The sequence below is a fragment of the Rhinatrema bivittatum genome, chromosome 1 (genome assembly GCF_901001135.1).
Source record: "Rhinatrema bivittatum chromosome 1, aRhiBiv1.1, whole genome shotgun sequence".
Taxonomy (NCBI): domain Eukaryota; kingdom Metazoa; phylum Chordata; class Amphibia; order Gymnophiona; family Rhinatrematidae; genus Rhinatrema; species Rhinatrema bivittatum.
In genome coordinates this window covers 138,548,225-138,692,403 of record NC_042615.1, presented here as the reverse complement: position 1 = coordinate 138,692,403, position 144,179 = coordinate 138,548,225, and the positions used below count along the sequence as shown (strand labels likewise).

The window sequence follows — 144,179 nt, the reverse complement described above, 5'->3', positions numbered from 1 at the left end:
GCCTTCCTAGGTGCACATACACACCACTGGGCCCTCTTTTGAAGATGCAATGGTGGAAACCTCAGGGGTGTCCCTGACTGATGACATCACTGGCTCAGGGTTATTAAGCACTGCCTTCGCCCCCTGCTAGCTGACTTGGTAATGAGTTCCATTGCTACTCTACTTGCTCCTGTCTCCTCGGACCTGTGGTGATTATCTCGGACCCTCCTTGGACTCTGGACCCTGGATCAGGTACCCACTCCTCAGGGGCCTGCGGCGCTCTATCCGGAGACCTGGGTTCCTGGCTTTCCCCGCTCCTCTGGCTAGCCCTGCGCCTTCCAGGAGTCCCTCCTACCGCTCCTCGGGGTTGTCTCTGGAAACACTCTCACCACTTGGGAGACCTATCTCCGTGCTTCCCTGCTCCTCGGGGTGTGCCTACGTTCTACACCAGAGATTGTCTGAGCTTCCCCGCTCCTCGGGGCAGTGCCTACGTTGTACACCAGAGACTGTCTGTGCTACCCCGCTTCTCGGGGCAGTGCCTGCATTCCAAACCAGAGACTGTCTGCGCTTCCCGCTCCTCGAGGCAGAGCCTACGTTCAACACCAGTGATTGCCAGTACTTCCCCACTCCTCGGGGCTGTGCCTTCATCTTCATCTTCATCTTTTTAGCGTGTGAAGTTTGAAGGCACCTTCTGTGCCTTCAAACTTCACACGCTAAAAAGAATTAAACCTTTGCTTCATCCACAAGATTTCCGGACGGTATTGCAAGCTACCATACTACCAAAAATTGACTACTGCAACGCATTACTCTTAGGTCTCCCTAAAAACTCAGTTCAACCTTTACAGATGTTACAGAATGCAGCAGCTCGACTAATCACCAATACCCGCCACCATGATCACATTACACCAGCTCTCATGTTCTTGCATTGGCTTCCAGTAGCATCTAGAATTATCTTTAAAGTTATCTCCCTGATTCATAAGTCGATCTATAACCAAGAGATGCAATGGTTCTCGGAGCAGTTTGTTTTCCGTACCTCTAAGAGACCAATAAGAAATATCCATCAAGCTAAATTTGCAGCCGCGCCTATTAAACATATCAAACACGTGACCACAAGAGACCGCGCTTTCTCCATAGCGGGAATCAACCTATGGAACAAGATGCCCACTGAATTGCGTCTGGAACCCTGCCATAAGAAATTCAAACAAGGCCTCAAAACGTGGTTATTTGAACTAGCTTTCACACAATGATATCCAATTAAACTGAAATGCCATTCAATTTGCAACCCCCTTTTATCCCCTGCTCCTTGTCCCTCCTACCCACTATCCCTCCCTAAACTCTTCCTCTCCCATTCGCCCGCACTATCCCCGATTATGTTATTTTAATTGATTTTATATAATAGAATTATCCTCTGTTCAATTTAGAACTTGTATTCCCTCTCAGCACCGTTATTGTATTATATGCTCTATGGTTTTAGTGTTGGTTCGTAAATATTTTTAGTTACTTCAATTTCATTTTTGTATGTTAAACACTAATGGATGGTCCTCGGTCCGTACAGCCTGTTTTTCCATCAATCCTGTTATTTGTAATTAATTCTAATTAATACTTATTAATAATGTCAATTGTAAAGCCTGTTGCTAAGTTATTGTTAAATGTAAACTGCGGTGATGTATATCCTTACGTACTGCGGTATATAAAAATCTCTAAATAAATAAAATAAATAAATCTACTTCAGTGACGGTATCCATACCTGCCCCGCTTCTTGGGATTGCTTCCGTCATCACCTAGATACCCTAAACGGGCTTCCCCGCTCCGCGGGTTAACCTACGTCATCATATCAGTACCTTCCTTGCTACACAGCCCCTCGGTGTTATCTCAGCAGTATACCTCCTGTACTTCCCTCACGCTCCTGCTCCTTGGGCCTGCCTAGCGCCACCTGCTCAGAGGTCTCTGCCAGGTACTCCTCTCCAGTCCAACCTGTGTACTGTGGGGCCCTTCAGTGCTGTGTCTCTCAACACCCTTTGGGACTTCCCCACAGACTCCCAGATCTCCTGCTGCACCTGACCTTATCGCATGTGATACCAGGTTGGGGGCGGAATCGGGGCAGAGTCAGCCCCAGAAAAGGAGGAGTCGGGGCATCACCGCGTCCGACTCCGCGACAACAGCGCGCACAGCGAAAAGGTAAGTACCTTTTCGCTGCCTATTTCGCTCCCAATAGCTACACCTCCTATGGTGGCACTATTGGGTGCGAAACTGGCAGCGATCGCACCGCGACGGTGCGATCGCTGCCAGCTAGCGCAGGCCCGCCCCCCGTTTTGGCCCCCCGCCCCTCATCCTCTAAAGAAAATGAGGCCCTAAGTCTCCCATCTTACTTCTTAGACTTCTGCCATTGGTATACAGACATTTCAAAGTGTGTTTTTTGTTTGTATTAACAACCTGCTTTTCAGTTCTTAGAGGTAATTTAGAAATCTTTAGCTCAGATGATTTTTTACATATAGGCACATAGACTACATTTGCTTTTATTGGAATCTCTCTGTTGGGATGCCCTAACTCTCCTGTTTTATTAGTATCCTTCAAGGATACATTTCTCTGAACCATGCACTGCTGAATGATTGTCGGCTTTCCCCCTTGATCTAGTTTAAAAGCTGCTCTCTCTCCTTTTTAAAAATTAGTGCCAGCAGCACTCTCTCCCTCCTCTCATATACACAGGCTCTCACACACACCAATTTACATATGCACACAGGCTCTTTTTTCACACCATACACACTCTCATATGTACGCAGGCTCTCAGGCATACCACCACGTACACATACATACAGGCTCTCTCTCTCACACACCCGCATACAGATAGGCTCTCTCACACACATGCACACAGGTCGCCTTGTGCACACATACCCATGCACACACAGGCTCTCACCCTCTCTTACACACATAAACACGTACAGAGGGTATCATTCTCCAGTACACACATGCACCCATGCTCACTCTCTTACATACATACACAAGCTCACACTATCTTGCACACATTCACACTCTCAGGGCATCTCTGTCTCTTCAGGCCATATTATGATGGGGGTCTGCTGAGGCCCCCACCAGGCCTCTCTTTGGGTCACAACAGAATAGGTGATGTTCGTGGTGCCCAGGGTGACCACCCAGCATGTTCTACTCAAAGGCTATCTGTTGTGCTCCGCGGCCGTGGCGCCCCACAACCACGGCCCCCTACCTGATTCGCGGCGTTCCCTCGCCGCAGGAGCCCCGGAGGAGGGCTCCGACTCGGGCAATCGCGCCCGCGTGGCCTCCGGCACTACCCGTTGCAGGGGAAGCCGTCCTGCTTCCCCCCAGCGGCGTCTCCCCTCTGCGGGGGAAATCTAAAATGGCCGCCACCAAGCTTAAGCACGAGGCCACGCCCCCTCCACAGAATTAAAGGGACCCATCCCTTTAAATGGCCTCACCTGTTCTCTATCAGCCAGGGCAGGGGATGTATAAAAGGCAGCTTCCTCTGCTCATCCAGTGACTTGGCAACGTCCTCCAGCGCTGTTCAGTCTGCTTGCTTCGGTGAGTCCTTGAGCTTTGGATCCTGTTCCGTCTTGGTGTTCCTGGTTCCTGACTTCGGATTGGCTTACGGTGATTCTCTGGTTCCTGACTTCGGATTGGCAAGCGGTGATTCTCTGGTACACGACTTCGGACTGGTGAGCGACGACCCTCTGGCACTCGACCTAGGACTCCTTCAAGACTCCGTCTTCAAGGGCCCACCTAAGTCCCAGCGGCCCAGGTCCCTACGGGCTCCTCCTGGGGGGACCACGGGCTTCCAGGGCGAAGCTCCAGTTGGCCTTTGCACCGTTACCCTGACCTCCCTAGGTCCACCTAAGTCCCAGCGGTCGGGTCCCTACGGGCTCCTCCCGGGGGGACCGCAGACCACCAGTGGTGAAGACACAGCGCCTTATCTCGTCTCTTCATCATCTCCGTGTTCGCCTCAGTCTCCAGTGCCAAGGGTCAGCTGGTCCTGCCTCCTGTTCTGCCTCACCACCCAACGAGAGAGCCTACGGACCCTCCGAAAGGTATACCATCTTCTCGTCGGCCAAGGGTCCACAAGCCTGAGCATAACAGATTGCCAAGTCCATGGACCCGGCGGAGGCATCTGCCTGCCAGGCCATTCCGGGAATGGCCCAGCGCCTAAAAGATCAGCAACAGATCCTCGATGCCTTGGTCTCAGCAGTGCAGGGCCTGACCCAACACCTCGAGGCATTAGGGCCCATAAACCCTACCCTGCCATCTCCACCTGGGGCTCAAGGAGGCCACCCTACTCAGCTGCATGCCATCCAGGCCTATGGGGGTGACCTGGGGCAAGGAATTCCCACTCAACTCCCGGCTCCCTCTCGATATGCTGGAAATGCGAAGTTGTGTCGAGGATTCCTCAGCCAGTGCCAGGTCCGTTTTTCCTTGCTGCCCGCACAGTTTCCCAGCGACCTGGCCAAAACCAGTTACATCATGTCGCTGCTCGACGGGAAGCCTCTGATCTGGGCCTCTCATCTGTGGGAGAGAAGAGACGCTGTCTTCGAAAACTTGAGCCAGTTCCTATCCGCTTTCCGACAGGTTTTTGATGAGCTGATTCATAAACCCATGGCCATTTCGGAATTGCTCCGGTTGTGACAGGGAACTCGGACAGTGGCCGACTACGCAACAGAATTCCGCACTCTAGCTGCAGAGTTAAATTGGAGAGAAGATTGCCTCCATGGGATCTTCTTGGAAGGGCTATCCTCACGCCTACAAAACGAATTAGCCGCGAAGGAATTGCTGGACGACCTCAATGGCCTGATAGAATTAGCCAACCACGTGGACCGTCGCATGCGGTTTCGCCTTCCAGAGGTAAAGACAGCGAGAAGGTCCTCGCCTTCCCCTAGGAGCGCTTCAACCGACCTCCGAGCCCCTGCCGAGGAACCCAAGGAGTTGGGTCGTGGGAGAGTCTCTCCACAAGAGCATCAACGGCGAATGAGGGAGGGGCTCTGTTTTTACTGCGGTGCAGCGGGCCATCGGATTGCTGCCTGCCCGACGCGTGCGGGAAACTCTCGGGTCTAGGACCTGAAGGAGGCCTCTTCCTGGGCCGTACCACTCCTGCACATCCACTAACCCTGCCAGTGGCATTAACCGCAGCGGATAGAGAGTTCCACATGCTGGCCTTGGTGGACTCCGGCGCCGGTGGGAATTTTATCATGAAAGGCCTGGTTGAACATTTAAAGATTTCTCAAGTTCCGTTGTCTCGTCCCTTGGTCATCTCCTCCATCCAAGGGAAGCCTCTTCCGGAACGGGTGATGCACGCCACTATTCCTGTCCAGCTGAGGGCTGGGGTCCTGCATCAGGAACAGATATCATTTTATGTCCTGGAGTACTCTATCCATCCCATTGTCCTAAGACTCCCGTGGCTCCAGGTGCACGAGCCCCGGTTTGATTGGAAGACCTTGCAACTGGCTTGTTGGGGGCCGAATTGCCATGGCAATTGCCTCCAAGCTGTGGCTCCAGGGCCCTGCCCGATCGCCGCCATCAGCCTCCCAGGCCTGCCAGCTCCATATGCCTCGTACGCAGATGTGTTGTCTAAGCAGAAGGCTGAAGTACTTCCACCTCATCGACCGTTCGATTGCGCCATCAATCTCCTCCCTGGCACTGAGCCTCCTCGAGGACGCACCTACGTCCTCTCTCCTGCAGAGACGCAGGCTATGAATGAATATATTAGAGAGAACCAGGAGAAGGGCTTCATTCAGAAGTCAAAGTCCCCCGCAGGGGCTGGATTCTTCTTCGTCGAAAAGAAGGATGGGACGCTCCGCCCCTGCATTGTCTACAGGAACCTGAATGCCATAACGATCAAGGACCGTTATCCCCTGCCTCTCATCTCTGAGCTATTCGACCGGCTACAAGTTGTGAGGATCTTCTCCAAACTGGATCTCCGAGGGGCCTACAACCTCATTCATATTAAGGAAGGCGACAAATGGAAGACGGCCTTCAATACCCATGACGGCCACTATGAGTACTTGGTGATGTCGTTCGGGCTCTGTAATGCCCCTGCAGTATTTCAGAATACTATGAACGAGATACTCCGCGACCTCCTGTACCAATGCGTGGTAGTCTATTTGGATGATATCCTGATTTTTTCCGATACCTTGGCCGCTCACCGGCGGCACGTCATTCAAGTGTTAAAACGCCTCAGAGAACATAAGCTGTATGCAAAGCTCAAAAAGTACCAGTTTGAGCAGGAGTCTTTTCCCTTCCTGGGATATATAGTCTCCAGTCAGGGATTCCGCATGTATCCACAAAAGTTAAGTGCCATTCGGGAATGGCCACAGCCGTCCGGGCTCAAGGCACTCCAAAGATTTCTAGGCTTTGCCAACTATTACCACTCTTTCATCCCTCACTACGCGTCAATTGTTGCCCTGATGACAGCTCTGACCCAGAAAGGCGCGGATCCCAAAAAATGGCCTCCTGCAGCAGAGGCCGCCTTTCGTCGTTTCAAGGAGGCATTCACACAGCAACCATGCCTTCGGCACCTGGATCCACAACGACCCTTCTTTATAGAGGTGGATGCATCCTCAGAGAGAGTAGGGGCCATCCTGAGCCAGGCCTCCGAGGGCCATAAGCTACATCCGTGTGCCTTCCTCTCCCACCAGTTCTCGCCTGCCGAGTGGAATTATGCCATCAGCGACAAGGAGCTCTTGGCCATCAAGGTGGCCTTGGAAGAATGGTGCCCATGGCTAGAAGGGGCACAACACCAGTTTAAGGTCTTCACGGACCATAAGAACTTAGAATACTTGCACCGGGCGCAACGGCTCAACCCACGACAAGCCCGGTGGGCCCTGTTCTTCACCCGTTTTAATTTCGTTCACCGGTACAGACCGGCTGGGAAGAACATCAAGGCTGATGCTCTATCTCGAGTATTTGATTCAACAGAAGGTTCTAAGGAACCTCAGTACATTATTGAGCCATCCCGCATCCTCCTGTCGGCTACCACCATCATTCCACCTGGGAAAACTCTGGTTCCGCCACGCTTATGGAAACAGGTGCTGGCATGGGCTCACGATTCCCGCTGTTCCAGCCACTGTGGGCAATCCCGCACATTGCAGACTCTGCGCCGATATTACTGGTGGCCAAAGGTAAATAAGGATGTCTGGGTCTATGTGGAGTCCTGCCAGACCTGTGCCTGCCACAAGAGAATCTTCGGGTCCACCCCAGGCTTACTTCAACCATTACCCGCTCCTTCTGAACCGTGGAGCTACGTGGCGATGGACTTCGTGGTGGACCTTCCACTATCCAATGGCAACACGGTAATTTGGGTGGTAGTCGATCATTTTAGCAAGATGGCGCACTTCTTACCTTTGCCAGGATTGCCATCGGCACCCCAGCTGGCCCAGCTGTTCATCCAGCACATCTTCAGGCTTCATGGCCTACCTAAAGGCATCCTGTCTGATCGAGGGCCTCAATTTACGGCCAAATTCTGGAGGGCTCTCTACCAGAAGTTCGACGTCACTCTAGATTATACATCCGACTACCATCCACAAACCAATGGTCTCGCAGAGAGAACCAACCAGACCTTGAAGCAATTCCTTCATCTATATGTTAACGAAAAACAAGATGACTGGGCTAGCCTGTTACCCTGGGCCGAATTCGTGCTGAATTCTCATATCTCTGCCACTGCGGGGGTCTCCCCCTTTCAGATAGTGTATGGGAAACAGCCACGCCCACCACTGCCTGTCCCCATCACAGTTGCATCTCCGACAACTCAACTCTCTGCCGATGAGTTGCATCGGCTGTGGATATCCACGCCACGCGCCCTGGTCAGGGCAGCCCAGGCAGCTCAGAGTTATGCTGACTGGCACAGAAGACCGTACCCACCTCTCAAGCCGGGCCAGAAGGTTTGGTTGAGCACGCAGTTCATCCGCTTGAAGCTGCCATCATCGCGACTGGCCCCGCGATTCATTGGACGTTTCCCATCATCAGGCAGGTGGGAGCAGTCTCATATCAACTTCGTCTCCCCCCGTCTCTCAAGATTCACAACACGTTCCACGTCTCCCTACTGAAGCCTCTGGTATTATCATGGCCTTCCAGCACGCCTCCGACTCCGCAACCTGTTGCCTCTGAAGATGACCTCACTTATCAAGTCCGAGAGGTCCTAGATGTGAGGAAACACAGGAAGAAATGGGAATACCTGATAGCATGGGAAGGCTTCGGCCCCGAAGAGAATTCCTGGGAACCGCTGGCTAACATCCTGGACCGGAATTTGCTGGAGCAGTTCCACAAGGACCATCCAGCTAAACCCAAACCTCTGGGGAGACGCCCTAAAGAGGGGGGTACTGTTGTGCTCTGTGGCTGTGGCGCCCCACGACTGCGGCCCCCTACCTGATTCGCGGCGTTCCCTCGTCGTGGGAGCCCCGGGGGAGGGCTCCGACTCGGGCCATCGGGCCCGCGCGGCCTCCGGTGCTGCCTGTTGCAGGGGAAGCCATCCTGCTTCCCCCCAGCGGCGTCTCCCCTCTGCGGGGGAAATCCAAAATGGCCGCCGCCATGCTTAAGCACGAGGCCACGCCCCCTCCACAGAATTAAAGGGACCCATCCCTTTAAATGGCCTCACCTGTTCTCTATCAGCCAGGGCAGGGGAAGTATAAAAGGCAGCTTCCTCTGCTCATCCAGTGACTTGGCAACGTCCTCCAGCGCTGTCCAGTCTGCTTGCTTCGGTGAGTCCTTGAGCTTTGGATCCTGTTCCATCTTGGTGTTCCTGGTTCCTGACTTCGGATTAGCTTACGGTGATTCTCTGGTTCCTGACTTCGGATTGACAAGCGGTGATTCTCTGGTACACGACTTCGGACTGGTGAGCGATGACCCTCTGGCACTTGACCTAGGACTCCTTCAAGACTCCTTCTCCAAGGGCCCACCTAAGTCCCAGCAGTCGGGTCCCTACGACCGCAGACCACCAGTGGTGAAGACACAGCGCCTTATCTCGTCTCTTCATCGTCTCCGTGTTCACCTCAGTCTCCAGTGCCAAGGGTCAGCTGGTCCTGCCTCCTGTTCTGCCTCGCCACTCGACGAGAGAGCCTCCGAAAGGTATACCATCCTCTCGTCGGCCAAGGGTCCACAAGCCTGAGCATAACACTATCACTGCTCACTCTCCATTTTCTCTCACCAGTCATTGTCACCTCTCTCCCCAAACCAGTCTTTGTCTCGCAACTGTCACTCCTTCCCAGATCAGTCTCTATCATCAATGTCACACCTCCCCCAGACCAGTCTCTCTTATCACTATCAGCCCTCCCCCAGAGCAGTATCTCTCTTGATACTGTCATCCACCCCAAGTCCAGTCTCTCATGAGTCACTATCACCCTCAGAGCAGTCTCTGACTTTCTCCAGTCAGTCACCCCTTTACCCTAAAGCAGTCTCTCTTTCAGCAGTCACTATGAACTCCCCCCACGATCGGTCTCTTTGATTTACTGTCTTACCCCACCCACCCAAAGACCAGTCTTTCTCTCTCCAGGAGGGGGAGGAGCCACTGCAAATTCAGTATAATCGAGCAGGAGTAACATGCAGGCAGTGCTGCTACTGGAATGGAGCCTGTCTACTCAATGCCTTCTAGTCTTCTGCTCTGCTCCTCACCCCAGCAGCCACCCTGCCCTGTCCCAGTCAAACTCCATAGTGTGTGTGAGCTGCTGGCCTGCTGCTGCCTTGAAATCATTTCTGCTGCAGGCTGCAGTTGCCCTGTTTACCTCGCAGCCCCCTCATTGACATACTGGACCCTCGGCAGAGCTTTTTTTTCCCCATAGCATGAGTCCCCGCCTGGCCTCTTCCCCTCCCACGGGCCGCTGAGATGAGTGGCCAAGAAGGCAGCAGCAAAGGGGACACAATTACAGGAATTGAGGGTTCAGTATTGCTTGCTGGCATTGCCGCCATTTTTCTTTTTTTACATACATTATTTTGGAGGCAGGCGTCAAGACAAGTGGGAACAAAATACCACAAAACAAAGTGCTGAGCTGTGCATAAGCATCGCCAAGCAGTAGGACCTTGCTCAAGCAGGCACCAAAACACGAAGGAGGCAGCAGAAAATGCTGAGTCTGCACCACGTGACATGAGATGCTGCACCTTTCTTCTTTTTTTTTTTTTTTAATTTTTAATGTATTCATTTTGACAATTACAGACAGCAATAGCATGCCCCAGAAAATATGAGGTACATCATGGAAAGAAATTATTTTCCATCAACAAAATATTACCAAGCAAACTATATTTCCATAACCTGAAATTACAATAAAGTGAGGGGGGGGGGGGGGAGATATCCTTCAACAGAGCAAATTTACAGCAAACAAGTAATAGAGGAAAGAGGAGAGGATGCAGGTCTATAATCAATCTCCGACATCTGAGACTTGAGCAGTTGCTTGAATCAGTTGGTGAGAATCCAGAAACGACCCTGACTGGGAGGATAGTAAAAAATATATCTAACGCCATTTATCTTCATAACACATTTACATGGAAATTGAATAACTATCTGGGCACCCATCTGTCGTGCACGTAAACAAAGTGCTAGAAATTTATTCTGTCGTTGCTGTGTTTAGATACATCTGGGTACATCCAGACTATTTGGCCCAAATAGGGGGTATTCCTATTACGAAGAAATACTTTCAAAATGTTGTCCCAATCAGAAGACAATACAAAGTTTACCAGTAATGTACCCCTTTTCTATATTTGAGCCTCTGAAGAAGTTTCCAAGAACTCTGATAGATTCAAAGATGCCGGCATAGAAGCATTTACTGTAGGAACTTGTTGATTTTCTCCTTCCATCTCAGTTTCTGGAAGAAAATACACTTTAGAAATCGGTGGCAAAGCTTCTATTGAAATTTGTAATATTTCTTATAAATAGCTTCTAAATTGTTCCCTCGGCGAGATCATTTTGCACTTTGGAAAATTTAAAACTCTTAAGTTTAGATATCTCACAGCGTTCTCTACATTTTCCACTCTTCTAGTTAAATCTGTTGTACCTTGTATCAATCTACTCTGTACTGATTTTATTTGAATAAGTTTAGAGTCTATTTCTTCAATTTTTTCTGTGTGCAAAGATACAACAGGATTTAAATTATTAAATTAAACTTGAGTATGTTTAATAACCGTAGTAAGCGTTATTATTGAATTTTCTAGTAAAAAAAAATAGCTTGCCACAATGAGTCCAATGTTACTACATTTCGTTTCACCAGTACAGACTGAGTAGCAAAGGTTACTGGTTTGGTGGTTTGAGGATGCCGGTCTTGAATCCAAGCCATTCCCACAGTCTCTCTCTCTCCCGTCTACAGTGGCTTGCATGCCACTTCGATCACGTTCCAAATCAGGGGTTAATCCTTCCATCCGCGGGGTGGAGAATAACGTTCCACCCTCAATACCAGACACCACTTTGACCCCTGTGGGTCCCGCCTCGGGGGTCCTTGCCCCAAAGGATGCCATCCTTCCCAGGAACAAGCCCGAGCCCACAGTCGCGGTGCACAACGGCGAGGAAGGTGTCATCAGAGATCCGGGACTCAACGATGTCACTCCCGTGAATGGGAGAGGGGGAAGGTTTGTTCACCTCCTAGTGCTCTTGCGGGATCCTCTGGAGCTTTGTCATCTGCAGGGGAGTAGAATCCAGCGATGCTCGTCTGAACTATGGTAGGTTTTAGGGAGGCCAAGGCTCCTTCCCTAACCTGTCCTTTTCTTTTAGTATGTGGCATAATAGGTAAATGTTCAATAATAACGAGCAATTCGGGAGCTCCTCCTTCCATGTCCTCTCCTCACGACGCCACCTTGGAACTCCCTCTTCTTCTTTCTTTTTAGATCATTAGATGTGTGCCAGTTTGTGAATACAGAGGGCAGCTGAGTGTGAGGCAGACGGCAGCCACAGCAGGGGCAGGAGGCAATGTTTCCTCTAAGGATTGGGTTGCTGGATGCAAAAATGTCATTACCCTGTGAGCACTACTTTCTTTGATGCAAAAAGCCTATCAATTTTATGCTCACAGCAACCCAATCCTTAGAGGGAATAATGACGCAGCAAGCACTCAAAGAGAAACAGGCAGACAAAAGTAAAATGGAAAGCCTGAGAATCCAGACTCTGTACAGTGGAATACTGAAGAAAGAACAAAATACAAATATGTAATGCATATTCCCAAAGATAACATATGCCAATTACTAAAAATTAAAAATAATTTTTTTTTACCTTTGTTGTCTGATCTTATTTCTCTTGGTTGGTTCCAGGCTTTTTTTTTTTTTCACATTCCCTTTCTGGTCTTTTCCCAATTCCTTTTACAGGATCTCTTTTTTTCTCTCTCTCTCTACCTGTCTTCTTCCCTTCTTCCTTCAATCACACACTCAGGCGCTTATTCTCACATGCTGTGTCTCTCTCTCAAATGCTCTCTCATACATACAGGCTCCCACTCTCACATGCTGAAGCTTACACATGGCTCTCACTTTCACATGCTATCTCTCTCTCATACATACATACCGGTTCTCTCACATGCTGTCTCACGCTCTCATACACAGGCTCTCACTCTCACATGCTGGTCACACACACAGGGGCGGATTTTAAAAGATTTACGCACATAACCACTCCTGCGCGCGCCGAGCCTATTTTACATAGGCCCGGCAACACTCGCAAAGCCCCGGGACACGCCTATGTCCCGGGGCTTTGTGAAAGGGGTGGGGCAGGGGCGGGACCAAGGCCTCTGGCACAGTGGCCGTGCCAGGGGATTGCACGCCGGCAGCCAGCCAGCGCACGCAAGTTACGCCTGCCAGAAGTAGGCATAATTTACAAAATAAAGGTAGGGGGGGAATTAGGTAGGGCTGGGGGTGGGTTAGATAGGGGAAGGGAGGGGAAGGTGGGGGGAGAGGCTGAAGGAAAGTTCCCTCCGTGTGTGAGGGATCCAGTGAGAATGAGTGCATGTATGTGTGTGAGAGAGACAGCATGTGTATTTGTGTGCAAGAGCATGTGAGAGTGAGAGCCTGTGGGCCGGATTTTTAAACATATGTGCATGCTACCCAGCACGCACAAATGTAGGCCCGATTTTATAACATAAAATCCAGGATCGGCATGCACAAGGGGGTGCACATTAGTGCACCTTGCGCGCGCCGAGCCCTAGGGGAACCCCGATGGCTTTCCCCGTTCCCTTCGAGGCCACCTCATCTTGACTCATTCTATCACTACCTACCTAGGGTTTAGAGAAGGCTCACAGGTCTCTGGTCCCCGATGAGAGCCCTTTTGCCCCTAAAGGCTATCAGGCTCAACAATCTGTCTCTCTGTAACTGAAAGTAAGAAGGATCTTCTGGCAGGCTGTGTACAATGAGGTATCCTCTCTGAAAGAAAACCGCTTAGAGCAAGGCTGGGATGCCATACCAGAGTGTGGAAAAAATACATCCTTTCCCTCTGACTGCTTCCTCAAACTGAACCCCCGAGTGTTAAAATGGCTGGGCTAAATAGCAGTGAGTCATCCAATCAGAGCTTCTAGGTGGGAGGGGCTGAAGGGTATGGATGTCTCCTTTTCTAATTGTATTATAAGGACAGGGATAGTGGCCATCTAATGGCCACACAGCTACGGCATTGGTGCACGTCCCTTACAAAATTCCCCCACTTACGCAGTAGAAGCTGTATTTGCATGCATCCATTTAAAATTGTGCACAAATGTACACAAGTTCAGGCTATTTTATAACATATGCACACATACGCACATTTCTTATAAAATGGACACTTCCCTGGACGTGAGCTGGCAAATGTGGTATTAAAGTTACCGTCCCTGCCTTCGCGCACATTTTCCAGTTTGTTTGCATTTTTTTAACTCCCGATGCATTAGCATACTATTAGCTTACTGCATCAGAAGTTTAAAAAAAATTAGCTTGTGTGTTAAGAAACTATATGATGAATTTCAGCACATAGTTTTAATTGTCAGTTAATTACATCGGCCCCATAATTACATTCTTATAAATCTACAGAGACATTTTCTTCCTTTTCCAAGTATCTTAAATCTTTAGCCATTTCAATAGTCCTACTAAATAACAGTTGAGTACTTGTGCATATACCGGCGTTATGCTAACAGTGCCAATAACAAGTCATTAAGAGACCATGGGGAATATGTTAAGTGTAGCATCTGTTTTCTCCAGAGGAATTTCTTTCCTGTCATCTTTATTGAAATGGCATTTTCATGGTCAGTTCATATATAATCTTGAAGAGCAATCACAGTTAAGAGCTAATCCCATAGGAGGAATAAAGAACAGCGCAGACTTAGTAAACTGTTCCATAACATAGCACTTTAAGAAAGAGACAAAGGTATGTGACATGAGGTTCTTGGCCCTACAACATTGTTTCAAATGTATTCCAAAGCTAACCAGTATGCTATTTATAGGCAGGGCTTAATTTGTAGTTAAAAAGGAAGCAGAAGGGTGGTGCCGGTGAGGGGAGGAGGAGGAGGTGGAACAGAGGGAGTGGGACCAGGGCTGAGTGTGACCTGTACAAGGGGGAGGGGCCATGCTCAAGCATGCAATCTCTCTCTCTCCCGAACACACACACACATACACGTGAACATACTATTTACACTTTCCTTCCTCCGTATCCTAGTAATCCTCCATCCCCCATCCCCACCAATGCTCAACCCCCAGCCATTCTTCACTCACCAGTACTCAGTGAGCACTGCTGAATAAAAGCTGGTTGGTATTTTAACACTGCTGAGAGGTAGGGATGAAGGATCATTGGGTAAGGAGGAGGAGGTTAAAGAGCATGGGCCTCCATCTCTCTACCCTTTTCTTCCTCCTCTGTGCCATGATGATCCAGGTTCTCCATCCCCAGCCCTATGATTCCCCCAGTGGTCCTAGACCCCCCCTCCCCAGGTCTCACCCCAATGGTCACTAATTCTGTCTCCCTGGAAAAGTACCCTCTCCAGTAACTTCCCTTCTTGGCCAGTAAATCATCAGCTGTCTCTTTTCTGCCTTGGAGACAGGGGAGACTGCTCTGAATGCCTGCACTCCTCAACGTGTCCTGCTCTTTGCCTCCTCAGGGGAGGAAGAGAAAGGCACCATGTACTCTCCTCATTCACTTTCTATTTCCCCCACAACACCCTATTCTATCCCCTCCCATCCCCTCATTCACCCTCCTCCAGTTGCCTCAATCACAAACTGCCCCACCCCCACCCCACCCTGATCATCTCACTCACACCTCACAGTCCCCTGTGTCCTCTCACCCCACACAGCACCTTTGATCTCTTTACAGTCTCTCCCACACACACACAAAACTTACTCATTCTCCCCCCATGCCCTCACTCACTCTTCTGCCCCTTTTCCCTCCTACAGTGTGATCACCAGCCACAGATGCAACAGGGCCTGTAAACCCAGAACAATAAATGCCACGCACACCGTGGGGATTTTCAAATGCCCGCAGCCACGTGCATATCTGCCCGTATATGCAGAAGAATGGGTTTGGCAAAAAGGGGTAGGCCAGGTGGTCCGAGACAGCGCCATTAGGCACTGTCCCTCTGAACTGCTCCAGAGAGCAGGTAAGTTTTAAAACAAACAAAACAAAAGTTTGTGGGGTTTTAAGGGTCGGAGCAGATAGGGGAAAAGGGAGGCAGGTTAGCTAGGGGGTTTAGGAAGTTCCCTCCCAGTCCACTCCTTTATTGGAGTGGTCTAGGAGGGAACTGGAGAAAGGGCCTATTGCATTGCTGCGTGCATCATGTAAAATCCCCCCCCCCTCCCCCATATGCGTGCGAGTCAGCACTCGCACGCACATGCGCACACCAATATAAAATCGGGCACACATGTGCATGCGGGTAGCAGATTTTATAACATGCGCTCAACGCAAACATGATATAAAATTGGCACATCCATGTGCACGCACTGGGAACCGTGCGCACATGGATGCCCACTCATGGGTTCAAAAATCTACCTTTAAGTAAGAGCAGAGCCAGGAAGCCGACACATCCAGTCCAGTAGTGGTAGAAATAGTGGGGCTGATAGGCCATGGGCTGCTCCCATTTCAAGGTAAGCAGCTCTAGAACATTCTGCTCTGCTTTCTCCAGGCCCTGATTTAGATGTTTTTTAGATTTTATTGATTTATGAATCGCCTAACACACATGGGACTAGGCGATGTACAATAAGAACATACATAATGTGGCATAAAAATAATACATTAAAAAATAAAAAGATAAGAAAAACAATAAATAATCAAAACCTCAATATAAGGAAAATTAATATATAAGTTTGAATTATATAAAACAGCAAATAAAACTAATAATCATACATAAAATCTAAAAATATGCAAGTCTAAAAAGATAAGTTTTCATTAATTTTCTGAAACTTTTGATGGAATCTGATTTCAACAGTAAAGAGTTCCAGAGTGAGACCCTGTGATTGAAAAGGCACATTCTAGAGTGACGTGGAGTCTGGCAAACCGTGGAGATGGTACATCCAGCAGGCCACGTTGGGATGAACGCAAAGATCTTGTAGGCTGATAGAATCGGAGCATGGCATTTGCCCAGATAGTGGATTCATCATGTAGAAGTTTGAAAATAATCATCGCAACCTTGTATGAATAGAAAGCCAGTGTAACTCTCAGGGTGGAGGTGATGTGATCAGATGCTTCAGTCCATAAAGCAAGTGAGCTGCAGATTTAAATAGCAATTGCAAATGTTTAATTGAAATGTTGGCTAAAACAATATAAAGAAAATTGCAATAGCCCATGATGGGGAAAAGAGAGGCCTGTAGGACATTTCAAAAATCATGTACATGAAGAAGTATTTTAAGGCCAGATAAAACACGAATTCTATAAAAGCTTGTGAAATTACATGTCTAATATGGGGACTAAATGATAAAGTATTGTCTAGAATGAAACCAGGACCTTTAACCTGTTGCTGAATGGTGAAATTGCAGCCAAGAAGTGAAATAGATTTGAAGTTAACCAAAGTGTAAGGACTATGAATAGCAAGGAACTCAGTTTTTGCTATGTTTAGGGACAATTTGTGATGCTTCAGCCATTTATTAATGGCAAAAAAGCAGATTTTAAGATGCTCGAGAGTATCATCCCATGGGGAACGTATACGCTAAACAAATTGAATATTATCTGCGTATAACTTATAACAATCAGTTAGAGTTGCAAGTAGTTTGCAAATAGGAGCAAGATAAAAATTGAAGAGAGTAGAGGAAAGAGCTGAACCTTGTGGCGCTCCAGTGGTAACATGGAAAATTGAAGAAAATTCATTCTTTTGCTTAATGACTTGATTGCAATCTGAATAATCAGAATGAAATCAATTTAACACTGTACCTGAGATACCAGATTCCTGAAGTCTATGGAGTAGGATGCTATGATCAATCATATCATTTAATGCTATATTCCCCTATATATCATTTAATGCTATATATTAATGCTATATTCCCCTATATATCTCCCCCCCCTAAATTAATCTCTTGTTAACATGTTACTTTTGTTCGATGTAAAGCGCTACCCCAGGCGCCTGTTTGCGTTACACTGTGAACCGATGTGATATCATTGATGAACATTGGTATATAAAAAAAAAATTTTAAATAAATAAATAAATAAAATATCAAAGGCTGCGAAGATATCAAGTGAAACCAACAAAAATTGCTGTCCACAATCAAGACCATGTCTCAGCATGTCAGTAAGAGAGAGAAGTAAAAGCCCAGTACTTAGGGTTCGCCAGAAACCATATTGGTGTGGATCTAGTAGTTCAACAAAATCATTTAATTGGGTTAAGACAGCAGGTTCTAGAATTTTGGTAAAGAATGGTAAAAAAGAAATTGGCCGATAATTATTTGGGTCAGAAAAACATTCTCTGGTTCCTAGGATAACAAAGGAAGAATAACTGCATGTTTTAATGATGGTAAAAGAAGCCCTTCAGTTATTGAAAGATTAATGATCCACGATGCCACTAGCTCGGCTCTACTCCATGGGGGAACTGGAATTGATTTACACTGCTGGCTCTGTTCAATTTCCATAGGGGAGCCAGAACTTATTTATGCTGATGGATGTTCTCTGCCTCCTTGGTTTCTGGACAAAAAAAAGTGTCTGAATGCTGTCCTAGGTGGTTCTGCCTGAAATTAAACCCTAGATAATGGCCACAAAAAGGGGTTGGATTAGCACAGGTTTGAAATTTATAAGCAACAGTGCCATTCATCAAGGACAGTGTTGAAGCCTTGACATTCGGCACTACTGTTCACAAGTTTTAAATCATGCTAATTTCAACCTCATTTGTGTCTAATCTGCAGTGTCCACATCAGGATCACCCCCTCCCCCTCTTGTTTCTTGCAGAACAGAATTAGGAAGCAGAATGACTGTCCTCTGTCATAGAGTTCACCTTACTTAAGCTTTGCCTCTTAAGTAGGGTGAACTCTATGCCAGGCCTTCCCCAAGAAACTAAGACCTATTTATATGGGAAGAGAATATAGGCTTCAAAACAGAAACCCAATGCATTCCTAAAATATATTGAACTTTATCCTCAAGTTTATCCTCAAGTTTATCCTCCTGTTCGATGTAATTGCACTCTGTCGTGCCTGTTTAATGTTATAATGTAAACCGAATTGATATGTAACATTTGCTACATGAATTTCGGTATATAAAAATGTTAAATAAATAAATAAATAAATAAACTTTGCAATTTTCTAAAATAATCTGAACTCCTTTGATCTTAGTGTAATTGGATTTAGATGATCCTAAAATGATCTGGAAGGGGTATATCACTAGAAATATCCATATATCACATGGATCAGATTATTTCAAATTCTGATATTATGAATATCTTAAAAATGATTTTTTTTTCTTCTTTTTACATTTCATTCTTTTTTACATTTCTTAAATCTGCAATCAAGCAGTACCATAAACACAAGACAGACATCCATTCATACTAACATACATACTCCTCAGCGTGTAAACTAAGAATGCTGATTCTTGAAATAACATCTAAGTAGTTACATTTACTATATTAATAAATTGTTCAGCAGTGACATAGTTCTTATTCAAATAAATATTTTAACATCAAGTTCTTCAGTATCTTTCTTTTCCAGCATACGGAAGATTCATAAAGAGATAGGCGGAGGTTCCTCTTTAATGCAAAAGTAAAGCTATTTGAAATCCCTTAAATAAAGAATCTGCCCAAGCAGTGTCCCCCAACAATAATGTCTCTCCCAAAAATGATGGTTTAATGAGAATCACTTTGGGTACATTTGTTAAGTCTGCTTCCCAATAATTAAACAGATGAACATATTAACAGAAAATTGAGTCAAAGTATTCCTTTTACATTAAATACATAATGCTCCCTTTACTCCTTCAGAGAAAGAGCCCTTGTCATTAACGTACTCATAGCCTTCTCCTTTATTCCTTTAATTATACTCTGTTTTGTCTCCCATTTCTCTTCACTTCCTTATTTACCCTCATTTATACCCCTTTCCCCCTTCCCCTGTCCTTATACCCTACCTTTTTCCCTATATAACCCTTTTATACCCCTTTTATTTTACCCCTCCACTATCCTTTAAACCTTACTTTTCCCTATAGCAGCCCTGCTAGTCTATATAGCATTGCCTTTCTGAACGCATAATTTGTAATGTCATATATAGTGTCTCCTGTATGTACTAGTTAAAGATAATGTATATTATTGTATATAATACTTTTTGTTATTATTGTATATAATACTTTTTGGAGTGTATAATTTATATAAGGTTATTCACAGTGTATAAGGTTATATACAGCCCTTTACTGAGTGTATAATTTGCAATGCTACTTATTATGTTCTTCTGCTGTTTTCCATCAGGTACTGTTCCTTTTCTCCTCTTCCTGTTTTTCCCTCTATTCTCTCGCCCCTTCTCTCTTCCTATCTGCTCCTTCTCCTCCCACCCTGGTTTTTTGTAATTTCCTCCTTCAGTTATATTGTAAACCAGCATGAATGTCGATATATAAAAGCTAATAAATAAATAAATCGGAAGTTGTGATACCCGTTTTTAGCATTCTATTAGAAGCATAATAACCTCTATGTAAGATTCTAAATTGCATCTCTTGAACTTTGGAATGTACTGTAAGTTTGCATAAGTTTGTAAACAATTGTTGTAAAAGATCATCAGAGATCATAGTACCAAATTCAAATTTCCATTTAGTGGCCAATTTTATCATAGGAACCAGAGAATGGTTTTCGTCTCTCAGTTTAAACCAACAAGACGTTTTATATTACACATAGATCTTCTGCCCTGATTGAGGAGCAAAAATATCAGGGGATCTTTGCTGTAAGGGAACACATAGTATTATGCCTGAAAATGAGCGCAAAAAAAAAAATGCCAAGAAGATAACTCAAAATCCTGTTTCAATTGCTCAAATGCAATGATAGTATTATTGGCCACAGAACAGAGATCTGGTACAGTATATATACATTTCAGTAGAGATGTGAATCGGAACTGAAATCCGAACTGATTCTGGTTCCGATTCACATCTCTACATTTCAGATACCATTGGTCAAATATAGAACAAAGCATTCCCAGTTCTAATTCTTTATTCCCAATCAAAGGCAAAAAAAATTAATTTAAGAGGAAGACCCCCACCAGACACACAAAACTTTCTATGCTCATTTTACCACCACAAACAATGGGTAAGATCTCAATAAAGGAGCCATTTCAGCATCCACCATATACAAGATGGCCCAGGCTGAAAAGGAGTACAGAATAGATCCTACTAGCCCAGAAGTACAGAATTGAAATTTTCCCAGCTCCCATTCCCATACAAACTTAAATTGGCAAGCAAAATACACCTGAAATAAGGGAGACATAATCCTCCTAAAGAGTGATCTTGTGAAAGAGTTTAACTAATACATCAAGCTCTAGATCTCCAAATAAAGCCCACCACTAATGATTTCAGGCATAACACATCTTTTCGAAATAACCAACAGGATAACCTTTATAGCCTATACAGTAATTATGGAACGAGAACCATCTTATGGGAGGAGGAATAGCGGTTAGAGCAGTGGGCTACGAACCAGGAGCCCAAGATTCAAGTCCCACTGTCGCTCCTTGTGACCTTGGGCAAGTCACTTTACCCTCCATTGCCTCAGGTACAAAACTTAGATTGTAAGCCCTCTGGGGATAGGGAAATATCTACAGTACCTGAATGTAAACTGATGTGATATCTCAGATTAAATGTTGGTATATAAAAATAATAAATAGAGCCACTCTTCCAAAGAAGTAAATCCATCCAAGACTGTAATTTAATTTGGAATGTCTCTGTCAAAGGTATTATATTTAATTTGTATATGTCAGATACATTGGAGGAAAATGTAAGACCTAATTAGGAAAAATTTGAAGTAACTCATTGTAATAGGAAATGTCCAGGCCAACTATCATGAGTAGAAGGTAATAACATCAGAATCTAAGATTTATGGTAATTAATAGAGAGCCCAGCAAAAGAGCCAAAGTCTTGGAAAATTGTCATTATTGTGGTCAGGGATTCAACAGGGTTGGAAACAAAAAGTAAAATATCATCTGTGAATTGACAAATTTTATGATCCAACTTCCCACATGTAAACCCCTGAAAAATGGCACATTTTCTCAACTTTATAGCCAATGGTTCCATGGATAGAAACACACAATAAAAGAGAAAGCAGGCACCCCTGGTGTGTACCACCCTGTAAGTGATATGAAGAGAAAATTAGCCCATTAATTGTTAATCTAGCACTAGGGTTGGAATATAGTAGTCCTAACCAGAGAAGGAAATCCCTTTGAAAATCATATAGCTCCAATACCCAGAATAAATAATTCCACTGAACTTTATCAAAAACCTTTTTGGCATCTAGACTAATAATAAAGCCCATCTGATTATGATTGTCTGGGGCCCAAAGAGCATATATTAGTGTTTAATTCCCTTAGACCGAGGTGGAGTTGAAGCAACCTATAGGGAAGAGCCCTGCAGGACCCCACCGCCAGGTACATGACCTTTGCAAGCTGTTGCGGGAGCGCTGGGAAGCGGTCCCATTTCCTGGGAGATGAAGTGTACCCTTGGGCCATGACACGACCAGAGAGGAGCTCCGGGGGAGCGCCGTGGCAGGCAAAACGTGCCCCAGCACGTGCCAGCTGGCTGGAGGTAGGGAGCCCTGGCCTCTGCCGAACCTGACGCATCAGAGAGACCCAGCAACGCAATGTTGGTCTCTGCAGTAGCCCTCCGGCCACTCAATAGCCCTTTCGGACCTGCCATACGGAACAGCAGATGCGACAGGACGGACAGAGGCTATCAATTAAAAAACAGAATAAAAATACAAACAAAAAACAAACTTTGAAATGTTTGTATGCTAATGCCAGAAGTCTAAAAAGTAAGATGGGAGAATTAGAATGTATAGCAGTAAATGATGACATAGACTTAATTGGCATCTCAGAGACATGGTGGAAAGAGGATAACCAATGGGACAGTGCTATACCACGGTACAAATTCTATCGCAATGACAGAGAGGAGCAGTCGGGAGGAGGTGTGGCGCTTTATGTCCGGGATGGCATAGAGTCCAACAGGATAACCATCCTGCACGAGACTAAATACAAAATTGAATCTTTATGGGTAGAAATCCCTTGTGTGTCAGGGAAGACTACAGTGATAGGGGTATACTACCGTCCACCTGGTCAAGATGGTGAGATGGACAGTGAAATGCTAAGAGAAATTAGGGAAGCTAACCAAATTGGTAGTGCAGTAATAATGGGAGACTTCAATTACCCCAATATAGACTGGGTAAATGTATCATCGGGTCACACTAGAGAGATAACGTTCCTGGATGGAATAAATGATAGCTTTATGGAGCAATTGGTTCAGGAACCGACGAGAGAGGGAGCAATTTTAGATCTAATTCTCAGTGGAGCACAGGACTTGGTGAGAGAGGTAACGGTGGTGGGGCCGCTTGGCAATAGTGATCATAATATGATCAAATTTGATTTTATTTATTTATTTATTTATTTATTAACTTTTATTTACCGACATTCGTGCAGCACATCATGCCGGTTTACAAAGAACTCAGATGGGCGATACAATAAAACATTAAAACAAAACGATGTATGAAGAATAAAATAAAGTAAAACCATAACAATGTAACCTTGGAACAACATACTATTTCTTACAAAAGTACACATGATCATGATCAAAAAATAAATTAAATTAAGCCGTAGGGGGAATGTTGTTTCTTCTAGGGTATCCATGGGAGGGGCGGGGGGAAACTTAGGATGGGGTGGGGGAAATTCGAACAGAGGGGGGTGGGGAGAAATTAAGTTTGGTTTGTGTCGGGATAGGCCTGTTGGAATAGCCATGTTTTGACTCCTTTCTTGAAAATTTGCAGGGACGTCTCTTGGCGTAGGAGGGTGGGGAGGGAGTTCCAGAGGGTGGGGGCAGCGATGGAGAAGGCTCTCTCTCTGGTGTGAGTAGAATGTGCTGCCTTTAGGGATGGGGTGTGTAGAGTACCTGCATGGGTTGTTCTTGTGGGTCGGTCGGATGACCGGTAACGAGGCATTTCGTCGAGCCAGGTGTGATTATGTTTGTGTAGGGAATTGTGAAGGATGGTGAGGGTTTTGTATTGTGAGCGGAAGGAGATGGGTAACCAATGTAGGTCTTTTAGTATGGGGGTGATGTGTTCCCTTTTTTGTGTGCCTGTTATGATTCTACTATGACTGGAAAAGGAACAGTGTGCAAATCCAAGGCTCTCATGCTAAACTTTCAAAAGGGAAACTTTGATAAAATGAAAAAATTGTTAGAAAAAAACTGAAAGGAGCAGCTACAAAAGTAAAAAATGTCCAAGAGGCATGGTCATTGTTAAAAAATACCATTCTAGAAGCACAGTCCAGATGTATTCCACACATTAAGAAAGGTGGAAAGAAGGCAAAACGATTACCGGCATGGTTAAAAGGGGAGGTGAAAGAAGCTATTTTAGCCAAAAGATCTTCATTCAAAAATTGGAAGAAGGATCCAACAGAAGAAAATAGGATAAAGCATAAACATTGGCAAGTTAAATGTAAGACATTGACAAGACAGGCTAAGAGAGAATTTGAAAAGAAGTTGGCTGTAGAGGCAAAAACTCACAGTAAAAACCTTTTTAAATATATCCGAAGCAGAAAGCCTGTGAGGGAGTCAGTTGGACCGTTAGATGATCGAGGGGTTAAAGGGGCACTTAGAGAAGATAAGGCCATTGCGGAAAGATTAAATGATTTCTTTGCTTCGGTGTTTACTGAAGAGGATGTTGGGGAGGTACCCGTAATGGAGAAGGTTTTCATGGGTAATGATTCAGATGGACTGAATCAAATCACGGTGAACCTAGAAGATGTGGTAGGCCTGATTGACAAACTGAAGAGTAGTAAATCACCTGGACCGGATGGTATACACCCCAGAGTTCTGAAGGAACTAAAAAATGAAATTTCAGACCTATTAGTAAAAATTTGTAACTTATCATTAAAATCATCCATTGTACCTGAAGACTGGAGGATAGCAAATGTAACCCCAATATTTAAAAAGGGCTCCAGGGGCGATCCGGGAAACTACAGACCGGTTAGCCTGACTTCAGTGCCAGGAAAAATAGTGGAAAGTGTTCTAAATATCAAAATCACAGAACATATAGAAAGACATGGTTTAATGGAACAAAGTCAGCATGGTTTTACCCAGGGCAAATCTTGCCTCACAAATCTGCTTCACTTTTTTGGAGGAGTTAATAAACATGTGGATAAAGGTGAACCGGTAGATATAGTATACTTGGATTTTCAGAAGGCGTTTGACAAAGTTCCTCATGAGAGGCTTCTAGGAAAAGTAAAAAGTCATGGGATAGGTGGCGATGTCCTTTCGTGGATTGCAAACTGGCTAAAAGACAGGAAACAGAGAGTAGGATTAAATGGGCAATTTTCTCAGTGGAAGGGAGTGGACAGTGGAGTGCCTCAGGGATCTGTATTGGGACCCTTACTGTTCAATATATTTATAAATGATCTGGAAAGAAATACGACGAGTGAGATAATCAAATTTGCAGATGACACAAAATTGTTCAGAGTAGTTAAATCACAAGCAGATTGTGATAAATTGCAGGAAGACCTTGTGAGACTGGAAAATTGGTCATCCAAATGGCAGATGAAATTTAATGTGGATAAGTGCAAGGTGATGCATATAGGGAAAAATAACCCATGCTATAATTACACAATGTTGGGTTCCATATTAGGTGCTACAACCCAAGAAAGAGATCTAGGTGTCATAGTGGATAACACATTGAAATCGTCGGTGCAGTGTGCTGCGGCAGTCAAAAAAGCAAACAGAATGTTGGGAATTATTAGAAAAGGAATGATGAATAAAACAGAAAATGTCATAATGCCTCTGTATCGCTCCATGGTGAGACCGCACCTTGAATACTGTGTACAATTCTGGTCGCCGCATCTTAAAAAAGATATAATTGCGATGGAGAAGGTACAGAGAAGGGCTACCAAAATGATAAGGGGAATGGAACAACTCCCCTATGAGGAAAGACTAAAGAGGTTAGGACTTTTCAGCTTGGAGAAGAGACGACTGAGGGGGGATATGATAGAGGTGTTTAAAATCATGAGAGGTCTAGAACAGGTAGATGTGAATCGGTTATTTACTCTTTCGGATAGTAGAAAGACTAGGGGGCACTCCATGAAGTTAGCATGGGGCACATTTAAAACTAATCGGAGAAAGTTCTTTTTTACTCAACGCACAATTAAACTCTGGAATTTGTTGCCAGAGAATGTGGTTCGTGCAGTTAGTATAGCTGTGTTTAAAAAAGGATTGGATAAGTTCTTGGAGGAGAAGTCCATTACCTGCTATTAAGTTCACTTAGAGCAGTGATGGCTAACCTATGACACGCGTGTCAGAGGTGACACGCCGAGCCGTTTTTGCTGACACGCCTAGCGTTTCGGGACTATCGATTTTTTTTTTTTTTTTATTGGCTGTGCCGAGCCTTTTTTTTTTTTTCGGCTGCGCCAACCCTTTAAAATTAGTTTTTTAGTTTTTTAGTATCCCTCCAGCCCCCCCCCAATGCCCCCGGGCGCAGGGAGGCGCAGCGACAGGTAGGGCCGTGGTGAGGCTCACTTCACCACAGCCCAAAGAAAAAGATCGTGTTGAACGCGCTGATGCTCCTCCTCCTTCCTGCCTGTGCGGCCCCGGAAGTAAATGTTGCCGGAGCCGCGTGGGCAGGAAGGAGGAGAAGCATCAGTGCGTGCAGAAGAGGAGCATCACTTGCACTTACGGGCCGCCGCGAATCTCAAATCGCAGCGGCCCGAGAAGAGGAAGAAGCCCGGTAGCAGGGCCGCTACAGAGCCCATCCTGCGCGACCCGCGAAGAGGAGGCCCAGAGGTGAGAGAGAGGCTGAGGGTCTGTGTGTGTGCACGCGTGTATGACATGAGTTGAGAGATTGTGTGTGAGAGTGAGGACCTGAATGTTTGCAGAGACTGCATGTGCTTGAGCAAGACAGCATGTGGGAGTGAGAGAGAGCCTGTGTGTGTGAGAATTAGACAGCATGTGCCAGTGAGAGCCTGTGTGTGTGTGAGAGAGAGCATGTGACAGTGAGAGCCTGTGCTTGAGCAAGACAGCATGTGGGAGTGAGAGAGAGCCTGTGTGTGTGAGAGTTAGACAGCATGTGCCAGTGAGAGCCTGTGTGTGTGTGTGTGTGAGAGAGAGAGAAATGCATGTGAGAATGAGAACCTGACTGTGTGTTTGAGGGAAGAAGATGGAGAGAAAAGAAACAGAAAAAAAGACAATATAAAAGGAATTGGCAAAAAAAAAAAAAAATAAGAAAGGGAAGGTGGAAAAAATAAGAAAGGGAAGGTGGAAAAAAAAAAAGCCTGTGACCAATCAATTAGAAAACTAAGATCAGACAGCAAAGGTTAAAAAAATATATATATATTTTTAGTGATTGGCACATGTAATCTTTGGGAATGTGCAAGAATAGTAACATCCCCAATAGTCATGTGGCAGCAGTGACAGTGGCAGCAGAGGAATGAGAGAGGTTCCGAGGTTGCTGGCAAAAGAGAGGGGGGTCTGCCTTTAGTGTGTGCATGTGAATGAATGGGACTCTGCCTGGGGGTGTATGTGTGTGAATGCATAGGTGCCTGCCTGGGGGTCTGTGTGTGTGAGAATGAATTGGTGCCTGCCTGGGGGTCTGTGTGTGTGACAATGAATTGGTGCCTGCCTGGAGGATGGAGCGGGAGTGGTGTGAAAATGAATGGGAGCCTGCCTGGGTGTGTGTGTTTGTGTGTATGTGAGGGAGCCAGTGAGTGTGAGAGCATGAGTGTGTATGAGAAAATCCAGGGGAGTAAGAGTTTGTGTGGGGGGGGGGGGGGTGGAGGGGGAGAGAGTGTTTTAATTGAAGATTTAGCTGACGAAATTCAGCAACAAAAAAGTCACTAAGCAGGCAAGGTAAAGAATTATTTGTTTTTGCTTTATTAATAAATACAGTACATATATTAAAATTATAACTTGTTATTAATTAGCTACAAATATCACAATTATGGATTTTTCTAGAAGTGACACACCACCCGAGTTATGCTCGGCTTTTTTATGAATTTTGACACACTGAGCTCAAAAGGTTGGCCATCACTGACTTAGAGAATAGCCACTGCCATTAGCAATGGTTACTTGGAATAGACTTAGTTTTTGGGTACTTGCCAGGTTCTTATGGCCTGGATTGGCAACTGTTGGAAACAGGATGCTGGGCTTGATGGACCCTTGGTCTGACCCAATATGGCATTTTCTTATGTTCTTATGAGGGCAGAAATGAACAGACTCAGACAAAGACACAGGTTGGTTGCCGATTCTGGATTGTGAAGGGTGTTGCTTGAAGATTCAAGATTATGAAGGATGCTGAGTGAGTGCTGCTTTGTTGGAACCCAGCGTCCTGACAAGCAGATGAGTGAGGGAGTTTGGCAGTGTGTGGAGTAGATGGCCTAGACCCAGGGGTTTATATGGCAGTTTGCAGGAGGGGCCCTCGGACTGCCAAACATAACAATTAGTTTATATGAATATTACATACTCCATGTCTTCCCTTAACAAAACCAACTTAGTTATTAGAAATCAGATCGGGAACATGACTTACAGGCCGATACAGTAAAACCTGCAGAAGAGCCGGCGCTCCGAGGTGAGCGCCCGCTCTCCCGACACGCGCACAGGCCACTCACCTGTGCGCGCAATTTAGTATGCAAATGAGGGCCCGCAGTAAAAAGAGGCGCTAGGGACACTAGCGCGTCCCTAGCGCCTCTTTTTTGACGGAGCGGCGGCTGTCAGCAAGTTTGACAGCCGATGCTCAATTTTGCCGGCGTCGGTTCTCAAACCCACTGAATAAGGGGTAAAGCTAGTGCATCGAAAACACGCATCCAATCACAGGTTAACAGTGCGCCGGAGCGCACTGTACTGTATCGGCCTGAATGTGAATTCTCTCTCAGGTTCTTCTGTGCAGTTTAAGTTTTCCAATGTAGGGAGCAAGTGGCGAAGCACTGGACCTCTAACTGAAAGTGAACTTTGTGAATGCATTTCTCCCTGCAGATATGGTACCCAGGAGTAGTAATTCCTCCCTTCCAGAGATGTTACAGAAGATTGATGTGCATTTTCTTCATCATTGGAGATAGCGTTTGGTTTTTTTTCCCCTAGTCCCTTGATGTAACTCGAGAGTAGAGTCTGGAAAGCGAAAATGTTTTTGCTGACTTTTGAGCATGTTTCAGCTGAGGTCCTGTGGATGGTTTAGCATTCCTTCTGTTCCGTTGGGATGTCAGAGTCAGGCTGCAAGATGAAGGGCACAATTTTGGTGATGTGATACAATGCTATTTGAGCTCTCTCTCGAGGCTCATTAATGTTTATGCGATTGTGAAGGGTCAGTCTGATATTGATGTAATTTTTTTCTTGACTAAAAGAAAAAGCCTGGATGATTTGTGATCCTATGAAATGTGATGTGTCTTGATCAATTTTTCATCAGCAGGTGGCAGAGTATAAGAGTTATTCCTTCGCATCTTCTGTGCTGGAAACAATTGCCCCGAGCCACGTAAAGCAATGTATATGTACTTTGTGATACCCAGGTAGAGAGTCCATCAAGCTAGGTTGAGAGAACATTGCCCAAATCTCATCTTGGAGTGAGTTTCCTCACTCCGAAGGTCATCATATATTCACAAGAGGCCACTGTTCTGTTCATACATTTAACATTGAATGTCAAAGAGGCCCCTAACCCCCTACACTGATACCTAACCCTCACCTCGATTTACTAGGTGGGCCTACCATAGGGATACAAATATCTATCTAGGGAGATGACATTATGGCTAGTCTCTCTCTCTTTCTCTCTCTCTCCCTCTCTCTCTCTCTCTCAGCTTCAATTCATCTAAATAGGCCTTGCAGGAGACATCACACAAGGCAATAAAACCTTACCACCCCAGTCATGGCAGCTATCACACAGCCTAACACAATTCAAAAAGGTGTTGTTAAAATCAGCATTAAGTCCATGTGATAGCTCTTCACAGCCAAGCTAACTCCTCCTATTTTCCATATTTGCATCACACCATACAATATGGTGCTATCGCATGCGTTAAACACGTTTTCGCATGCGGTAACAGGGCTTTTCGCATGCGCTAAGCCCTTAACACATGCAAAAAAGCCTTAGCGCATTTTGATAAATGACCCCCCTCTGTGAGTTAGCCAGATAAGACTTATTCAGCTAACTTAATTGGGATATTCAGCAGCATGGCTATCCTGCTAAATAACCCCGTATTCGGCACTACTTAGCCAGATAACTTATATCCAGATACATTAGACCTACTCTATGGCAGGTCTAACTTATCCGATTAACCTAACTGGCTAAGTCCAAATATAGGCACTTATCCAGTTAAGTTATCTAGCTAAGAAGTGCTGCCCCATGACACCCATTGCCCACTCACTTGATATCCAGCTATCCAATTCGCCAGATAAGTGGCTTATCTGAATATGTGGCAGCCGCTGAACATAGCCAGACATTCAACAGCCCTGAATATTGTCCTTATATGTATTGTGAAGTGTTAGAGAAAAAAAAATCTTTTTCAACAATTTTGGGGAGAAGAAGGGGGAGAATGTGGCCCCCTACTGACCACTAGAAGGAAAAGGTTATAGGGTTTATTGATGTATTGGTTATCATGGGGAACTGTACAGAGATGGGAGGTTTTGGGAGGCGTAACTTTGTCAACAAAGGTAGGGGGGGTGTAGATAGGGTTGGGTGGTGGGTTAGGTAGGGGAAGGGAGGGGAAGGTGGGAGGAGGCCGAAGGAAAGTTCCCTCCGAGGCCGCTCCAATTTCGGAGCGGCCTTGGAGGGAACGGGCAGCGCGCGCAGGGCTCAGCGCATGCAAGTTGCACAAATGTGCACCCCCTTGTGCGCGCCGACCCCAGATTTTATAAGATACGTGCGGTTACGCATGTATCTTATAAAATCCGGCGTACTTTTGTTTGCGCCTGGTGCGCGAACAAAAGTACGCATGGGCGCACTTTTAGAAAATCTACCCCAATATGTAGAGTAATAATGGATTCCTTTCCCCAAAAGGGGATGGTATGGGAGGAGGTAATAAAAGGGGCTTCCCCAAGCCCAAGGGAGGAGTGTACAAGAAGAATCCAAAGAAGGAGTGTGCTGAGATCTGATGAGGAGCAGATAGAAGATGCACTGAGGTTTCCATGAGCCAAGAGGCCAGTGTGTGTGCTGAGAATGCTGGAGGAATTTATGGGAAGTTCCTGCCAGTACTGACTGTGTGCCAGCTGGAAGAATAAGGTCCTCAAGGTCTAAGGGGACAACAACAGTCTTCTCTGGGGAAGCCATAGTTAAAGAGAAAGAGATGAAGAAACACATGATTAATTTTCCTTGAGAGGGTCTGGAAGAGAATAAAGGACCATTGCTGTGAATAACTGGAAAGCTTTTAAAACTTTGGTGAAACTTTTGAAAGGATTTTTTTCTGGGGTTTTTCTGGCCTGGACTGTAATCTGCCTGATTTTGCTTTCTTTGAATAAATTTTCTCTACTTTGGAGCAACACTTGGGTATGGACCTACTTTTGTGTACAATATGGATTTTTTTTATCATACGTTTTAGCTGATCTTCCATCTCGAGGGTGGTTTGCACCAGTCATATCTGAGATGTCATCTCTTGCAACAAACTTAAAAGTTGGATCATTTCATGTCATGGCTTGATGCTGGATAAACTTGGGGAAAACTGTAAATAGAGGAAAGGCAACATTATTCTTTACTTTATATCTAGAGCCTAGGGAAACCCAATTTTCCTGCAGGCTGAGTGCAGTTTTTGTACAATTGGCTTCACTCCACCAGCAGTGTCAAGGAAACTGGGGCCTCATAGATACTGATCAGCCTTGGCCACTTCCAGTTCTAAGAGCAAATCTCCAAGTTCTTGTAGCGTATGATTGTCCCTGAGATTCTTGGGAAGTTCTCAGTTCTCTGGAGGACTGCCATAATATTGTTCAATTCTTTTCCACATCATTGTTAGACCTGCTGAGAGATTGTCTTTATGGACTGACTTTAGCCTCTTCACATATTCTGAGGACTCGATCCCCAGCCATTTCACTTGATTTCCATGCTCTGAATTTCTTGGGACGGTTGTCAAACATAATGAGCTTTGAATTAACAAGCTCATGATGGGACATGTACTTGGCCACATCTGATCTGTCTGATGCATCAGTTTTCAGGTGATGAAGTGCTTGTGGAATGCTGTGTGACATATCATTGGATTTCTTTCTAGTTGCAATGGAGAAGGTACAGAGAAGGGCAATCAAAATGATAAAGGGGATGGAACAGCTTCCCTATGAGGAAAGACTGAAGAGGTTAGGGCTATTCAGCTTGAAGAAGTGACGGCTGAGGGGGGATATAATAGAGGTCTTGAAGATCATGAGAGGTCTTGAATGAGTAGATGTGAACCGGTTATTTACACTTTCGAAAAATAGAAGGACTAGGGGGCATTCCATGAAGTTAGCAAGTAGCACATTTAAGACTAATCAGAGAAAATTATTTTTCACTCAAAGCACAATAAAACTCTGGAATGTTTTGCCAGAGGATGTGGTTAGTGCAGTTAGTGTAGCTGGGTTCAAAAAAGGTTTGGATAAGTTCTTGGAGGAGAAGTCCATTAACTGCTATTAATCAAGTTTACTTAGGGAATAGCCACTGTTATTAATTGCATCAGTAGCATGGGATCTTCTTAGTGTTTGGGAAATTGCCAGTTTCTTGTAGCCTGGTTTGGCCTCTGTTGGAAACAGGATACTGGGCTTGATGGACCCTTGGTCTGACCCAGCATGGCAAGTTCTTATGTTCTTATGAGTCAGTTCTAGGTATTGAGGCAGTGTGAGGTTGATCACGTGCATAAGGTTCTTGTGCAGGACATGTAGCATATGTTCTTGCTGATGACACTTCCAGCCAAATCTGGAATCCACTTCATATAGGATGCTAAGTTTTATCGAGTGTCTCCTTGTGCATGGTCACCTGGATCATGAGCCAGTAGTAGTGCATCCATAAGCATGTGAACGTGTAGATCACTGTGATGGTAATTATTAACATCCATGGTAGGATGTATATTGAGTTGACTTCTGTTAGGTGTAGAGTCTGCTTCATGGACAGGCTGATTTGCCTCAGCATGTTATCTTTCATTACTGCTTGTGTAAGATTGCATCACCATGTTCAGAGGTGAGTGCTAAGGACATAGTCTCTAGTACGCTGAACAGGATCCTCTGAGAGAACCTGATCAACCTGGATCTCCCCAGTTTCTTGTCCTGCAGCAGATTAAAAGCTCTTACAGGCCGATACAGTACAGTGCGCTCCGGTGGAGCGGTTTTCGACGCGCTAGCTTTACCCCTTAACACACTAGCTTTACCCCTTATCGTGCGTCCACCCCCCCCCGAAACTAATAGCGCCCGCAACATGCAAATGCATGTTGATGGCCCTATTAGTTATTCCCGTGCGATTCACTAAGTAAAATGTGCAGCCAAGCCTTTATTTTCAGAAATTAACGCCTACCCAAAGGTAGGCGTTAATTTCTCTCGGCACCGGGAAAGTGTACAGAAAAGCAGTAAAAACTGCTTTTCTGTACACCCTCCGACTTAATATCATGGCGATATTAAGTTGGAGGTCCCAAAAGTAAAAAATAATTAAAAATAAAAAAATTTAAAATCAGCCCGCAGCTCGCGGGTTGAAAACCGGGCGCTCAATTTTGCCGGCATCCGGTTTCCAAACCTGTGGCTGCAGCAAAATTGAGCGTCGGCTGTCAGACCCTCTGACAGCCGCCACTCCTTTTACCGTGGGCCCTAATTAGCATATTTTTATTTATTGGATCGCGCGCACAGGCCAGTGTCCTGTGCGCGCGCCGCGAGAGCGGGTGCTCGCCCGCATTTCTTTCTGTATCGGCCTGTTAGCTTGGGCTTCTGCAATAGCAGCTTTCCTCTCGACGCAACATGTCTAGCTCTGTATCCAGTTTGACCTTCCTGTGTGCTCCTGTGGCGACAATAGCGGCTTTCTGCTCTTCTGCCTCCAGCTCAGCTTTCTTGCGTGAGGTAGCAGCAGCTGCTGTGCATGCATCTTTGATTCTGGCTCTAGTTAATTTTATAGAAGCCTTCTGTTTACTAAAGGAAGCATGTGTCCGTGCAGCTTCTTCTGCGGGTGCCCCGGCAGCAGCTAAACCTGCTGAAGAGACAGGTTTGAGCATACTGACCTCAGTGACTTTAAAGTTCTCAAGGAGCGTTTGGGAAAAACTGGAATACTGGGATGATGTTTCCTTTAAGTTCTCAATTCTTTGCTGTGCTTGTGTGATAGTGCCTTGCATTAAATTGTCGATGTGTATAGATCTCTCCCTTCATTACTCTCCTCAGTATTGTTTCTTGTCAGGAATGCAAGGTATTTTTCTCACTGGTGTCTATAACATTTATAACTGTACTCAAGTTGAACTATGGCTCGTTGAATCTCTTCTATACCTGTAGCACTAGTGAATTCATGTCTATGAGGCTCTATATCTCCCCACATTTTATTTATATTCTTCAGATAACCAGCTTTCTTGAATTCAAAGTTTTCAAAAGCACTTGACATTAACAGGTTTTTTTCCTAGAAGCCATGGTCACTAAAGGGGCCAGTCTCATTGACACATTCACTGTGCACAGCATTCTCTGATGAAGCAACTTCTGCCATTGTGACAATAATAAAGACTGACAGGATCAAATTACAGCTTTGAGCATATCATCAGCACTGCTGAGTAGGCTACTGATGTAATTTCTGTTGGAGGTGGGAACCAGCAGGAGATCTGAAACTGCTTCCTGGATCTTCCTCAGTTGAATGATTTTAGAGAAATGCAAACAGCAAAACACAAAATTGAGTCCTCCTGGGGGACCCTCCACCTCCTACATTGCCACTGGGGTCCACAAACTCCTGGGAGACCCAACACCGACTCCTGGACTGCCGCTGGGGTCCACGCTCGCCTGAGGGACACAACTCTGCCTCCTGGTCTTCCAGTGGGGTCCACACCATCCTGGGGGACTCAACTGCACCTCTGGGCCTGCCGCTGGGGTCCCCTTGCTCAAGGGGGACCACTTGATCTCTGGATCTGCCACTATCTTTCAGTTCTCCTCTTTTGGTAGGAGGGTTTTCCCTGGCTTGGGTTTTACAGATCCACTAGCCTTATGGCTGTTTAACATTCAGTGATTTTTAACTCCACTAAGCTCATGGCCAGTTATTCGCTATTACCCAGCCTGGATAAGTCACCTTCTCTCAGCCAAAAGGCCAGGTTTTGCATTCTCAGTTGTCTGACTCTGCATGGGTCACCTTCTCTCAGCCAAAAGGCCAAGACCCAGGTAGGACCACAGAAAGCAACCATGTGCATGCCCTCTCCATCCTGCCTAGTTCCTCTTCTATTGTCTGGAAACTGGGTACCCAAGAGTCTGAATACCCTTGTTAGTCAGGGTGAGAATCTGCTTCCTAGGACTGTTTTCTAGTATATTTCTCTCATAAATCCCTTTCCCAGTCATAGTTCTGTAATTTAGGAGTTTGTATCCTTTGATTTTTAGTGATATTTCACTGCAAATTTACCAGCAGTAGTCCAGGGGTCTGTGATATGCAAATCCCCTAGCTGAATCTCTGACGAATCTATTCAATGTTCATTTAAACACCTTCACAGTAAGGGGTCTGGCAATCTTTTCAATTTCCTGGGCTGGTGGCTCAAGTTGCATAATTGCATTGTGCTCCCTTTTTTTTTCTCTGCTGCAGTTCACTTAAATGGTAGCATGCTCAATACTCAGTTTCTTGTGGGGGAGGGGGTTCACTCTCCCCCATTTAAATTTCTTGTTGTCCTCAACAAGACAACACTCTCTTGCATGTACTTCCCCTTTAGCCAAAGTCTCAAGACATCCTTCATTACTTTTGGGTAATAGGCAGTCACCTGTTTGTGTGCTACTTTCAGGGGGACATTCACTAGGTTTCCAGGGCTTATCATAAGTGAACCTTATTGTGGGCTTCATAGTCCTACCTGTCCTTCTGAGCTCTTAGGGTGGCAGTGGAACTAATTCCTCAGCCTCTGTAATTTCTGATTCTCTCTGGGGGTGAATCTCATCTGTGGCACTTCTTTCCCTTTCTTGTTCTAGGTTGTCCATACCTCTCCTGCCATCTGTACCACCTTCAGTCCTATCGTTACTCTTGGGGTTTATTGGATTTCCCTCTCCTGGGTTTCCAACCCTGGGGTACAATATCTCCAATGTGGCTACAAGGAGAACTTCACATGTCCCCCACCTAAATCTCCTTCTGAATCCTCACTATTATATACACCAGTAGTTCTCAACCTTTTTCCCATCATGACACACCTGATAGACAAGCTAACATGTGTGACACACTGCTCATTACAATTCACGGCGGAAATAAAAAATAAAGGCCCAGTATTATTTTTATTGTTAAGAATGACACAAGGGAAATATACATATAGGGGTAGATTTTTAAAAACTGCGCGATCGCATACTTTTGTTTGCGCAGCAGGCGCAAACAAAAGTACGCTGGATTTTATAAGATACACGCGTAGCCGCGTGGACCCAGCAACAGACCGGGAGGTGGAGTTGGGTCCCCCAGGAGGGCATGGACCCCAGCATTGACACGGACCTTTCAGCAAAGTGGACCTCTCAGTGGAACAGAATGAGATGGTTTAGATACAACTGCCCAACAGCCCTGTTGAATGTTTTCACATGGGAGAGACTTGGGAAAAAAGGGGGAGGATAATAATAATACTCGCTTAAGCTGGTATGTAAGAGATCCTTTCTATTCCATTTGGTGGTATACTATGGGGGCCAACAACCCCAAATTGCCAAATTTTAAATGATCTTACTATTTTGTAGAAATGTATATAGTTGCTTGGCCTGCTAACCATGAGTAGATTAGTGTGCTGTTTGACATCATATTAGCAACACACATAGTCATGTAGAAATGTATATGCTTGTATAGTCTAATAAACCTGTATATATTTGTACATTCTGCCAGCCTTGTTCACAGTTCCATTTGTTTTCCTGGGGTGAAGGGAAGGAAATCCCACCCACTAACACCTTCTTGCCCAGGTGGAGGAACCAGGCACCAAGAATTCGAGGACTGATGGATCCGGCGGCCTGCAGCCACCAGAGACGAGGGACAAGGTGTTGGATCACTTTGAAAGAGGTGAGGGGGCCGAGCCATGGGTCTGCTGCGGCCGGCGCGCGTATCACAGCCCCAACAATGAACTTAAAGTCTTTGAATAATCTTTCACCGTCTGTAATAACCACTAAACCCAAGAAAGGAACGTAACTCTCTGAGGTTGGCTGGACAGGGCAAGATGGTGAGGGCAGCTATCTTCCCAGGTCTGTGGCCACTCCTTCCTTAGAAACAATATGCTCAACATACTTAACCTCAGACTGACAAAATTTGTATTTGTCCATTGATAATTTTAGGCCATTCTGTGCCAATCGATCAAGTATCTTGAGTAGCCTTGCTTCATGCTCCTCTAGGGTTTTCCCAAAGACTATCAGGTCATCCAACTATACTAGCACTTCTAATAGATTCATGTCCCCCATAGTCTTCTCCATTAACCTTTGAAACATAGCTGTGGCACCTGAGACCCCCTGGGGGAGTCGGTTAAATTGGTAGAATCCTAGTGGACATATAAATGCAGTTTTCTCTTTGTCAACCTCGCTCATGGGTATTTGGTAATACCCACTGCGTAGGTCCAGAACAAAGAACCATTGTCTTCCAGTCAGAGAGTCAAGGGCATCCTCAACCCATGGTGTAATATACTAGTCAGGTATGGTCTTTGAATTTAGGGTACAGTAATCAACACATAGTCGTACCGTCTCATCCTTTTTCCTAACAACTACAATGGGGGAGGCATAAGGACTATGTGATTCAGTAATAATCCTGCCTAGCTGAGTTCCTCCAGATGTCTTCTCACATCAGCTAAGTCACCTGGAGCTACTCTCCTTGATCCTTCCCAGAATGGAGTGTCATCTGTAAGACTTATGTGGTGTTTTACACACTTTGCACCCCCCACATGACACTCAGATCATAAGAACATGCTAGCAGGTTGTGCTAATTTTTGCTGTAGTCTGGCCTTCCAAGATAGGGGAATTGGGGAGTCCCCAAACTGGAAAACATTCGGGTCAATAGTCTGGGTACATCTCCCTTTAGGTTCTACTCTCTGCACAGCCTCCACTCGGCTCACTGTAGCCACTCTGACCCCTGGGGGTAACTGGATAGGGTAGTTAGACTCATTCTTCAGCCTAACAAATACTTCCTGTGTCTGTCCCCCATCTAGAGTTAGTACACCATTCTGTACCAGTAACCCTGCAGGCAACTGATCCTCTGCAGGGACCTCAATTATCACTGTGCTGTGTGCAAAAGTAGCATCGTCTGTCAAACGGTTATTTAACTCCTTCACACCTCCTGGGGGTATTTCAATAGGAGTTTTGTTCCTTTGCAGTATCTCCCCCACTAAATCCAGCACCTCATTTCTGTGCTGTCTCCCTATAAAGTATGCTTGTAACAGCATTACATCTGGTGAGGGATGCCAGTCTCGGCCGCCCATGGCCTCCAGGCATGCCTGTGCCAATCGGCCAAACGTGCAAATTGGTACCTAATAGTACTGGGATGTGGGTTCCAAACCGGGAATCTGGACACACCAGCATCAAAGCTTCTAGCTGCTGGGCTCCCCCAGTAAGGTGTTGGGGAAACTCCACTGTCACCACTATATAGCCCTCATAGGGACAACTATGGTTATTTATGCCCCTCAGCACCATTCCCTGCAATGGTTGGGATATGTGACAACCTAGCATTATAGAAGCTCTGGTATACAAGGAAGACTTGGGACCCACTATCCAATAAGGCCTGGGTGGCCACATCTTTAATTCAGATTGGGACAGTTGTTTTGGGCCCCACTAATCCCTCTGGCATAGGATCTCCTGCCCAATTGGATGAATTCTGGGGTGACTGAGCACTATTAACATATAGGGCTCCTGGGTGCTCTGCCTCTCTGGATCCTCCGTGGCTCCTCTGATTTTGGGAGGTCCCCACCCTTCCCTGTGTGGCCAGGGGGAACCTATATTCACTTTTATAGTGCCCTGGCTTCCCACACCTGTTTCTTGCTGATGCGAGTACATTGTTTCTGTATTGTCTGGAGTGTTCTTCCCCCTTCCAGTTCAATTTTGCCAGCATTGGTTCTCAAACCCGCTGAGAGCCACGGGTTCGGAAACCGGATGCCGGCAAAATTGAGCATCCGGTTTTCAACCCACGAGCCGCGGGCTGATTTTAAATTTTTTTTTTAATTATTTTTAACTTTTGGGTTTTGGTGACTTCAATACATGTAAAAGAAACTTGGGTTGTGGAGATGTCAATATATGAGCAAATCTAATTGGGAAGTGGAGATAACAGTATATGTCAAGATTGTAATTATTGATAAAATGTGATAATAATAATAATAATAATAAAAGAATATTAAGGGGGTGGTATCAATTTTAGTGTTGCCCTGTGAAGGGACAAGTAGGTGAATGTGGATGGATGAATGTGATGAGAATTTTTAGGGGATTAATCAATACCAGTGCAATAGGGAGGTCATGTGCACAAAGCGGGTGTCTAAATAATATGGAATCAAACATCTATATGTATTGAAATGCTGTAATACTAAGATGCTGATATGTTGAAATGTTTAATACTATTTAAGTAATTTATTAAATAAAGGATTGTGATGTGATATGTGCAATAGTTAATATTACCAAATATACTACCCTTATGTATTGATATTTTGATTAATTAGTATAAGGGTGGATAATAGTCTCTTGTATTTGTTACCATATGAAGCAGTAACTGAGCCAAGTGACTTGGAAGGGGACATAAAAATAAGGGAAAAAAATCCCAGAGTGGTTTAGAATTATGGTGCATGATCCCAGCCTCAAAACAAACAGAAAAAAACCGCCAGACAAAAAAAAAAATCAAAAAATTAAGATTAAGATAAAAAGAAATGAGAGACATGTGCCTCAAACAGCAAGGAAAAGGTTTTCTTCCCTTTGTTTTTGTAAAATCACTGTCAATATTTATCGTAACTCTGTAGCGCCTAACACTCTTCCCAGTAAACATTTATGGCCAGGATTTTATACAGGAAACATATGGAGATATATTTTTTTAATACAGTTTTCTTAAAATAATAAGCACAGAATGAGAAGCAAGAAAAGTTGGCATTTATGAGTGCAGACAGCTGAAGTGCCTGCCAGTAGAGGAAGTGCTGATCCGGATGCCATTGATGGCTAAGTAATGAATCAGTCCTTTTGTGGGTAATGAGAGGATGAGAGAGTGCAATGAAGCTGATATATGTATTGAAAAACCAAGAGGGACTGGTCTAAGTGACAATACAGCCAAAGACAAGATACACGACACTCTTCCAGACCTATTTTTGATGGCTGGAACACTTGTTTTCAATAAGTCCCAGCCGGGCACACTATTTTTTATGCAGCCCCAAATTTGGCAGAATTGAGCTCTAACTGATATAATCCAGTAAACTGAGTTGATATGAGGCTCTAGTTTCAAAAGTTGATGCTGTGTTTATCTCTAAATAACAAAACAGAAAACAGTGTAAAATACACTAGCAAAAAACTTTGTTTTTAAAGGTGCATAAAATCATAAGAGGTGCCATGCTGGGTCAGACCTCTTTCCAACAGGGGCCAGACTGAGTCACAATTACCCAGCAGATCTTAAAAAGTAGATTTATTTTATGAAAATCCCCCTCAGAATAGCAATGAATTTTCCTTACCCATGGTTCCCAATCTGTTTTGTGTTGCAGCACACCTGGTATAGGGTTCACTTCATCATGGCACACCATCACCTTCCCTTCCCCCCCTGGCTTCATTACTCTCCCCACTCTCCAAACCCCCCCCCCCCCCTTCCAGCATCCTCACCTTCACTTCGCCCCCCACCTTCTTTTCCCTTCCCTCATATCATCATCCCTTCCCCTCTTCCCTCTCCCTCGATTCCGCTGCAATCATCACCTTCTCTTTCACCACCTCTGGAATCACCTTCTCCCCCCACCCCAGCATCATCACTTCCTTTCCTTCTCACCCCCTTCCACATCGTTTCCAGCATTGTCACCTTTTCCCCAACCTCCCCTCATCCTCAACATCACCTTCTCTTCCCTCTCCTCAGGCATAATCAACTTCTCCCCCTTTCTTCCCTCCCCACCATCCCAAGCATCGTCATCTCTTCTCTTTCCCTCTGCCCACAGCATCATCACCTTCTCTTCCATTTTCTCTCTCCTCTATCCCTGACTTCATCATTTTCTCGTCTGTCTCCCCTCCCTACCCTCTTTCATCATTACTTTCCATGCCTTCCATCTCCCACTACCCACCCTGGCATCATCACCATCACCTTCCCCTCTCTTCCCTCAATCCCTCTAGAATCATTACCATCGCCTTCCCTTCCTTACCCCAAACCCAGCAACACCCCCCTCACCTTCCCTTTCATTACACCCCTCCCGCATCACCATCACCTTCCCTTTCCTACCCTCTCTTCAGCATCTGTAGTCTCTTTCCTTCCCTCTCCATCCCTATCACCCGCAGCTTGCTAGCACACTCAGCTGTCCCTTCTCCTCCCTGTCCTGGAACCAATAGATATCGCTAGAGGCATTTACCCAGGCTGCTGCTGTTTCTTCCTCCCTTCCCTCGCTAATAATATTTTATGGACTTTTTCTCCAGGAACTCATCCCATAAGAGCATAAGAAATGTCATACTGAGTCAGGCCAAAGGTTCATCAGCCCAGCATCCTGTCTCCAACCATGGCCCATCCAATACTTTGTTTTCAAGTAGTTTTATGTATAAATAATTATGTATGTAAAGATGTAATCTGCCTTGAATATGCAGAAATGGTGGAATATAAAATGGAATAAATAAATAAGAGATTAGTGGGTGTCTGGTGGTAATAAGTGCACTCCTATCTAGAATCTAGCCCCCAGTGATATGTCCTTTCTGGAAGCAGTCATGACTGCGAAGGAATCATGACAGGATCCCGGAAACGTGGGTATGACAGCCAGGGTGATGCCCTTAATGTCACCGACCACTTACATATTGAGGGAGTGGAAGCCCTTGTGATTGCAGTAGGTGGCCTCATCTCCCCCTACTATGCTTATAGGGACATGATTGCAACTGTTAGCCCCCAAGACAGAGGGAAAATGTGCTATTTCATAGAAAACAGTCACTGCACCTGGGCTTCTCTCGTAGTCTGTCTCTCCCTGTTGTCTCCTCCAAGGTTTCTTCCTAACCAATCTACTCCTATGCAGTCACACATTGGGGTAGATTTTCAAAGGGTTGCGCGTGTAAGATACACGCGCAACCCCCAAAAACCTACCCCTGCCTCCCTCTGCGAGCGCCGAGCCTATCTTGTATAGGCTCGGCGGCATGCGCAAGCCCCGGGACATGCGTATGTCCCCGGGCTTGCAAAAAGGGGCGGGGCATGGGGGGGGAGGGGGGCAGGGAGGGGGGTGGGGAGGGGCATGGCCTGAGCCTCCAGGTACAGCAGCCATTTGCCATTGTGCCCGGGATCGCAGGCCGGCCGTCGCACGTAACTTCTTCAACAAAGGTAAGGGGGGAGGGGGGTTCTAGGTAGGGCTGGGGGGTGGGTTAATTAGGGGAAGGGAGGGGAAGGTGCGGGGGGGGCGGAAGGAACGTTCCCTCCGAGGCCGCTCCGATTTTGGAGCGGCCTCAGAGTGAATGGAGGCAGGCTGCGCGGCTCAGCGTGCACAAGTTGCACAATTGTGCACGCCGACCCTGGATTTTATAACATGCGTGCAGGCTCTCCCTGGCCTTCCTTCAGCCCCAGAGTTGGTGAGACTATTCATCCGCCACATCTTCCATCTTCACGGAATCCAGAGGCATATACTCTCCAATCGTGGAGTACAATTTACAGCCAGGTTCTGGAGGGCCTTGTGTAAGAAATCTGACATCTCATTGGACCTCATTTTGTCTGTCCATTGGCCTATCACCCGCAGGCCAATGGACAGACAAAAAGGACGAATTGGACCTTGAAGCAATTTCTCCAGGCATACGTCAATTCAGACAAAATGACTGGTCCGAGCTGCTCTCTTGGGCTGAGTTTGCCCTAAACTCACATTTGTCCGCTTCCACTGGGTCTTCGCCCTTCCAATTTGTTTACAGACATCAAACTCTGCCTCCGCTTCTGCTACCTCTGTCAGTGTCATCGCCCGTGGTACAGGCCACAGCCCAAAAGCTGCATCAACTCTGGGATGATACGAAACAACTTCTACAACAAGTTGCCCAAAGTCGAAGAAATGCTACGATATCCATCATCGAGCAGCTCCCCAATTCAGTCCTGGTGACAAGGTGTGGCTTAGCACCCGATTCATTCACCTGAAGATACCTTCCACCCGCTTTGCTCCCAGGTACATCAGGCCTTTTCCCTAACTTCGTCGCCTGGGTCCAGTCACGTACAGCCTTCGCCTCCCCACTTCGCTCAAAATCCATAACGTCTTTCACGTGTATTTACTGAAGCCTCTTGTCCTCTCTGAATTCTCCAAGAAACCACCTGAACCCCAACCTCTGGTGTCGGAAGAGGACATCACTTATCAGGTACACGATGTCTTGGATGTGCATAAGCATGGAAGATGATAAGAATACCTGATATCTTGTAGGGATGTGAATCGTGTCCTCGATCGTCTTAACGATCGATTTCGGCTGGGAGGGGGAGGGAATCGTATTGTTGCCGTTTGGGGGGGTAAAATATCGTGAAAAATCGTGAAAAATCTAAAAATCGCAAAACCGGCACATTAAAACCCCCTAAAACCCACCCCCGACCCTTTAAATTAAATCCCCCACCCTCCCGAACCCCCCCCAAATGACTTAAATAACCTGCAGGTCCAGCGGCGGTCCGGAACGGCAGCGGTCCGGAACGGGCTCCTGCTCCTCAATCTTGTTGTCTTCAGCCGGCGCCATTTTCCAAAATGGCGGCGAAAAATGGCGGCGGCCATAGACGAACACGATTGGACGGCAGGAGGTCCTTCCGGACCCCCGCTGGACTTTTGGCAAGTCTCGTGGGGGTCAGGAGGCCCCCCACAAGCTGGCCAAAAGTTCCTGGAGGTCCAGCGGGGGTCAGGGAGCGATTTCCCGCCGCGAATCGTTTTCGTACGGAAAATGGCGCCGGCAGGAGATCGACTGCAGGAGGTCGTTCAGCGAGGGTTCCGGCGCCTCGCTGAACGACCTCCTGCAGTCGATCTCCTGCCGGCGCCATTTTCCGTACGGAAACGATTCGCGGCGGGAAATCGCTCCCTGACCCCCGCTGGACCTCCAGGAACTTTTGGCCAGCTTGTGGGGGGCCTCCTGACCCCCACAAGACTTGCCAAAAGTCCAGCGGGGGTCCGGAAGGACCTCCTGCCGTCCAATCGTGTTCGTCTATGGCCGCCGCCATTTTTCGCCGCCATTTTGGAAAATGGCGCCGGCTGAAGACAACAAGATTGAGGAGCAGGAGCCCGTTCCGGACCGCTGCCGTTCCGGACCGCCGCTGGACCCGCAGGTTATTTAACTCATTTGGGGGGGGTTCGGGAGGGTGGGGGATTTAATTTAAAGTGTCGGGGGTGGGTTTTAGGGGGTTTTAGTGTGCCGGCTCACGATTCTAACGATTTATAACGATAAATCGTTAGAATCTCTATTGTATTGTGTTCCATAACGGTTTAAGACGATATTAAAATTATCGGACGATAATTTTAATCGTCCTAAAATGATTCACATCCCTAATATCTTGGGAAGGCTTTGGGCCCATAGAAGATAAGATTGGAAGTGTGCAGTCAATATTCTTGATAAAGAACTGATCAGTTTCACTTATCTCATCCTAGAAAACCCAAACCCCCGGGGGGGGGGCCCTAAGAAGGGGGGGTACTGTTACGCCCCGCAGTCACCGGCACCTGCGACCGCTGCTGCTCACCTCTTTCTTTTTTTCCCTGGCTCCGTTGGGGGAACTCGCAGCCTCTGCCCACCTCCCGTCGGCCCTCCTGCCTCCATTCCTGGGTGTCCCGGGACAGCATGGATGCTGCCGACCACCATCTTGGCCTTGGGGGTTCCCTAGATGTGCGCGCATGCTCCTGGGCCAGCTTTAATGACGTCATGGCGCGAACCTCGGGAGCGTTCCCCTCGGATGATGTCATTCAACTCGGGTATTTAAACCCACAGGCTCAGAGCACCTACGACTTGGCAACGAGTTCATCCTTGCTGATTCCTTCACTCCATGGACGTCGTTCCGGTTCCTGCTTCCTTGGCGTGAGACTTCTGGGTACCCGCTCCTCGGGGAACCCTTCTGTCTCTCCTGGCTATCTGCTCCTCGGAAGGCCTTCGCCTGGACTTCTCCTGGAACTATCCTTACTACTTCAGCTCTGTGAGTACCACTATGGTGACAACTCTGAGGACACTTTCTCTGGTGTACCCCGCCTTGCAGACCACTACCGTGACTTCATCGAGGACTCTCTCTGGTGTACCACGCTGAGGACCTCATGTGGTGTACCCCGCTCTGCAGACCATTACCGTGACTACACTTCTGTACCTCGCTGGTATACTCTGTGCCTTGGACTTCGGCACCAGAGGAACTTTATCTCTGCTAGTCTCCTGGGACATCTCAGGACGTGCCTCTCGTCAGCACTGGGCTGACGTTCCATGACCCACCTCCTAGGGTCAATCTATCTCTCCTTTCTCCTGCCTGCTGTATCATCCTGCAGCCAAGACCTTGCCTCCCCAACGGTGAAGCCCAGCGGGGCTCCTCCCCATGGGCAGTGCCATCACTCACCTCGGCCGAAGGGTTCACACATGCATACATATTCTAACAGTGGGAGCCGGGAGGGGTGGGAGGGGAGATGTGAGAATGGGTGCTTGGGTGAATGAGAGCTTGTGTGTGAGTCTCTGAGACAAAGCATAAGCCCATGTGTATACAGTTGTGTACATATGTTTACATATTCCTGGCAAAATTTGAAAGATGTGTAGCATTTTAAGAAAATATGAGTGATCACACAAAACACGTCTGTTATTTTTAATGTTTCAAATTAAACTATTAAGCATTACAGAATAACACAATTATTAAACAAACCATAGCAATAAGGGAAATAATAAAATTGTCCTGTTCAAAAGTATACGTAGGTGTTAATATCATGTATTGCCCCCTTTTGCATCAATGATGGCTTGTGAATGAGGCCCTATATTTTCTCATGTGGTAAAGCTGCCCATTCCTTTTGACAAAAAGCCTCCAGATCCTGTAAAGTTTTTGACTGTCTAGCATGAACTGCACGTTTGAGTTCTCCCCAAAGTGGCTCGATGGTGCTGAGGTCAGGAGACTGATGGTGCTGAGGTCAGGAGACTGATGGCCACTCCAGAACCTTCACTTTCTTCTGCGGCAGCCACTGAAAAGTTGACCTGGCCTTATGTTTCAGATCACTGTCAGATCACTGTCATGTTGAAAAGTCCAAGTCCAAGTGTGACTCATTTGCAGCTTCCTGGCTGATGAAGGCAAACTCTCTTCCAATATTTTGATAAGATGCTGCATTCATCCTACCATCAATTTTGACTAAATTCCCTGTACTGCTGTAGCTCATATACCCCCAAAACAGCATGCTTCACAGTAGAAAAGCGTTTATGGTTGTGACCGTTCAATTTTGGTCTCATCACGTCAAATTATTTTGTTCCAGAAGTTTTGAGGCTTCACTAGGTGCTGTTTGGTGTGTTATAAGTGGGCTGTTTTGTGGCACTGGTGCAGCAATGGCTTTTTTTCTGGCAGTTTTACCGTGCAGCCCATTTTTGTTCAAGTATCTCCTTGTGCATACTGAAACACCCACCCCACTTTGTTTCAGAAAAGCCTGTATATCAGTAGAAGTTGCTTGTGGGTTTTTCTTTGCATCCTGACAAAGTTTCCTGGCCTACCTGCCTGTGGCTTGGTATAAATTAAATCCATAATGTTCCACTTCTTAGCAGAATTTGAACAGTATTGATTGGCATTTTCAAATCTTTTGATATCTTTTGATATCCCTTTCCTGATTTATAAAGTTGAATTACTTTTGCTTAGACATCTTTTGACAGTTCTTTTGCTTTCCCCATGCTTCAATATCCACCAAAGTCACTGCAGCCTTGGATGAAATGCACAAGGGTTTCTCAGGAGCTAAGAAACTCATTCACCTCACCAGCTATACACAGACACTAATTACAGTGAAAAAGGCACAGGTGTGGATACCTACCCTTCACTGCCACTGCAACCTGTATGTATCAACTTGAGTGTATATTATCAGCCCAAACAGTCAAGGGTATGCAAACCTTTGAACAGGACCATTTTATTTTCCTTATCGCTATGGTTTGTTTAATGATCATGCTACTCTGTGATGCATAATAGTTTTAATATGAAACATATTAAAAATAACAGACATGCTACACATCTCACAAATTCTGCCACGAGTTAAGTAAACTTATGAGCACAATTGAATGTGATTGAAGGAGGAACGGAAGACAACAGGGAGAGAGAAAAGAAGCAGAAAGAGAAGAGAGACCTTAAAAAAGGCTTAGAAAAAGATCCTCAAGGGGAAGGTAGAAAAAAGAGACCAGGACCAACTGATTAGTAAAATACAAAGATCAGACAACAAAGGTAAAAAAAAAAAATGTTGAGTTTTTAGCGATTGGAATATGCCATCTTTGGGAATGTCCATTTCTTATATTGTTGTATTTTGCTCATTCTTTAGAGCTCTACTGTTCAGAATCTGGTTTCTCGGGCTTTCTATTTAGGTTTTATCAGCAGCTTTCTGTTTTTAATTTGTAGTTCCTTGTTTCTGTATTTGGTAAGGGTCGATGTATGTTCTGCTTGTGTATGACAGAGGTGCAGAATTTCTGCTAGCTTGTAGTTGCTCCATGGGATTTGTAGCAGTCTGGCTTATTCTGTTACGCAGCAGGTGGTGTATTAATGTTCAAGAGCCTGGTGTAGTATTTGCATTGCTGGTTTTTTATAATATTGCTGTTATTTGAGTCCTGAGAGTCAGTGCTGTGATTGTATATGGCAAGGCTCTAGGCGTCTTTTTTTTTTTTTTTTTGTAGGGGTTTGTGTTACTTCACAAAATGTTAAGCAGTGGAAAGTTTTTTTTGGTTTTTTTTGCTGGTATGACACCAAAATTTGAATTTTTTTTTTTTCATGTGTGGTAATGTGACCCGTCCTAGTTCAGCTCTGTACCTGTTCTTATTATTGCTATTTTATTGTAGTTTTCATGATCTCTGCCTTTCTGCAAAGAGGTTTCTTGAAGGAATATATTTGTAAGCAGGATTAGGGGTTTGGGAACCTGACTGCAACTGTGCATCTAGTTCCCCCTCCCCCACACCTATCAAGGCTGGCAGTGCTACAGACAGTTCTCTCTATTTCCTTACACTTACACAATCTGAATTATTCAGAAAAGTCCATGTGTTTTATCCACAGAATTAGACTTTTATTTATCAGACTTTGCAGAATTAGCATTTAGAAAATAAGAAAACAGTACATGTCTCTAAAGTCCTTGCTACTTAGCTCTACATCATTAGTGGATTTAAATGTGCCATAAACCTTGGCCTGCTTAGAGTATTAATAAAGATACCTAGCTAGCTAATCCCACCCAACTTTGGGAGATTCCCTTTTGTTTACCTCTAGAACAGTTTCTGACTGGAGATCTTAGGGACTGTCTCAAGGGAAAGAGCTTGCTTCCTTGATCCTGGCTGGGCTGAAGAGGCATCTCTCAACTCTGGAGTTGTCTCTGGTTTGGTGGCCAGCAGACAGATATCAGGCAGGGCTTTCCTCTCTCCAGTCTCCCCAGACAGTCCCAGTCCTCTATCCCTTTGACACAGGGAGGGATAGAGTTGATACCTCCACATTGTCAGGTGTTAATGAGTCTCTCTTTGCTGCAGCTTTTTAACTGTTAGAACTGAAAAAATTACTTACCCGATAATTTCATTTTCCTTAGTGTAGACAGATGGACTCAGGACCAATGGGTATAGTGTGCTCCTGATAGCAGTTGGAGATGGAGTCAGATTTCAATCTGACGTCAGCACCACATATACCCGGGCACGAGGCTCTGCTCCTCAGTTTTCTCCTCGAAAAGCAATTATGGATATATGTGTTTGGATAATTTTGATTAATTTGGTTAACTTGATTAACTTGAACTTGATTACTCAGATTGGATGACGAGATTTCTAGCTAGAGACCGCTAGGGCATTCAACTGAGAAGCGCCAACATCTGGTAATATGGGTGTCTGAACTAGAAATAAGGGTTGGCTTACCTGTGCTTGTGTTGCATTTGGGGAGAGGTTCCCCCGGGGCTTTTTGATTGCGAGGCAGCCATGGGCAGAGTGCTGAGTCCATCTGTCTACACTAAGGAAAATGAAATTATCAGGTAAGTAATTTCTCCATTTCCTAGCGTGTAGCAGATGGACTCAAGACCAATGGTGGCTACGAGATCTGATAATTCGTCTTTTGGGAAGAAGTGCATCATGATGCAATGCGGTTCCATTCCTGGAGGGAGTTCCCCTTCTTCCAGGGGTTCTGGTTCCTCTTCCGAATCATCTGTGTCCCCTAAGGGAAGGTATTTGTCCAGGGGTGGCTCATATGGTGGAGGCCGGGAGGGCCTTGGGAGGTTCTGGGCCACTGGCGGGAGTTGTGGTTGTGCCGCTGGTGGTCCTGTCTGTGTATGGATGTAGAATTGTAGTTCCGTGAAGAATCCCGCCCAGGTGAAGTTGCCTGGGACCGCATTAGGTCCGGCGGCCCTCCCCGAGGGCCCCACTGTGGAAGGAGCGAGTCGGGAATAGAGAGGTCCAGGATATTTATTTATTTATTTAGAAATTTTCTATACCGATGTTCATGAACCTAGGTCAAAATATTACATCGAACAAAGGGTTACATCGAACGAGGGTTACATCAAACAAGGGATAGGTATGAACACTGGTAGACATAGTTAAAATCCATCACTGACCAGTAGCAATTGAATAACTGAAGAACGAAGAAATAGCAGCGGGTAACGAGAGGAAAACGTAAGCAGATCGGTTAATTTAATAGGTCGGTTAATATGATGCCAAAGGCACCTTATGGCAAGATGCTGAAGATTATTAAATGGAAGGTATTAAAGAGAAATACAATGCTAAAGATCAATAAAAACTTGATGCTTAGGATCTGTAAAACAAGAAGCTTAAGATCAGTATGGGAATCAATCAAGGGAATGTTGGAACATGTTGGCCCGAGTCCGGCCAAAACTAGAGTCAATGAGAGAGTGTCTCACTGGTAGATCTGGAGTCCTCTACAGGCTGAGGGGGACCTTGTCTGGGCTCCCCCCGAGCTTCTTCGCACAACAGGCACAGGGTGGAGGTCACCGCAGGCTGTGCCACTCTCAGGTGTCATGCCGGGCAGAGGACTGGGCCTTTAGCTGTCTTGGATGGCGGTGCCATGATCTGCGAGCGTACCCTTTACAGATGCGCGTGCTGGGAGGCCTGGTTATGCGTTCCGGGTGTGCCTACATTGTGCACCTAGGAACAAAAGATGCATGCGTGGCTGTGCGCACAGGCCTAGTTGTGCGCTCGGCACCCTTTGTGTGTGTTGCTGTGCGCACGGCGCATATGCACGCGGTGTTGTGCGCACAAGTATTTTATACGCCTGGCTCACTGCTGTGCGCACGGCTCAGTTGTGCAGACAAAGAGGCGACTAAGGGGGGGGAAATGGCACCGGCCACCACGTGGGCAAGATGGCAGCCCCCCCGGAGGGTCTCCACGTGGGAGGACCCTCGAGCCAGATCGGGGTCTAGCCCAAATGGGGCTGCTCAACCCGATTAGACAGATGCCGGAAGGACGATCTGTGCGGTTATCCGAGCCTCGGAGACCAAAGACTTAGAGAAAAGTTTTCTACCTAACCTTGTCTCGGCGCTTCCTGGTCTCTTGCTGAGTGGTCTCCGGCTGCGGGGGGAAAGGGGAATACCTTCCCTGCCGCACTCGAGCTTGCACCCGCTGCCTCTCAGCCACTCCCTTTTCAGGGGACTAAGTCCACGCCGGGTCAGTGACCGGACTGAGGCTGTCTTTCAGCCGGTCCCTCCATAGAGGGCTAAGTCCATGCCGGGACCAAGGCTTATCTCTGAGGGATCTTGGAAATCACCTCAGGAATTCTCGATTCGGGGAGGGACCCTTAGGTATCACCGCAGGAGAGCGGGGCTCGTCTGTAGGTAAGATTCTTTCTTTCTTTCTTCTTTGAATTTGGAGTTTGGTTTTCTAACACTGTGCAAGCATGTGGGAAGTCCCGAACTGCTATGGAGATTGAAAGAACTGAGAAACAGAGCCTCGTGCACAGGTATATGTAGTGCTGACTTCAGATTGAAATCTGACTCTGTCTCCAACTGCTATCAGGAGCACACTATACCCATTGGTCCTGAGTCCATCTGCTACATGCTAGGAAAATGAATATGCAATAGTTCATGCATAGTCAGAGCACAAAAAAAGGTCATTCCTTCACTTCAGAGTGCTGCCTCCCTCTTCCATCAGGGTGGGGAGTCACTGGACAAGGGTATGGTTTGGTCTGGTAATCTCTTGACCAGCAAGTTGTCTTGCAGTGTCAGCATTTTTCTGTGGGCTGACCTGTCTAATAAACTGCCCTTTGGATAGTTTTCACCACTGGGACCTGCGCCTGTCCTGGGCTTAGCTCATGTTTAATAGAAAAGCTTATAGCTCTTAAGTAAATGGCAGATCCGATAAGCTGGGTCCATATTGTTATTCTGGTGAAAGTTCCTTATTTTGTTTCTTTGCTGGAATGTACCTGTCAGCAACTATCTTTTTAAAGTCTGTGTCCCTTTGAGGTCAGTATTCATTGAAGGTAAAATTCATATATGTTACATACAGTGTTAGAACTTCTGGTATTTGTTTTATTATATCATTGACTGGAGCTGATGTTTGTGTTCTTTGCTTTTTACATGATATTCTTGTGTATTTATACACTGCAATAAATAGAAAACCAATTAATTAAGAATAATAAGGAATTTTAAATGCTGGTGAAATAAAATCTTGTTTCACTACTTAGAAATCCATTGTAGGTGCACTATAAGGCATTATTTATCAATAAGAGTACAACTTGTAAGGCTCAGACCTGTACACCTACAGCCCACCCATGTTAACCTTGTACCCACCCAAAAAATATTTTTTGGCTACGAAAGTCTATATTGTAATTGTAAATCGGTTTACTTATGCCTTCCCTAGGGGCAAGCCTACACCCAATGTGCTTTACAATATGCCTAATACCAAATGCATTCCAAATGTGTGCGTTGCTTTCTTCCAGGGTTTTCTGGTTGGTACCACAGCAGTGCTTATAAATATAATATACATGTTGTGATATTTTTATTTCAGAAGACTATATTTTGAATGTCCTTTTTCATGTAAAATCTCCCTTTCTGGGTTAGGGAATTGGTTAATATGCAATTGCAAAATAAATGCATAATATTTAATTGTATGTAGGAAGGGCTGGGGGGTGGGGGGGCGGGGGGATTGGCTCAAGACTGTAAGATTTGCCTTAGCACCTAATACCCTTGCACTGGCCTGAGGGAGTACACTGCACATAGACCCCCACCATTCACCCATCTCCCACATCCCTAGGGGTAGATGATAAAATTACTAGGAAGCTATCACTGAAGCTCTATCTGCCACTTCTCTGACCTCCTTGTTCCCCCTTTCTAGCATTTCCAATCACCAAAAGGGCAAGAGCTAAGTGGGAACCATTCACTTTGCCTTGGCCTTCTCAATGATTTGACCTGTGCTGTGGGGGGCCCTCGACTCAGGCAGCAGCTTACCTGGAGCCACCCCTACATCTGTCCAACAAGACACACAAAAGAATTTAAGGAGATTGCTTCCTCTGAGGTGGCATGAATTCTCTTTTTTAGAGCTAGAATCAAGTGACTCTGATCTATAAAAGACATTTTAGAGAAGTTAGTTGTGTTGTTTAGTCTTATTTTCCGTTATCAATTATTACATATGTTTATATTAGACCCAGTGCCGTACTGTTTTATGGAGGGGTGGGTAACAAATACTTTTAAATAAATAAGAGGAACCTTGATTTTGTTTGTTTGCAATGTCAACTGAATTACATTTCTAAAACCTCAAGAAACAAGAAAAGCAATGTTTCTGGGTCTGTACATGAGAAACAAACATGTACGTACTGCTGTAGTTTACAAACTTTAAAAAGTATCTTTCTTTGCCTGCCACATCATCTTTTGTCAAACATTTAATTGTTATGTCACCAATGTATTTAGATCCTCTTTTCAAAATAAGATGTAGTCCTGTGCAATGTGATAAAAGTCTACAATTAACATTTCTTTATCATAGCCTATAGTATTACAATGCAGTTGTTCCAGTATTTTATTGGTTTGGGATAAAGGGCCTGCGCCAGAACAGACACCTCTTTAGCACAATGAACTGTCTTGATGATGTCCATGGCTAAGGCACCAGCACAGACAAAATAGAAAGCAGAGCTATTTAATTTTATTGGTGAAATACAATTTTGAGACTCAAAGGTTCACAACTTCATTTGTACAATTTAACAGATAAACCATCTGGCCTCATTCTCAGGAATGAAATGAAAAGCTACAGTGCCACCTGCAGGCAACTGTCCAGATAATCAGCAGACTTTAAATGATTTGCTTCATAAATGCTGCTGTGTTGAACAGCAAAATGTTAAGACTTCCTTTTTACTCCGTCTTGGTCTGTACAAAGATAATCAGAATAGACCCGTAATCCCAGTGCTACAGGAATCCTCGGCACCATGTACTCTGAACCATATTCACAACTGAACACCAATGCTCAATATAAATCCAAAAACCGCAAGTTGCAAAGGTGATCTCAAGGAGACTAAAGCAGAACAGAAGGGACCAGCAAGCAGACAGCTCTCCTCGCACACTAACAGAAATAAAAGGTAGCAAGGACATAATTGAGCAGTGCCTCTTGTTGATTCTTAAGCAGTAATGCTGCCAGTTTTTTACTGATGGACTCACTGGTGTGTGTTTGTCTGTTGACTGATATAACATTTTTAAAATGTATGTTCTTAATTGTATTTGTTACTCACCATGAATGCATATGTACAAGGTGAGCAAAAAATGTAATAAATGAAATGTTTACCAGCTCCATTCTGGTTGGCAAGATACCATTTGCTTTTATAAAATTATTTAAATCCTCATTCACATCCCTGCATGTAATTTAAAAAATAAGCTGTACCTAGAACATACAATAGCACATTACTTATGAAAGTCAAGTTCCAAAAAGAGGATTCTTGGCAGGTTCGGATATCTTTTATTGGGTTAACATAAAACTTATCCAAAAATGTTATATATGAGCTTTCAATACTTCAGATGTGAACAGATGTCTCTGATGGGACATGTGCAGAAACTACCTACATGATCTTAAATGCTAAGAATTATTAGGAAATGGAGAATAAAACAGAATATCATAAAGCCTCTATATCGCTCAATGGTGCAACTTCATCTGGAATATTGTTTGCAGTTCTGGTCACCACATCTCAAAAGTGATGTAGCAGAATTAAAAAAGGTACAGAGACTAGAGATGTGAATCGTGTGATCGATTGTCTTAACGATCGATTTCAGCTGGGGGGGGGGAGGGAATCGGATCGTCGCGGTTTTGTTTTTTTAAATATCGTGTAAATCGTAAATCGGGGAGGGCGGGAAAACCGGCACACTAAAACATCCCTAAAACCCACCCCGACCCTTTAAAATAAATCCCCCACCCTCCCGAACCCCCCAAAATGCCTTAAATTACCTGGGGTCCAGAGGGGGGGTCCCAGTGTGATCTTTTACTCTCGGGCCTCCGGTGCGTTGTAGAAATGGCGCCAGCGCTACCTTTGCCTTGTCATATGACAGGGCAAAGGTAGCGCCGGCGCCATTTTGTTTTTTGTCCCCCGACGTCAGGAGCGTAGGAGATCGCTCCCGGACCCCCGCTGGACCCCCAGGGACTTTTGGCCAGCTTGGGGGGGCCTCCTGACCCCCACAAGACTTGCCAAAAGTCCAGCAGGGGTCCAGGAGCGACCTTCTGCACTCAAATCGTTTTGCCGTACAAAATGGCGCCGGCCTTAGGCGCCACCCTTAGGCCTAATATACTAAAGGGATTTTTCCAATTATTTATCTAGGGGGAAAAGTGCTTGATACATGTGGTCCCCTAAGGCACAGGTGACAAACTCCAGTCCTCGAAGGCTACAAACAGGCCAGGTTTTCAGGATAACCACAATGAATATACATGAGATAGATCTGCATGTATGCAAAACTATCTCATGCATATTCATTGTGGTTATCCTGAAAACCTAGCCTGTTTGTGGCCCTCAAGGACCGAAGTTCGCCACCCCTGTCCTAAGGGTTTAGGAGTACAAATGTATTTTGCATATTTATGGGCAAATCAAATAGGGAGGGAGATCTCGCATACAAGGAGTGCAGAGTATAAGAAATGATACATGTAATGGGATAGTAGGTTTCCACAGAAAGCAACCAGGACGTTGTTAAATCATGATGCAGGCTTTATTAAAGAGCTTCAAAATAACTTGCTTTAAAGCCATTTCACATAGCAGTAAGTCCCCCACCGTGGCTTGTGGGAAGGCCCTGTAAGCCACCATAGTCACCCTGATGCTACCCAGCATGGCTCAGGATGCCATCTGTGCCATCCCATGCCACAGACGCTGCTGTCTCCTCTGCGCTTTTGGATGTGGCTCCACACGTTGCCAGCCTGCTCAAGCCCCAGATGTCCTAAGGTACGTGTGCACATCTCCTCCTCTTAAAAGGCCTGGGGAGGAAAAGCTTCCACGGCGCCCCTTGATGATGTTATGCTGCCCTCACTATATGAGCTCCTCAAACTGCGTTCCAGTTTCTCACCAATGAGTCTCCTGCATCCTGGTGTGTAGTGTGCGTTACTGCATCCTGATCCTGCTTCTTGCCTAGTCTCTCCAGCCCAGCCCAGCCTTGCCTTATCCATCCCTTTGTTTTCCTGTCTGCCCTGATGCGTCAATCCTTGTCCTCATCTCCCAAGCCTGCCCTCGGACTGACTTCTGGATCTGACCCTTATCAGGACATTGACCAATCTTGCTTGCTGCCTGTCACTGACCCTAGGCTGGCCCTAGACCTACGTATATGCCACTTCCAAGGAGGCTCTCACCTAAGACCTGCCGGTCCCCGGAACCAAAGGGGAAAGGGGTTGGTATACTGTAGGTAAAGCTCCTGTCCAGCCTCTCATCTGTGTAGCTCTGCCAGAAGTCTATGAGGATCTACCCCACAGGTTGTGTCAACCTCACCACTACAGCAAGGATCCACAAATCTTACACAATCAGAGCCGAGCTGATGTGGTTTGAGGGCTGCTGGAGATAATTAAACATCTGCATGTTTGTGAGGAATGGATGTCTGCAGGCAAAGTAGAGGTTGCTAACCGTGCTAATGAACTGTCTACGATGGATCCCTCCTGTATGCATTCTGAATGTAAATATCTGCTTCTACAACAGCTGCTGTTCATATTTTGCCACTGTGCACCTTCCAGGGACCAAAAAGATTTTAAGTGGATTAGATCTTTAGGGGGCAATTTTTAACAGTTGCAAGGTATGCAGGTACCATGTAACTAATTTGCAAAGGGAAACTACATGGGTAGGAAAATTCACTACAAAAGTGCTTTCTTTAATTCAGATACAGTCTCTATTGCCACCACTGGGAGCCTGTTGAACACATCTACAACCCTCTCTGTAAAGAAATATTTCCTTAGATTACTTCTGAATCATCACCCTCATCCCATGATGCCTCATTCCAGAACCCCATTCTGTTGAAAGAGGCAGCTGGGTGGTAACATACCTACCTGGTGCGAAAGTGGCAGACCTCATGCATCACCTAGGCAGGATTTTAGACAGTGCTGGGGAGGAGCCGGCTATTGTGGTACATATGGGCACCAACGACATAGGAAAATGTGGGAGGGAGGTTCTGGAAGCCAAATTTAGGATCTTAGGTAAAAAGCTGAAATCCAGAACCTCCAGGGTAGCATTCTCTGAAATGCTCCCTGTTCTACGCACAGGTCCCCAGAGGCAGGCAAAGCTCCGGAGTCTCAATGCGTGGATGAGAAGATGGTGCAAGGAAGAGGAATTCAGTTTTGTAAGGAACAGTGGAATTTTTGGGAGAAAGGGTAGTCTTTGCCGAAGGGATGGGATCCACCTTAAACAGGATGGAACCAGGCTACTGGCACTAACCTTTAAAAAGGAGATAGAGCAGCTTTTAAACTAGAACAAAGGGGAAAGCAAACAGTTGCTCAGCAGCTCATGGTTCGGAGAGAGGTATCTTCAAAGGATACTATTGATGTATTAGAATTAGGGCATCCCGACAGTGAGGTTCAAATAATAAGAAACGTAGTCCAAGTGCCTGTAACTAAAAACTCACCTGAGCTAAAAAATTAAAATGTATCCCTATCAATTAAAAAGCAGAATGAGGGGGTGGAGTCAAGATGGCGCAGCGGTAGGCAGCACAGTGAATCTGCTCCGGCGTTTTTTCTTTCTTGTTGAAAATTTCCTGCACAATTATGGCTCCTAAACGAAAAGGAAAGCTGAGAACATACCCCTCTTCGATCTCGCTTCCTCCGGGACAGAATACTATCCCACAGTGCGCCTCCAAACCATTAGAAGTGGGTTTGAGTGATCCGGCTGCCAGGACACTTGAGAGAGGTCAGCAAACAGAGAGACAGGCCTCGAAGGGGTCTGAAGGCGGATCCCGCTAGAAATTCCAACACTAGGTTGAGGTTCCACAGGGGCACTGGCCACTTCAGTGGCGGACGAATGTGTTTGACTCCTTTCAGGAAACGTGAGACGTCTAGGTGTTTGGCAATGGTGTTGCCGTTACTCCTGGGACCGTAGCAAGACAGTGCTGCCACCTGAACCTTGATGGAGCTGAGGGACAGACCCTTCTGAAGTCCATCTTGCAGGAAATCTAAAATGATAGAGATGTTAGTGGCATGTGGATTGGTGCTGTGTCGCACCAGGCTTCAAAAACTCTCCAGACTCTTATATATGTGAGTGATGTGGAGATCTTGCGTGCTCGGAGAAGTGTATCTATTACTGGCTTCGAGTATCCCCTTTTCTTCAGTCTAGCCCTCTCAATGGCCAGGCCGTAAGAGAGAATTGAGCTGGATCCTCGTGGAGGATGGGACCTTGCCGCAGCAGGTCCCTGTGTGGAGGCAGGGGTAGAGGACTCCCTGCCAGTAGTCTTCTCATGTCTGCGTACCTGGGTCTTCTTGGCTAGTCCGGGGCCACTAGAAGAACTAGGCCTCTGTGCCGCCGAATCTTGCGTTTAATGGCACCCAGCAGGGGCCATGGAGGAAAGGCATATAGCAGGATCTCCTGAGGCCATGGCTGTACCAGGGCATCGATCCCCTGGGATAGCGGATCCCGCCTGCGGCTGAAATATCTGGGTACTTGAGCGTTGGACCTGTCTGCTAATAGGTCCATGCCCGGCGTCCCCCACTGGTCCACAATCATCTGGAAAGCTGTGGGCGACAGCTGCCATTCCCCTGGATTTAGGCTTTCTCTGCTGAGGAAGTCGATGTTGGGTTCCATATTAGGTGCTACAACCCAAGAAAGAGATCTAGGTGTCATAGTGGATAACACATTGAAATCGCCGGTTCAGTGTGCTGCGGCAGTCAAAAAAGCAAACAGAATGTTGGGAATTATTAGAAAAGGAATGATGAATAAAACGGAAAATGTCATAATGCCTCTGTATCGCTCCATGGTGAGACCGCACCTTGAATACTGTGTACAATTCTGGTCGCCGCATCTCAAAAAAGATATAATTGCGATGGAGAAGGTACAGAGAAGGGCTACCAAAATGATAAGGGGAATGGAACAACTCCCCTATGAGGAAAGACTAAAGAGGTTAGGACTTTTCAGCTTGGAGAAGAGACGACTGAGGGGGGATATGATAGAGGTGTTTAAAATCATGAGAGGTCTAGAACGGGTAGATGTGAATCGGTTATTTACTCTTTCGGATAGTAGAAGGACTAGGGGACACTCCATGAAGTTAGCATGGGGCACATTTAAAACTAATCGGAGAAAGTTCTTTTTTACTCAACGCACAATTAAACTCTGGAATTTGTTGCCAGAGAATGTGGTTCGTGCAGTTAGTATAGCTGTGTTTAAAAAAGGATTGGATAAGTTCTTGGAGGAGAAGTCCATTACCTGCTATTAAGTTCACTTAGAGAATAGCCACTGCCATTAGCAATGGTTACATGGAATAGACTTAGTTTTTGGGTACTTGCCAGGTTCTCATGGCCTGGATTGGCCACTGTTGGAAACAGGATGCTGGGCTTGATGGACCCTTGGTCTGACCCAGTATGGCATTTTCTTATGTTCTTATGTTCTTAAGTCTGCCATGGCGTTGTCTTTCCCAGCGATGTGAACGGCGGAGATGTCCTGGAGAGTCGATTCCGCCCAAGTCATCAGGGGGGCTATTTCTAGGGATACCTGTTGGCTTCTGGTTCCGCCCTGTCGGTTGATATATGCCACCGTGGTAGCGTTGTCTGACATCACTCTGACCGCTCTGTCGCGAAGTCTGTGGGCAAATCGCAGGCATGCTAGCCTGACTGCCCGTGCCTCTAGTCGGTTGATGTTCCACCTCGACTCTTCTCTGTTCCACCGCCCTTGGGCGGTGAGTTCTTCGCAGTGTGCTCCCCATCCGTTCAGGCTGGCATCTGTAGTGAGCAGGATCCAGGTTGGGGAGGACATTCTTGACCCCCGGCTAATGTGGCCGGGCTGCAACCACCACCATATCTGATTCCGCACTCTGGCTGGTAGAGGTAGGTGTGTGGTGTAGTTCTGCGATCGTGGGCTCCACCGAGGTAGGAGGGCGCGTTGTAATGGTCTCATATGAGCCCGCGCCCATGGTATCATCTCCAGAGTGGATGTCATAAGGCCGAGGACCTGTAGCTAATCCCAAGCTGTGGGCCGGGTGGTGCTCAGCAGGGCCTGCAGACGATTCCGGAGCTTTGATCTTCGCTTGGAGGTCAGGCTGATCTTGTCTTCCTGGGTGTCGAATCGGACCCCTAGGTATTCCAGCGACTGAGAAGGCTGTAGGGAACTCTTGTTCAAGTTTACTACCCATCCTAGGCTTTCCAGAAGAGCAATAACTCTGTTGGTTGCCTGGTAGCTCTCCTCCGGTGACTTTGCCCTGATCAGCCAATCGTCCAGGTAGGGATGGACGAGGATTCCTTCCTTCCTGAGTGCCGCCGCCACCACTACCGTGACCTTGGTAAAGATCCGCGGCGCAGTGGCTAACCCGAAGGGTAAAGCTCGGAAATGGAAGTGCTGATTCAGGACTTTGAAGCGTAAATAGCGCTGGTGATCCCGATGGATTGGGATATGCAAATAGGCTTCCGACAGATCTAGGGAGGTGAGAAACTCTCCTGGCTGTACCGCATTCTTGACAGATCGCAGAGTTTCCATGCGAAAGCTGGGGACCCGTAGGTGTCGGTTGACTGATTTGAGGTCCAGGACGGGCCTGAAAGTGCCCTCCTTCTTGGGTACTATGAAATAAATGGAATAATGCCCAGAATTTATCTCCCCTGCAGGCATGGGATTATGGCTTTTAGGGCCAGAAGCCTCTGCAAGGTAACGTCTAGTGCCGTCTTCTTGAGGGGTGAACAAGGAGATTCCACAAACTTGGCCGGTGGGAGCCGAAGAAAATCCAGGTAATACCCTTCTCGGATGATGGCGAGGACCCACTGGTCCGAGGTAATCTCGACCCACCTGCGGTAGAAGAGGGTTAGCCTGCCCCCTATGGCTGCTACCCCCGGATGGGTCGGCTGATTGTCATTGTGGATTGCGGCCAGGACCAGAACCCGAGCCGGTTCTCCTCTTGCTGTGCTTAGCCCGAAAGGGCTGGTTCCTGGCCTGAGAACTAGGTGCTTGGTAGCGAGCCCTGTAAGGGTTGAAGCGCTGAGAGTTTCTACCTCTGGATGGTCTAGAAAAGGAACGCTGGCTCCTCCTCGCCCTGTCTTCTGGTAGACGGGGTAATGGAGAGGCACCCCATTTATTAGCCAATTTCTCGAGATCACTGCCGAACAGTAGGGATCCCTTAAAGGGCATTCTTGCGAGGCGCGTCTTGGAGGAAGAGTCAGCCGCCCAATTACGTAGCCAGAGCTGTCTCCTGGCTGCCACTGAGGATGACACTCCCTTGGCTGCCATACGGACGAGGTCGGAGGCTGCGTCAGTGAGGAATGCGAGAGCCGATTCCATGTCTTCTCCCGAGGCGTTGTTTCTAGCTTGCGATAAACAGGAACGCGTCACCACGGTGCAGCAGGTCGCGATTCGTAGGGACATGGCTGCAACCTCAAAGGCTTGTTTCAGAATGGTGTCCATGCGCCGGTCATGTGCATACTTGAGGGCCGCTCCCCCCTAAACCGGAATGGTGGTGCACTTTACAATTGCGTTAACTATGGCGTCTACCTTGGGGCACACCAGCAGCTCCTTGGATGCCGGATCCAGAGGGTACATGCCTGACAAGGCCCGACCCCCTTTAAATGCGGCCTCCAGCGCAGTCCATTCCAGATCGATTAGCTGCTGTGCTGCTTGTAGGAGGGGAAAATGGTGAGCCGTTTGGCGCAGGCCCTCTAACAGGGGGTTCATTTTAGGGTCCCCTGGGGTGTCCTGGCCCGGAATAGCCAATTCTGATAGGCATTGTGAGACCAGGCCTGGAAGATCCTCTTTCCGAAAGAAGCGTCTCATGGTCCGATAGTGTTCTATCTCCGAGGGAAGTTCACCCTCCTCGGGGGGCTCCTCATCTTCCTCAGAGCAATCCGAATCCCCATAAGTGGGGCTTCCGGGTGGCGAGTGGCCGTGCCTAGGCCTTGAGGGTCCAGGGGCCGGGTCATCCAGAACAGAAAAGGCCATTCGAGGAGCAGATTGCATCTGGACAAAGGCGTGGATCCCCTTGAATAATTCCACCCAGGAGAGTGAAGCCGGATCTGGCCTTAGGGGCACCAGGTCTCTAGGATTCCCTGGCTGCCCACCGCGGCCTACTAAGTCCGGAGTGTTCCCTGAGGAACCGCTGGGCTGGGACCGGTCCTGTCCTGGAACTCCCATGGCCTCCTCACATTGGGCACATAGTGAGTGTGCTTCCTCGCTCTGTGTGGCTCTGAGGTTGCATGCCGAGCAGAGGCTTAGAGCTCTTATGCCTGATTCTGGAGGTGCCGGCTCTGCGGGCGTATGGGCTCTCTTATGCTCCATACGCTTTGCAATACGTATCGCCTACTAATATGCGCTTCTCAACCTGCGCTTAGCTGCATGCGCCTATGAATGGGCGTCTTATGGACGTGCGCCTAAAACAGGCGTCTTATGAGCGTGCGCCTATGAATGCGCGCCTACCAACGGCGTCTTATGAACGTGCGCCTATGCGCCTACCAACGGCGTCCTATGAATGTGCGCCTACCAACAGCGTCTTATGAATGTGCGCCTACCAACGGCGTCTTATGAACGTGCGCCTATGAATGTGCGCCTACCAAACGGGCGCCTATGAACGTGCACCTACCAACGGCGGCTTAAGGACGTGTGCCTAAGCATGTGCGCCTATGATTGTGTGCCTATGAAGGTGCGCTTAGCCCGCCTGCGTCTATCCGCATGCGCTTAGCAACGGGCGCCTATCTCAGCGTGCGTACAACAACGTGCGTCTATGTGGCGAAGGCGAGTAGGCAGGAAAATGGAGACCTCCTTGGTGGGCTGCCACGTAGGCAGGCCTCGCAAATCCACACTTCCTCGGAGACCACAGTAAAGATGTACGCCTTACCTTGTCTTCGGCGCTTCCCGGCTGCAACCCGGGCGGTCTCCGGCTGCGGGGGGAGAGGGTAAGTACCTTCACCGCCGCGCTCGAGGAAGTGCACCCGCTGCCTCTAGGCCGCGCCCGAACTCGTCTCACTCGGGGGCCAAGTCCATGCCGAGACCGAGGCTGCCTCTAGGCCACGCCCGAGCCCTTCTTACTCGGGGGCTAGGTCCCTGCCACGAGTCGGCCACCGGACCGAGGCTCCTACCTCCGAGGGACCACGGAAGTCAGCTCGGGAAACTCAACTGGGGGAGGGACCGACTGGTATCACCGCAGGAGTGCGGGGCTCGTCTTCAGTAGGTTTCTTCTAGGAATTTAGTCGTTGTAGAATTTGGAAACACGCTCAGCGAGCGTGAGGTAGCTCCAAACTGCTTTGGAGACGGAAATTACTGAATTGCTACACTTCCTGTGGGGGTATATGTACCCGTGCTGACGTCAGATCCGTCTCCAACTGCTAGCACGAGCACACTATACCCACTTGTTTTGAATCCATCTGCTACACGCTAGGAAAATAAGATTAAGCAGAAGCATTGGCAAGTTAAATGTAAGACATTGATAAGACAGGCTAAGAGAGAATTTGAAAAGAAGTTGGCCATAGAGTCAAAAACTAACAATAAAAACTTTAAAAAATATATCCAAAGCAGAAACCCTGCGAGGGAGTCGGTTGGACCATTAGATGATGAAGGGGTTAAAGGAGCTCTTAGGGAAGATAAGGCTATTGTGGAAAGATTAAACGATTTCCTTGCTTCGGTGTTTACTGAAGAGGATATTGGGGAGATACTGAAGAGGATATTGGGGAGATATTGGGGAGATGGTTTTCAAGGCTGATAATTCAGATAAACTGAATCAAATCATGGTGAACATGAAAGATGTGGTAGGCCAGATTGACAAACTGAAGAGAAGTAAATCACCTGGACCAGATGGCACGCACCCCAGGGTTCTGAAAGAACTAAAAAATGAAATTTCAGACCTATTTGAGTTAATTTGTAACCTATCATTAAAATCATTCATTGTATCTGAAGACTGGAAAATGGCCAATGTAACCCTGATATTTAAAAAGGGCTCCAGGGGTGATCCAGGAAATTGTAGACCGGTGAGCCTGACTTCAGTGCCAATAAAAATCGTGGAAACTATTATAAAGAATAAAATCACAAAACATTTAGTTAGACATGGTTTAATGGGACACAGCCAGCATGGATTTACCCAAGGGGTGAATAAACATGTGGACAAAGATGAACTGGTAGATGTGGTGTATTTGGATTTTCAGAAGGCGTTTAACAAAGTCCCGCACGAGGGGCTTCTAAGAAAACTAAAAAGTCATGGGATAGGAGGTGATGTCTTTTTGTGGATTGCAAGCTCGTTAAAAGACATGAAACAGTAGGATTAATGGTCTGTTTTCACAGTCCAAAAAGGTAAACAGTGGAGTGCCTCTGGGATCTGTACTTGGACTAGTACTTTTTAATATATTTATAAATGATCTGGAAAAGGGTACGACAAGTGAGGTGATCAAATTTGTGGAAGACACAAAATTATGCAGAGTAGTTAAATCTCAAGCAGATTGTGATGAATTGCAGGAAGACCTTGCGACACTGGGAGATTGGGCTTCCAAATGGCAGATGAAATATAATGTGGACAAGTGCAAGGTGATGCATATAGGGAAAAATAACCCATGCTGAAGTTACACTTCAACATCCACATACTTCCACTATGCAAATTACTATCTGATCTAGGAACCGTTTTCTACCTATATGCCGATGACATTCAGTTCTATATACCATACACCACTTCCGCTGAAAATATACTAAGGACGCCGGCATTATACACGAAGGCTATTCAACATGAACTATCCAATCTCAAACTCTCTCTAAACACAAAAATAACCTGGAAATCATTCTGTTAAGAAGAAATCCTCCAATACGTCTCTGCAGACAATTGATTTGGGTAACTTCAATATGTGGGAAATATGCGCTTGCCAGCAAGCCATTTCATCAGGGTTAAACACTAACTTCCCTTCTCCCTGACCTTTGCCTGAATAAAAGCATCACTTGTGCCTAAGTCTCTGCCTAGGAAAGGATACCTGACTATCATGTATTTCTCTGGCTTGTGCTTAGCCCTGAATTCCTGGGGGAGGGGCTGGGTGTTCCCTAGTCAGAGGCAGGACAAAGTCAGGAGGTATAGATTTCAGCAGCCAATGAAATGATCCGTGCACACCCCCTGAGCCAAAGCCAATAGTGTAGGGACTCGTCTGTTGCTATGGGAAAGTAGCCAATCATGTAATGACACATCATCTGCCTTTGTATGAATGTACAATAAAAGGAAGAGCCTCGTGAGGGCTCAGCCCTTCCCTTCTCTTCCTGCCTGCGATGAAAGCTGCCTGAAGTGTGTTCCTTGCCTCCATACTCTACATCTGGTGACCCGCGACGAGATGATAAACTCCATGCTTATTTCGGCTGGTCATAGCCTAGGTACGTACCGTTCAACAGATTTGCAATCGTAATATTTAAAAAAAAAAAAAAAGTACTTCTTAGTAATTTTTAAAGTATTTCTCAGCAAGTTTGTTCCCCACACTCGTGAGCATGGGCAATGATTTGACTGTACAGCAGAGGCTACATGCCAGGGAGCTGCAGCAAATCATCAATAATCATTATTTCATCACCAGAAAAGAAATAGCGCAAGTCAGCCTGGGGGACTTAGAAAAATTAATAAGTGAAATAGCTTGCCGTTGCCCTTGGTATTCACAGGCTGGAACTCTAAATACCCAGGACTGGATTTCAATCGGCAATTGTCTTCATACGGCTCCCAGAGCTCCCATAAAGCAAAGATTAATCTGGCAAAAATGTACAGAGGCCATCGAACACATAGAAAAAAAAAGTTTAAAGACAGCAGTTTCAAACCATGTGCTTTTAGAAGCAGGCAGACTCAATCAGAATACCCTTCCCCCATCTTATGCTCAGTCTTCCTCAGAGACAGCAAATTCTTTGTATCAGCTCTCCATACCCACACCCAAGCCCATTCACACTTCTTTAGAAAAGCAACCCTTGAGAACAATAGAGCCACAACCTGGCCTGGGTGGGGCGATTAGCATTGAATTTCAGCAGAAAGAAAACTTTACAGAAGAAGAATTATTAGAAGGACTTCAAGCCTTCCCCATCACAGAAAAGAACCATGAACAAAGGGGGACAGAAAATGAAATATAACATCTGGGGACACACACTCACATGGCTCCTGTGGCTTCCTCTGCGTCCACCTCAGAGAAAAGGCCCCAGGAAATAGAAAACACTGAGGTCAGAAAAACTAGCCTTCTTCCATCTTGCCTGCAACACCCTTCCCCCACCAACCACTCCCTGTACCCTCATTTGCCATTGCCTGAGACAGTCATTAATTCTGCATCACCAATTTGTCCAGGTAAATTACCATCTCAAACCACTGCTCCCAGTAACAATTTATGTGCCGTGGTCAGCATGGGATTTCATCTAGAACATGGAAATCTCACAAGAGAGGAATTATTGAAAGGGATTCAAGCCTTTCCCATTACAGAAAGAAACAAAGAACTAGGTGTGGCAGCAATAGAGTTGAGTGCCATGAGCAGTGGCTATGCCCCCAGGTCTTCAAAGAAATCAGCGTATAAGACCTTGGCCCAAGCAGCTGCACTCCTGCGTTACAAGCAAAGAAAATATCAATATGAAAAAAAGGATTTAATTAGACTCCTGCGTTACAAGCAAAGAAAATATCACTATGAAAAAAAAATAATAAATGGTTTCTCTTAACAAACAGTACAGATTTGAAAAAAAAATGGTTTCTCTCAACAAACAGTACAGATTTGGAAAAAATGGTTTCTATTAGTCTTTGAATTCAGTTACAAAAAATCTGCATACTTTGAGAGTATTTCCCCCACAAAGTGTATGCAGAACCTTATGTTAAAACTGTACTGAAATTTGAATATACTGTATAAATTACATGTGAAAGTTTCCCTTTTGCAAAGTTTATTTGGCTCACATTTAAAATGACTCCATTTCTCTGAGATTTAAGTTTATAGTTTGAATTGCTAGCGTACAGAACTTATATTTTTACTGTGATTCTCCCTTTCAGGACAAAAGTAAATTAAAAATAGTATCTGTCTGCAAGGAATCAGCAAATCCTTGCCAAGCCATTGTCTGTGGTCGATGTTATCAATTGTTAAACAATGCTATCTTTAAGTTCCTATTGACTGAAGGATTAACTCCTTGGGTGCAGTTCTTTTCTTTTGAGAAACACTGCTCCTCCCCCCCTTTACTGTAACTCTTGCTTGCCACTCATGGGGGAGGGAGGGAGAACTTTTGAAAAGAAAAAAAAACAAAACTGGACTTAGTACTGCAGTTTCTCTCTCTAGTTTATATATGTTATAACTCAGACAGATTAATAGTAGTTACAGTCACTTTAGCGTGCAGCAAACAGAGCAGAGCGAACAGCGTGTTTAATTTCCTATTCTAATAATTATAAGAAGAAATTCTATTCTGATACTCCACATTGGATTTAAGCTCAGAGTATTATTGATTGCAACCTGGAACAATAGTTGCAATCTATAAAGTAATGATGGTGTCTCCACTAGGAGGCGCTATGTTATTCTACAAGTTATATTATATTATTGTTTTAATAATTCTGTTGTATAATAGTTTTTATTTTTCAGGCCTACAGACCTTCTGTATTAAGGACACTTCAGTTTTATTTTCTTTTTCACAAAATTTATACAGAATTCTGAACCTTAAAATTTTTACTGACAGAGGCTGCTACATCTAAAGCAATCCCTCCCAAACCTTTTCTTGCAAATCCAAATTGATTTTATTAAATTGAATGATAGAATTGATTCTCCAAGGTTAAAAAAGTAAGAATTTCACTTTAATCCTTACCTTAGTAATTTTTTGCTGTATGCCAGTTTTTAATATTTTCCAGATTTACAGCCTTCCTGCCATGAGGAGATGTGAAGGTGAACACTTTGCAGTTTATTTTAACATTTTTCTAACACCTTTTGACTTTTGATCCTTGATCTAATTTTGTTTTTGATTACTTTTTGATAAGATTTTTAGCTCAAATTATGTGTTATCTGTTGTCTGTCTTGCTGCCAAGAAGACTATGAATGAATATTTGATGAATGAATATGAATATGTGTCAGTCTTGTATAACATAGGTTTAATGTAATGTCTAATATACTTGTCATTTGATTCTGCTTACTGCAAATGACTTTTCCTTTAAATGATTAATTTACATGTATTGCTAATTTACTGAATGAAAATTGATCACTGCATAAAAACTTTCTTGATAATGGGGTTACCCTCTGTTCGGAAAACTGATAATGGCTCTATTTACTGCAGCCATTCCTTTGCATGAATTTTGTCAATAATTGAACATTAAATACTTATTTGGCATCCCCTACAACACCACAGGGCAAGCCATTGTGGAGAGAGCCAATCATACCCTTAAGAGCTCTGGACCAAACAAAAAGAAAAAGGAGGGATTGCCCCTGGATTTTCCCCTAAGAAGGACTGGCTGAACAAGAACAAAGTATTGTTTACAAATCAGCTAAACATTTCAAATTTAAGACCACAGCCATGAGTAATCATTATGGGACTAGGGTTAGTCACCCACAGCCATCAGTTTTGTATAGAATATTTAATGTCTGGTACGGTCCCGTTCCCTTAAAATGGGGAACGAGGATATGTTTCTCTGCTTGCTTCCACAGGTATCAAGCCGTGGAAAGATGGAAAGGTGTCCAGGTCTACAGGACCCAATCCCAAACTTCTCCCTGAGCCTCCACAGCCCTCAGAAGGCCAGAGATCGGACTCCTTACAAAAAGCAGCACCACATGACCTGGGGACAGATCAAGGCCCTATCCAACCAACCTGCACAACTCTTAGAACAGCAAGGCCTTGAGAAAACTCCAGAGAACTTATTAGCTGTCTTTTCTTGCCTGAATGCCAACTCATTAACAAGTGTTCTGTACCCTCATCCTTTGCCTTATTTCTCCAGCTATGGCGATTTCAGAACAAGGACTCTGACAGGACAACATGTACATCCTCGAATCAGAACTTTTCACACCTGTTGAATCGAACAGACTGTTAGATCTGCACACACATGCCAACCCAAGCCTGCGGAGAACTACTGATGCATGCTGTACCATTTAACCTTACAGTATGGACTAATTATCCTTTACAGAGAGAGGTTTTCATTAACTCTCCAGTTAATAATACCATACTACACATTGGTAGCTGTATTCAAGAGACTGCCGCTCTTTGTTGGGACTATGATAGAGGGGATGGAAAGGGACTTCAGGTGGGAAATATCCATATTGTAACTGAACTTTTGTATTAATCACTGAACACTTACATAATTATACCACATATGTATGCAATTGGCAGATTTCAGGATGTGCAGTGGGAGACCCAAGCAGGTGCAGAAAGTATAGCGGGGACGAAGGATTTACCTTTTGTAGTTATATAGCCCAAATGATAACCAATGACATGTCCACTATCTGTTAGGAAACATATGGATGTTATGTGGGCGTAGAGCATATATGTACATTTCCCCAAGATGGAAAGACAGATGCACTTTAGGCTACATCCTCCCCTCATACTATGCAGTCAAGAATTTACCCAAAGCAAGGCTCCGTAACAAAAGGGAGGCGATAAATAATCCCACAGAAAAGTATACAGAAACTCAGATAGCTAGAAGCCTGTTTCCCCCAATGGGGACAGATATGAATTACAGAGACTTACACATCCTAGCTAACTGGACGACTGCCATATTTAATCAGACAGTCCATGCATTAAAACTACTTACAACAAAAGTCTCTCAGATTAGAGAAGTAGCATTACAGAACAGCTATACCTTAGAAACCATTTTAGCCTTAAAGGGTGGTGTTTGTGCATTAATTGGATCTCATTGCTGTGTGTACATATCAGACTATAAAGCAAACCTCACACATACCATAGAGCAGATAGAAACCATGGTTGCTGATGCACCACTTTCAGGCAGAATACCTACTTCTCCATGGGACTGGCTATGGTCCTGGCTCCCTGATATTTCTGGTCTCAAAAGGGTGATTTCTATTATAATTACTGTAATTATCTTAATTATCTGCCTGTGATGCTGTATTCAGTGCATACCCAAACCTCATATCCATATTGAAAACCTTGCTCTCAGCCCGGATACAAAGATGTCTTGTAAGATGCCTAATAGGGAATCATGAGCCATGCAGCGTTGGCACACCACCTGCACCAGCTCTGGGTGATATGGAGATTCAGGAGCTCATCGGCAGCTGGCACACCACGTCGAATTAGCTTTCTTCTCTCCATAATCCCCCTTCCCCTATTTCCAGCCCATACCAAGACATAACAGATTTCAGTAAGGGTCTAAAGCTTTATTGAGCTACCTAAACAAAAACAGAAAGGGTGAGATGTGGGAAATATGCGCTTGCCAGCAAGCCATTTCATCAGGGTTAAACACTAACTTCCCTTCTCCCTGACCTTTGCCTGAATAAAAGCATCACTTGTGCTTAAGTCTCTGCCTAGGAAAGGATACCTGACTATCATGTATTTCTCTGGCTTGTGCTTAGCCCTGAATTCCTGGGGGAGGGGCTGGGTGTTCCCTAGTCAGAGGCAGGACAAAGTCAGGAGGTATAGATTTCAGCAGCCAATGAAATGATCCGTGCACACCCCCTGAGCCAAAGCCAATAGTGTAGGGACTCGTCTGTTGCTATGGGAAAGTAGCCAATCATGTAATGACACATCATCTGCCTTTGTATGAATGTACAATAAAAGGAAGAGCCTCGTGAGGGCTCAGCCCTTCTCTTCTCTTCCTGCCTGCGATGAAAGCTGCCTGAAGTGTGTTCCTTGCCTCCATACTCTACACAATATTACACCCTCAGACCAAGTAAAGACGGACAAGAACTTAACTAGGAAAAAACACGTAAACAAATTAATCAAATCAGGCTATACTAAACTGCGATTACTACATAGACTGAAACCATTGCTGACTCATGTAGACTTCCGTATGGTACTACAAATCCTCATTTTTTCAAACGTAGACTACTGCAACTCTCTTCTACTTGGAGCACCTAAAGGTCTTATCAAAAAACTACAACTACTACAAAATGCTGCAGTGAGACTCCTAACAGGATCCAGGAAATTCAATCACATCTCACGATCACTGATAGTTCTGCACTGGCTACCGATACAAGCCTGAATACATTACAAAGTCTTAACATTAATACATCCTCCCTCCATTCTAACAACACTAGCCTGGTAGGGGTGGCACTACAACCATACACGCCACAGAGATCGCTAAGATCTCATAATAAAAGATTACTAGCTGTGCCATCATTACAGAATACACATCTGACAAAAGTAAGACACCGTATATTCTCCATTGCAGGCCCCACACTTTGGAACTCTCTACCTGAGATTCTAGCCTGACCACGTAAACAAAGAAATTCAGACATGATCTCAAAACGTGATTATTTCAAAATGCCTACAATCTTACTTAACCTCTCTGAAATAATCATTTGCTCTGACACTGACAAACTTATGATGAACTTATCTTGTCTCATTACCACTCTCTTTCCACCCAGCACATATAAGTGTATCTCAAACATCCTCTCTCAACCTTTTTATCCCCCCATCAGCACCTTTTGCTAAAAATGCTAATCCCTATTACCTCACCCCTGTATATCTTCCCTCCCCTGACCACCTTAGTCAACGTACATGTCTTTTGTTAAAATGTATGATAAGAACTCATCATGTGAATGTAAGTGGCTATCTATTATACTTATGTCATGATGTAAACCATTGTGATCTTCACTTGGAATGATGGTATATAAAATGGCTAAATAATTAAAAATAAATAAATAAATGTTTGATTCCATATTAGGAGCTACCATCCAGGAAAAAGATCTAGGCGATGGCCACATTTTAAATCCCCCACGTGCGTAAAAAACGGGGCTTACGCACATGGCCAGGCCATGCGCACACCACGTGCATCTTCAAAGGGGCCCAGCCACACGCGTAACCCTCGTTACACACAGAAGAGCCAGGCCAAAGAAAAGGGGCGGTCCGGGGGGTAGGGAGGGGCGGGGCTGGAGGCAGCTTGTACAGCAGCCATTTGCCGCTGTACTGGGGAAGGGACGGAAGGCGCGCTAAAGTTGCTATTGCTCGCAACAAAATAAATTTTAAGAGAGATCACGTGATGCTGTGCCAGGGAGCGGATGTAGATTTCCCTTGCTGGCTCCCCACTTGACCATCCAGCCCCATCTATAGCAGCCAGCGTTATTCTATTGGGACCTGAAAATAGCTTCTGATTATCGAGATCTCAGCGAGTTAATTGCTATTAGAAATGTGTACATGGATTGCGAAGAAGGAGAGGACAGGGAACAAATGAGGCCTGCTGATCCGCTGTCAGATGAGGATACTGTGGCGGTTGATTCTCCTGTACCGATGAACTGGGCTGACATCAGGGCTGTCATGGTCAAAGCCCTGGAGCCCAAGTTTAAAAAAACTTTCCAATCAAATTTTAGACCTTACCACCTCCATTGCAGGATACGAAACGCACTTTACAGAAATGGAGCAGCGGGTATTAGAAGCGAAAGATGGCCTCCAGACCATGCTCTACGATTTTGATCTTGAGAATAGTTTCCAATATTTTTCCCGGCACTGAAGTCAGGCTCTCTAGTCTTTAGTTACGAGTTTTGCCCCTGGAGCCTTTTTTAATTATTGGGGTTACATTGGCCACCCTCCAGTCTTCAGGTACAATGGATGATTTTAATGATAGGTTACAAATTTTAACTAATAAATCAGAAATTTCATTTTTTAGTTCCTTCAATACCCTAGGATGCATACCATCCGGTCCAGGTGATTCTCAAAAAAGATATAGTTGCGATGGAGAAGGTACAGAGAAGAGCAACCAAAATGATAAAGAGAATGAAACAGCTCCCCTATGAGGAAAGGCTGAAGAGGTTAGGGCTGGTTCAGCTTGGAGAAGAGACGGCCGAGGGCGGATATGATAGAGGTCTTTAAGATCATGAAAGGTCTTAAACGAGTAGATGTGAATCAGTTACTTACTCTTTCGAATAATAGAAGAACTAGGGGGCATTCCATGAAGTTAGCAAATAGCACATTTAAGACTAATCGGAGAAAATTCTTTTTCACTCAATGCACAATAAAGCTCTGGAATTTGTTGCCAGAGGATGTTGTTAGTGCAGTTAATGTAGCTGGGTTCAAAAAAGGTTTGGATGGGTTCTTGGAGGAGAAGTCCATTAATGGCTATTAATCAAGTTTACTTAGTGAATAGCCACTGCTATTAATTGCATCAGTAGCATGGGATCTTCTTAGTGTTTGGGTAATTGCCAGGTTCTTGTGGCCTGGTTTGGCCTCTGTTGAAAACAGGATGCTGGGCTTGATGGACCCTTAGTCTGGCCCAGCATGGCAATTTCTTATGTTCTTAATCTGTCTCTAAGTGTTCTGCTAATTGATTTTGTATGGTTTTTTTCTATTAATTTTGCAATTAGAAGTAGGTTTGACACTGGTCTATAATTGCTCAGGATGAGTGGATCGCTGTTTTTTTCCTTTAAAATTGGTTTTACGATTGCTCATTTTAGTGTGTCTGGCATGGTTCCTTCTTTTAAGGATAAATTAATGATATTTGTTAATATTGGAGAGACTGTTGGCTAATTTTTTTATTTCTATGATTGGTAATATGTCAAGTTCATGTGGGGCGGGGTTTATCTTTTTTAGCATAGATTCGACTTCTAGTTCTGATATTTCATTGAATGTTGTCCATTGTTTAACGTTTCTTTTTTGCATTTTAATTTTTTGTTTAGTTATCTTTGGGATCTTTGCTTTTAGGTTCTTAATTTTGTCGTTAAAAAAAGTAGCTGTTTCATTACATCTATTTACTGGAAGGTTTTGGGGAGGGTCAGATTTGTCACTTGTGAGATTTTTTACAATGGTAAACAAGGTTCTTGGGTTATTTGCGAATTCTTCTATTTTAGTGCTCTAATATTGTTTCTTTGCGCTGAGAATTACTTGTTTTATAGTAGGCTAGGTGTCTTCTGTATTTAGTTAGGTTTTCATTTGTTTTATTTTTTTTCCATTCTTTTTCTTTTTTCCTCAGATTTCTTTTGACTTCCTTTATCTTTTCATTATGCCAGGGGTTTGTTTCCTTGGGTTCCTTGATGCTAATACATTTTATTGGGTTTATCTCATTAGCTAAATTTTTGGTTGTTTGCATCCATGCTGATGTTGCAGAGGAGCAGTCAGTGTAATCTATTTCTGTAAGTTTTTCTTCTAATTTGTCTTTCAGGGTTTCTATGTTATATGGTGGGCGATATTTAAATTCAATGGGTTCTATTTTTTGTGTCACTTGTTGTTCAGTATCTTTGATAGAGGATTATTTGAGGAAATGATCTGACCAAGGGATCTGTGTATAGTCAGTTTTAATATGCTCTAGGAGTCTGTGGTTGATAAACGATAAATCAAGTGAGTGTCCTGCTTTGTGAGTGGGCTTGTCAGTAGTTAGAGTGAATCCTAGTGCCGTCATGATATCCATTAGTGTTTGGCAGGTGTTAGATAAGGGGTTTGCATCCATGTGTAAGTTGAAATCACCTAATACAATAGTGGGTTTTGAGGAATTTAAGTGTGTTGTTAGGAATTCAATTAGTGGTGAGATGTTTAATTCTAGAAGGCTTGGGGGGCAGTATATAAGGCAGATTTGTAAGTTGTTGGTTTCAAAAAGAGCAATTTCGTGGTTTCTTAGGGGTGTTGCCGGGATTAGTTTACATTTAAATTGTTTTTCAATTATTAGTAGTTCCCCCCCCTTTTATTTATTCTGGGGATTGAAAATACATCATAGTTTTTATGTGCTATATGATTTTTTAAGACGGTGTCTGATTTTTTTAACCTTGATTCTGTTACTGCGATGAAGCTTGGTTTTGTGTCGTATAATAGGTCCGTAATTATAGGGAATTTCTTAGTGATTGATTGTGCATTTACTAATAGGAAGGTTATCATTAATAAATTATTTGTAATTGCATTGTTTTTGATTTTGGTCTTTCTTATTTGTATGAGGTTACTAGATTGTGTTTTCTTGCTTTTGTTTGCTGTGTATCTGTTTCTGTGTTTATATGAGTAGTCATTTCCTTATTTACCTTTGTTTAGGAAAGTTCTGATAGATTGTGTTCCTGGTTCATTTCTTTCATTGTCCATGATCAGTGCTGTTCGTTCTGGATTTATAGTCAGTTCGTCTTTTGTTATAGGATTTCTTAGGGGTGTACGAAGGGGCGTACAAAGGGGCATGCCCCTTTGTTGGGCCCCTTCAGTGCGCAGTGCCTCCGGGTCCGGCTCTGCTTTAAATCCCTCTCCTGGCGCACTTTTGCCGATGGTGTTGTCAGCGTGTCGGCCAAGAAGGAGGGGTGCAGGTCGCGGGTCTCGGCGCCTGTGAAGAGAAAGAAATGCAGGGAGAACGAGAGAGAGAGAAAGAAAAACCAGTGCCTTGGTGTAGCAGTTAGGCAGGGCGGTGGTCACACTTCTTCCTCCATGTCCGGCTCCGCTTTAAATCCCCCCTCCTGGCGCGCTTTTGCCGACGTCGGTGATGTCAGTGTCGGCCAAGGGGAAGGGGCGCGGGTCGCACTTCTGGGGTCGCGGGTCTCGGCGCCTGTGAAGAGAAAGAAATGCAGGGAGATCAGATATTCCCTATCTCATTGTGAGCCTCGATGCTGAAAAAGCTCAATTTAATGGGGTTCAGAGGTTTTTTTTCTTCAGGCAAGTCAGCTACTTTACCATATGCCAGTTGCCTCCATATTAATCAATGGGATGCATTCGGACCCCTTTCCAGTGTTAAGAGGTACAAGCCAGGGATGCCCATTGTCTCCCTTGCTGTTTCTCCTCACCTTAGAGCCCCTGTTACTTGGAATACAGGAGTCACGAGTCATACGAGGCCTGCAGTTTCATTTTCTGAAGCAGAGGGAGATTTTCAAATACACCGCCTTTGCAGATAATATCTTAGTTTTTCTTACTGCCCCTCAACAATCACTGCAGGCACTTCTTGAGCTGTTTACAGCCTTTGGTACCTTCTCGGGCCTGCAGATTAACTGGGACAAGTCAGAGGCCTTGGCCTTTCCAGATACTCTCAAAGAACGCTGGCGTGGCTCTTTTCCCTTGCAATGGGCTAGTGGCTCAATTAAATATCTTGGGATCTATGTGTCAACAGAATTGGCAGCCATCTATAACCTCAATATTTCTAGTCTACTCAAACTCACTCACGATAAATTGTGCACTTGGCAGGAGCTACTCATATCTCTTGGGGGGCATATCAATTTGTTTAAATTAGTTGTCCTGCCTAAATGCTGTTTGTGCTGCACAACTTCCCGCTATCACTTACGCACTGTGACCTTGGGAATATAGATAAACTGCTGCATGGCTTCTTCTGGAGTGGGAAGAAGGCAAGGGTCCCGTTAACTTGGTTAAAATTGAAATGGGGGTCTGGAGGTATGGGAGTGCCGGACTTTGTCCGATATAATGTTGCGGCCAATCTACGATTGGTGCGGGACTGGATTTGGGGGGAGTCTACATTTGTGAATATCTTGGCAGAGCAAACTTTGGTAGCCCCCTTAGACCTCAAATTTGTCCTTATGTGTCCCCGACTGGCTCTCCCTACTGCGCTGGCACAGGATCCATTAATTGCGCCTCTTAGGAAGGTCTGGACTTTTCTCACTAAACAGCTAGGCATACCTAAAGTTTGCTCTTATCTTCTGCCCATAACAGGAAATACTAATTTTTCACCAGGATCCCACTCCATTAGCTTTCGTGACTGGGGACGGAAGGGCATCACACAATTGGATGCTATGGGCACCATGTTATCCTTTGACGAGCTGAAGGGAATATATGGGCTAAAGGGTGTTCATTTGTTTGGTTACTTGCAAGCTCGACATTACATACAGTCTTTGCCACTACCTACTAAACAGCCGACACACTTTCAAACCCTGGAAACTTTTTTCCAACTTGAGCATCAACGTCCTCCTCCCTTATCTGTCTACTATAAGGGGTTACTCCAAGGTCTCTCCAGGCCCTAGAATCTAACATCCGTGGAGCGCTGGGGGCAGGACGGGGTTTTTACCGTGACTGAAGTGGCCTTTGCCGCGTGTATGAAGAATATGGCTAATGTTACTGGCAACATGTACTTTAGGGAAATGCAATTCAAATTCCTGAGGAGAGCAGAAATTTCCCCACAAATAGCTTTTTACGCTAAATTGGTCCCGACAGCATCTTGCCCTCGCTGTCAACTATCTACAGGGACATAGTCCCACGCTTTTTGGGCCTGCCCACTAATCCAAACTTTTGGGGAAAGATTGTGAGCTATTTGCGGCGACTTTTTGGTGTGTGCCTCCCAATCTCTCCACAGCTGTTCTTATTTGATTGCATTCCTCAGCCACTTGTTCAAGATATGGGTCTTCCTTTGTTCATCAAGAAGGCCTGTGCAGTGGGGAAGAAGGTTATTCTACTACATTGGTGGGAACAGAGTCCCCTGTCTTTTTGGACTTGGCACATTTATCTCCATCGCATGAGGCAAATGGACAACTTAGCCTTGAGAGTGTCATCAAAACACCGTCGTACCTTTTTACAAACTTGGGATGCTTATTTACAAGCACTGCCACATCGGCGCGTGCATGTTATAAAATCAGCACGTCCATATGTGCGCCCCTTAGTGTAGCTGGGTTTAAAAAAGGTTTGGATAAGTTCTGGGAGAAGTCCATTATTTACTATTAATCAAGTTGATTTAGGGAATAAACATTGCTATTGCTGGCATCAATACCATGAAATCTACTTAGTGTTTGGGTACTTTCCATGTACTTGTAGCCTGGACTGGCCACTGTTGGAAACAGGATGCTGGGCTTGATGGACCCTTGGTCTGACCCAGTATGGCAATTTCTTATGTTCCAGAATGCACCTGCTTATTTTAAGGAGAGCTCAGCAAGTAAAAACCAGCTTTATTTTAATTGCCCAAGCAATGAGATTAAATGACTAACAAGAGAGCTTCAGTGCCTAAGTATAGTTTGCCTCCTTAGTTTAGGTTTTCTTTTTTTTTTTTTTTTTGAGGGAGGGGAGGGTACTAGCAGCTGTTCTACAGCATTTGGGGAAGGAGAGGGCACGTCCTCTCTCCCAAACAACACCAATGCTTCAGTGCCTCTGGACTCAGAGCCAGAGTAGCATTCTTGGGCTTCACGCGTCAATAGCAAACCCAAGCCAGCAGCCCATCAGTTAAAGAGAGGGGCTCATTTTATCATTGTCGGCGTAAGACCCAAGCTCCGATTCATCCCTGGAGCCACCGCTCAGAGCGGCTTCCGATCCTGCTGTTCTCACTGCCCAGTCCTTCCATCCCTAGCTGGCCTCAATCAGCTGCACTACGCCTTCCCTCTGGAGCAGAGTTGCAGCAGCGTGGAATTATACCATAGACCACCATAATCATGCACATACACAGTCACCTCCCTGACCAATGTCTCTTTCTCTCACACACCAGTCACCTCCCTGACCAATGTCTCTTTCTCTCTCACACCAGTCACCTCCCTGAACAAACTCTCTTTCACTCTCACACCAGTCACATCCCTGTCCAGTGACTTTCCTGAGCAGTATCTTGCTTTCACACGTTTTCTCTCTTACTTACACACACATTCACTCATACACTTACACACATGCTGGCTCACTCTCTCTGCCTCACTCACTCACCCCCAACCCCGGTACACATGGCAGCTACAGCACAAGGTAGTCGGTATGCTGCTATTAAAAGCAGAGTCCCGACAGGCTAGAAACTGCAACAGGAATGACCTCCCCGCCCCGCAGTGGTAAGAAGGCAGCAATTAGCTGATTGCTTGTGCTGCTATCACGGCACAGAGCAGTCAGCCTAGAATGTAATTTTGTTTTTTCTTCTCCCCACCCCAGCCTTTTATTTTTTTTGCAGTTTGACTATTATTATTTTTGATTTCTTGCTGGTATTGCGCTGGCGAGAGAGCCGGGGGGGGGGGGGGGTGCAGCGGCACCGTACTTCTGCAGCCCAGCACCGATCTTCAGCTCTGGGTCCAGGCAGCTGATGGACAACTTTCCCCAATAGTCGCGCGGCAGGAAATCCCGGCGGCCACCTTCTCAGCTGACTGCTCTGTGCCGCGATGATCGCAGCACAGGCAAACTGCTGAGTGTAGCGGGGCCGGCGAGAGCCTTGGGATCTCAATGCTGCTGCGTGGCCTTTTCTTCTTCCCGCGTGCCCGGGAAACGTCACTTCCTCTTCCGGGCCACAGGGGCGGGAAGAAGAAAAGTTCATGTTTCAGTTGCCGGCTTCCACAAACACTGCTGCCGTTCGCCTTCGGGGCTTGAATGTGCTGATAGCCTGAGCAGGAACAGCAGCAGTGTTTGTCTCGCTAGGAGGGGAGAGCAGCAAGTGCGCGACACAACGGTTGAGAACTACTGCATTAGAAAGTGTTTTAGGCTGCTCTTGCTTCACGGAATTTATGTACAGCCTACTGCTCACTAGAGAGATCTGACTAGATAGAGCCTCTTCCGAAGAACTTGCCGCCTTTTTTTTCACGCAGGAGTAAGCGTTGAGCAGGACCGTACAACATAGGCTGGGGGCACCTTTTCCTTGTTAGTGAAATGCTGTCAGTGGCAGCCGGACTCTGGCTGCTGCTGGCCGGGGCTTTTCTGGTCTTGCTTCTTCTACACCTCAGCTCTGCCCTGCCCGCTGGCCTCTTCCAGGACATGATCCGCTATGGCAAGACCAAGAGCGGCGTTCGGAACTGCCATCTGCCCAAGAGGTAATGCGCTGGGAACCAGGGGGAAGGGGGGAGAGCGTGGCAACACAAGGGTGGCTGGGCCTGTCTGTCTGTTAAATTCCAGTCCCATGTTTGGGAGTGAGATCTCATGCCCATACAGACAGAGATGTTGTCGAAGTGTTGGGGTTTTTTTCTTTTTGGAAGATAAAATATTAATACTTGCCCTGTTCTTGAAAGAGAGTTCTGATCAGCTTATTTCTTGGAAGTGGAAACTATTTCTTATCATACAGACAGGTGAAATCAAAACCAGTGGGTTATGCACCTGTACCAGCAGATGGAGACGAAGCAAAGCTGACATCAGAGTATATATATACACCCCTGCAGTGAAAGCCCGCCAGTATTCTCCATCTCCAGCAGATGGTGGACGAACATCTCCCTACTGGGGATTGCCTTAAAGATTTGAAGGAGAAAAGAAGAGGAAAATTAATTTGGCCCGCTCTCCAGTGGTGATACCATATGGTCCCTCCCTCAGTTGAGAATTCCTGAGGTGATTTCCTTGGTCTGGTAGCTGGTTTTTCAACTGGCATGAACTTTGCTGTAAAAAAAAAAACAAAAAACCACAAAGAAGAGGAGTTGAATAGGGATTCCTTCCCCCCTCCGATCTCCGTGCTTGGTGCACTATTCGACGGTCATTCCCATGCTGGGTCAGACCAAGGGTCCATCAAGCCCAACATCCTGTTTCCAACAGAGGGTAAACCAGGCCACAAGAACCTGGCAATTACCCAAACACTAAGAAGATCCCATGCTACTGATGCAATTAATAGCAGTGGCTATTCCCTAAGTAAACTTCATTAATAGCCGTTAATGGACTTGATTAATAGCCGTTAATGGACTTCTCCTCCAAGAACTTATCAAAACCTTTTTTTAACCCAGCTACACTAACTACACTAACCATATCCTCTGGCAACAAATTCCAGAGCTTTATTGTGCGTTTAGTGAAAAAGAATTTTCTCCGATTAGTCTTAAATGTGCTACTTGCTAACTTCATGGAATGCCCCTAGTCCTTCTATTATTCGAAAGTGTAAATAACCGATTCACATCTACTCGTTTAAGACCTCTCATGATCTTAAAGACCTCTATCATATCCCCCCTCAGCCGTCTCTTCTCCAAGCTGAACAGCCCTAACCTCTTCAGCCTTTCCTCATAGGGGAGCTGTTCCATCCCCTTTATCATTTTGGTTGCCCTTCTCTGTACCTTCTCCATCGCAACTATATCTTTTTTGAGATGCGGCGACCAGAAGTGTACACAGTATTCAAGCCTAAGAAAAAAGCTAAGCCCGCTGATGATACGGGTCGTCGTCAGTTATAGAGGCCTTTGAGGTTTGGGATACCTCAGGCTGTTTCTGATTCTTCATGAGACTCTGATGATCCACAGTTACCTTCCCCGCCTCCGATGGGGGGGTTGGTGGGGAGGTGGATCCAGCGCAGGGAAATCTGCACAGATCTCATGGGATGGATGGCGACTATCCTAAGGTGGTCAGGCTTTTTCGCAAGGAGGAGTTGGGTCCTCTCATCCCTGCCATTTTAGGTGAACTGGGTATTGAGACTCCCCAGGAAGAGTCTCGACTGGGGACCACAGACCCGGTGTTGTTGGGCTTGCGGGGACCGCCTTCCTCTTTTCCGTTTCACTTTTCGGCCACGGATTTGCTCTTCCGAGAATGGGATTCCCCGGACCTAGGTCTGAAGGTGACCAAAGCTATGGATAAGCTGTATCCTCTGCCAGAGGAGGCTTTAGAACTTCTTCGGCTTCCCAAAGTGGATTCGGCGGTTTCTGCTGTCACAAAAAAGCCCACCATCCCAGTCACCAGAGCGACGGCCCTCAAGGACTTGCAGGATCGCAAGCTGGAGCTTCAGCTCAAGAAAACGTTCGAGGTCTCGGCGCTTGGGGTCCTCGCGGCTATGTGTAGCAATTTTGCTTTGCGAGCAGGCCTTCGCTGGGTGCAACAACTGCAGGCCAACGAGGCATTATCGGAGAGGGAAGCCCTCCAGGCTGGATGACATGAGGCTGTCATTGCTTATAGTGCGGATGCCTTTCATGATTTACTTTGCACATCGGCCAGGACCATGGTGTCCGCCATTTCACTGCGTCGTCTGTTGTGCTTACAAAACTGGGCGGCAGATGTTTCTTCCAAGTCTCAGTTGGGATCTTTACCTTTTGAGGTCAAACTGCTCTTTGGCAAAGAATTGGAGGATCTGATTCAGTCGCTCGGAGAGAATAAAGTTCACCGTTTGCCTGAGGATAGGCCGAAGTTCAGGGGTTCCTTTTCGTCCAGGTCTCGCTTTCGTGGGGGTCGGCGGTCACGAACACCTCGAACGCCCGCTTCATCCTTTCGACAAAACTCCAACAGGCAGCAATCATGGTCTCAGTCCTTTCGGGGACGATAATTCGGTAGACCTGGCAACATCCAGTCCACTCAGGGCAGAAAGCCTTCACAATGACGGGCGGCAGGTCCGTTCCTCGGTGCTGGTGGTAGGGGGCAGATTGTCTGTTTTACAAGGAGTGGGCCAAACTCCCATCAGACCAGTGTGTTCTCTCTGTGATAAAACACGGCTACGCTTCAGATTTTGCACGAAGACCCTGCCATCAGTTTCTGGTCTCTTCATGCGGTTATGCAACCAAGCGCCGGGCGGTATGGGAGACTCTGCAGCGCCTTCTCGATCTCGGCGCAATTACTCTCGTCCCTCCGGCAGAACATCAGCGAAGTTGCTACTCCATTTACCTTGTGGTTCCAAAGAAGGAGGGAACCTTCTGGCCCATTCTCCATCTAAAGCGGGTCAACAGATGTCTGCGGATACCCCGCTTCCGCTTGGAGATGTTACGGTCAGTCATTGCTTCCGTGCGGCAGGGGGAGTTTCTAGCATCCCTGGATCTGACGGAGGCGTATTTACCCGTCTGGATCAGAGCCGATCACCAGCAGTTCCTGCGGTTTTCCATCCTGAGCTATCAATACCAGTTTCAAGGTCTTGCCACCACGCCCAAAACGTTCACCAAGATCATGGTGGTGGTAGCAGCACAATTGCACAGCGAAGGATTTTTGGTGCATCCATACTTGGACGATTGGCTGATTCGAGCAAAGTCAGAAGCGCTTTGCCAGGAAGCGATAAACTGGGTACTTCAGCTGTTGCGTGTGCTCGGCTGAGTGGTCAACCTGTCCAAAAGTCGTTTAATGCCCTCCCAATCATTGGAATTTTGGGGGGCTTTGTTCGACACTTGTCTGGGCAGAATCTTCCTGGCGGCAGACCGCATTGCCAAATTGCAAAGACAGGTGAGAGTCTTGTTGTCAAAGCATCCGTCGAAGGTCTGGGATTATTTGCAATTTCTGGGGTCCATGACTTCGACCCTGGAGCTGGTTCCATGGGCTCACATGCGGCCGTTGCAATCAGCATTGCTTTCCCACTGGAATCTGGTTTACGAACAATTTCATCTTCCTTTACTACTCCCGGAGACAGCCCGGGCCCGCCTGGACTGGTGGCTTCTTTCGGACAACTTGAGCCGCAGGGTTCCCTTGGTTGTCTCGGAATGGACGGTGGTGACTACGGATGCCAGCCTCTCCAGTTGGGGAGTGGTTTGTCTGCGGAAGTCGGTGCAGGAACAGTGGTCCCAGGAGGAGACACAGTGGTCCATCAATCGTCTGGAGACCAGGGCAGTGCACCTGGCGTTGCAGGCTTTTCTCCCACTCATCAGGGGGAAATTGGTCAGAGTGCTATCCAACAATGCGACCTCAGTGGCCTACATCAACCGCCAGGGCAGAACCAAGAGTCAGCCAGTGGCGTTGGAGGCTGACATGCTGATCAGCTGGGCGGAGCAGTACCTGGTCAGTATTGCGACGTCCCACATTGCAGGGGTCGACAACGTTCACGCAGATTTTCTCAGTCGCCATCGTCTCTATCCCGGAGAGTGGGAGCTGGCCAACGGAGTTTTTCAACTCATCTGCGACATGTGGGGCATGCCCTGCATGGATCTGATGGGATCATTCAAGAACTCCAAAGCCCCACGCTTCTTTGCTCGCCGCAGGGAGACGGGAGCAGAGGAAGTAGACACTCTGGTACTTCCCTGGCCGATGGATGTGTTGCTTTATGTATTCCCGCCTTGGCTTCTAATCGGGAAGGTACTCCGGCGAATAGCACTACACCCATCAGAAGTAATCCTGGTAGCTCCCGAATGGCCGCGTCATCCATGGCTTGCGGATCTGGTCAATCTCGCAGTGCAGGGTCCCCTGAGGTTTCCGGATCTCTCAGACCTACTTCATCAAGGGCCTGTCTGTTTTGACCAGGTCGATCACTTTTGTCTAGCGGCATGGCTTTTAAGAGGCAGCATCTGAGGGGCAAAGGATATTCAAATGAGGTAGTCTCTATGCTCTTGAGGTCGCGTAAGACTTCTACGTTTCTGTCATGTGCAAGTATGGAAGGTGTTTGAGGCTTGGTGCGTAATTAAGGAGATCCTACCTACCCGAGCGTCCATGCCTGATATTTTGTGCTTCCTTCAAGCTGGATTAGCCAAGGGATTATCGTGTAGTTCCTTGCGGGTGCAGGTGGTAGCACTTGGTTGTTTATGCAGTAACATTCAGGGGGTGCCGTTAGCAGCGCATCCGGATGTTTCTCGCTTTCTCTGTGGAGCGAAGCATTTACATCCACCATTGAGACATCCTTGTCCGTCCTGGAACTTAAACTTAGTTCTTACGGCCTTGTGTGCTGCGCCTTTTGAACCTTTGAAAAGAGCAACGTTGAAGGATCTCATGTTGAAGGTGGTGTTTCTGGTGGCCATTTCTTCTGCTCATAGGGTCTCTGAGCTTCAGGCTTTATCATGCAGGGAACCCTTCCTGAGGATTTCGGATTCTGGAGTATCCTTGCGAATGGTTCCTTCCTTTCTCCCGAAGGTAGTCTCCTCATTTCATTTGAATCAATCTGTGGAGCTTCCCTCCTTTTTGGACCTGGATCGTTCAGATCCTCTTTCTAGGGACTTAAAGAAATTGGATTTTCGTAGAACTTTGCTGCGTTATCTTGAGGTTACCTTCGGGTCTCGGATCATCTTTGTTCTCTGGAGAGGCCCCAGAAGAGGTAACATGGCGTTGAAGGAGGCTATCAACTCTGCATATTTACTAAGGGGTAGGCCCTTACCCTAGGGGTTTCGGGCACATTCTACTCGTTCTCAGGCGGTGTCATGGGCAGAATGTCAGCAAATTTCGCCACAGGAGATTTGCAGAGCGGCTACCTGGAAATCATTACATATTTTTGCCAGACATTACCGGCTGGATGTCCAGGGCCCGGGTGCAGGTGGATTTGGAGAAGGTGTGCTGAGAGCGGGCCTCTCCGGATCCCATCCCAGGTAAGAGTAGCTCTGGTACATCCCAGGAGTCTGGATTGATCCGGGTACATACAGGGAAAGGAAAATTGATTCTTACCTGATAATTTTCATTCCTGTAGAACCACGGATCAGTCGAGAGTCCCGCCCATTTGGCGTTCAAAGGTAATGGAGAGTCTGCTCGTTCAGCATTTCTGTTGTTTAGTCTGCAGATCTATCTCATTTACCGTGTCTCACGGGTTCTGTTCCCACTTGGGGTTAGTGAACCAGTTCAAGTTGTTAGGTTACTGTATATAGTTAGTTTGGTTTCGTACCATTCTGCTTTGTGACTGAGTAATACTGACGGACTGTAGGTGGCATCCTGGTATATACGGCAGAATCCATCAAAACTTCTCTGTCTCCATCTGCTGGAGGGGAGGCAAAACCCAGGAGTATGGACTGATCCGTGGTACTACAGGAACAAAAATTATCAGGTAAGAACCAATTTTCCTTTTGAAGTTGTTTTTACCTTTAAATGGGCATGGTCTTGCTTATGTCATGGGGCACAGGGCACTCTGGCCTATATCTCCTTGTCCAGTATGTCACTACTCGTGGTTTGAAAACAAACCATTTGCAGTGAGAACAGCTTTTTCTTCCATGCTGATTGCTCTCTCTAGATAGATGCTTCCCAGGTCATCTAGCTTTTTTGGGTAAAGGCAAAATGCAGCAGTAGACACTTTATTCAGGTTTCTTTTCTTTGGTGATTAATTTTAATTATGATTCTTTTCAAAATTAAGATTCTGGTTTTATTTATTTTATTTCAAGTCTTTTATATACCGAAGTATAGCAGTCTGCCTTCACTCCGGTTTACATGAGAACAACAATACAATGTAATCACATTTGAACAGCTTATTATAGTGAGAAAAATATTAGTCGTAGGTTTGATAGTGAGTAACAAATACATACTGGAAACGAACATTTTGCAACAAACAAACTAATCATTTTTAAAGGGTGGTAGATCATACGGTGAGTTCATCGTTGGGCAAGGGTACGTGTCGCATTTGTGTATCAGAGTTACTGTTCTGAGGGGGGACAAGCTGTGTTGTTGACCGAGAATGAAAGGTGATTGATTGAGAGGTGTGAGGAGGTGGAGGAGAGCATTCAGGGAGAGTAGAGTGCGTCGTGCACAGTGGAGGAATGAGTTCGGTGGAATGAGTTATGAGGGTGCGTGTGGCTTAACCAACGCCATCTCTGAAAGTTTGGTTGAAATACCATGTTTTGAGTTCCTTTTTAAAGGATTTGATGTCACTAAGTGAGTTCCATATTTTGGGTCCTGCAATGGAGAAGGCTCTGTTCCTAGTGTTGGTCAGTTTTTAAATTTTGAACAGCTCTTGATTATTTACTTTAATACTAACTTTGGAATTTTTTTTATTGATTTTGTTTTGTTTTATGTGCTTTTCTTAGTTCTCTGTTTTTTACTTTGTCCTGTCTGCCCCAACATCAGCCCACCAGTATTCTCCATCTCCAGCAGATGGTGGACATACATTTCCCTTCTGGGGATTACTTATGGTAAAAAAAAAAATAAAAAATAATAATAATAATAATTTATTTATTTAACATTTTTCTATACCGACCTTCATGGTTAAATACCATATCAGGACGGTTTACATCGAACAGGGATAAAAATAATTAGGTAAAGGAAGAGATAATAATATGAGAATAATAATAATAATAATAATAATAATAATATAAAAATAATGAGAAAAGAGGAGAAAATGGAAGATTTTCGAACACCGCTTGAGCTCCTGAAGTGACACCAGTTGGTCCCTCCCTCAGTTGAACATTTTCAGTCCGAGAGCCTACTTCAGCTATGGGCTTAAAAAAAAAAATATAGTTGGAGCCAGATGGAGAGCTTGGCAGTGACCGCTTATGATCTCTACCCCCATAGCCAGAGACCCATTCGTGCTCTTAGCCAGGGCTAAGCATGCCAAAAAAAGAAGAAAGTGTAAGGAGGTTTTAGTTTCTGTCTTCCTTCTTACCTGATCTCCTCCCTCGGTGCTGGGTGTTTGGTGTCCTTCCCCTCTTCCCTCTCACTTCTCTGCAGAGTTTAGTATAGAGCAGAGGTGTCTTGGGTTTGGTGGGTTGAGCAGCCCTTGGCTAGGCTCCGCTCCAAAGACTCAGTTTCTTCAGCCACATGGTAGGCCGCAGCAGCATTTATTCCCACTCATTGGCGGGTGAGCGATCTGCCTGGTGATGCATGGACATAAGCACGCACGTGCATGTAAGGCCACGGCCTATATCTGTGCGCATTCATGAGCACGAAGGGTTTGTGCACGCAGGCACTTCAGCGCATACAATCTGGACGCATCCTGTTGGAGTGCATACCATCGCATGCTATCTAGGCGCATACTATGACTTCATGCTATCTTGAGTTCATACTGTCTGGGTGCATCCTGTGTGAGCGCATCGTGACTGGGCATATAATGTCTAAGCGCATACTATCAGTGCATGTTATTGGAGCACATACTATTTAGGCGCATACTACAGGTGCAGGTTACCGCAGCCCTTTGGCAGGTGCATATTGCACGTATACTCCCAGATATGGTTGGTGTGCGCAGGCAGCTGTCTAGCACATGGTACCGGACAGCTGTAGCGTCAGGGACACAGGTCCCAGAGCTTAGTTATCTATGCAGCTTGTCATATACAGACAATATGGCCATCGCTTTCTCTAAGCCTGTCTGTGCCGTTTAGCCAAGGTGATTTGCCTATTTCAGATGTGGCCAACGTTGGGCCATCCCCACAGACTAAGGGGAGTGGGTAAAAGGCGATACAATGAATGTATCACCTCCTACGTTTCCTGGGTGGCATTCTTTTTCCAGGGTCTTTAGTCCTTTCTGCAGGGTCTCCCAGCAGGGCCATGGATCCTTTATATGTTGGGTTCCTGTACCCAGGGCACCCACTTTTCAGCCTCTGCATACAAGCGCTGCGCTAAGGCAGTCCCTGGTGATGTTCAGGAGGATGTGGGTGAGGATTCATTAGGTGACTCCAACGGGGATTTGGTTTTCTCCCCTTGGGAAGAGGGGGAAATTACTCTGGATTTGGAGCCACATAGGACTCTGCTCCTATTCTTTCACAGAGATGTGTTGCCAAATCTGTTGTCTCAGACTCTGAAGACACTTGGTGTGGCTGGGGGTGACTCTTCAGGTGTGCCAGAGAAGACCCCATATTGGTCATCCTACGCAAGGTGTCATGTTTCTTTCCCTCCTGGATACAATTCAAGAGTTGATTGACCTTGAAAGGAGCACCCCTGAAGTTAACTTCAAAGAGGGGTGCGCTTTAACGGGATTGTACCTCTTAGTTCAAAATTGCATTTCCAGAAGGTGGTTACCTTGGTGTAGGTGCTGTTACCAAGCGAACCACAATCCCCCAGGGTAAGGAGGGGCAGTTCTAAATGATGCTCAGGATAGGCAGACTGAGACTATCCTTACGCAGGCCTTTAAGGCCATGGCAATGAATTTGCAGATTGCATCTTGTTGATCCCTGTTAGCTCGGACTGGTTTGTGTAGCTCTCAAGAGATGCAAGGAGTGAGGTCTGATGGCAGATTGGTATGGAAGTGGGGGTCGCGTTCTTAGCTGATGCGGGCTGTTACTTGGTGCGGACGGCCGCTAGAGGGGTGGCTTCCGTAATAGCAACTATTTGCCAGATACAACTATGAAATTGGTCGGCTGACATGGTTTCCAATTCCAATCTCGCAAGATTACACTTTCAGGGTTCTCTTTTATTCACGCCCTTATGGAGGAGCCTCTACTCAAAGTCTCGTCCCTTTGGAAGGTCTCAGTCCTTTCAGCCTAGACAGCCTTGTAAGGTTGCAGGCTCTGGAACCGGTGCTCCTCGATCTTCACAGTGAATGTGTGGGGACTCACTTATGGAGGTGAGTTTAGTTTATGATGAACCAGTGGTTTCTAGAGGGGATATTGGATAGCTATGCTCTAGAATTCCTCCAGATTCCTCAGGGTGCTGTTTATGGGCTCTGTGCAACTGTTTCAGGAGGCTGTTGGCCTTGTGGGCCACTATTTCCTTTTTTCTGTCGTTCCCAAGAAGGAGGTGGAGTCTGACCCATTCTGGATTTTATTGAAGTTAGTTGTCTTTGGCGTTTGACTCATTTCTGGATGGAAACTGTGTTCTGTAATATTGGCAGTACAAACAAGGGAGTTTCTCATGTCTTAGATCTGATGGAGGCACACTACACATTCATCAGGAACATCAGCGTTTCCGAGCCTTGCCATTCTGGGCCATCATTATCATGTTCAGGCTCTGCCCTTCAAATGAGCGATTGTTCCCGGGACCTTCTCCAAGGTCATAGTGGTAGTAGCGATGACTGCGCAAAAAAGACAACCTGTTGTATTTGTATCTGGACAAGTTATAGCTACCTCAGACATTGGAGTGTTTCGGCATATGATTCGACATGGAGCTAGGCAGAGTAATTCTGCTGGACAGTTGCATTCAGAAGTTAGTGGCTCAGGTTCAGGCCCTGAGGAGGACTATTGGTTCGATGTTGCAATTGTATCTTCAGGTCCTGGGCTCGTTGGCGGCCACTTTGGACATTGTCTTCCATGCGAGGGTGCTCCTGTGGCTTCATCAGCATACATTGCTTTCCTGTGGCATCCGTGGTCACAGGAGTGTATGGTATGATTTCACTTGTCCTGGTGGTGCATGTTTAGTTGCACTGGTGGCTACAGGTGGATCATTTCAGGAAAGGGGATTTCCCTGGAGGCATCAGGCTGGTTGTTTCTCATTATAGATGCGAGCCTTTTGGGTTGGGGAGGCTCATGGTCAGGAGTTGGAAGCGCTTACAGTTCCACTGATATGTTGGTTTGCCAAGCGGCTGGAAGCTCATGCGGTCACGGTACTGTCGGACAATGCATTGACATTGGCCTACATCAGTCATCAAGGCGGAACCAGTAGCTTTTCAGTTTCTGGTTTTGCGGGCGTCCTCCACCAACGCAGAGGTACCACGGTTCTTCAGTCATAGTAGAAGTCCGAGAGTGCAGGATATAGAAGCTCTCGTTCGGATGTGGTCGCGGGACAGGATGGTATAAGCCTTCCTGCCATGGCCACTGATAGGCAGGATTCTTCAGAAGATAGCTAGCTGGACCAGAATCGTACTTCTGATGGCTCCGGATTGACTCCGGAGGCCGTAATAGGCCGTTCTGCAAAGGTTGCCAGTGGGTAGACCTCTTAAGGCTACCGCTTAGGATGGATTGGTTGTCATATAATTTGGCCCTCAAAAGGGCTTGGGGTTGAAGCGTAGTTATCCTTTTGCAGTGATTTCCACTTTTCTCTGGGCCAGAAAGGTTTTTTTTTTTTCCTACGTCTCTGGCCTTTGTTACAGTCAGAGAGTTGAGAGGCCTAGTGTGAGGAGCAAAGTTCTCAGCCTCTCAAGAGGAAATTCTTTTAATTTTGTAATTTCTGTGGAAAGATTTGCTTAAAGGCTTGACCTTTATCACCCTGAAGGTTTAAGTAGCATCTCTCGCTTGTTATAGGGGGCGAGTCACTGGTGGGTCATTGTCTTCTCATCCAGATGTGTTCTGGTTCTTGAGCAATTCTCATCTTTCATCCAGTGCGTGGTTCTTCCTTGGACTACTTGCCTTGAAGGCAGTTTTTTCTCATGACAATCTGTTCAGCATATCAGATTTCTCAGATGCATGATCTTCTTGTTGTAGGCGGAGCCAGGCCCAGCACCAACGGGTGTGGAAACCATGCAATTGCACAAGGTGGCACACCCAGTGGGGTGGTATCAGGTGCAGGGAAAGGCCTGTATTGCCGCTGGTGAACCCGATCCCACTGGTGGCAGGAGAAGTAGAGGCCGTAGTGCTGGCTGGTGGGATCAGGTTCACTGGCAGCAGAAGAAGCAGGAGGCCCGTGGTGCTGCCAGTGAACCCAATCCCACTGGTGGCGGAAAAGCAGGAGGCCACAGCAGAAGAGGAAGGCCGTCCAACAACTCTTCCTCATGTGCTGGCCCCGTGGTACAGAACACTTGCAGTGCTAGCACTTCCTGTATTCTGATAGCGTGAGAAGAGGAGCTGCAGAACAGCTGCTGTCTACAAAGAAGATGATACAGGCTGGCAGCCGCAGTGGAGGAGAAATGACCTGTGGACCCTGACTGCCTGATCTGCATGTGTGTGAAAGTGAATGGGAGCCTGCCTGGGATGGGTATGTGAATGGGAGCCTGCCTGGGATGAGTGGGTGTGTGAATGGGAGCCTGCCTGGGATGAGTGGGTGTGTGAATGGGAAGCTGCCTGGGATGAGTGGGTGTGTGAATGGGAAGCTGCCTGGAATGGTTGTGTGAATGGGAGGCTGCCTGGGATGGGTGTGTGAATGGGAGGCTGCCTGGGATGGGCGGGTGTGGGGGTGTGCATGTGTGTGTGTGTGTCTGCACACATGCATGCATGGGGGCCTTCCTGGGATGGGCAGGGATTTTGTGTGTGTGTGTGTGTGAGAATGGGAGCCTGCCTGGGATGTGTGGGTGTAAATGAGAACTTGTCTGGGGTGAGTGTGTGAGAGAATGGGAGCCTGCCTGGTGTGTGTGTGTGTGTGTGTGGGGGGGGGGGGGGGGTGGATTCTAGTCTGCCAGCAGCTGAAATGAAGATGAGGGCCTGATGCTGCTGGTAGATCCCAACCAAAGAAGAGCTGGAGATGTTTGTCTGAGAGAAAGCGTATATGTGTTTGTGTTTGTGTGTGTATATATAAGAAAGAAAGTTTGTGCATCCCACTCCCACTTATCCATGACAATCTCAGGGTGACTGGAAATCAAATTTCCCAGGTACGTGAATTTTTAAATTCCTTTTTAGTTTTATTTTTCAGATGTTATTTGATGTGTCTGCTGTTTTGAAATATTTTATTGGTATTTGGGATATTTTAAAAAACTTGTATATGAGTTTTTAATTATTTGATCTTTTATTCATTAGCTTTTTTTGAAATAATATTACTAGTATGTTTTTAGTATTATGATTATATATATTTCTTGATTTTATTGTTTGATGTTTGAGGAATGGTGATGGTTCTATTTTTTTCATTGTAGCACTGCATAGAATGTCTGGCTTCTTGTGGTTTCCAGTTCAGTTTTTGTCTGTGCATTTGTATTTCTACTTTGTGGTTGCTGTGTTCTGTATTTGATGAGGGTCTGTTTATGTTCTGTATGTGTGATTGAGGTGAGGCATTCTCTTAATAGGAAGTGTATTCGGGCTTTCAGAAGGTCAAGCCCAGACCCAACACACATCACAATAGGTTTAATACTATATGAGTTCCAAGTGTCTTTTTTGCAGGGATTTCTGGTTGGCATCACTGCAGTGCATGTAAATATAATGTGATATTTTTACCTCAGAATACTGTGATATTTTTCATGTAGTATATAAATGCATAACTCTTAACTGTGTGTGGAATGGGGCGGGGGGCATTGTGCAAGTCTATAAGGTTCGCCTAAGGCACCTCCTTGTACCAGCCATGTGTTGGGGGTGGGTGGGAATGGTGTCTTTTTTTTTTTTTTTTTTTTAAAGTTTGTATCACTGAGAGCTGGGTGTTTTTTGGTGGGCCCAGGACAGAGATTGAATGAGCAGGGTGGGGGGGAGAGGCAGCAAAGTAATAGTTCACACAGGGCAGCAAAAAAGCTAGCAATAGCCCTGGGTGGAGCCTTGATTATTGTCTCCATCCGAGTTTTCCTCAGCAAACAATGTGGTGTTCTTTGCATACCTTCCCAAACATTACCACATATTCATTCGGGCTGTGAAGGGCGCAGTCTTCATGCGTGTGGTGGTAACTGGACCATGGGCAGCCTCCTGCCCTGTTCGGAAGTAGTTTTGGTACATCCCACTTGTAGGAATTGGCCTGCCTGAGTACAGAGGAAGGAGAAATTACTACTTACCTGATAATTTCCTTTCCTCTAAGGAAAGCAGGCCAATCCCCGACCCGCCCTCGGCTGCCAATTTTTGCCTTTGGTTTGCCCTTTAGGTGAGGCCATTGCAGAGAGGTGGTCCTGCTATTAGTTGGAGGACTGGTAAGTGTCTTAACTGGTCCTTCAGTCTAGTGAATGTTAATTCTTTTGTCTGATCTCAGTGTTCCCTATTGCCTGGAAGCATGAGTGATTGATTGTTAATAATCATGTTCAATTATAACCGATTTGTCCACAGTTTGGCTTTTCCAGAGAATACTGGCAGGCTAATGTCAGGGCAGTGACGTCAGCGTTTCCGCTGTCTCCATCTGCTGGCACAATCCACTTGTGGGTATTGGCCTGCCTTCCTTAGAGGAAAGGAAATTATCAGATAAGTAGTAATTCTCCTTGATTTTGAACATAAAAGTAATTTGTAGATGTTTTGTGGTCATAAAAACATAGAAGACCAAATGATCCACCCAGTCTGCCCAGCAAGCTTATGCCAGTATCTGCTGCACTGTGCAAGTTACCCCCATGCTTATCAGTTTCCCAGACCGTAAAAGTCAGGGCCCTTGGATACTATTTGAATCCAATTCCCTTAACTGTTGCCGTGAAAGCAGACAGCAATGTTGGTTTCCTAGCATGTAGCCAGATGGACTCAGGACCAATGGGTATAGTGTACTCGTGATAACAGATGGGAGACGGAGTCAGATTTTAAAGCTGATGTCAGCCTACATATTCCCATGTAGGAAGCTTAGCTCTTCAGTATTTCTCCGTCTCCTAAGCAGATAGGGATACTACACACACTAGAATAGTGTTAGAAATTTTAAAACAAAGTAGAAAGAAAACTTACCTCTACAAGACGAGCCCCGCTCTCCTGTGGTGATACCTAAGGGTCCCTCCCCTAGTCAAGAATTCCTGAGGTGATTTCCGAGATCCCTCAGAGGCAAGCCTCGGTCAAGTAGCCGGCCCCCAGGGTGGCTGAGAGGCAGCGGGTACAGAATCGAGCGTGGCGGTGAAGGTAATTCCCTCTCCCCCCGCAGCCGGAGACCGCCCAGCATGAGACCGGGAAACACCGAGACCAGGTAAGGTAGAAACCTCTCTTAAAGTCTCCGAGGCTCGATTTGCTGCACAGATTGTCCCTTCCGGCGTCTGTTACATCGGGTTGAGCAGCCCCATCTGGGCTAGACCCCGATCCGGTGCGAGGGTCCACACACGTGGAGACCCTCCGGGGGGAGGGGGTCACCATCTTGTCTGCGTGGTCGTCGGCGCCATTTCTCCCCTTGTCCACCAAATTGCCCGCTCAACTGAGCCGTGCGCACAATGACACGCATAACGGTGCCGGGCGCATAGCAGCCCACATAAACGGCCCACGCGTACATCTTTAGGCATTCCGCACGCATATCTTTGGCGCACCCGGAGCGCTCAACCAAGCCTCCCTGCGCGCATTCCTATGCGCACAGACGAGTTTTGAAGCTCACCACGAGCACAAACCATGGCACCGCCTGCCAAGAAGTCCAAGGGACAAGCCCTCTGCCCAGCCTGCCACCTGAGAGCTGCTCAACCAGAAGTGGCCTCCTTCCTATGCCAGCAGTGCGAATAGGCATAGGGAGGAGGCCAAAGCAAGGTCCCTCACTGCCAGTAGGGGGATCCGGATCCACTAATAATAGTACCCCCGACCTCTGTTTCTCCAACTCTGCTCCTTCACAGGAAGACACCTCCGGGGCCTCCACTATAACGCCCCCTGGAATCAACATGGACCCAGGGACTTTTTCCTGGGTGGAATTCTTCAAAGGGCTACAAACCTTTGTCCAAGCACACTCAGTACCAACTGCGACCCAGTCGCCACCAGAAATGCAAGACGTTCCAAGCACCTCTCTGGCCCATCGAGACGTGCCCTTTCTAAGCAACAGCCTCCCTACCAGGAATACAGACACCTCGGAGGACGAGGCTGACTCCCTGGAGGAAGGAGAAATCCCCCCAGGGATGGAACCATACCGAACCATGCTGCGATTCTTTTCCAAAGACGAGTTACCAGCTCTCATGTACCATACCCTGAAGACGCTGGACATTCCAGGCACAGACACCACAACGGAACCAAAGATAAAACCCCATCTTGGTCTCCCTCCGTCAGGCCTCATTCTATTCTCCAATGTTGCAAGCGGTACAGTAACTGATTGACCTGGAATGGAATGCCCCAGAGGCCAGCTTCAAAGGAGGACAGGCCCTAGAAGCCCTATATCCCTTGGAACCCGCAGCTAAGGAACTCCTGCAGTTCCCAAAGGTGGACGCCATGGTCTGCGCAACCTCCAAGCGCACGACCATTCCCGTCGAGGGAGGAGTGGCACTAAAGAATGCCCAGGACAGACGACTGGAATCCATCCTTAAACAGTCCTTTGATGTAGCAGCAATGACTCTTCAGATCGCTTCCTGCTGTGCCATGGTGCCACATTCTTGCTTGCTCCTCTCTAGAGACTGAACCACGCCTGTTGAGACAATGGAACCTGCAATATCATTCCTCATGGATGCAACCTCTGACCTAGTGCGCACCTCTGCCAGGAACGTTGCCTCGGCAGTGGCAGCCAGAAGACATCTATGGCTCCGAAATTGGTCAGCCGACACGACATCCAAAGCGAACCTCACGAGGATGCCCTTTAAAGGATCTCTCTTGTTCGGAAGCGAATTGGAGAAGTTAGTCAACAAATTGGGCGAATCCTCCAGTACCTCGCCTACCGGAGGACAGGAACAAAAGAAACCAGCGCTCCCCCCCCCCCCGAAGAACCAAGGGCGGAGGAGCTCAGCGCTTTAGACCGTACAAGAACGCACACTACCAAGCACCTTTCGGAACAGACACAACAAGAGGGGAGCAGGCTCAGGGACAGGCCCCGGCCGTACCCCACAATGATAATCAACAGACCCATCCACCAGAAGAAGTCATAGAGGGCAGACTTACCCTCTTCTACCAAAGATGGATAGAGATAACATTGGACAAGTGGGTCCTAACCGTCATTCGAGAGGGATACTATCTGGACTTCCACAGCATCATTCCAGACAAATTTGTGAGATCACTGTGCCACGCCCTTTCCAAGAGGACGGCAGTGAAAACCACACTGACGAAACTACTCAGCCTAAAGGCAATAACTCCGGTGCCCACGCACCAACAAAATACTGGTCACTATTGCCGTAGAGGCAGAAACTCACAGTAAAAACCTTTTTAAATATATCAGAAGCATAAAGCCTGTGAGGGAGTCAGTTGGACCATTTTTATGATCAAGGGGTTAAAGGGGCAATTAGAGAAGATAAGGCCATCGCGAAAAGATTAAATTATTTTTTTGCTTCAGTGTTCAGGATGTTGGGGAGATACCCGTATCAGAGAAGGTTTTCATGGGTGATGATTCAGATGGACTGAACCAAATCACGGTGAACCTAGAAGATGTGGTAGGCCTGATTGACAAACTGAAGAGTAGCAAATTACCTGGACCGGATGGTATACACTCCAGGGTTCTGAAGGAACTAAAAATGAAATTTCAGACCTATTAGTAAACATTTGTAACCTATCATAAAATCATCCATTGTACCTGAAGGCTGGAGGGTGGCTAATGTAACCCCAATATTTAAAAAGGGCTCCAGGGATGATCCAGGAAACTACAGACCAGTTAGTCTGACTTCAGTGCCAGGAAAAATAGTAGAAAATGTTCTAAATATCAAAATCACAGAACATATAGAAAGACATTGCTTAATGGAACAAAGTCAGCATGGCTTTACCCAAGGCAGGTCTTGTCTCACAAATCTGCTTCACTTTTTTGAAGGAGTTAATAAACATGTAGATAAAGGAGAACCGGTAGATGTAGTATATTTGGATTTTCAGAAGGCGTTTGACAAAGTTCCTCATGAGAGGCTTCTAGGAAAAGTAAAACGTCATGGGATAGGTGGCGATGTCCTTTCATGGATTACAAACTGGCTAAAAGACAGGAAACAGAGTAGGATTAAATGGACAAGGGCCGAGGGCCCCTGGACTGCTACTACTGGATCACCTCACTACTGCCACCTCTTGTGGTATCATTCTGCTGTACAATAAGAGACAAATCTTCTGTGTTTGCGTGTCTTGAGTCTAGCCTAGTACTGCGGTTCCTCACGGGGCTCCTCCCCGTGGGAGTGGCCATCACCGCAGTACCCAAGAATCCACTCCAACAACTCAAAACCATAACAGGGCCGGAACGTTCCTTCCTTCTTGGGAATGATAAAATAAGAAATAAGAACATGCCTTACTGGGTCATACCAAGGGTCCATCAAGCCCAGCCTGTTTCCAACAGTGGCCAATCCAGGCCATAAGAACCTGGCAAGTACCCAAAAAACTAAGTCTATCCCATGCTACTGTTGCTAATAATAGCAGTGGCTATTCTCTAAGTCAACTTAATTAATAGCAGGTAATGGACTTCTCCTGCAAGAACTTATCCAATCCTTTTTTAAACACAGTTACACTAACTGCACTAACCACACCCTCTAGCAACAAATTCCAGAGTGTAATTGTGCGTTGAGTGAAAAATAACTTTCTCCGATTAGTTTTAAATGTGCTACATGCTAACTTCAAAGAGTGCCCCCTAGTCTTTCTATTATCTGAAAGAGTAAATAACTGATTCACATTAACCCGTTCTAGACCTCTCATGATTTTAGAAACCTCTATCATATCCCCCCTCAGCCGTCTCTTCTCCAAGCTGAAAAGTCCTAACCTCTTTAGTCTTTCCTCATAGGGGAGCTGTTCCATTCCCCTTATCATTTTGGTAGCCCTTCTCTGTACCTTCTCCATCGCAATTATATCTTTTTTGAGATGCGGCAACCAGAATTGTACACAGTATTCAAGGTGCAGTCTCAGCATGGAGTGATACAGAGGCATTATGACATTTCCCATTTTATTCACCATTCCCTTTCTAATAATTCCCAACCTTCTGTTTGCTTTTTTGGCTACCGCAGCACACTGAACCGACAATTTCAATGTGTTATCCACTATGACACCTAGATCTCTTTCTTGTGTTGTAGCACCTAATATGGAACCCAATATTGTGTAATTATAGCATGGGTTATTTTTCCCTATATGCAATACCTTGCACTTATCCACATTAAATTTCATCTGCCATTTGGATGCCCAATTTTCCAGTCTCAGAAGGTCTTCCTGCAATTTATCACAATCTGCTTGTGATTTAACTACTCTGAACAATTTTGTGTCATCTGCAAATTTGATTATCTCACTCGTCGTATTTCTTCCAGATCATTTATAAATATATTGAAAAGTAAGGGTCCCAATACAGATCCCTGAGGCACTCCATTGTCCACTCCCTTCCACTGAGAAAATTGTCCATTTAATCCTACTCTCTGTTTCCTGTCTTTTAGCCAGTTTGCAATCCACGAAAGGACATCGCCACCTATCCCATGACTTTTACTTTTCCTAGAAGCCTCTCATGAGGAACTTTGTCAAACGCCTTCTGAAAATCCAAGTATACTATATCTACCGGTTCACCTTTATCCACATGTTTATTAACTCCTTCAAAAAAGTGAAGCAGATTTGTGAGGCAAGACGTGCCCTGGTTAAAGCCATGCTGACTTTGTTCCATTAAACCATGTCTTTCTATATATTCTGTGATTTTGATGTTTAGAACACTTTCCACTATTTTTCCTGGCACTGAAGTCAGGCTAACCGGTCTGTAGTTTCCCGGATCGCCCCTGGAGCCCTTTTTAAATATTGGGGTTACATTTGCTATCCTCCAGTCTTCAGGTACAATGGATGATTTTAATGATAGGTTACAAATTTTTACTAATAGGTCTGAAATTTCATTTTTTAGTTCCTTCAGAACTCTGGGGTGTATACCATCTGGTCCAGGTGATTTACTACTCTTCAGTTTGTCAATCAGGCCTACTACATCTTCAATCAGGTCTACCACATCTTCTAGTAGGATGAAATAGAAGGAGAAATGTTCTTACTTGTTAATTTTATTTCCATGAATCTTGCTACACTAGTCCAGGACTTCAGGTCCTGGACTAGTGTAGAAAGATTAAGGGAGAGAAGATATAAAGGGAGAAGAGATTCATTATCAATTGACCAGCTTTCGCATATTTGTTACGTAGAGAGTTTCTCCCTTCTCATTTTTCAGTTGCTATCTCCTGTCTTTGTGGGTAAGTTCCTGTGTTCCACAGGATCTGGACAGGTAATGTACTGTAACAGGATCTTCTCTTGTAAAGTTTGTTAAATTTATGTTAATTTTGTTTGTTTATGATCTGTTTAATGCATTGTCATAGGAATACTGGCTTCTCTGGGCTGCATCACCCCAAAGTAGTGGAGATGATGTCACTAAGGAAGACTGTGTGCTCTGTCTCCATGTGCTGGGAGGGGGACTTAACTCACTTGTCTGGACTGGTGTAGCAGGATTCATGGAAAGAAAAATAACAGGTAATAAAATTTCTCCTTACATAACTTTGCCAGGATAGCGTAGAGCTTCCAAGATACAGTCTTTATTTTCACCTATACATTGCTTTAAATCCTAAATTTGGATAATTTAGCCCTATATGTTCAATGAAGCATATATACTTGTAATTAGAAAGGGATTTTTAATGGAAAATTAAGAAGAAAACACAGCCAAGTTAATGTGAATTCTTCCTTGCTCTGCAGGTGGTTCTCTCATTTTTATTTTGTCTCTGTGGTCTGGAATGGATTTCTGCTCTTGTTGCTTGGTCGGATGCTATTCTTCAGAGTGCCCTTGCCAACACGGCTTCAAGCTGTGCTTAGCACTCTTAATGAGGCAACAACATACCAGAACATGGGTAAGTGATGATAAAAAAAAAAAAGTGGTAAACATTGTTAATATAATATGACAGGATTGTTTACAGTAGGAGCGCATTTCTAAAGTTTTGCTTGTAGCTCTAATATACTGAAAATCAATAGGGGGAGGAAACAGGTGATTTTCAATAGCCTGTAATGTGTGCAAAGTATATGGACTATTTTATCCCACATGCATTACATCAGCTTTCAAAGGGCTTTCCCTTTGGAAATGAGCAGATGTAAGCATATTAAAAGCATCCATGTACTTTAGCCCTGCTATTTATGTGGGTGGCCGAGTGGGGGCAAAATAATGCGCGTTTTTTTGAAAATCTCATGTACGTGTGCTATTTTGCTCCTCAACCTAAACACACCCACAGGAACGCTTTCTTTTAATGTAGCTAAAAGTGTTCATGCTATGGAAGCTGCACATACTTGTCACCATATTTGAGAGGGGGCAGTTTTTAGTTAGGCTATTTTACTTGGGTAAATGGCTTTAAAATTGCCCTCTCAGGAAGTGGTGAGTGGATCAGGGCATAGGTCCAGATTCTTTAGGTTTGCAGCTGTATACTGTAATCTTTATGATTTACTGCCAGGCAGACAATCTACAGGAATTGGGAGGGAAGAGGAAAGTCCTCTTTTAAACAACCTTCTCTCACTTCCACCAAACAGGGATGGCATTTGCACACAATTTAGTAAGGTTTGATTATTTTATCTGGAAATAGTTAAATAACCATAATACCATGGTTTTCAGTATATAGTTAAAATGAAAATGTTTTTTTCTACTATCTGCAGGAATTTTTCACTGCACTATCAGAAGCTGTTTTGCACCACAGACATACTACAGTACAAACATAGAACTACATTTTAACATTTTGGCCCAATAATTTCATAGATTATATTGTACAGAAATGAAGAGGGCCTGTTTGTATGAGATGGGGTTAAGCCACCTATAGCCTTAGAATTAAGGTGATTGCTGGCAGTATAAAGCTGAAATCTCTATGCCTTGCAGTATTCTGGGAAAAGCTTCTGTTTCTTGGGACATCTGTGACTTAAAACACGATGGAAGTAGCACTCACAACACCCAAATAGGGAAGAGGTTCCAAGACCGGTCAGCATTGACATCAGTTAGCCAGCTGAAGAGCATTCTTACACTAGGCTCCAGAGGGGAGACATGTTCTATACCCCTTCAGCTAAAGGGCTGCTTCAGTGGCTTAGCTGCTGCTGGGAGGAGGCATAACATTTTAAAAGCTAAATAATCAACCAATGTGAGTAAAAGGCCCCTTCCTAACTCCTGTGACCTCGGCAGTGAGCTGAGGCAGAGATAAGTTGAAACCCAAAAAATACTGTCATTTACCGTATTTTTCGCTCCATAAGACGCACCTGACCATAAGACGCACCTAGGATTCAGAGGGGGAAAATAAAAAAAAAAAATTGTGCTAAACCGGCTCTGCGTCTGGGCGTCTTATGGAGCAAATTAGGGGAGTGCATAGCTTTTTTTTTTTTCTCCCCATTTGTTTTCGGGTCTGGGGAGGGCCATTTCGGTCCACTCCCCAGATCAGAAAACTTTTCTTTCTCTGGGAACCCCTCCCCCCCCAAAAAACCCCCCATCCCAACCCTTTAAATTAACAACCCCCACCCCCCTGACCCCCAAAGACCTGCCGACTTAATTTACTACAACCCCCCACCCTCCTGACTCCCCCAAGACCTGCCGACTTAATTTCCTGCAACCCCCCACCCTTCTGACCCCCCCCAAGACCTGCCAAACGTCCCTGGTGGTCCAGCGGGGGTCCAGGAGCGGGAACGATCTCCTGGGCGTGGGCCGTTGGCGCCATTTTGTTTACTGGCAGCCGATGGCCCTATGCCCTCACTATGTCACTGAGACCGACCGCTGCTATTGGTCGGTCTCAGTGACATTGTGAGGGCATAGGGCCGTCGGCTGCCAGTAAACAAAATGGCGCCGACGGCCCTATGCCCTCACTATGTCACTGAGACCGACCGCTGCTATTGGTCGGTCTCAGTGACATAGTGAGGGCATAGGGCCGTCGGCTGCCAGTAACAAAATGGCGCCGACGGCCCTATGCCCTCACTATGTCACTGAGACCGACCGCTGCTATTGGTCGGTCTCAGTGACATAGTGAGGGCAAAGGGCCGTCGGCGCCATTTTGTTTACTGGCAGCCGACGGCCCACGACCAGGAGATCGTTCCCGGACCGCTCCTGGACCCCCGCTGGACCACCAGGGACGTTTGGCAGGTCTTGGGGGGGTCAGGAGGGTGGGGGGTTGTAGGAAATTAAGTCGGCAGGTCTTGGGGGAGTCGGGGGGGGGGGGTTTGTTTGGTTTTTTTTTTATATTCGCTCCATAAGACGCACATACATTTTCCCCCCACCTTTGGGGGAAAAAAGTGCGTCTTATGGAGCGAAAAATACGGTATGCCCTAATTTGAGTTGGGTCTGGCTTGTCTTCATCTTTACAAAATATGTTAACTGTTTGCTCCATTGTTGGAAAACAAAACATTTTATTCCATGTAGAATTTGTGAATAATAGATCTTGTTTTGTAGGAACATTTATGGTTTTCCACATCTGTTTAATTTATAGGTGATGAACTGTCTGCCTTCTTGGTTCTTGAACTTCTGTGGCTGCATAGTGTTCGAAGGCTGATGGAGTGCCTCTTCCTCAGTGTCTTCTCCCCAGGAGTGATTCACTTTGTCCAGTACTGTTTTGGTCTGGGCTACTACATTATTATTGGTCTAACTATACTGTCTCAAGTATCACTTGATGCCTGGACTAGTAAGTGCCTGTTCAGGAGCATTCCCTTATTTGCTGGATTTTTTTAAATGGCTTAATAGCTTATCCAAAAAATGTTTGTTGTTTACATCGGCAACAGCGGCTAGATTCTTCAGTTGAAATGTAGAAAATAAGGACTGCTAGGTCTATGTAGTCTGTCTATTTCTAATACAATATTGAAATGCTTAGTTGATCTCAGGCTTTACTCTGACTTTCATCCATGCTCCTACTATGCATTACTGGATTCTGTAACTTTTTTGGCCTCCACTGAAAGGCTGTTCCATGTATCCACTATCCTTTCTGTGGGGAAATATTTCCTCATGTTGCTCCTGTGTCTACCCTCTTTAGCCATTTACCATGACCTTTTGTTCTGAACTTCCTGTCACTGGAAGATGCTTGCTTTTTGTTTATTATTTATGCCTGTGAGATACTTGAATTTCTCAATCTTCTCCCCTCTTCCTCCTCTCTTAAAGTATTGTGTTTTTAGGTCCTTAAATATTTCAGAGAAATTCTACCATTTGGTACTACCTCTACTCTGTTATTTTGGAGATATGGCCAGCAGAATTGGACACAGTGCTTCAGATGAGCTACACTGATAATTTGTGTAGAGGCATTATCATCTCCTTATCCTAGCGTGTAGCAGATGGATTCAGGACCAATGGGTATTTCCTGATAGCAGTTGGAGACGGAGTCAGATTTCAATCTGACGTCAGCACTACATATACCCGTGCAGGAAGCTCTGCTCTTCAGTATTTCTCAGTCTCCTTAGCAGTTCGGAACTATACACACGCTTGCACAGTGTTAGAAAATCCAAACCAAAGAGAAAATTTCCAAAACAAAGAAGAAAGAATCTTACCTGTAGAAACGAGCCCTGCTCTCCTGCGGTAATACCTAAGGGTCCCTCCTCCCAGTCGAGAATTCCTGAGGTGATTTCCGAGATCCCTCAGAGGTAAGCCTCTGTCCAGTAGCCGGTTCCCGGCGTGGACAGCCCCCCAGAATGGGAGTGGCTGAGAGGCAGCAGGGTGCAATACCGAGCGCAGCGGTGAAGGTAATCTTCCCTCTCCCCCACAGCCGGAGACCGCCCGGCACCAGACCGGGAAACGCCGAGACAAAGTAAGGTAGAAAACTTTCTCCGGTCTCCGAGGCTCGGACAACTGTACAGCTCGCCAGCCGGTGTCTGTCCCATTGGGTTGATCAGCCGCGTCCAGGCTAGACCCTGATCCGGCTCAAAGGTGGAGACCCTCCATGTGGTTGCCATCTTATTCGCGTGGTCTCCGGCGCCATTTCCCTCCTTGATCGCCGTTCTGGCCGCCTAACTGAGCCGTGCGCACAGCGGCGAGCCGGGCGCATAACTTACTTGGGCGCACAGCGGCGCGTGCAAAAGTGCCGGGCGCACAGCGGCGCGCGCAAAGGTGCCGGCGCACAAGTTACGGCTGCGTGCACAGCAGCGCGCACATCTCCGTGAGCACACATACCGGCCTGCACGCATATCTTTGCAGCTTACACGCACAACTTCGGCGCACTCGGAGCGCATATCTAAGTCTCCCGGCGAGCGCATATAAACGCACAGACTGGGTTTTCAACGACCCTATGCGCACAAACCATGGCACCACCGGCCAAGAAAGCCAAGGCACAAGCCCTCTGTCCAGCCTGCCACATACCCTGTTTCCCTGAAAATAAGACAGTGTCTTATATTAATTTTTGCTACCAAAGATGCACTAGGCCTTATTTTCAGGGGATGTCTTATTTTTCCATGAAGAAGAATTCACATACCGGTAATATTGTTGAACAAAAAAATGAACTCGCTCCTCGAGGGCCTGCTCTCCCTGCCTCGGTGCCTGTATTCAACTACTTCTGCCTGCTGGGATCATTTTTAACTTGCTTCCTTTTCTCCATTGGGAAAAACTGAAAGGTGGAGGCTGCTGCTGACTCAAACCTAGAAAATGACCACTGATGTTACTGAATCCTGAGAGAACGGGGCGTTGAGCACATTGTCCATTTCCATCCATTCTTCTCCATTCATTTGTTGATCTTTGAGAGAATGCAGAAGAAAGGAAACTCAGACTAATCTGATTAATTTGATTCCTTCCTTCTTATAGCAATTTGTATGAGATTTTATTAATCTAGATGTCCCAATTATATCACCAATATATAGGGCAGTTGCTGAACAAAACAAAACAAAGCTTGCATTCTCTTCCCTTTTGGGCTTGCGTGCTCACAGAATCACAGATTGACTGAAAAAGAAGAGTGACGCTCTTTATACAGTAATTTTAAAAAATGCAAGCTGCGTCTACGGTAAGAAGCGTCCGTGAAGCGTTAGGCCCGGCGCAACCCATTTTACTGTACAGAGCGCTATACAGTATCCTGGGTACGCTGGCCTAACGCTTCACGGACACGCTGGTACCGGTATCTGTCATTTCAAATGACATTTGAAATGACAGGTACCAGGAAGTGGATGGTTCTGCTACGCTTGGGATTGCCAGTCCTCTCTCCTCTCCTCCCGAAGCAAGCAAAGAAAGTGGAAAAAAAAAAAAGTTGCAAGAGAGAGAGGGGAGAGAGGACGGGCAATCCTATGCTCAGGACTGCCAGTCCTCTCTCCTCCTCCCGAAGCAAGGCGCAAAAGCAGGAGAGGAGAGGACTGGCAATCCCGAGCGTAGGATTGCCTGTCCTCTCTCCCCTCTCTCTCTTGCAACTTTTTTTTTTCGCTTTTTTTTTTTTTTTTTTTTTTGCTTTTTCGATTTTTTTGCGCTTTCGTTGCTTCGGGAGGAGGGGAGAGGACTGGGGCTGCCCCGGAGACCAGCACCCATGGACGTGGCCAGGGCAGGTGAGCGGGGGCTGGGGGAAAGTTTGCCACCTACCCTTACCCCTGCCTCTAATGCAGGGGTAAGGGTAGACGGTAAGTTAGCAGGTTAAACGCGTGGCAAAACAGCAGGGGCGCGCGTTACTGTATGGGAGGGAATACCATAGCTAATTCGATCATTTACATGAATTATGTGCTAGGTCTTACTTTCGGGGGAGGTCTTATTTTCGGGGAAACACGGTAAGAGCTGCTCAGCATGAAGAGGCTACATCCCTGTGTCTACAGTGTGAGGCAGCTCTGGGAGAACCAGGGCAAGGCCCTCCCCAGCTAGTACAGGAATCTGGATCCACCGATAGTAACCCGGAACTCTCTCTCCCCAGCTCGGTCCTCCCTCAGACGGGGCCCTTGGGGAACGCCGCTGGATTCAGTATAGACCCAGGAACCTTTTCCTGGGTGGAATTCTTTAAAGGTCTGCAAACCTTTGTCCAGATGCAACCGGGGCCACCAGTGACACAGCCACAGCCTCCACCAGAGGACCCTAACCTCCCAAGTCCCTCTTGGCCTCCCAGAGACGTCCCTCCCCTGGCTAAAAGCCTCACCATAGGGGATACGGACACCTCGGAGGAAGATCAAGATTCACTGGAGGAAGGAGAAATCCCTCCAGGAATGGAACCATACTGAGCCATGATGCGCTTCTTCTCCAAAGACGAGATACCAGACCTCGTGTCTCTGAGCCTGAAGGAGCTGGCCATCCCAGGCACAAGCGCCACAGCGGAACCAAAGACAAACCCTCTTCTGGTCGGGCTCCGTCAGGCCTCCCGCCATTTCCCATTGCTGCAAGCCGTACAACAGCTGATCGACCTGGAATGGAATGCTTCGGAGGCCAGTTTCAAAGGAGGACGGGCCCTAGAAGCCTTATACCCACTGGAACCCTCAGCCAGAGAACTCCTGGTGTTTCCGAAAGTGGACGCCATGGTCTGCGCGGTCACAAAGCGCACTACCATTCCAGTCGAGGGAGGAGCAGCACTCAAGGATGCCCAGGACAGACGTCAGGAATCCATCCTTAAACAGTCATTTGACGTATCAGCTATATCGCTGCAGATTGCTGCCTGCTATGCCGTGGTGACATGCGCCTGTTTGTTTGTCACTTGCCAGGAACGCCACCACGCACGTCGAAACGCTAGAACCAGCAATATCCTTCCTTATGGATGCAACCTCCAACCTGGTGCGCACCTCAGCCAGGGGCATCTCATCCATTGTGGCAGCCAGAAGGCAACTCTGGCTCTGAAGCTAGTCAGCCGATGCGACTTCCAAGACGAAACTCACAAGAATATCCTTTAAAGGAGCCCTCCTGTTCGGAAGCGAACTGGAGAAGTTAGCCGACAAATGGGGCTAATCCCCAGTACCTCGGTTACCAGAGGACAAGAACAAAAGAAGCCAACGCCCCTCTCCCCGAACATCTAAGGGCAGAGGATCACAGCATTTTAGACTGTACAAAAATACCTAGAGAGCACCTCGCTCCGCAGGCAGGGGCCAGTCCTTTCGGAACAAACACAACAAATGGGGAGCCGGCCCAAGCCCCAGCCACACCCCACAATGAGAATCAGCTGACCCATCCTCAGGAAGAAGCCATAGGGGCAAGCTTGCCCTATTCTACCAAAGATGGGTCGAGATAACGTCAGACAAGTGGGTCCTAACCATCATTCGAGAGGGGGATACTATCTGGACTTCCACAGCATCCCTCCGGACAAATTTGTGAAATCCCCTTGCTATGCCCCCTCCAAGAGGATGGCATTGGAAACCACACTGGCCAAATTGCTCGTCTTAAAGGCCATAACGCCGATGCCCAACTGGGCACTATTCCATCTACTTTATCGTCCCCAAGAAAGAGAGAACGTACTGCTACCTGAGGGTACCACACTTTCGCATGGAAACCCTACACTCGGTCATAAGGGCGGTACAGCCGGGAGAATTTCTGGCCTCCCTGGATCTGTCAGAAGCCTATCTCCCACATCCCGGTCCATCACGATTATCAGCGCCTTCTATGCTTCACGATCCTGGATCACTACTACCAGTTCCGGGTGCTACCCTTCGGGCCAGCCACAGCCCCTCGGACGTTCACCAAAATCATGGTTGTAGTGGCAGCGACACTGAGGAAAAAAGGAATCCTCGTACATCCATATCTGGACGATTGGCTGATCAGGGCAAAATTTCCAGAGGAAAGTCATCAGGCGACCACCAGAGTCAAGAATCTACTGGAGAACTCTCCGGTGGGTTGTCAACACAACCAAGAGCTGCCTGCAGCCCTCCCAATCTCTAGAATACCTGGGAGTCCGGTTCGACACCAAACAAGACAAGGTCATTCTTCTTCCTTCAAGGAGAAGAAAACTGATGAACCAATTGCGAAAACTGCTGAGAGATTCTCGCCCCAAGGTATGGGATTACCTCCAAGTCCTCGGCCTCATGACATCAGCCCTGGAAGAGCTCACATGCGACCGCTACAACAATCCCTACTGTCACGATGGAACCCGATGTCCCAGGACTGTTCGCCTCCAGCTACCGGAGAAGGTGCGGACCCAGCTTCAATGATGGCTCAAGACCATCTGAGCAAGGGAGTAAGGCTATCCCCACCGACCTGGATCTTGCTCACCACGGATGTGAGCCTACGAGGGTGGGGAGCCCACTGCCAGGAACTGACGGCACAGGGGCAATGGGAAAAGGAGTCGTCGGGATGGAACATCAACCGACTAGAAGCCCGAGCAGTCAAACTAGCCTGCCTACGATTCAGTCACAGGCTCCAGGGCGAATCTGTCAGTCGTGTCAGACAACACCACAACAGTTGCTTACATCAACCACCGGGGAGGAACCAGAAGCCAACAAGTGTCCCTGGAAATAGACCCCCTAATGGCGTGGGCAGAAGCAAACCTACAAGAGATCTCAGCTGCCCACATCGCGGGAAAGGACGTCACTGCGGATTACCTCAGCAGAGAGAGTCTAGACCCAGGGGAATGGATGCTGTCTATCACAGCCTTCCAGTGATATTAAACTGCTGGGGAACACCAGCCATGGACTTTCTGGCCACCCGGTCCAACGCCCAAGTTCCCACGTTCTTCAGCCGCAGACGAGAACCACAATCCCAGGGGATTGACACCCTCGTCCAGACCTGGCCACAGGAAGACCTGCTGTATGCCTTTCTTCCATGGCCACTACTGGGCGGGATCATCCGCAAGATAGAACACCACAGGGGACTAGAACATCTAGTGGCCCCGGACTGGCCAAGAAGGCCGTGGTATGCAGACATGCGAAGACTGCTGGCAGGGAACCCCCTGTGTCTACCTCCACACAGGGACCTGCTCCAGCAAGGACCAATCCTCCACAAAGACCCAACTCGATTCTCTCTTATGGTCTGGCCATTGAGAGGACTCGCCTGAAGAAGATGAAAATAATTAAATGTAATAGATGGGACAAGCAGGAAGAGCAAATCAATCTTTGGTAAGTAGATCTATAATTTGACATGCATTCCTTTTCTCCAGATCTAGGTACTAGACATTTTTGAATAAGTTTGAATAGTTCTTTTAGAGAGATTTAATTAGCAACCTCTGCATTTTCACAAGTTGAACTTTACATCAAAGGCACTTATCAGCTAAGCTGATTGATGGACATCACCATTCATTACAAATGATTAAAATAATAAAAATTTTAATCTGGTTGCCAATTAAAAAAAAAAGTTAAAAATTGTGTTCTGTGGTGTGATAATGTGAGCGATATTTTACTGTTTATTCTTTCAGTGTCTCTTCCAGATCTTTTGGAGCAAGCGCGCTGGCACCAGGTTTTGGGAATATTGATTTACATTTGGGCTTCCTGTCATCAGTTCAAATGTCATGTGATTCTTGCTAGTCTGAGAAAAAGTGAATCTGGTAAGATTATTATTTTGTTTACATTATAGTTTGCAGCTTATAAACACCCAGTGTATGCATATCTATCCAGATATGTAGGTATGACCCCAGGGGAGGGCTGGGAAATCCTGGACTAGATATCCTTGAGGTCCTTCCCAGTCCTGTCTTTCTGTGATGTGATACCATCGGGCCGATTCACTATAGTGCGCTTGGCCAAGTGCACATTTAGCCCTGGTTTGGCCGCGCGTTTTCGACACACTATTTTTACCCCTTATACAGTAAGGGGTAGTAGAGCGTCGAAAACGCGCGGCCAACCCCCTCTCTCCCCCCCCCCCCCCCCCCCGAAACTAATAGCGCCCGCAACATGCAAATGCATGTTGATGGGCCTATTAGTTATTCCCACACGATACAAAAAGTAAAATGTGTGGCCAAGCCACACATTTTACTTTCAAAAATTAACACCTACCCAAAGGCAGAAGTTAATTTCGGCCAGCACAGGGAAAGTGTACAGAAAAGCAGAAAAAACTGCTTTTCTGTACATCCTCCAACTTAATATCATAGCGATATTAAGTCGGAGGCCCGAAAATTTAAAAAAAATGTTAAATCTGCCCGCGGGTTGGAAGATGGACACTCAGTTTAGCTGGCGTCCGTTTTCCGAACCCGTGGCTGTCAGCGGGTTCGAGAACTGACACCGGTAAAATTGAGCGTCGACTGTCAAACCTGCTGACAGCCACCGCTTCTGTCAAGGAGATTCTAGGGACGCGCTAGTGTCCCTAGCGCCTCCTTTTACCACGGGCCCTCATTTAAGTACTCAATCGCGCATCCAGGAGAGTGGGCGCTCGTCTTAGAGCGCCGGCTCTCCCGTGGTTTTTACTGTATCGGCCCGCTTATTTGCAGCGGGGTGGGAATTCCTTCTGATGCATCCTAGGAGTCTGATGTTATTCTGATTTCCATGCTTCTCTACACGTAGACTCCAAGTAGTCCAGAATGCTGCTGCATATCTGCTTTCAGATGTAAAATTCTGTTATAGTATTTCTCCAGTTTTAAAAGACTTGCATTGGTTTCCAATTAGCAGATGTATTTTATTTTAAAATTTTAGTTTTGAAATCTTTAAAGAGAATTGGCCCAGGTTATCTTAAGAATCATTTAGTTCCATGTATTTCTATATGTTCTTTGGAAGAAGCACAAAATCTCTGATTTTGGTTAAAACTTGAACTTTTGGGAACACCCTGTGACTTGATGCTTGGGTGCACTTCCAAATTTTATAAGTATTTCGATTAAGAAAACTGAATTGAATGAACAACATAGCCACATAGCTGCTTCTGGACACCTTTATGGTCAAACCTCATATATGTTGGGTAAACTTCAAAAGAAAGATACATCCATAGGCAAGCAAGCTGAGACTACGATGGCGGATTGGCCTCAGTCCAGCTAACGACAGTGAACTACGGAGCACTGGTCACCAATGTAACAAAGCAGTAGTAGAGTCTAAACTTGAGCAGATTTCTAATCAAATAGCTGCTGTTAATGATATTCTCAGTTTTGTTCTCCATTCCTTTCTGACTAATTGATAATATTCTATTTGCTTTTTTAACCACTGTTACACACAGTGCTGACGATTTCACCATATTGACCAGAATGATACCAAGATCTTTTTCCAGGGTGGTGACTCCTAATAGGGAACCTAGCATTGTGTACTTTTAGTTGGGATTATTTTTGTCTATGTGCATTACTTTGTACTTGTCCACATTACATTTCATATGCCATTTATATCCCAGCTCTCTAGTCTGGCAAAGTCCTTTTGCATGTCCTCAGAGTCTGCTTGTGTTTAACTACTTTGAATATTTTTGGGTCATCTGCAGATTTAATCTTCTCATTTATGGCTCCCTTTTCCAGATAACTTTCTGGTTAGTCTCTTCTAAAATGGTTCTTTTATTCATTGTGTATTCCAGTTACTTCTCAGCTAAATAGTGAAAGGGTCATTCCCTGGACGTACCCGGATCAGTCCAGACCGTGGGTTGAGCCTCCTGTCCAGCAGATGGAGACAGACCAAAATTGAAAGGGTATCCCATATTAGGACAGAGCCTACCCTGCATCCCTTCAGGATTCGTCTGTCTCCAGCAGATGTAGACAGCTGAACCTGCAGATCCCCTTCTTCTTCTTACCTTATTTTCCCTGCGGGGACCTTGTACTTTTCTGGTCAGGATCAAGCCAGTATTAATTCTGGTTTATATAAAAAAAAAAAAAATTTCCATAATAATTTGAAAGATTTCTCCTTTGTTTTAGGGAGACAGTTCTGTCTCCCCGCTCTGCTGGGGGCCTAGGGGGGCTTGCCCCTCGAATTTTTCAGCCTAGGCTCCCCATTCCCAGTGACCTTTTGGGGTGATACTGGTGGTCCAGTCACTCCCCCTTTGGCTAGCTGTCCACTTGTGGAAAAGTGTCTTTTTAGGGCCTGTGAAGGAAAAGCTTACCCTGCACTTAAAAAAAAAAAAAAAAAGAGGCATAGCAGACTTTTTAAACTGAGCTCTCTTTTATCAAGTGTTTTTAAGTACTGTGGACAGCTCCGGCAGCGTGCAGAGTTCAGTCTCTGCCTCCGCTGACTGGCGGGCTCAGCTCAGCTGTTTTTCTTCTCACAGCAATTTTTTTTTCTAAAGCTGATGCCGCGTTCCAGCGACTGTAATGCCTGCGGGGAGCCTGCCTTGCGGCTCTGCTCCGGGTGCCTGCCAGGTGGAGAGGGCCCCTCCTCGGCACCTGCGACTCTGATACGAGCTGCACGCCGCATGGCCAGGCCGTTCCCGACCCAAAAAAACGCGGGAACGGCAGCCATTTTGGGAACAATTTCTGATGCTGAATTGGGGCTGCAGGAGGAAGGTGAGCCCGATTCTTTAATTTCCCCACTGAATTTGAGCCCACCTCATCCCCCGGAGGGGGTGTCTGACCTTCCCGCCCCCCCCCCCCCCCCCACCTAAGAACACGCGCGTTTCTTCCCCGTAACTTCCTAAGGCACCGGAGGGGACAGGGCTCCATTAGAGTCAGGGTGGTTCCGGGGGTCCCGCCACCTCCGGACCTCCCTGAACTGTCGTCGGTCCCTGATTCGGATGCTGATCCTCTGCTTCCTAACCTCTCCCTTGAGGGGGACGATCCTCGGGTGCTCCTCTTATTTCAAAGGGAGGAACTGGAACCGCTCATTCCCTTCATATTGCAGGAACTGGGAATTGAGGTGCCCCCTGAGGATATGGTTACGGCCACTATGCCTGCTAACGTGGACCCAGTCCTGGTGGGACTTAGGGCTCCTCCACGTACATTCCCATTCCATCCCTTGCACAAGCTGATGCTTCTTTGGGAATGGGAGTCCCCGGAGGCAGGAGTCCAAGTGGGTAGGCCTATGGACAAGCTCTATCCTCTCCCTGAGGACTGCTTGAATATGCTTAAGATGCCCAAGGTGGATTACTCCGTCTCTGCGATTACCAAGCACACCACCATCCCGGTGGTGTGGCTACGGCTCTGAAGGATGTCCAGGACCACAAATTGGAATTTTATCTCAAGCGCATCTTTGTGGAAAGTGTTCTAAACATCAAAATCATAGAACATATAGAAAGACATGGTTTAATGGAACAAAGTCAGCATGGCTTTACCCAAGGCAAGTCTTGCCTCACAAATCTGCTTCACTTTTTTGAAGGAGTTAATAAACATGTGGATAAAGGTGAACCGGTAGATATAGTATACTTGGATTTTCAGAAGGCGTTTGACAAAGTTCCTCATGAGAGGCTTCTAGGAAAAGTAAAAAGTCATGGGATAGGTGGCGATGTCCTTTCATGGATTGCAAACTGGCTAAAAGACAGGAAACAGAGAGTAGGATTAAATGGACAATTTTCTCAGTGGAAGGGAGTGGACAATGGAGTGCCTCAGGGATCTGTATTGGGACCCTTACTTTTCAATATATTTATAAATGATCTGGAAAGAAATACGACGAGTGAGATAATCAAATTTGCAGATGACACAAAATTGTTCAGAGTAGTTAAATCACAAGCAAATTGTCATAAATTGCAAGAAGACCTTGTGAGACTGGAAAATTGGGCATCCAAATGGCAGATGAAATTTAATGTGGATAAGTGCAAGGTGATGCATATAGGGAAAAATAACCCATGCTATAGTTACACAATGTTAGGTTCCATATTAGGTGCTACAACCCAAGAAAGAGATCTAGGTGTCATAGTGGATAACACATTGAAATCGTTGGTTCAGTGTGCTGCGGCAGTCAAAAAAGCAAACAGAATGTTGGGAATTATTAGAAGGGGAATGGTTAATAAAACGGAAAATGTCATAATGCCTCTGTATCGCTCCATGGTGAGACCGCACCTTGAATACTGTGTACAATTCTGGTCACCACATCTCAAAAAAGATATAATTGTGATGGAGAAGGTACAGAGAAGGGCTACCAAAATAAGGGGAATGGAACAACTTCCCTACGAGGAAAGTCTAAAGAGCTTAGGACTTTTCAGCTTGGAGAAGAGACGACTGAGGGGGGATATGATAGAGGTGTTTAAAATCATGAGACGTCTAGAACGGATAGATGTGAATCGGTTATTTACTCTTTCGGATAGTAGAAAGACTAGGGGGCACTCCATGAAGTTAGCATGGGGCATATTTAAAACTAATCGGAGAAAGTTCTTTTTTTACTCAACGCACAATTAAACTCTGGAATTTGTTACCAGAGGATGTGGTCAGTGCAGTTAGTATAGCTGTGTTTAAAAAAGGTTTGGATAAGTTCTTGGAGGAGAAGTCCATTACCTGCTATTAAGTTCACTTAGAGAATAGCCACTGACATAAGCAATGGTAACATGGAATAGACTTAATTTTTAGGTACTTGCCAGGTTCTTATGGCCTGGATTGGCCACTGTTGGAAACAGGATGCTGGGCTTGATGGACCCTTGGTCTGACCCAGTATGGCATTTTCTTATGTTCTTATGAAGTCTTGTCCTTAGGAGTTCGGGCGGCAATCTGCAGTAGTCTCATGCAGCGGGCAAGCCTCCGGTGGGTTCAACAAATTACTCAGCACCCAAGACCTCCCGTCTGCAGAGGTGGAGCAGGCAAATCGGCTAGAAGGTGCGATTGCGTATGGGGCTGATGCCCTTTACAATCTTTTACGGGTGCAAGCCAAAGCCATGGTCTCTGGTCTCGGCCAGGCGTCTCCTCTGGCTGAGAAATTGGTCTGCAGATGCCTCTTCTAAAGCGCAGTTGGGCACTGTCCCCTTCAAGGGTCAGTTGCTTTGTGGTGAGGACCTAGAGCAGCTTATTAAATCTGTGGGGGAGAATAAGGTTCATAAGCTGCCGGAGGACCGCCTGAAACAGTCTAAAGCTTTCTTCCCCTCCCACACTCGATTTAGAGGTCAGCATCGATATAACACCAGAGCACGGGGTTCCTTCCCGAGAGGCAATGCTTCCAGATCCCAATCCTGGTCTCATTCCTTTCAAGGACGTCGACCCTTCCGGGATAGTAGTCAGCAACACTCGGCCACAAAGTCCTCCTCCCAATGAAAAATGGCTGGCCCATTCCTCCGTTCTAAACTTAGGTGGACGGCTGTCCCTGTTTCTCGAGGAATGGGCCAAGATAATGACGGATCGGTGGGTCCTAGAGGTAATAGAAAAAGGCTACGCGTTAGAATTTGCTCGAGACCTACCGGACCTTCACCTAATCTACCCCTTCGGAAGTCGAAAGCAGCCTGCGGTCGACCACACCCTGAGCAGGCTGCTGGAACTGGGTGCCATAGTCCCAGTCCCGGTGGAGGAACAAGGGTCCGACCAATATTCCACCTTCTTCATCGTCCCCAAAAAGGAGGGCTCCTTTCGTCCAATTTTGGATCTCAAGTGAGTCAACCGGGCTCTCAAGGTTCCCCATTTTCGAATGGAAACCCTAAGGGCGGTAATAGCGGCTGTTCGCTCCGGAGAATTTCTGGCATCGCTCGACCTGACTGAGGCCTACTTGCACATTCCGATTTGCTGCGACCATCAGCAGTATCTCCAGTTCGAGATCCTGGGCCAACATTTCCAGTTTCGAGCGCTTCCATTCGTGCACTTTCACCAAGGTCATGGTGATAGTGGCAGCTTCTCTTCGTCGAGACGGAGTGCTGGTCCACCCTTACCTGGACGATTGGCTCATCTGGGCCAAATCGGAGTGTCTGCAAGCTGGCAGTCAACAAGGTCCTGACTTGTCTGACCTCCCTGGGGTGGATAATCAACTTTCCCAAGAGCAAACTTCAGCCATCCCAGACCCTGGAATTTTTGGGGGCACGATTCGACACTCGAGTCGGCAAGGTGTTCCTTCCAGACGTGCGAGCTCTCAATCTAAGGGACCAAATGCGCACTTTTCTCTCACTTGCTCTGCCCACAGCCTGGGACTACCTCCAGGTTCTGGGTTCCATTGCCTCCACTATGGATCTAGTTCCTTGGGCATTAGCGCATATGCGTCCTTTACAGAAAGCTTTGCCATCCCGCTGGAAGCCGGTATCGGAGCAGTTTTGGACGCCCCTCCCGCTCTCCGAGTCTACTGTCGTCGAACTGCAGTGGTGACTCTCACCTGTCCACCTTCTGCAGGGGTTGTCCCTTCAAACGCCGCAGTGGATCGTTGTCACAACGGATGCCAGCCTCTCCGGCTGGGGAGCGGTGTGCCAGACCCAGTCTACAAAGGGGTACTGGTCCCCGGTCCAATCTCACTGGCACATCAATCAATTGGAAGCTTGAGCGGTACGCCTGGCTTTCAAGGTCTTCCTTCCTTTACTCCATCGCAAGGCGGTACAAATTCTCTCAGACAACTCCACCACGGTAGCCTATATCAATCATTAGGGAGGCACCAGGAGTCGCCTGGTGGCTCCGGAAGCCAGCAAGCTCTTCGCCTGGGCGAAGCATCACCTAGAGCACTTAGCAGCGTCCCACATTGCGGGGAAGGAGAACGTTCAAGCCGATTTCCTCAGTCGCCCGCGGTTAGATCCCGGTGAGTGGTAGTTGTCAGACAGAGCGATGAATCTGATAGTCCGCAGGTGGGGTCCCCCATGAACAATGCAAAAGCTCCCAGGTTCTTCAGCTGCAGAAGGGAACATTCCATGGAAGGAGTAGATGTGCTGGTCCTTCCCTGACCTCACAACGTTCTCCTGTACGTGTTCCCTCCTTGGCCATTAGTGGGCAAAGTGCTCAGGAGAATCGAGCTCCATCGGGATCCTGTCATTCTAGTGGCTCCAGAATGGCCCCGCAGACCGTGGTTCATGGATCTCGTGAATCTCGCCACAGACGGCCCTCTCCGCCTCTGTCATCTCCCCCACCTTCGGCAGGGTCCCATATTTTTTCGATCAGGTGGATTGCTTTTGTCTAGCAACCTGGCTTTTGAATGCTGGAGATTGAGAAAAAAGGGATATAAGGAAGAAGTTATAGCCACTCTGTTGAGGGCCCGGAAGCCGGCTACCTCTCTCGCTTATGTCCGGATATAGAAGGTTTTTGAAAATGTGTGTGCCGCTTCGGGAGTGTCTATTCATAAGGCCCCGGTTTCCCAGGTCCTTTCCTTCCTCCAGAACGGTCTCTCCAAGGGTTAGTCTTTCAGTTGCTTGCGAGTGCAGGTCTCCGCCCTTGGCTCCCTTTTAGGCAACATTGACGGTTACTCAGTGGCAGCTCATCCGGATGTCGTCCGCTTCCTCAAGGGTGCCAAACATTTGAATCCGCCGGTACGGGCTACTTGTCCCTCGTGGAGTCTTAACTTGGTTCTTTGAGTTCTCTGCGAAGCTCCCTTTGAACCTCTATGGAGGGCTACATTTAAGGATTTGACTCTCAAAACCGTATTCCTGGTGTCCGTTTGTTCCACCAGAAGGGTCTCTGAGCTCCAAGCTTTGTCGTGCAGAGAACCTTTTCTACATTTTTCTGATTCAGGGGTATCCCTCTTGCCAAAGGTCGTGTCTTCCTTTCACTTCAATCAGTCAGTAGAACTCCCGGCCTTTTCTTCTAAAGACATCGCAAACACATCTGGGGGTGATCTGCAACGCCTGGATGTGAAACAGGTCTTGCTACGTTACCTCCAGGTTACAAATGAGTTCCGGGTCTCGGATCACCTGTTTGTCCTGTGGAGTGGCCCAAATAAGGGTAATAAGGCTTCAAAGGCCACTATTGCACGTTGGCTAAAGGAGGCTAATGCGTCAGTGTACATCTGTAAGGGCCAATCAGTTCCACAAGGCTTAAAGGCCCACACCTTATGTTCTCAGGCCACTTCTTGGGCGGAGAGTCAATCGGTCTCTCCGCAGGAAATATGTAGGGCAGCTACTTGGAAATCTCTGCATACTTTTGCTCGTCATTACCGCCTTGATGTACAAGCTCCAGTTTTTGGCTCCTTCGGGCGGCAGGTTCTTCGTGCAGGACTCTCTCGGTCCCATTCTGTTTAGGGAAGCTTTGGTGCATCCCACGGTCTGGACTGTTCGGGTACGTACAGGGAAAGGAAAATTGGTTCTTGCATGCTAATTTTCGTTCCTGTAGTACCACAGATCAGTCCAGACACCCTCCCGTGCTAGATCTGCTCCGCCGCTCGAAGTTGTCTTTCTTTACAGGTTTTCCGGATACCTGAATTTTCTATTATTACTTAAGGCATCGGAAGCATCTCACAGATGAAAATGAAAATAAATCTTTATGCAAGAGTTTGTTTATACAGAATTCTTTCAATTGTTCAGTAGTTCAATTTATCAGTTTTCTTGTTACTTGCTTGATCTGGGTCTGACCCAGTATGGCATTTTCTTATGTTCTTATAAGTTCACTTAGAGAATAGCCACTGCCATTAGCAATGGTAACATGGAATAGAGTTTATCTGCTTTGAAAGTGTTTTATACTGAAGGGATGCAAGGTAGGCTCTGTCCTGATATGGGATACCCTTTCAGTTTTGGTCTGTCTCCATCTGCTGGACAGAAGGCTCAACCCACGGTCTGGATTGATCCGTGGTACTACAGGAACGAAAATTAGCAGATAAGAACCAATTTTCCTTTCTCATTTTCCATATATTTTTTTGTAAAAAACAGAAAAGATAGTGCCAGTAAGTGTTTCTTCCATCTCTTGTTCATCTAATATAGGACCGCAACTTATCAATGGGAAGACTATTAATTTGAACCTTTTTTGTGCCCTTAAGAAATTTGTGGGAGTACCATTTTACTCCTTTAGTTCCATTTTCTTCTAATTGCTGCTTACTGCTTTAATCAGAAAATTGTAATATTTTGGGCTTTGTAATGTTGTCCGGTAGTAACTTTTATTTATTCCTTTATTATTCATTTTTTGAACTATTTTTGTTAATCACGAGTAATTGTCCTTTCTTTTAAGTGTGTAGTTTTCAGTAAAATTATAGTCTCTCTGAATATGTCCACTAATAGTAGACTAGGTTGATTTGATTTTTACTATTATTTCCCCCTTTTTTGACAGTTTTATACTTTTCAATTTATTTATTTATTTATTTCAAGTTTTTATATACCGATCTTTACCATTAAAATAATTGTTTCATGAAAATAATCTTTACCATTAAAATAATTGTTTCATGATCATTGCTTCCAATAGGGGTTTTTTTTCCAGTTTGGCAACATTTTCCTCCTTCTCCTCCAGGCTTGCAGCAGTATCATATTACAAAAAATATTTCACAGTATTGTATTACAAAAAGAGGCAAATTTTTTTCTGATGCAGTATCAAACAACATCGCATTACTAGCAATGCAAAGATCCTCCCTTGCAGTAGCCTCTGTGATGTGGAAGAAAGAGCAGGTCTTTCATGCAGCAGATGGCGTGGGTGGGAAGAATGCCTGTGTTACCTCCTTCAGGAGTTGGCAGAGCAGCTGGAGAGAGAGAATGCTGGTGGAGACTCTATACCAGAAGATACAGCTATAATATTTTGAGAAAATGTGAAGCCGCTGGAAAATGTTTTTTCCTCTTCCTTCAGTCAGACCTGTCCAAACTAGTGGGATATGCTCACCGACCAGCAGATGGAGAGAGAGAGAGATCAACAGGCTCACTTCTTATATGCATCTGTGCTGACACCAGCCTGCCAGTATTCTCTTTTTCTAGCAGATTGTAGATAAGCATCCTGTGCTGTGGACTGCTGCCTGGCTGAGAAGGAAAAAAATTTTGCAGAGTCTTCTGAGATGAAACACAAGTTCTCATTCCCCCAGATTACAGGATTTAAAACAGGAAAATTCAGAGGTTCCAGTGTTGAAAGCCTGGTGCATCCTCTTCACTGTTAAGCAGTTCAGGACCTAGGGGGCCCCAAGGGGCACCTTGAAGGTTTACTCTGTTTGTTCTGCCTTCTTCTGTCCCCCCTCACCTCCCCTTCCTCCTTATATTTCCCTTTTTGGATCCTCTTATTTCCTCAGTTCAGTACTGCACCTTTAATTCTTTATTCCTGGGCAGCTCAGCAATAAAGCTTAAAAAGAAGAAAAAGAGAAAGGCCAATGCTCTATGTTGCTTCAGTGGCAGCAAGCCGCAGCAGCGGGATAATGTTTTGGGCTTGGAGGAGCCTGGATAACGTGAGTAACCTGATTTGGGGAATTTTCACTGGGAGCCATATGGTATAGGGAGGAGAAAATGGCTCCAATGGTTGAGGGTGGCAAAAAAACAGTGCTGTGCAAAGCCTGAACTCTCCGAAAAATACTGGCAGAGAACATGTGGCAGCGGGGGGGGGGGGGGGGGGGGTGGCGGCTCCAAAGCCATGAATATATACTGGCGGGGTTTCTGGAGTTAAAGCCACTGTAAATCAAAATCCTCCTGTGGGACTCCTAGTTTCTCCAGAGGTTCCAGCAGCCATGTTGCAGCATCGGAGTAGTGAAAAGGATTGCAGCTTTCCTTCTCACTTCTTTGGGGAGTTAGTGTGAATGGAGGCAGCTCAGGCTCGGCGGGTTGAGAAGCCTTGGGCTAAGCCCCATTTCTTCAGCTTGGTTGAGTCAGCCTCGTGATAGGCCATGGTTGAGGTTTTGTTTCCGCACAAGTAGGTGTGTGTGCGCGCGTGCATTCCCATTATGCAGACGTGGCCTGACATAGGCGCGTCCATGCGCTCGTACTTGTGCTCATGAGAAGAGGCCTAATTTTGAGTGTGTATGGCCGCTGGGAGTGTTTGTGCTTGTAGGACTGTGGCCTAGATTTGTACACATAAGGTGTACTTATGCATGTAGACTGTGGTCCAGTTTTGGGCACATAATTGTTCACGTTCATTGGGGCGTGCTTGGTGTACGCGCAGGAGGCTGCCTAGAGCCAAAAGCAGGAAAACTATGGCGCCGACAAAAAAATCTTAATTGCCTTGCTATCTGTGGGGCTTGCCATAAAAGGGCAATCCAGCCATCGCTTTTTTTAAGCCTGTGTCAACATTGTTTGGATGCTCGAGGTGATTTGAATGATACAGATTTTGGTGATGTTGGGTCATCCCCTTGGACTATGATGACTCCGGAGGGAAGTTGGGTGGATGGCAACACAGCAGAAGGGTCCCTTCCCCCCTTGCTCCCGGTGACAGAGACAGCTCCGAGGGAAAGATTGGCGAGTGTCAGTTTTGGGTCAATGGACCCTGGTATGGATCCTTCTCCTGTGTAGGATTTTTCCAAGGTCTGTAGACTTCTCTGCAGGAGCGTCCAGCAAAGGCAAACCGACCTTCTAAGAAAGGTTAGCGTGTTCACAGCTCCCACTTCACAACTACTGTGGGTAAGCGTCACAGGGAGTCTGTGTCTGATGATGTTCAGGGGGATGTGGATCATGATACATTGGATGACTCCGATGGGGACTTAGATTTCTCTCCTTTGGATGAGGGAGAAATTCCACCTGATTTAGAACTACATCGGACGCTACTCCGGTTTTTTCATAGATATGAGTTGCCGAGTCTGTTGACTCAGGCCCTGAAGACGCTCTGTGTGAATGGGATGATGCAACGGGTTCACAAAAGAAAGATCCCATATTGGTTTCCTTATGCAAAGCGTCCTTTTTCTTTCCCCTCCTGGATCCAATTCAAGAGTTAATTGATCTTGAGTGGAGCGCCCTGGAGGCAAGTTTTAAGGGGGATGCGCTTTAGTGGATGTGTACCCCTTGGATCTGAAGGCAAGGGATTAGTTACAATTCCTGAATGTGGATGCCTTGGTATGCGCTGTGACCAAGCAAACCACCATTCCAGTGGAAGAAGGGGCAGCTCTAAAAGATAACTGACATGGTGGTTAATATCAATCTCTCATTACATCAACATACATATATTACATGAGAGAGAAAATGTAACGAAGCAATAGGGTGGCGGTGACATCACGGAGCAAGATGGCAGCTTAACCAGGGAGCTCCTGCTCATCATGAGCTATTAAGTAAGCGAATCACCATCCATCCCTTCTCTTTTTGCTTGTTAATAATTTTAATTAGAAATGTTCTTTGTATTAGACTATGGAAATTTATTTCCTGCTATTCTGTTTAATGTAAACCGGTATGATTTACATCGGATGTAAGAATGTCGGTATATAAAAATTAAAAATAAATAAATATGTGGTGGGCTTGTCCTAAGGTAATGACCTTCTGGGATTCAGTAGCCCAAATTATACAACAAATACTATAGGAAGAGCTTACTTTAACCCTTGAACACGCTCTCTTAAACCTTCCCGTGGATACAACACTGGCTAAAGATAAATTGACTCAATTGATTATAATGTCCGCTAGATGCGAACTAGCCCGGCAGTGGAGATCTGTGGACCTACCCTCTATGGCAGACCTACAGCTAGACTGTATAAGCTTTGGACACTTCATAGGGGACTCGCTCTTTCATCCACTCACAACACAAGAAGATTGCAGATCTGGCAACCTCTCGGTGACTGGCTGTTTCAGAGCGCTGTATAATGTGACATAGTGTAGGAGAGAATTTGACCATAGTGATTATTATATTATTTTTTCTTACCTGTCCCTAATTTCATACTGAGACTAGAACTATGCTAGTGGTGCCAATCTGTCTTTTAAAGAGTCTACCTAGACATAATATCTGCATTGTGTGAACTGCTGTAACTGTAATCCTGCCTTTAAATGAGCTAGGCAAGATGCTGTATTGCTTAATTAGGAGAATATGTTGTCAAGATAATGCTCACCTATCGAAGGGATGGGGGGACCTACAGGAAGAGATACGATATTGGTTATGTATTACTGTATTGATATATATGCAAAATGTGTTTAAATATTGTATTACACACACTGTTCATGTTTTATTGATGCAATAAAATATAAATTAAAAAAAATGTAATGAAACAATACAAATATAATACAAATAATATCAAATATATTTATTACAAAAAACATGTAATGGTGACCAGGAAATATACAATATCTGAAATCAAGACAATACTTATGTCATAGAAATAGTATATTCAAAATCTTATGAGGGGAGGAAGTATGTAAGAGTGAATATTTTAAAAGTGGGTGCATTGGTGCAGTGTGTTTTAAAGTGATAAGAACTGTTATGAATAATTATGATATTAGTATTTTGTAGATTTTTGAATATTGTATACTATTTCTATGGCATAAGTATTGTTTGATTTCGGATATTGTATATTTCCAGGGCACCATTATATGTTTTTTGTAATAAATATATTTGATATTATTTGTATTATATTTGTATTGTTTCATTACATCAGCTCTAAAAGATGCCCAGGATAGAAGGATTGAAGCTATCCTTAAGCAGGCCTATGAGGCCATGGCAGTGAATTTGCAAATTGATTCCTGCTTGGGTTGGTTTGCATCTCTCTCAGGAAGTACAAGGAGCAGGGTCTGATGGCGGATCAGCAATGGAGCCTGGTGCCGCATTCTTAGTTGATGTGGGCTATGACTTGGTGTGGCCAGCCACTAGAGGGGTGGCTTCTGTAATAGCCTGCAAGGCGCAAGTTGTGGTTGCAAAATTGGTCGGCAGACACTATTTCCAAGTCCAGTCTCACAAGGTTACCTTTAAGGGTTCTCTCTTACTTGGCAATAAGTTGGAGAAGACGGTGAATAGCTGGGAGGAATCCAAAGTTCCTTGACTGCCGGAGGACAAGAAGGTGGTGTTGCATCCTTTTGGGGCAAGGGGCAGCTCCAGAGATTCCCGTCTGTTTCTTCCTTACAAAGGAGCAATTCAGACGTCTCATCCCTTCGGAAGACCTCAGTCCCTTAGGCCTAAGAAGCCTCGTAGAGATGCAGGCTCTGGGGCCGGAGTACCTCAGTCTTCACAATGAAGGTATGGGAGCTCTTCTACTGGATCAGGAAATTGGCAGGCGTCTGTCTCGCTTTTTTCAGAGGTGGGCCCAAATTACGATGGACCAGTGTGTCCTGGAGATGGTAAGGGACAGTTATGCTCTGGAATTTGGAGAAATTCTTGCAGATGTCTTTATGGTCTGTCCATGCAGTTCTCTGCAGAAGAGAGTGGCACTGGAAACTAAGTTAAGACAGCTTTAGAATTTGAAGGTCTTAATTCCTGTTCTCAGATTGCAGCAAAACTTGGGACGCTATTCCATTTATTTTGTTGTTCCCAAGAAAGAACAGGGGTCTTTTTGGGCCATCCTGGATCTGAAAGGGTTAATCGCCATTTGCATGTGACTCATTTCAGAATGGAAACTCTACATTCTGTCAATATAGCGATAAAAATGAGAATTTCTCATGTCTCTAGGCCTGACAGAGGCCTATGTACATATTCCCATTCATTAGGAATATCAGCGGTTTCTATGCTTTGCCATTCTGCGATGTCATTATCAATTTCAGGCCCTGCCCTTTGGGCTGGCTACAGTGTCCAGGCCTTTCTCCAAAGTCATGGTCGTGGTAACAGCATCTTTATGCAAGGAGGAAATTCTGATTTCTCCGTATCTGGATGACTGGTTGATTCGGGCCAGAAGTGCAGAATAGTCACTTCGCATCTTGCGAGATGATTTCCTTGCTCTAGGAGCTAAGCTGGGTGGTGAACCTGGCCAAGAGCATGCGATTGAATATAGAACAGGGCACAGTGTTTCTGCCAGAGAGTCACATTCAGAAGTTAATCGCTCAAATCCAGGCCCTGAGAAGGACCATCCATCCAACAGTGTGGTTGTATTTGCAGGTTCTGGGATTGATGGTGCACATGCGGCTCCTCCCGGTCCAATCCGCAGTCCCAAGACTATACAGTGAGTCTCTAATTGCTATTTATGGTGAGTGTCCAGTTACAGTGGTGGTTACAAGCAGATCATCTTAGGAAGGCTGTTTCCTGAGACACTGGCCTGGTTAGTGCTCATGACAGATGCAAGCCTTCTGGGTTGGGGGGCTCACTGTCAAGAGTTGGTGGCGTAAGATCATCAATCGGTTGGACGTGTGAGCGGTTCGACTGGCATGCTTGCAGTTCATCAAACAACTGAAAGCTTGGGCGGTAAAGATAATGTTGGACAATGCCATGACAGTAGTCTACATAAGAACACTGGGAAACCTGGCTCACTGGGAAACCTGGCTCACTGGGAAACACTGGCTCACTGGCTCACTGGGAAACCTGCCTCCAAAATATCAAACAGCTTCTCACAAGTCTCAACCTGATTCTAAATTCATCAAAAACAGAACTTCTACTCATCACACCAGAAAACAGTTCCCTCACACACACTCATCCTACCTTACCAAATACTACACAAGTGAGAGACCTAGGAGTTCTAATTGACAATCACCTAAACCTGAAAGCTAACATCAACAAAACCACCAGAGACTGCTTTTATAAGCTCCAAGTGCTGAAAAGAATAAGACCTCTGTTCCACACACATGACTTTAGAACAATTCTACAATCAATCATTTTTGCAAAGCTGGACTATTGTAATACCATCATGCTTGGTCTCCCCTCTTCACACACCAAGCCACTGCAAATGGTCCAAAATGCCTCCGCTCGTATACTCACGAACACCAGGAGAAGAGAACACATAACCCCTATCCTGATGGGCCTCCACTGGCTGCCCATCCACTTCAGAATAATCTACAAGGCCATTCTCACCATTTTCAAAAATATCCACCAATTAGCCCCAATCGATCTCCATATCCCCCTCCGACTACACCACTCTACAAGACCGACAAGAGATGCTTACAAGGGATCACTTCAAGTACCTCCAACCAAAACCACCAGACACATCACGCTAAGAGATCGGGCCTTCTCCACAGCCGGTCCAACTTTATGGAACTCCATTCCCCCCGGATCTTAGAATGGAACCTAGCATCTCAACCTTCAAGAAAAGACTCAAGACGTGGTTGTTCACGCAAGCCTTTCCTAACTCCAATATCATTTAACTCCCTTCAATCATCATGCTTCGCTAGTTATAGCATTAATAACCACCTCTTACAATGTTATCATTTACATATATAATTATCTGATCTTCTTTTTCCTTCTTAATCCAAGTTATTGTTTCCCTGTTACATGTAACTGCTTTTCTGCACTATTGTTCAAATTGTAAAGTTTATTATATTGTGCACCCCTGTTCCTTGTGAACCAGCATGACGGGACTTCTGTCTTGAATGTTGGTATATAAAAAAACTTAAATAAATAAATAAATAAAATAAGTCATCAAGGTGGAAGCAGAAGCCAACAGGTGTCGGTGAAGGTAGATTCGCTCATGGTGTGGGCAGAACAGCATCTTCAGGACATATCTGCCTCCCACATTGCCGGAAAGGATAATGTCAGGGCCGACTTCCTCAGCAGGCAGGTCTTGGACCCAGGAGAGTGGGAGTTAGCAGACAAAACCTTTTAACTTATAATGACGTGCTGGGTTCGCCCACACCTGGATTTACTGGCAACCTCCGGCAATGCAAAGGTTCCACAGTTCTTCAGTTGCAGGAGGGATCTGAGAGCACTGGGCGTTGATGCTCTCGTTCAGGATTAGCCGCAGAGTGGGGTGTTATATGCCTTTCCATCATGGCTGATGATTGGCAGGGTCATTTGGACGATTGCAAGTCACACAAACTGTACTTCTGGTGGCTCTGGATTGACCCTAGATGCTGTGGTATGCTGATCATCAGAGGCTACTGGTGGGCAGTCCTCTCAGACTGCCTCTCAGGAAGGATCTGTCGCATCAGGGACCCATAACCACATGATTATCCGGGTCGGTTTTGTCTTATGGTTTGGCCCTTTAGAGGGTTCGATTGCTGAAGTGTGGTTATTCTTCTGCAGTGATTTCCACTTTGTTCCAGGGCAGGAAATTTTCTACATCTCTAGTTTAAGAGTTTGGAGAGTGTTTAAGAGCTGGTGTATGGAGCAAGGTTCTCATCCTCTCAAAGCTGAAATTCCACTGATATTGGAGTTTTTGCAGGAGGGCTTGGTTAAAGGCTTGGCCCTTAACACTCTGAAGGTGCAGGTAGCTGCTCTCACTTGTTATAGGGGGGTGAACCAATGGTGCAGCATTATCTTCCCGTCCAGATTTTTGAAGGGAGTTAAGTATCTATGTTGTCTCTTAAGGTTCCCGGTGCCTCTTTGGGACTTTAATCTGGTCTTTCAGTTTTTTTGGCTAATGCTTGGTCTCTTTGTGGCTGCTCACCTTGAAAATAGCTTTTCTTGTTGCAATCTGTTCAGCTCGTTGGGTATCTGAGCTGCAAGCTCTTTGTTTCCATGAACCATTTCCTCAGTGACTCCGGGGTATAGTACAGCTTAGGACTGTGCCCTCCTTTTTGCTGAAAGTGGTTTCAGAGTATCATTTGAATCAGTCTATTTCCCAGTTCCTAACAGAATTGAATCCCTCTTCCTTGCACCATCGTCTTATCCACGCATTGAGACTCCGGAGCTCTGCCTGCCTCTGGTGAACTGCATGTGGAACAGGGAGCATTTCAGAGAATGCTACTCTGGAGGTTCTGGATTTAATCTTTCTACCTAAGAGCCTAAATTTGGCTTCCAGAAAATACCGGGAGTAGGAACCCTGACCATACTGAGGAGCAGGGACTTCCACTTCCAGTTGGAGTTGTCAAGTGAGATGGAACTGGACTAAGGGTCAAACAATGAGGAAGAGATGGTAGCCGGGAGAAATGCAAACGGTACCCAAATTCCACGATCTTGAGAACTCAAAGGTCCTTTGTGATCTGGTTCTACTCCTTCAGGTAGGACTGGATTCTGCTTTCTACTGGAGAGTATGCTTGATGAGAGTTTGGAAGGATAAAAAACTGGGCCCAGGTTTTGTCTGGATTGGTTGAGCTGCCTTAGGCTAACATCGTTCCTGTTGATGAGGTCTAGGCAGAAGTCACTGCTGTTGCTGAGCCAGAAGAGGTGGGAGCCGATATCATTTGATAAGATTGGAAAGGGCGTGTCTAAAAATACAGTCTCTTATAAAAGAAGGAGGAGCATCTCGAAGAAGGATTCTCAGGTCCTGTTGAGAGATTGGACCACCACATTCTGTTCCTTTTTCTGAGAACCATTTCTATGAGCTTTTCTCCGAAGAGGTGCTCTCCTAGATATGGTACATCCGCTATCTTTTTATGAGCTTCATCATGAATGCTGCTGGCTCTCAGCCAGGCCTTACATTGTGCCCCTATGGAGGCAGATGAGATATGCAAAATACCATTGAATAATTCATAAACAGAGCGAAGAAAATGCTGTATGTACTCTTTTATGTCTAGAAAAGATTGAGGATACTAATTTCCTCCTTCAGTGTGGGGAAGGAAGGGTTTAAACTTTTGCATGCTGTCATGTAGATATTGCACCATTTAAAATTGGTGAATAGAAATACAAGCAGTAAATAATGAGATTTGAAGAACTTTTTTTTCCCAAAATTGTCAAGAAATCTGGAGTCTTTCCGTGGAGGCAAATTCGAATATATTCTCCTCATCTTTGCTTTTTTCAGTGTGGATTCCATGACGAGGTAACTGTCAGTCCAAACCCCAGTGACTTTTGTATTCCCTGCCTAAGATCCAACATTCTTGCTGTATGCAGACAGCTTATAGGAGTTTCCCACATTCTCATTTGCAATTGATTAAGAATGTTGTGAACTAGAAAAGCTGCTGGTTCTGATTTCCAGGATTTTAGAAGACCAACAACCTCCGAATAGGGATATTTGTTTTTATGTATATTTATGCTGAGTGTGTTGTCCATCTTTTATATAAATTTAGAATAAGGTCTTTCGGAGGAAAGGTATGCTCTGGAGGGATCTAGAAGCTGGTCAAAAGGTATTCTGTCAAATCTTCTTCAGACCACAAGGTTATAGGCACACTAATCCAGGATCTCAATTATGAAGAGGGTGAATTGGGAGGGTCTCTTGACTGTGCCTGAGGGGAGAAATTCTGCTCTATCACCACTGAAAGACTTAACTCCGCTGCAGCCATGTGGGATGGGGAAGAACCTCTGAGGAGGGGTTCTGATGATGTATTCACCCTAATAGGAGAGACTGGGCTCCCTCCTATGCTGCTTTATCCTCAATGTAAGACGGTCATCACTATTCAACCCCAAGGCTCCAGCCTGCTGGACCGATGAGCAGGAGTTCCTTGAAAATTCCCCCAACTCTTGTCCCAGTGAGGCAAACAATGCTGCATTATGGGAGAAAGTCTGACTAAGGCTTCTGAGAGACTTACACAGTTCCTCCATCCTGCAAGTCCTGGAATGTTGAGAACGTGGGGACATTCGCGCAGAGGCATAACAGTTCGCCTGATTACAGTTGGGTCCAAGGCAACAATAGCACAACTCACGGCCATTGGTGAGGGACATTACCTTATCGCAGATACAGTTCTTAATCCCGCTCAATGTGGGGTTTTTCTTGCTGAAGTTTTTCCTTTTTGGTGTTTGTTTGTAATTAGAACCAAACCTAAGAAAAAACATGATTGGGAAAGGTAGAATGTCCAGACTTATAGACCAGTATCCCAGATAATGAGGGGAGCTTAATAGCAGTCCTAGACTAGGTCCACCTCTTTCACTGAAGGAATAGAGGGAGACTGCAGATCTGTTAGCTTCAGGAGAGGTACTTAATACAGAGTGTCTTAGGCTCAGAATTATAGAGAGAAGGTGGGGGTCTGAGGAGACAGAGAAGTAGTGAGCCCTGACTTGAGGCTTTGATGGCAGTTGACTACCTGTTTGTGCTGGCATCGGATAGCCTCCACTTAAGCTAAGACTGCTGAATAGCCCATCAGAGAGACTATAATGCGCCCTTGCACCTAGAACCATGCCATGGGAGGCAATGTTTTGTTTTATAGCACTAAAAAGTGCTGTGCTGTTGTGGATGCTGGAGGGCAGTGAGGCAACTAAAAGAGAAAACAATTGAAGAAAAAAAACAAAAATTTAAAGATTGTAAGGATATTATCTAGAGAAACTAAATACTCATCCGTGCTTGTATTAAGACAAAAAATGACTGAGGAGGCTCACGAAGCAATGCCCACATAGGAATTCCTGCACATGCTTAGCAGAGTTAAAAGCTCTCCTAGCTAGGAGAGATGAGTCCGTTCGGTGCCACCAGAATGTCATGACTAATTCAGCCTGTTTATTGACAGAAAATTAAAAAAAAAATTGGGGATGTTATTCTTCCTCCTCAAAATTTAAAAAAATGAAAGGTAATCTAATAGTTTCTTGCATTTTGGAAAATACATTTTTAACACAAGTTAAAAAGTGTATGTTGGCATTGCACAGAGGTGTTTTTTGCTTCACTTCCTTTCTGGTTCCTGCTGTGAAAAGCTCAGTGCCATTTGTAGAAATGTGCAGTAGCTTCAAAACTTGCTGTTCCTCCAGCTCTCTAAAGACAGAGTGTCATCAGTGTCCAGCAGTGATGAGAACAAAGGCACAGGTTCTTGCTGCTCACAGTCTGGTCCTCTCTTTGCAACATGAGTGGCCTCTCAGGAACACACACACACACATACACCTACACCTATGGGGTCTCATGGCATACAGCCCTGTAAAAATTATAACTGATCCTAAAATCACTTTAGGATACTCTAGTTCTTCAATACCGTATATCCTCAGAAACCTCCTCCATTACAAAACACCATTACCCGATAGCCCCAGAGCTAAAACTCTAGAGTGTCCATGTTAATGCTAGAATGAACATAAATTTTCCAAAAATCAGTAGAAAAAAATAACTCCATTTTTTTCCACTGAAATTCTTCCATTTCTATTCATTATAATAAACACTGATAAATTCCTGGGAAAAATAAAAACTGAAAACAAAGGTCCCTAGTGATAATAAAGCTCCATTAGGTTGTCTTGAAAACTTTCAGGACGCTTCTCTTGTTCATCAACACTCCTATATTGTCACACCCATATAGGCCTCATGCTGTTTCTAAAGATTTATACTAGCACAAGTATGAACCCTATCACATTTACACATCCAACAGAGCTATGCAACATTCACTGTCACACAGGAAGGGGAAGCAGAAACAGAGGCTGTGATGGAATGCTACAGAGAGCAAACATGAGAGTTAGATAATGATTACCCCAAGATCTTGCCTCTGTGATACACATCAGTTTCTCACCCTCTCATCAAGAACTGCTCTTTTGAATTTCTGTATTCCAATGCATGACTCTAAACTTTTTGTTTTAAATTTTAAGTCACCAACCTCTTGACCACTTGTAAAGATTTCTTTCATCACTTAATTTTTTTTTCTTTCATCTGGAATGTCTACCCTGTTGCAGATCTTTGTATCATCTGTGAAATGCCACACTTTTCCTACAAACATGTTTGCAATGTCACTTAAAAAATATCAAATAAAAGTGGAACATTGACTGATAACTGAAGCTGTTACATCCTAGTGATTTCCAAACCTGTTGTCAGGATCCCTCAGCCAGTGAGGATGTCCACATTGAATATGCATGAAATAAATATATATTATAAACCCAGTATATGCAAATTTATCTTAACTGTATGTATTTTGCTCCTCTGGAAAAAGCCCTGGGCTGGATGGCTACCCAATAAGTGTTATGGCTGCCGGCTGCCCATAGCAGGCTCAACTCACATCATGTCATGCTTGGCTCACTGCCCCTGGTGCACTTGCGGTGTTGGCCACTTCCTGCCGCAGCATTCCTCCTAGCTCCTTGTGCTCCACGTGGCGGCTGAGATGCCGCCGACCAGCGTTCCGACCCTGGGTCTTCCTTTAAAGGGCCAATGGCAGAAACTCCAGGTTCATCCCTGGCTGATGACATCACAGGCCCAGAATATTTAAGCCTGCAATCACCACTAACTGACTTGGCAACGAGTTCCCTGGTTCCTTTTGGTGCCTGTTCCTTTTTCACGGACCTGTTGTTCCTGCTCGTCTGATCTCTGCGGTTCCTGTCTCAGCGCTTCCCACTCCTCGGGGCCTGGCTCAGCGCTACTTCACCTGGACTCTCAGCACTTCCCGCTCCTCGGGGCCTGGCTCAGCGCCACTACATATGGGTCCCTGCTGCACTGCCATCTGCTTCTCAGGACCTCCCACGATAATCCTACACTGAGGATCTTGCTCCAGAGCTTTTACCCATCAAGACCTGGCTCAGCGCTGTAACTCTACTGGACTGTGTCTCAGTGTCCCCGCTCCTCTGGGCACTCCCCAGCCCTTTTACTCTGCGCTGCTTCTCTACTGGCACCTGCTACAGTGGGTCTCCCGCTCTAGCCCTTATTCAGCATACCACAGTTTGTCTCCACACCTGCACCTCCTCATCTCAAGGCCACCCCTACATGGCCCTGCTCTACAGTCTTTGGAGCTACAGTGGTCTTGCATCCCTGGAGACTCTCTCTTCTTCCCCCTCCGAGATTGCTCCTCTCTTGGACTGTACCTAACCTCTCTGACACTCACTGCATCCAGTCGTCTACTGTCTCCGGGACCAGCCTTACAGAGGTACTCAACCTGTGGGGAACGAGGGCCGGTCCCAGTGAAGTCCCAGCTTGCCTCTGTTCCCGGCCAGCCTCACCTCCCGACGGTGGGGACCTGTGGGGCCCAACCCCTCAGGTAGCATCAACCCCACCTCGGGCCAAGGATCCACAATTCCTAACAGATTGACAAGTCCATGGACCCGGCGGAGGCCTCGGCAATTCAAGCCATCCCTGATCTGGCACAGAAGATCATCGAACAACAAAAGATCCTGGAAACTCTAGCGGCTGCAGTAGAGAATCTAAGTACCCGACTGGACGCCACCGTAGCGGTAACTACGCCATCTCCCAGACCCAACACCTCTTGCCTCCATGCTGGTCTCATGGTCGACCGTTCCTTTACCAGCACCTCCATGTTTCTCTGGGAACCCCCTGTTGTGCAGGGGTTTCTGAACCAGTGTAATATGCATTTCTGTCTGCAGCCTGCTTATTTCCCAGATGTGATCACTAAAACCACCTACATCCTCTCTCTCCTAGATGGCAAGGCTTTGGCCTGGCCCTCACCCCTTTGGGAGTGTGTGGACCCGGTCCTCCGAGACCTGCCCAGGTTTCTTGCTTTGTTCCGCTCTGTCTTCGATGACCCAGGCAGACACTCCACATCCGGATCCACGCTCATTCATCTCTGGCAAGGACCCTGGCTTCTGAGCTACATTGGGATCTCGATTGTCTTCGAGCCATCTTTCTGGAAGGATTAAACTCTCGAATCAAAGACGAGTTGATGGCCCGTGTGCTGCCTTCATCCCTGGATTCTCTAATTGACCTCGCTGGACGGATAGATCGGCGTCTCCAGGAACGTTCGCAGGAAGTCCAAGCTTCCAAGAGGTCTATGGCGAGCTTGTGCCGCATTCGACGCTTTCCTTCCCCTAGAGTGGACTCTGTTCCCCAAAACAAGACTGGAGAGGAGCCTATGCAAATGGTTGAGGTAAGCTTTCACCCGAAGAACGACGCCAGCGGTCGGGCATCTGCCTCTACTGCAGTAATTCCGGACACGAACTGCCCGCCTGTCCCATGTGTCTGGGAAACTCCTGGGCCTAGGTTCAGCAGGAGGACTGCTCCTAGGCCTGACTTCTCCATCTCTTCCATTAACTCTTCCAGTTTCTATCCAAGTGAACAATCAAGAGTTCCATACCTTGGCTCTTGTGGATTCAGGAGCTGGAGGTAATTTTATTTTTAAGCAACTGACGGATCGCCTTCGGATCCCCACCATCCACACATTGGTGCCTCTGCTTCTTTCATCTATCCACGGAGGGGTTACCCATGTTACGACTCTTTCATCTGCTCACGGAGGGGTTCATCTTGCCCGGACAGGTTACCCATGTTACGACTCCACTCCATCTATGAACCGGATCTCTGCATGTGGAGTCCATCTCCTTTCATGTTTTGGACAAAGCCATACACCCGATGGTCTTGGGCTTGCTGTGGCTACAAAAGCATGCTCCTCAGTTTGACTGGGCCACGCTGCAACTCTCTCACTGGGGGCCCTCCTGTCATTCCAACTGTCTGGAGCCTGTCTCGCCCCGGCTTTGTCTCAATACCCTCACTCTTACCTCCAGGCCTTCCTCCTCAATATTCAGCCTTTGCAGATGTGTCCTCCAAAAGGCCGCTGACACCCTGCCTCCACACCGAGCCTATGATTGCGCTATCAATCTGCTGCCCAATACCGAGCCGCCTCGGGGCAGGATTTACCCATTTTTCCTCACCGAGACACAGGCCATGACCGAATACATCTGCGAGAACCTGGCTAAACGATTCATTCAACCCTCTAAGTCTCCCGCCGGAGCAGGTTGTTTTTTTTTGTTGGAAAAAAAGATGGTTCACTCCGTCCCTGCATCGACTACCGGGGTTTGAACGAGATTACCCAGAAGGACCATTATTCTCTTCCCCTCATTTCTGAGCTTTTCGATAGACTCCAAGGGGCAAATAATTTTTCCAAACTGGTCCTCAGGGGAGCCTATAACCTGGTTCGTATCCACGAGGGAGACGAGTGGAAGACAGCTTTTAATACAAGATACGGCCACTACGAATATCTCGTGATGCCGTTTGGCCTTTGCAACGCCCCAGCTGTCTTCCAGAACTTAATGAATGAGGTCTTCAGGGATTTGTTATACCAATGCGTCGTGGTGTATCTCGATGACATACTAATTTTTTCCAAAGACCTGCAAAGCCCACCAGCAAGACGTCGCCTGCATCCTCCAGCGTCTCTGAGAAAAACCAGCTTTACGCCATGCTAGAAAAATGCTCTTCTGAACAGGAGACGGTACCCTTCCTTGGATACATAGTCTCGAGCCAAGGCTTCAGAATGAAACCTCTGAAGCTAAAAAGCATCCGGGACTGGCCTCATTCGGTCTCTACAAAGGTTTCTTGGCTTTGCCAATTATTATCGTTCCTTCATCCATCACTACTCCATTCTCACCGCACCTCTTATGGCCATGACCCGCAAGGGGTCCAATCCGTCTCTCTGGTCGCCTGAGGCCGTAACTGCTTTTCAAGACCTCAAAACTGCCTTCCCCTGTGAGCCATCAACATCCTGATCCCAGATGCCCGTTTATTGTTGAGGTCGACGCCTCTGAAGAGGGAGCTGGGGCAATCTTAAGCCAGTACTCTGCCAATCAAACGTTAAACCCATGCTCCTTTTTTCCTAGACGTTTTTCTCCTGCTGAACGAAACTAACACTATAGGAGGTAAGGCGCTCCTGGCTATTAAATTAGCCTTCGAAGAGTGGTGTCCCTGGCTTGAGGGAGCTCAGCATCAAATCACGGTGTACACCGACCACAAGAACCTTGAGTACCTGCACCGGGCTCAATGCATGAATCACCGCCAGGCTCGCTGGGCCCTCTTTTTTACTCAATTTAATTTTCTGCTGTGCTACCGACCAGCCAATAAGAATAGTCGGGCTGATGCTCTCTCAAGGTCCTTTGTCCCAGAGGATGTGCCGGACCCTCCTTAGCACATTATAGACCCGGCTAAGGTCATCCTGGCAGCCACTTACCCGGTTCCACCTGGGAAGACGAAAGTACCACGCCAGCTACACCGGAGAGTACTCCGCTGGGCCCACGATTCCCTCACCACAGGGCACCCCGGGTAGCCCACAGCCTTGGCCGCCCTCCAGCGATTTTATTGGTGGCCAACCATGAGGAAGGATGCACAGGCCTATGTGGAATCTTGCCCTTCTTGTGCTCACTACGAACCTCCAGTAGGACGCCCATGGGGTCTCTTACAACCTCTACCAATCCCTAGCTTGCCATGGACCCACATTGCAACAGACTTTATTGTCCACCTTCCAGTGGCAACAACATCATCTGGGTCATTGTGGACCGCTTTTCAAAAATGGCCCACTTTGTTGCTCTGCCTGGCCTTTCATCGGCCCCACAACTTGCTCAACTATTCATCCACCATGTCTTCCGACTCCATGGCCTTCCTAAATACATCCAGTCGGACCGCAGAGTTCAGTTTACAGCCCGTTTTTTTAGAAAATTCAACGTCTCTCTGGATTTCACCTCCTCATATCACCCCCAAGCCACTGGGCAAGTGGAAACAACCAACGGGACTCTCAAGCAATTTCTATGTGCCTATGTCAATCTCCGGCAAAACAATTGGGCTGACCTCCTTCCCAGGATGGAGTTCACATTAAATTCTCACCCCTCATCATCCACTGGCTCCTCACCGTTCCAGGTAGGCTACGGACGTCAGCCTCTTCCTCCATTACCCTTACTATTGTCCATTCCTTCACCAGCAGCTCAGACATCTGCCCAGCTCTGGAACAGTACAAAGCAGTTACTATATAAAGCGGCCCAAAGAGCCAAGAAGTTCTTTGATGCCCATCACCGTGTAGGACCTCAGTTCAAACCAGGCGACAAGGTGTGGCTTAGCACCCGATTCATCAGTCTCAAGCTCCCATCTTCATGCTTCGCACCCAGATACAGTGTTCCGCTGGTTGGCCTCGGTTACTTACAAGCCTTCCCTCAAGAACCACAACGCCTTCCATGTATCTTTGCTAAAACCCTTTGTATTATCCAGATTGTACAAGAGGCCGCCCGAGCCACAACCGCTGTCTTCCGAGGCTGATGTGGTATACCAAGTGCGAGAGGTCCTTTATCTGCGAAGATGTGGGAAGAAATGGGAGTACCTTCTTTCTTGGGAGGGTTTCGGACCGGAGGAGAATAGTTAGGAACCAGCCGCCAATATTCATGATAAAACCCTCATCAAGCAATTCCATGCCACACATCCATTGAAACCGAAACCCCCGGGAGGGGGGGTACTGTTATGGCCGCCAGCCGCAACCGCCCACGGCAACCTCATCTCGCGTCATGTCATGCTTGGCTCACTGCCCCTGGTGCACTCGCGGCGTTGGCCAGTCGCTGCTGCCACGTTCCTCCTGCCTCCCTGTGCTCCACGTCGCACTGGGATGCCGCCGACCAGCGTTCTGACCCTGGGCCTTCCTAGGCGTGAGTGCGTGCCCTCTGTCCTCTCTTTAAAGGGCCAGTGGCGGGAACTCCAGGTTCATCCCCGGCTGATGACTTCACAGGCCCGGGATATTTAAGCCTTACCTCCAACCACCACTAACCGACTTGGCAAGGAGTTCCCTGGTTCCTTTTGGTGCCTGTTCCTTTTCCACAGACCTGTTATTTATTTATTTATTTAGGGCATTTATATACTGACGTACGTTGGGAACATCTCGTCGGTTTACAAAGAACAAAACTAGCAACAGGCTTTACATGGAACAAGTAACCAAAGGAACAAGGAATGCAAGAGTAAGAGGGCGGACAGGGAACGAAAGCACTAAGGAGGGTAGGGGAAGGGGGAGAGGTGATCTAAAATATAAAGTAGAAAATTGTACATATTTACAAAAAGGCATAGGAGCTTACATCACCAGGTTAGAGGGCGGGAGTAAATCTTGTTATATACAGGTTAAATACAAACGGCAGTAAATCATGTTATATACAGGTTAACTAATAGAAAGGTCAATTGAGATGCATTTAGTTCAAGGGATTGCAATAGGTTCCTGGCTGTTGTAGGGGGGGTGGAGGAGGGAGGCAGACGGTTAGGTGTAGGAGTGGGTGAAGAGCCAGGTCTTCAGGTTCTGTTTGAAGATTGTGGGGCAAGTTTCTTGTTGTCCTGCTCTTCTGATCTCTGCGGTTCCTGTCTCTGTGCTTCCTGCTCCTCGGGGCCAGGCTCAGTGCTACTACATTTGGGTCCCTGCCGCACTGGCTTCTGCTCCTTGGGACCTCCCACGGTAATCCTACACTGAGGATCTTGCTCCAGACCTGGCTCAGCACTGTAACTCTACTGGACTGTGTCCTCTGGGCACTCCTCAGCGCTTTTACTACAAAAGGTCCTATCAGCACATTGCCATGTCCCGAGCAGTTCCTCTGCGCTGCTTCTCTACTGGCACCTGCTACAGCGGGTCTCCCACTCTAGCCCTTATTCAGCATACCACAATTCAAGTCTCTGCACCTGCACTTCCTCATCTCAAGGCCACCCCCACATGGCCCTGCTTAACAGTCTTCGGAGTACAATGGTCTTGCAACCCTGGAGACTCTCTTCTTCCCCCTCCGAGAGTGCTCCTCTCTTGTACTGTACCTAATCTCTCTGATACTCGCTGCATCCAGTCGTCTACTCTCTCCAGGACCAGCCACACAGAGGTACTCCTAAGTTCGGCCAGCACCCAGGGCTCAACCTGTGGGGAACGAGGCCCGGTCCTGGTGAAGTCCCACCTTGCCTCTGTTCCCGGCCAGCCTCGCCTCCCGACGGTGGGGATCTGTGTGGCCCAACCCCTCAGGTAGCATCAACCCGACCTCGGGCCAAGGGTCCACAATTCCTAACAATAAGATTTTTTTCTAAGGAATTATGTCCTCTCTTGTTGGACCTTTTCAATATTTTACTAAGTCCTTTTGCTTCTAGTAGTTATCTGTCAGATGCAGTTATTTCGGCTCTTCATAAACCAGGAAGGTCCCTCTTCATTGTGGCTTGCATTACCCAGTTTCCCGTATTAATGCAGACATTAAATTGTTGGTGAAGATTCTGCAACTGTGTTTAGAGAAATTCTTGCCCAGCTAGATTCAGGTGGTTCAAACAGGCTTCATTTAAAGGCCGCTTTTCTACATCCAGTACCCAGACTTTGTTCAATATTATTCATTTGGCCTGAGTGGAGTGTCCCTGGCCTAGAGATATCCCATGATGCAGAAAAGGCCTTTGATAAGCTTTCTTGGCCTTTTTTCTTTGCGGTCTTGCAGAAATTTGGCATACCCAAAGGCTTTATTTCTTGGATACAAACAATTTATTGGAATGCTTGCACCCGGGTATGTCTCAGTGGGCATACTTCTTCCTTTTTCAGAGAGTAAGAGGCATCCGGTAGGGTTTCCCCTTTCTTTTCTATTTAATTTAGCCTCTAAAACAGCAAATTCAAGAGAATGACAGTGTTTGGGTGTTTATCCTCCTTTGAGAGATGTAAAATCTCTTTATATATGGATGATGTCTTACGGACGTTGCTAGATCTGCTGTTTCTACATAAATATGGTACTGTGTCAGGAAGGGGCTTTAGTGTGTAACCTTCCAGTGCTCTTGGCATCCCCTGCTGAGAATTTGGGGATCAGAAGAATTTTTATATCACATCTAATTATTGCCCATATTTTAAAGGTCTGGTGCCAGGTTTGTAAACTCATGAAGTTAATACCTGAACGGTTATCTGCCATTATCCCTTTGTGTAAAAATCCCTGCTTGTCTCCCTCTACTTTTTCACTGGATGCATATTCCTGGTCATACTCGAGCCTCCACGTTGTGAGTCAGTTGTGGGAGGGGCAGACATTCTAAACCTTTGCTGATCTCTGTACCACCTAAGAAAAAATGTATTTTAAATGGCTACAGAAGCCTGTTGGTCTTTTTGGTGGAAGAAGAGTCTACCCCCCTTCTATTAAATGGGCCTAGAATTCTGATCTTCAGATTAGTTTAAATCAGGATGACAAGCCAATGTTGTGGCTTGCAGCTCACAAGATTTCTATTTGTTCCTGTCAGTGGGAATTAATGTTTCCCACTGTTTGGTACATTGCAAGTTGTTGTCTTATCTGATTTAAGCAATCAGGCATACTATTACTCTGTTTTAGAAGAATGCTCCTTAGCTAGATTTTTGGCACAGACAAGTTGCAGAAATCTCTGCCATTGAGCGAATAATTGCAGGTCTCAGGAAGAAGGTAGATAGACATGAGAACACTTGGTAAAGATATTGGTCATGGAGGAGGGATAACCTGAAATCTTTTCTTTTTATACCTCTGATTTTCTTATGATGCCTTGTTCTTTTTGATCATGATAATGTATGAACATGAGCTCAGAGAGGCTGATGTGGTATACCAAGTGCGAGAGGTCCTTTATCTGCGAAGGTGTGGGAAGAAATGGGAGTACCTTCTTTGGTGCAGTCTGATAACATTACCCTCATGACATGGCTAACTCAGCACTGCTTGTCCCCTGCAAACATATAAATAGCCACTTAAACTCAAAGCACTATTGTTTGAAAATAAGGTTAATTGCCCAATGAAAGCAAACAAAATCATCTTGATTAGTCCAGATAGTGTTCTTTGTCACACCACTGCCTTGTCAATGATCATGTGACAAATGCAAAGCAATGAAGAGTAGGTTGTGGTGCTCTCATATACTGAAAAAAACTGTTCCAATATGCTGCTGGGGCAAATGCTGAGGTTGCTAACAGTAAAGTAGATATCACAGCAAGCAAAAGAAACTGGCAGCCCTCACCAGAGAATTTTTTTTTTTTAAACTTTAGTTGTCATTTACAATTCAGCTTTAGCTTTGGAGGTATCGGCGTGCATATGTGAGCGATAGTATATGCAGGACTTTTGTACCTAAGTGTCCCTGAAATAAGCAGTGTTACTGTTAATTACTTCATATTTCTGAGCACTTCTGTTGTATTTTGATGAGTCAAATCTAATTTTAACATATTTTTCCATCTGACTTTGTTTCCCTTTTAAATTGCAGGTGAGGTGGTTAACTTGGATCATAGTGTCCCTTACGGGGACTGGTTTGAAAGTGTGTCTTGTCCACACTACTTTGCAGAGCTCGTGATATATGTAGGCATGAGTGTCACTTTTGGAGGCTGGAACTTGACCTGGTGGCTCGTGGTGATGTATGTGCTGTTCAATCAGGCACTGGCTGCAGTTCTGTGCCATGAATTTTACCAGAAAAATTTTGTATCTTACCCAAAGCATCGGAAAGCACTGATACCATTTGTTTTTTAAAATTACTTTCATAGTTAATGTTATTGTGGACTATTTTGTTTTCAAAATCAAATTAGCAATATTTGGAGAATGGAAATTAATGCTGATGTTATGAAAGTTTCTTCCCTCTTAAGTACAAGTTGATATTACACCAGAAATCATGTGTCAAGTTTTTTTTGTTGAACAAATCTAGCTTTGTCTCTGAAAGAAAATATGGACTCTTGGTTGTGCAATACACTATGAGCTCCTAGCTCCTGAGACATGGAAGTTCAAATCTTGTGCTCTCACTGCCTCTTTGGGTACCTGGATAAACTTTGTGCTTCAGTTTCCTAAAAGTATTTGGATACTAATGTAGCCAAACATTCCATGATAGAAATGGTTGCATTTCTGAAGTAGTATAATCTGATAGAATATTAATTTGAATTAAAAGCACTATATAGAGTAAATTTAAAAGGAAAATTAGTTTCTTACCTGATAATTTTCGTTCCTGTAGTACCAAGGATCAGTCCAGGACACCTGGGTTGTGACTCCGCACCAGTAGATGGAGACAGATTAAAACTTGTGGGCGGAGCCATATATAAGCCCCTGTGCCAGTCACAGCCCCTCAGTCATACGTAATGTCAAAGTAGAAAAATTCAAAAGCCAACATAGCTAACCATAGAAACTTACTAAGTAAAATAACTCCAACACCCCTACAGGAAAAACAGACTCTCCAACCGGGAGAGCGAACAAAAGAAGGGGTCAGCGTATTAAAAAACAACAATGAGCGGACTCTCCATTACTATAGCGCCACACTGCGGGCGGGATCCTGGACTGATCCTTGGTACTACAGGAACGAAAATTATCAGGTAAGAAACTAATTTTCCTTTCCCTGTACGTACCAGGATCAGTCCAGGACACCTGGGATGTACCAGAGCTAAGTTATCGAGGGTGGGAAGCAGAGAGTCCCGCTCGGAGTACCCTCTCTCCAAATCCCCCAGCATCAGTAGCTTGAACATCCAATCGGTAATGTTTAATGAAGGTATGCAACGATTTCCAGGTAGCCGCCCTGCAAATCTCTTGAGACGACACCTGAGAAGATTCCGCCCAGGACGCCGCATGAGATCTCGTCGAATGAGCTCGAAGACCCACTGGCGGTGTTTTACCGCGCAGAATGTACGCGGAACCAATGGCCTCCTTGAGCCAACGGGCGATCGTTGTGCGGGACGCCGCAGAACCTTTCTTCGGACCCGACGTCAACACAAACAGATGATCCGTTAAACGAAAAGAATTTGTGACCTCTAGATAGCGAAGAAGAGACCTCCGCACATCTAGTTTTCTCAAATCCCTCAACTTCGGGTCGGAAGAATCACCAACCGCGAAAGCGGGAAGTTCAATCGATTGATTCAAATGAAAAGCCGATACGACCTTAGGCAAGAAAGAGGGAACGGTCCGCAAGGAAACCCCTGAATCAGAAAAGCGCAAGAAGGGCTCTCTGCAGGATAGAGCTTGCAACTCAGAAACCCGGCGAGCCGAAGCAATGGCTACCAGGAATACAGTCTTTAACGTGAGATCTTTGATCGTAGAATGCTTCAGAGGCTCAAAAGGAGCTGAGCATAAGGACGAGAGCACCCAGTTGAGGTTCCAAGAAGGACAAGGGAGCCGCAAAGGAGGACGGAGGTGTTTCGCTCCCCGAAGGAAACGGGAGATATCCGGGTGGAGAGCCAGGGAGACTCCCCGAATCTTACCACGCAAACAACCAAGCGCCGCGACTTGGACCCGTAGGGAACTGCACGCTAAGCCTTTGGCCAGCCCAGCCTGGAGAAAAGCCAAAATATCGGGAATAGCAGCGGAAGTGGGACTAAGACCCCGCTCCACGCACCACTCCTCAAAGACTACCCAGACTCGAACATAAGCCAGAGACGTGGATTGTTTTCTGGATCTCAGCAACGTAGCAACTACCGCGTCCGAGTAACCTTTTTGCTTCAACCGATACCTCTCAAAAGCCATGCCGCGAGACAGTAGTGATCCGCATCCTCCAAACAGACGGGACCCTGACGAAGGAGCCCCGGAAACCCCTGTAGACGAAGGGGTGCCGCCACCGACAACTGGACCAGGTCCGCAAACCACGGACGGCGCGGCCACTCCGGCGCCACCATGATCACGTTGGACGGGTGCAAATCTATGCGCCGCAGTATCTTGCCGATCATGGGCCATGGTGGGAACACATACAGTAGCACCTCCGCCGGCCAGGGAAGTGCTAACGCGTCGACCCCTTCTGCTCCTCTTTCTCGGCGTCGACTGAAAAATCTCGGAGCCTTTGCGTTGTTCCACGTGGCCATGAGATCCATGTGGGGCGTTCCCCAAGTCCTGCAAATGAGAAGAAACGCTTCTTCCGCTAGCTCCCACTCTCCGGGATCCAGGTGGTGTCGGCTGAGGAAGTCCGCCTGGACATTGTCGGCTCCTGCTATGTGAGACGCAGCGAGATCGCTGAGATGCCGCTCTGCCCAGGCCATCAAGGAACATGCTTCCTCCGCTACTTGAGGACTTTTCGTCCCTCCCTGGCGATTGATGTAAGCCACGGTGGTCGCGTTGTCCGACAATACTCGGATTGCCTTTCCTCGTACAAGGGGTAGAAAAGCTTGCAATGCCAGACGGACCGCCCTGAACTCTAGGCGGTTGATAGACCACCGGGTCTGATCTTCTGACCATAGACCCTGAACCGATTTCTCTTGGCAAACTGCACCCCAACCGGAAAGACTGGCATCCGTGGTCACCACTGTCCAGTTGGGAAGAAGAAGAGATACTCCACAGGAGAGATGTTTGGAATCCAGCCACCAGCCCAGGCTGGAGCGCACCTGATTCTCGAGAGGCAGTGGAAGATAATATTCCTCTGAGATCGGTTTCCAGCGGGACAACAATGAAGACTGCAGTGGCCGCAGGTGAGCGAACGCCCAAGGGACTAACGCCAGCGTTGAGGCCATAGATCCGAGAACTGTCAGGTAATCGCAGACTCGCGGACGGTGTTGAGACAAAAGTCGTCGTACCTGAGACTGTAGTTTGCATATCCGATCCTGAGAGAGAATCACTCTGCCCCGTTTTGTGTCGAAAACGGCTCCAAGGTACTCCAAGGACTGAGTGGGTTCCAGATGACTCTTGTTGTAGTTGACCACCCAGCCGAGGGACTGCAAGAATTGTAGCACCCTGGATACCGCTTGCCGACACAGGCTCTCTGACTTCGCCCGAATCAGCCAGTCGTCGAGGTAAGGGTGAACCAGTAGGCCTTCCCGACGTAAGTGCGCCGCCACTACCACCATCACTTTCGTGAATGTCCGAGGCGCTGTCGCCAGGCCAAACGGAAGAGCCCGGAACTGGAAGTGTCTGCCCAGAATGCAAAACCGCAGAAACCGCTGGAAGGCTGGCTGGATGCCCACATGAAGGTATGCTTCTGTGAGATCTAGTGACGCAAGGAATTCGCCTGGCCGCACTGACACGATCACCGAACGAATGGTTTCCATCTTGAAGTGAGGGACCCGAAGACATCTGTTGACTCCTTTCAGATCCAGTATGGGTCGGAAAGTGCCGTCCTTCTTGGGAACTATGAAGTAAATGGAGTACCGGCCCTTGCCGTACTGATCGGCCGGAACTGGAGAGATGGCCCCCAAGCTTTCTAGTCTTCGGATGGTGTCTAGCACTGCCGCCTTCTTCTTGGGATCCTTGCAAGGCGAGACCAGGAACTTGTCCGCTGGGATGCGAGCAAAATCTAACTCGTAACCGTGTCTTATCACGTCGAGGACCCACTGATCCGACGTCATGCTGGCCCATACCTCGAGAAATAAGGATAGACGCGCCCCCACGTTTGGGACAGCGTGCTGAGGGCGCGACGAGGAATGGGCCGGCCGAACTTCATTGCAAAGGTTTGGAACCCGTACCCGACGGGGCTCCTCCTTGCCTGCCAAAGCGTTTGCCCCGAAAGGAGTGCTGCCAGTGAGTGTTTCGAGAAGAGGCCGGCCTGTACGAAGGTCCGGTGGATCTTTGCGGCCTGGACTTCCGGGGACCCCGGAAACGGGCTCTGCCAGAAAACGAAGAGCGCGACCGGGTCCTATCCTCTGGCAGCCTAAACGCTCGGTTCTCACCCAGGGAAACCATCAAGTCATCTAATTCCTTACCAAACAGCAATTTCCCTTTGAAGGGCAATGCCCCGAGGTGAGCCTTGGACAAACCATCCGCCGCCCAGTTGCGCAGCCAAAGGAGGCGGCGTGCCGACACCGCTGCCACCATGGATCTAGCTGAAGTGCGTAGAAGATCATGGAGCGCATCGGCCCCATATGCGATAGCTGCTTCCAACCTATCTGCTTGGGAAGCCTCCTCCGGAGAGAGATCTGCATTCGCCTGCAGTACCTGGGCCCAGCGCAGACTAGCTCGCATAGCGAAGTTCGTGCAAATGGCAGCTCGAACTCCCAAGGCGGAAACCTCAAAAATCTTTTTGAGCTGTACCTCCAACTTTCGGTCTTGAATATCTCGGAGGGCCGTCGCTCCCGTGACAGGGATGGTAGACCTCTTCG

General features: G+C 46.3%; 1 protein-coding gene across 2 annotated transcripts; it reads left to right on the top strand.

The window, feature by feature from the left end:
- Positions 1–78,601: 78,601 nt before the first annotated feature.
- SRD5A3 (steroid 5 alpha-reductase 3) lies at positions 78,602–140,081 on the top strand. Of its 2 annotated transcripts, none has more exons than XM_029587527.1 (5): positions 78,602–79,123; positions 99,011–99,162; positions 101,755–101,946; positions 108,544–108,660; positions 139,397–140,081. In XM_029587527.1, the coding sequence occupies exons 1-5, from the start codon at positions 78,963–78,965 to the stop codon at positions 139,654–139,656; spliced, it is 882 nt and encodes a 293-aa protein (XP_029443387.1). In that variant the 5' UTR covers positions 78,602–78,962; the 3' UTR covers positions 139,657–140,081. The 2 variants fall into 2 exon arrangements, with proteins under 2 accessions (XP_029443387.1, XP_029443380.1); XM_029587520.1 differs by having other exon boundaries at positions 78,604–79,123; positions 108,532–108,660.
- The last annotated feature ends 4,098 nt before the right edge of the window (positions 140,082–144,179 follow it).

Excerpts from the sequence above, each read along its gene's own strand:
- SRD5A3 (XM_029587520.1), top strand. The coding sequence starts at position 78,963 with ATGCTGTCAGTGGCAGCCGGACTCTGGCTGCTGCTGGCCGGGGCTTTT. Across the intron at positions 79,124-99,010 it reads AACTGCCATCTGCCCAAGAG|GTGGTTCTCTCATTTTTATT; the intron begins GTAATGCGCTGG and ends CTTGCTCTGCAG. Across the intron at positions 99,163-101,754 it reads AACAACATACCAGAACATGG|GTGATGAACTGTCTGCCTTC; the intron begins GTAAGTGATGAT and ends TTTAATTTATAG.